The sequence below is a fragment of the Scleropages formosus genome, chromosome 20 (assembly GCF_900964775.1).
Source record: "Scleropages formosus chromosome 20, fSclFor1.1, whole genome shotgun sequence".
In the NCBI taxonomy this organism is placed as follows: Eukaryota; Metazoa; Chordata; class Actinopteri; order Osteoglossiformes; family Osteoglossidae; genus Scleropages; species Scleropages formosus.
The window spans coordinates 5,408,852-5,553,030 of record NC_041825.1 but is presented as its reverse complement, the minus strand read 5'-3'; the positions used below and the strand labels follow the sequence as shown (position 1 = coordinate 5,553,030).

General features: G+C 44.3%; 6 protein-coding genes across 9 annotated transcripts; all 6 read right to left on the bottom strand.

Annotated features, from left to right (window-relative positions):
- Positions 1-12,622: 12,622 nt before the first annotated feature.
- On the bottom strand, positions 12,623-20,722 carry prr35 (proline rich 35). 3 transcript variants are annotated; one of them, XM_029246548.1, is made up of 4 exons: positions 20,519-20,722; positions 19,166-19,256; positions 14,212-15,799; positions 12,623-14,039 (listed from the first exon to the last, which is right to left on the bottom strand). In XM_029246548.1, exons 3-4 carry the CDS (start codon positions 15,630-15,632, stop codon positions 13,250-13,252), a joined length of 2,211 nt encoding a protein of 736 aa, XP_029102381.1. In that variant the 5' UTR covers positions 15,633-15,799; positions 19,166-19,256; positions 20,519-20,722; the 3' UTR covers positions 12,623-13,249. The 3 variants fall into 3 exon arrangements, with proteins under 3 accessions (XP_029102381.1, XP_018590418.1, XP_029102382.1); XM_018734902.2 differs by lacking the exon at positions 20,519-20,722 and adding an exon at positions 20,234-20,279; XM_029246549.1 differs by lacking the exon at positions 19,166-19,256.
- A 27,380-nt stretch (positions 20,723-48,102) lies between these two features.
- Positions 48,103-52,039, bottom strand: LOC108923869 (pentraxin fusion protein-like). Its single transcript, XM_018734904.2, has 3 exons — positions 51,856-52,039; positions 51,355-51,424; positions 48,103-49,542 (listed from the first exon to the last, which is right to left on the bottom strand). The coding sequence occupies exons 1-3, from the start codon at positions 51,856-51,858 to the stop codon at positions 48,932-48,934; spliced, it is 684 nt and encodes a 227-aa protein (XP_018590420.1). The 5' UTR covers positions 51,859-52,039; the 3' UTR covers positions 48,103-48,931.
- A 5,963-nt stretch (positions 52,040-58,002) lies between these two features.
- stub1 (STIP1 homology and U-Box containing protein 1) lies at positions 58,003-67,088 on the bottom strand. The gene is made up of 8 exons (XM_018734897.1): positions 66,769-67,088; positions 64,765-64,985; positions 64,388-64,586; positions 63,748-63,913; positions 60,158-60,245; positions 59,455-59,511; positions 59,162-59,278; positions 58,003-58,655 (listed from the first exon to the last, which is right to left on the bottom strand). The coding sequence occupies exons 2-8, from the start codon at positions 64,876-64,878 to the stop codon at positions 58,530-58,532; spliced, it is 867 nt and encodes a 288-aa protein (XP_018590413.1). The 5' UTR covers positions 64,879-64,985; positions 66,769-67,088; the 3' UTR covers positions 58,003-58,529.
- Positions 67,089-75,189: 8,101 nt separating this feature from the next.
- LOC108923888 (putative protein MSS51 homolog, mitochondrial) lies at positions 75,190-83,084 on the bottom strand. Of its 2 annotated transcripts, none has more exons than XM_029246904.1 (6): positions 82,254-83,084; positions 80,469-80,624; positions 79,621-79,745; positions 77,053-77,616; positions 76,309-76,402; positions 75,190-75,616 (listed from the first exon to the last, which is right to left on the bottom strand). In XM_029246904.1, the coding sequence occupies exons 1-6, from the start codon at positions 82,268-82,270 to the stop codon at positions 75,424-75,426; spliced, it is 1,149 nt and encodes a 382-aa protein (XP_029102737.1). In that variant the 5' UTR covers positions 82,271-83,084; the 3' UTR covers positions 75,190-75,423. The 2 variants fall into 2 exon arrangements, with proteins under 2 accessions (XP_029102737.1, XP_029102738.1); XM_029246905.1 differs by lacking the exon at positions 82,254-83,084 and adding an exon at positions 81,487-81,511.
- Positions 83,085-83,182: 98 nt separating this feature from the next.
- mss51 (MSS51 mitochondrial translational activator) lies at positions 83,183-93,254 on the bottom strand. Its single transcript, XM_018734916.2, has 7 exons — positions 93,115-93,254; positions 91,740-91,906; positions 91,391-91,540; positions 88,253-88,377; positions 86,204-86,767; positions 84,149-84,242; positions 83,183-83,729 (listed from the first exon to the last, which is right to left on the bottom strand). Exons 2-7 carry the CDS (start codon positions 91,895-91,897, stop codon positions 83,531-83,533), a joined length of 1,290 nt encoding a protein of 429 aa, XP_018590432.2. The 5' UTR covers positions 91,898-91,906; positions 93,115-93,254; the 3' UTR covers positions 83,183-83,530.
- A 598-nt stretch (positions 93,255-93,852) lies between these two features.
- Positions 93,853-142,212, bottom strand: capn15 (calpain 15). The gene is made up of 12 exons (XM_018735010.2): positions 141,699-142,212; positions 120,346-121,873; positions 113,025-113,233; positions 110,316-110,499; positions 108,499-108,722; positions 105,975-106,100; positions 104,742-104,894; positions 102,650-102,811; positions 101,830-102,059; positions 101,309-101,472; positions 101,030-101,208; positions 93,853-97,031 (listed from the first exon to the last, which is right to left on the bottom strand). The coding sequence occupies exons 1-12, from the start codon at positions 141,875-141,877 to the stop codon at positions 96,854-96,856; spliced, it is 3,516 nt and encodes a 1,171-aa protein (XP_018590526.1). The 5' UTR covers positions 141,878-142,212; the 3' UTR covers positions 93,853-96,853.
- Between the last annotated feature and the right edge of the window lie 1,967 nt (positions 142,213-144,179).

Here is a 144,179-nt window from a genome sequence, read left to right as displayed (position 1 = left end):
GTGACTCCTCATCACAGTCGCTGATTTTTTAATCAGCATTTTTTTTATAGCCCTCCCTTAGGGAGAGCGCTGTGGTCCAGGACACATCATGGCGTGGTGGTTAAAGCTGTTGCCTTTGAACCTGGAAGCTGGAGGTTTGAAGTTTTACCTGCTGCCTGCTGTTGGACCCTTGAGAAACGTATTTACCCTAAAATACCACAGCACTGAAAAACCCCCCAGTTATATGAATGGGTAAATAACTGAAGGGTTTGCTTAATGCTGTGAGGTGCTATGGAGAGCACTGTCAGATAGATTTAATTTACATTTATTTATTTAGCGGATGCTTTTCTCCAAAGCGACTTCCAATGAACTCTATGTAGTGTTGTCAGCCCACACACCTTATTCACCGTGGTGATTTACACTGCTAGATACACAGCTAACAATGGGTCACTCATCTTTACATGGATGAGTGAATTACTGAGATTCAATAATAATACACAGTAAGAAATACGACTAGCGGTTGGAATAAGTCAAATTTTGATTCGGAAAAAACGTAATGAAAACAGAACTCGCTTTTCTGGTTACACTTTAGAAACGAGAAAAGGCCCCGTATCACACGATCCATTCAAACGGCTTCCAAATTTTCAAAGGTTTGCTCGGTTCCAGCAGCCGGACCACATTTTCTTCAGCGCATGAAGACCAGAACCCCAAAAGCAAGAGTTCTGTACGCCCCCATTGACTTGCCTGCCGTTCCCTACCACCTTGTGCCTCCACCCCCACCCTTCTCCAACCCCACCCCCCCCAGGCCCCATCCCCCAGCCCCCAGGGGTGGCCCCGCTGCCCTCTCCATTAATTTCACAGCGCTTTGTGCTATTGACTGCCATGACCGCAGTCACAGCAGAGGTCACCTTAGCCTGAATTAAACATGATTAGTCCATGCGCACACGCACACACACACACACACACACACACACACACAAACATTCGCTGAGCCCCAGGACAATGTGACGCGCGAACAAAGGACGCATGCCGACGATAGCCCCCCCTCGCCCAAATCCCTCCGAATGTTTCCACGTTGACCGTGCATTGAGCGCCAGCAAACAATTGTGACAATGAAGGGCTGCTCCTTTCACATTTCTTTGCACAACTAAGCAAATAGGTCCAATCAAAGCAGACCTGCAAAGTATTTTAACATCCTCAACAATACGTACATTATGCTTGAAAATGAAACAAGGAAACGAGGACCTTTCGTCACGAGTTAAAGCCCACTTCAGAACAGGTGAGCGGCTGCTATGTGACTCTTTGTGGTCAAAATTACGTGTCTTTCCCCGAAAGCCGCGCATCTCTCCACGTCCAGGTGCGGTAGGTGCAGTCGGATCAATTAACTGGTTGTTTGGAACTCATTTTCCCCAGTTTATGTTGGTTTACGTTGGCCTGTGTCAAACTGTGTTAAAAAACAGGTTCCGAGCCGAAGCGCTTTGTGTTCGCTCTTCACGGAATATCGCGGATGCTTTATTTGCAAACTTAGCCTTTCTGACGCTGCTCAGAGGTCACGTTGTTCTCCTGGACAGTTTGATTCAATCCTTTTATGTATTTATTAAAACTGCATTGCTGCAATGTTTCTGTTGAGCTCTGTGGTCCGTATGGAAATCCATACAGGTAGTGAGCATCCTTTACCCCCCCAGAAACATTCATTTCTAGTATTTGTTATTTATTTATTATGATACTTTAATACCATATTATAATCTTACAGTGGGGGGTGCGGTGGCACAGCGGGTTTGGTTGGGTCCCGTGGGTCTGGGGTTCGAGTCCCACTTGGGGTGCCTTGCAATGGACTGGCGTCCCGTCCTGGGTGTGTCCCCTCCCCCTCCGGCCTTGCGCCCTGTGTTGCCGGGTTTGTTTCCAGTTTGCAGCGACCCTGCTCGGGACAAGCGGTTTCAGACTCTGTGTGTGTGTGTGTGTGTGTGTGTGTGTGTGTGTGTGTGTGTGAGATCCCCCCGCAAGCAGCACCAGCAAGAAATCTGCCCTGTTCCTTTAACGCTGAGTTTGTGAAAATTGAAACATTAGAATTCTGTGTCTTTGATTTAAGACAAGATAAGATATGATAAGATAAGATAATAAGATAAGATAAGATACTTTGTTGTCATTGACAATGACAAATAATAATACATAATTAATTATTATTTCCACTCTGTGATGTCATCTGGCCCCCCTGCAAAAGTGCAGGGGCCTCAAACTCTCCTTTACTTTTTCAGATATTTGTAATTATTAGCAAGCAACAAGACGTCGCCCAGCCCCCCCCCCACAAACAAGCACACTTGAATGGTGACACGCGATCATTTCAGGTCCTGGAGGACGTTGCCAAAGCTTAAATGGATGCGTGGTGCGTGAGGGCTCTGCCTCCAGGGTCCGAGGGACAAGGCCCTCTCCAGTACCTGCAGACGTCCAGGTCCGCTTGGTAAAGAGCTTTGATTCTGCCACACCTGTTGTCACTAAGATTCCTTTGTCGCTTCCAATTAGCCCTCAGGGGACCCCCGCAATCCCCCGCGCCCGAGCCGCAAATGAGCCAGATCCTCGCAACCGCCCCCCCCATTCCCCCTCCCCCGTTCCAAATGCACCTTGAAGCATCTAAGCTGCGTTCAGGACACGGTTTCACTAAGGGCAGCCCTAACAGGTGCTCCCCAAAGGTTGCGGGACTGGGGTCGAATGCCACTCCGCAACAATTTTTCCAGAAAAAAAAAATGCAGAATTAGCCAAGGAACAAAATGCCGGAAGCCACGAGGAGCGACGACGCCAAGTACGCGAAGCCACCCTCCCGGGTCCCGGTTGTCCCGTTTGTCAAAGCCCGAAGCCGCTCATTTTGCCAAGCAGCACATTTAGAATTCAGACGGGCATCCTAAACACCATAAATATTTATCTCGCCGCTTCATCTAGTTGCCCGGTTCCTGTTTTGTTCCCGACCCCGAAGCAGCATAACTTAGCCGAGGCAGGGACCAGACAAAAAACGCTCTGTCCTCCGGTCCCCGGGCCCTTCGGGGCGACTCTCGCTGGAAGAGGGGGCCTCGTCCTCGCGGAGGTGCGGAAGAAGAGGGAGAGGAGGATGTCGCCGGCTGAAAGAACGCCGCGTTTGACCCCGCGACCTTCCGCCGAGTACGCACTCGGATAACAATCCTGACTTTGTGCTGCCGGGCCCTACGCGCGCATCCAGGCTCAGCGAACGGGCCGCTGGAACGAGCCGAGAAGAACGAGGTTACCGAGGTTGAGATGTTTGTGATGTAAATGCGGCAGCCTTGGGGAACAATAAAAACAAGATGTCCAGGGGAGCAGATATTAGCCCATAAATAAAGTCTTTAAAAAGCCATGAAAATGCAATATTTACAAGACATCATTTCGGTGTGGCCTTGGAGGGCTCGAGACGTTCTTTGAGGGTGATTCCTAGGGGGAGAGGACCCAACTTGGAGTAAAAGCGCTCGCGTGTTTTCTGAAGCATCTCGCCGATCGTCCGCCTTCACCCGAAACGGGGAGCACGAAGGGCCACGGAGCGCCGACGTTCCCAGGAAAGCCGACGCTTTTCTCCAGAGTCACTAGCATTTATTTCCCCATTTCTACAGCTGGGTAATTTTCACTGGAGTAATTGAAGAGGGGTGAGATTCAAACCCGCACCCTCGGGTACAAAGGAAGCGGCTCTAACCGCTCCTCTACCTGCTGTCCCGCTAGCACCGTAGGTACGTACGCCGGCCGTTCCACATGGTTTCGTCTAATAAAGTGAGCGTGAGAGTCCGACACTAAGTATATGAATGTTACATAACCGTGTTCCTTGTCCTCTATATACCGTATTGCAATGATCTCCAGAGGATCGCCAACCTCTTACGGTGATCTATTTTTCAGCAGTTGCAGCGGGCATGAATTATTCATATCATTTCAGCGGTTTTATTTAACGCACATACGTCAGTTTAGGAGGCATTTTTTTTGGCGCTTACCAGGACCGAACTGGGATTTTACCCCATAGCTGAGTGGCGTGAGACCAGAGCTAAAATGGGTTCTTCCGCGCAGTTATAGTTTGGGTCACGTTGCGTTAAGTTCCCAGCCTCCGTTAGACCTTCGTGTTGCTTTCAGCGGCTATAATCTCAGCGATCGTGATCCCTGTTTGCACTGTCCAAACCATGTCAGCTTGTTCCGGTGAGTTTCAATTCATTTTCATCGATTTTTTTCTCTCTTTGCTCTTCCGTTTTTTGCATTAGATGTTGAATCGGTACACGCTGTGTTTGTATGTGTTGTTTGTTTCACTCTCTGTTAAGGGTGCACCATGTGGGCAGGATGTTGGCACAGCGAGTAGTGCTGCTGTCTCACATTATGTTGGTGATGCAGGATGATGTGGGTTCAATCCAATCCCCACTCAGTCTGTGTGGAGTTTGCATGTTCTCCTTGTGTTTGTGTGGGTTTCCTCTGGGTGCTCTGGTTTCCTCCCACAGTCCAAAGACATGCTGTTCAGGTTCCCCCATAGTGTGTGAGTGACAGAGAGAGAGGGAGTGTTCCACTGATGTATGGACAAGTGACCCAGTGTAAGTACTATATCTAGCAGTGTAAGTCACCATGGTGAATAAGGTGTGTGGATTGATAACACTACATAAAGTTCATTGGAAGTCGCTTTGGAGAAAAGTGTCAGTTAAATGAATAAATGTAAATTATAATAAAATGCAACAATCACAAAATACATAAAAGCAGCAACAGGCCCAGTAAAAACTTTGTCCAAATCACATCAACTTTACTTTTCTGTGAATCTTTATCATGTTTGTTTATGAGTTACCATGACATATAAAAAAAAAAACACCAAACTATTCACACTTAACCCAGATACCCAAACACCACACAAAACTCTAAAATTAATATTAAAAACGAAGTACTGAAAGCAAAGGAGGCCATGGTGGCATGCTGGGTTGGGTCTGTCCCTGCTTTCCGGTGGGTCTGGGATTCGAGTCCTGCTTGGGGTGCCTTGTGATGGAGTGGCGTCCTGTCCTGGGTGTGTCCCCACCCCTCTGGTCTTGTGCCCTGTGTTGCTGGGTTAGGCTCTGGCTCGTCTCAGGACAAGCGGTTTCAGACTGTGTGTGTGTGTTTGTGTGTGTGTGTGAGATGAGCATTTAAACAACTTTTCCAAACAAAAAATAAAGGAAATGGGGGGGGAGGCAGCGGCTCTAAAAGCCGGTGTCAGATACCAATGTCTCCGACCCCTCCAGATGTCTAAACGCTAAACATTGCCTTGTTTTCGCTGTCATTTTGTCTGGACACAGTTTTCGTTCTCCTATAAATCAGGTAACGGTGTCTGAGAACTTGTCGGAAGTCCCTCTCCTGTCCAAAAGGAATCCGTTTCAGTGTTTGTTTTGGGTTCGGTGTCGGCCGTGAGCGCGCGCATTTATTGTCCCATTGTTCAGCTGCTCTCACCGAAATTAACTGCCATTAGTTTCAATGGTAACATATTTTAATGGGTTCTGGAGACCCAAAATTAACATCCATTTGTTCTAAAATATCATCAAACGTCATTGAAATGGATACAGTAACTTCAATATTAAACATCAGTTATAGTAACACAGCTTCCCTTCATTAATTACCATGTAACAGTGTATGGCTGGGTACCTGCACTCATTCACCTCTTCCATAGCTATTACATACTGTACACTTACATTTGTCAGGCACTTTTCTCCAAAGTAACTTCCAATGAACTCTATGTAGTGTTATAAGCCCACACACCTCATTCACCAGGGTGACTTACACTGCTAGATACACTTCTTACACTGGGTCACACATCCATACATCAGTGGAGCACACTCTCTTTGTGAATCACACACTATGAGTGAACCTGAACAGCATGTCTTTTAAATGTGGGAGGAAACCAGAGCACCCAAAGACTTCCACTGTTAGATACACTACTTACACTGGGTCACTCATGCATACATCAGTGGAACACACACTCTCTCTGTGTCGCTCACACACTATGATAAGTAATATCTGATGGCCTGTGGTTTTGTACACTGTCTTTGGGAAGAGAGATTTTCAGTTCGACATTTCAAGCGTCTTTCAATCTACTGAGAGGACGGAGATCAATATTATTGTTTACATGGTTATTCTCAAGGTTATTGTGCTGTATATGATTGTGTTTATTTTTCAGGTTTTTTTTTGCATGTTATGTGTTTGATAAATGCTTTACGAATGCTTAATGCAGCTGGATTTTTAAAGCATCTTCTAAGAAGCGTCCATATCGATTCGCGCCTCCAGAGCCACAGGTGACCGCCGAAGCAGGAGGGCCGCACTGCTCCACCGGGGAAGCTCCACTCGGACGCGTGGGGACGCCTCGGAGCCGACGCCGCGAATGGACGTCATTGTGAGCCGATGAACTCCCGCCAGCGCGGGGAGCAGCGGCACGCGAAGCCGAGCAAAGAAAAGAAACTTTGCGAAGTCCGCCGCTGACCGTCTCCTCGCTTCTCTCCAACCCGAGCATCCCGAACCTCCTCTGTGGGGGGTAGGGGGCTGCACTCCTGGCCAAACAGCTGACTTTGCTCTACGATCAAGGTGCAGCGCTTAGTACCGGCAGGTTTCAGCCCCAGGAGGGACGCAGCTGTTGCACCCTTGAGATTATTGGTTTATTTTAATGGTTTCAGTAATTATCGTTCGTGGCGAAAGCTGTAAAAAGCTATAACATTTTTTATCATTTTTTATAGAAGGATGTGTGAGATGAATGTATGAATTTGTTAGTCTCTTATAGCTGGAGGCTTTTGCCCAGAGTTGAACCCTAACCCCCACCCTGTCTGTGTTGTCAGTCCTAGGGGTGGGGGGTAAACCGAGGGGTCCAGTGACACACACTCAGGAGAAGGGGTGAGGGGCAGGATTTCATCAGTGTGCTTTGCTTTCCCTCCAAATCTACTGCCCTTTGTCAGTTGATCGTACGGCGGCCGTGAGTGTGGTGTTACCCCCCAGGCTGCCCTGCCACGGTCCACCGCTGGCCGCTATGGCGGGGGGGTCACGAACAAACACGGGCCACAACCCCTCTGGACCCACGCTGAACGAACCCCGGACCCCTCGGTCTTTACGCTCCACCTCCTGGTCTGATCTTTTTCGCTCTCTTCTCCGTCCTGTGAGACAAAGCCCTCAGTTTTTAATAAAAAAAAAAAAAAAATTAATACAAAAAAAGGCACTTTTTTCCCCAAAACAAATCTATTTATTGCACAGGGAGTTCTTATTTTTCTCACTTCGGATGAATGCATTGTCCCCCTGCGAGCGCTGTGCACATCTTTCTTGGGATGGGGGAGGGGTGTGGGATGCGGCCGTGACGCCCAGCAGGAAGCAGCAATCAGACCGTGGAGGTGACTGAGTGACCCCCCCCCCACACACACACACCATGACACACCAACCCCCTCACTGCCCTTCCCCCAGATTCTGTGGCGCGCCGCTGCACATTCAGAACTAAATGCAAGTCGGACCAGTGAGCAGGGCTCTCACCACGGTAAAGCCCTTACGGCTGGCTGTTTGTTCTCGGGGTGACACTGGTCTCCGGAACATCTCACAAAGTAATGCACATGGGTGATTTTTACTGTATCACTTCAGGGTAAGTACCTTGTTCAAGGGCACTACAACAGGAAGTGGGATTCAAACCTGCGTTCTTTGAGCGCAGGGCACCGACTCTAACCACTACGCCCCCTGCTGTCCTATACTGGAATGTTCTGACTGCCCGTGATCTATTATTGCGGGCTTCATACTGGGCTTTTATGGCTTAAATATCTACAGTTTAAATGTTATTTTTTCGTAAAGAATTTTGTCGAGGGCTGTAAGATATTTGAATATTGAAAAATGCGCATTTTGTCTCTATCGTTTCGCTGTCGGGATTTGGCCGAAGAGACACTTCAGCGCCCCCTGCTGGTCGCAGACAGTAAATGCAGTGGCGCGACCTTCTCTTGGTCAAATTTAGGAGGGGAGAAATTTGTAGAAATGCCAACATGAATTCAATTTTACCCAGAAGTCTGTCTATAAAAGACTGCATCATTAATTCTGAGACATTTAAATGATTTAAAATATTTTTTTTCCCAAATACAACTAAAATATCTATGATACTTCAGTCATATCTGTAATTTTAACACATGTCCAAGTAGTAATGAAGCTTCCAGAACTGGCCAGTCCGGTATTGTCAGTTTAGTAATACCCTTAACCCCTCATTGCCCATTAAGAAACCAAAAGAGACTGAAATGCACTAAAATTACTGACTTTTATGGAAGATTATCAAGATCCAGAGGGACCATCAGTGTGTTTGACACATTTGGCCAGGATGCAGTTCAGTGCCACTCTTGAAAGAAAGCACGTATTTCTTCCCTCTCCAGTAGTCAACATGGGTCACAAGCGCTGCTGGAAAAAAAGCGCGCACTTCCCATCATAGGAGCCACGTCCAAAGAAGATTCTCCGAGCGAAAAGAAGGGGCGGAGGAAAAAAGTGGTGAGGGAGCAATGCCAGTGACGCTTGGGCTGGACTTCCTGCGTTGCCACGGTTACCTGATGCCGGTCCAGCATGCCGCAGCCGAGTCCTGGGGAGCCTGGCAGCATGTGTGGCGAGGGCCTGCGGTACAGCTGTGGCCCCTGGCCTCTCTCTCTCGCACGGTCCCCGAGGGATGTGGACACGGGTGCTCGGGGGGTGGGCAAACACAGCTGGCGGCGGAGTCTTGGCGGATCCGTCTTGGTCAAGTCTGCGGTATAATCTCTGTGTTTGTTCAGGGGATAGGATCTAATCCTCTGGCGTGCCCTGGTGTTCATCTGCACTGGCCCACTGCATTCTTTCATTCTTTCCCTGTCTTCACGCCGTGATCCTTGTCTCTGGACCCCCCTCCCCACGCAATCCTTATTTTCCCACAAACCCTAATTAAAATTGTTGAGAAGCTCCAGTGACAGGCTACATGTGCCGATTTGTCCCGTGGGCTTAAAGCTTAAGGCCCCGATGGCACTGGAGTTCAGTCCCAAGATTTTAAAACATAATCCATTCACTGGTTCATGTGTCTAAAACTTTGAATTGGCTGTGATTTATATTCTAATTCAAGGCTGAAAAGGACCAAACTGCCAAATGTGGAAATAAAAAAAAAATCTGATAATAAAGAAGACAAAATACCTTTTGAAAGGGTGGATCCTGGAATTTTTCAGTGAAATTATCATTCAGTTGTACATAATTCCCATTTGAACAACTGCTCATCATGTGTATTATTTGTGTGAAAGTAAGTAGGTTTACGCAGGTAGAGCGATAGTCTAATGGCCTGAAAAGTCTGTTCTATTGCTGCCACCGTGTGGTCAGATATCAGTACTACACCCCCTGCAAATTCCTCCATCCATGATCAGTAACTGCTTCTACAATAATAATAATAATAATAATAATAATAATAATAATAATAATAATAATAATAACCACGCCATGTACCAAGTAATTTCACTGCTTTTATTTTCTTGCATTTAGGTATGGTAAATATGTGTACTTATATTATTATTGCCAACACACAAATGTATGTAACATAATCAAATAGACTGCAAATAGAATGACCATCCTGGGTTCTGCAGCACTGGACGAAGCATGATTTTCAGGTTTTGTTTCCAGACGACTTTGAATCGATTCCATAACAGTGCGAAAATATGTTGTGGCCCTCTCGTGATCAGTCATCCTTGTAGTAACAGATAAATAAGTAAATAAACACATACATACAGCGGTAAGCCAACAAAAAGGGTGGTTGTCCCGCAGAATGGCATAAAATATGACCAGTCCTTTCACGTCCGTTCACATTTCTACACAGATGCATTCGGCTGTTAGTGTTCGCCAGCTCAGACTCTTCCGCTTCCCGCCGGAGAAGAAGTGGATATCCGAAGCTCCACACGAGGGTTCGACACCTCGGGCACATCGGAGAGCTCTGAATCGGAGGTTTCAATTCATCGTGCCATCGTTCCGTCCCCTTCATGGCTCATTCGCCGTGCCTTCCGGCTCTTCCCCTTCCATCATTGCAGGAGGTGCGAAGCGACTTTGCTCGAACCCGCCCTTCCCCGCTTGAGACACAGCTGGAAAATCCTGCATCTTCATTCGGGCTTCAGGCTCCTTGGAATAACCCTTTCCCTGAGCTGGGGGATCAGGTGTGTTTTGCCTTCCTAGGACGTCAAGCTCATCACATCTCTCATATTTCCTTCTTTCGCAGGTGCTCGGCTGCAGCTGGAATGCGTGGATCGCAATCAGAACCGCATTGGGAAGGATGTTCTTGAGGCTCAGGAGACATCAGTCTTCAGTCTTCTCTGGCTGGTCTTGTGGCCGCTGGCTTCGCTTTTTGTCTTCTTCGCTTTACTAGTGTACAGAGGGTTTCTAGCAATCTGGAACCCTGCACTGTACAGTAAAGTGTTCCCGCAGGTTTTCGGCAACTGCAGTAGCCTTCGTGTTCCTGGTAGGGGATGTATTGACGTATGTGATGGATGTATTGCGTGTGTGGACTGGCGTCCCGTCCAGGGTGTACCTAGTGATTGAGGGATAAGCCTTGGACCCCACCATCTCGATAAGGTCAACTGAATGTTGAAAATGGGTGGATGGACCAATGGATCAATGGATGGATGGATCACTGGATGGATACCGTACGCATTCTGTGTTAAGTTCATTCAATTTGATGAATTTTTCTAGAGCGCTGAACAAAGGATCAAAGGCATAATATAAATAACAGGTTATTGAGTGTATATTACAATACCTACTGTATGTAATTATTAAAGCTCTAAGTAAGATAAGTGGCCACGGAGGAAAGGAACCCAAAAAGTCGCAACCGAAAGGCAAGGGGAGAAATAAATCCTCTGGGTGGCAGTGCCAGTGGCTGCACCCCCCACCCCCCAGGCATTCTAGATATTTTAAAGAAGACTTTTAAGTCCATATATTTGTAACGTTGTAAAATTGTCGCTAAATGCCAATAAGTTCATGTGTTATGTGTTATTTTTTGTGTGTTACAGACACTAGATCCCAGGCCTTGCCGGAGTCTCAGTGAGTGTGTCTGGAATGCTGGACGTTGACGGAAGAGGCTCAGTTAAATTGGCCAGACTTTGTCAATAAAAAAGGAAAGGTTCTGAAATCCTTCATTTGCCTTTTGGGACACAGGACTACACCCCCCCCCCCCTCCCCCCCCAATTTTCAAGAAAGTATTTTGACAATAAACAAACAATCAAGCAAACAAATAAGCAAACTTGTCCATGTAATGCACTTTTTTGCATCTGTTGAGCAAATAATTGTAAGTTGTAAGGCTAGCAAATGAAACTCAACTTGTACAAGAGGGGGCAGATGCAGGCGGAGAAGATCTGATGGTTTTGGTGATTACAGGAATAGGCAACCTGACCTCTTGGAACGGTCCTGAAGTGCATCAGAAGTGCATTTACCTTGGTGTAGCGTGATAGTTCCTGACAGATCTTGGCCGGAAGATCCCTGTCTGGGGAAACTGACCTTTGGAGAAGTTGAGGGCCCCACAGAGTGATGCTGGAGGACACTCTAGACCCTCTGTTGCTGAAGGACTGCGTCCACCTGTTGCAAGGTGTGTGGATGGCACGGTGGCACAGCGAGTAAGGCTGCTGTCTCACAGCGGCTGGGTGGTGCGAGAGAATGTGGGTTTGATCCCTGCTCAATCTGTGAAGAGTTTGCATGTTCTCCCTGTGTCTGTGTGGGCTTCCTCCGGGTGCTCTGGTTTCCTCCCACAGTCCAAAGACATGCTCTATAGACTGAGTGACAGAGAGAGTGTGTGTTCCATTGATGTATGGATGAGTGACCCAGTGTAAGTAGTGTATCTAGCAGTGTAAGTCACCATGGTGAATAAGGTGCGTGGGCTGATGATAACACTACACAGAGCTCATTGCAAGTCACTTTGGAGAAAACCATCTGATAAATATAAATGTGTTGTCACGACAGGTACGATGCAGAGCTGAGCGCAGCACCGCCACACATTACACCGTCCGGTTGTCGGACCCTGTGTTTGTCCACTCCAGCTTCAGGGGCCTCCATCCATAGCGTACTTCTGTCTTAACATGAGTGATCGGTTAGTTATCCCCAGACTAGTGTTATGCATTTTTAAAAACAAGATATATTTTAAAACCTTTTCAAAAAGGCACTAATGCTTGATTTGGGAAGTAATAAGGTAGTTGCGAGGGCGGCATTGTGTCCCAGCATCTAAGGAGTTGTGTAGAGCTGTGTGTTTCGGCACATTTCCTTGAGGTTTCTCACAAACAAACCACATGGATGTGTGTATCATAAATTCCCATTAACCTAAATGGAAAAACACTTGCTGAAGCTGGATGATAATATAATGTTTTGTCAGTTTGTTTTCAGAAAGGCCTTTCTTCACCATGATAATATATTAATTATGTGTGTAATTCTACGCCAACATCCCATATACCTAAATCATGTAGGTGGCAATAAAAGGTCAGACATAAGTGCAATAATAAGCAATTAATTATGACACACAAATAGAAAACTTGCAAATGTCATATAGATTTGCAACTGTTCTGTGACTTTTTGCATGTTTTGGAGAGATTATTGCACTCGCAATCTTGTCTTTTCATCAATTAGTTTATTGGATTTGTGTTTTTCTTTTGTAATTATACTTTTAGTCACATACAGAAGACAAAAGCTTTACAGAAGTAGTTTCTGAAATATGAAATATATTGGTTTAAAGGAAATTAAATGTTATTGGGAACCCCCTCCCTTGTGTAAAATGAATATTATTAAGCAATAGCTCAAATGATCATCTGCGGATTTTGATTAAGGATTTGATTAAAGTTATAAGACAACATAGACAATTACCGAGTTGTCTCTTGGCTCATCAAAAGTTCTCCGGGATGCGTTCATCGACACAGTCATTGCTAATTTAACTTAGCTTCTTCCTTTAAAAAGCCATTGTACAATACATCTCAAGTGCTTTACACTGTTTTAACAAAAAGGTGTCGATCAGGTACATAATAGTACAATACTGTCGCTAAGATGCACAAAATGACTTAAATAAGGTGGGATATGACACGATAATGACACCATTGGCCTTCGGCTTCGTTTGCTGACATCGCAGACGTTAAGTCAGTTCGAATGATTGTCTTTTGCATTTATGAACGTTGTGATGAGTCACATCATTTTTTTTGGGGTGCAGGGCTTTGAGAAGTCAGCTGACACACCGGTTACTACTGAGTCTCTGCAGCACCGACCGACCCTCATCTTTTCGCTCTTCTCAGTCCCACAGTTTGGGTCTCTTTGGATCGTTTTAGGGGTCGTTGGATGCGAGGGGGCTCAGGGGGCACAGCGTCTCCCCAAGGTGCTCTCCGGACGAGGGCCTCTTCAAGCTCTTGGGCCCCGGAGGGAAGTCGGTGAAGACGAGCGGCCGCCCGTCAGGGCACAGCAGCACGCTGGAGTCGGCCTCGCACTTGGTGGTTCGACTGGGCCACAGTGCCTCCACGGGAGCGGCCCGGAGCCCGAGAGCACCAGGGGAGAGCACTTCGGTCTTTACCACAGCTCTGGAAGCGGTCTCTGTCAAGCCTGTGGAGCTCATTTTGATGAAGACGCCCAGTGACTGCTTTTCACTTTCCAAGGACTCTGTCTTTCCCTCCATGTCAGCTTCTTCCTCTTCGACCTCTTCTTCCTCCTCCGCTTCTGCAGTGACGTCCCCTTTCAGGGCCTCTTCGGCACACTGTCTCTCTCCATCTCCTGCCACGCCGAGGTCCTTTTTGATCGAGAGGTCCAGGGGTCCCTCGTTTTGCCGGGCCGTCTTCTCCAGCGCCCGGTGTATGTGAGAAAGCTCGCTGCGGATCTTACACAGGTGGTCCCAGAGGTGCCGCTGACCTGGGTTGTCTTCCTTCGCGAGATGAGAGATCTTCCGCTCGGCCTCCTGGTACTCCTGCAGGGCCTTGGAAAGGTCAGCCAGCAGCGCCGCAGCCGACTCGGGACTTTGCTCCTCCATCCTGCCCCCCAACAGGTCGTGAGCTCCGACGCCGGTGGTCTTCTCGGGCTTCTGCGCGGCTGACGTTTCTTCGAGCAGGTTCTCCGAGAGACCTTTCCTGAAATGCAAACACCGGTAATTAGATCTGGAGAGAAGCTGAGCGGATCTCCAACGCAACGGTGCAGTGATACCACACAGCGTGGAAAAACCAATATGAGAAATTTTACTGTAGTACACGCCAAATACATTGCACAAATGACAAAACGGTTTTGTCGAGCTTCCACACTTACCCACTGTGATGGAGGAGCTTTTCGGTTGGGATGGAAACAGCTGGGGTTATGTGAATGCTCTTGAGGAGATCCAGGGGAAACCCTGGCGCTATCTTCTTCTCTACTGGACCGTCATGGGACTCCAGTGGGGCTCCCGTCCTCTTGCTGCCATGTTCTCGCACATGGGGTGCTTCAACAGCGGCCTTGATGCTCCAGACTTTATCTTTGGATCCGGCCTGGGCTTTCTCCTCAGCCGTTCTGTAGCCAACGTCTGGGGACGCAGCCGCGTGCTGATGGGACGTCCAGGGACTGGGGCGCAGGGCAGGAACCTTCCATAAGTTGATCTTTGGGATGAAGCTGGATGGTGGACTGGAATCGAGAGCAGCCGCTGGAGCCTGCCCCGTCTTGACGCCCTTGCTGGTGTCCCCTTGTGCGGTTCCGAACGCGTGCTCACACAGGAGAGGGTAGTAGAAGCGAGGAGGAAGAAGCGATCTGTCTGTGTGGGGCAGCGAGTTTGATGCTGGGTGCATGAACTGCGCGGCAGACGCCAGGAACGGGAGTTGTCCCATCGGGGTGTGAGACGGAGCCGTTCCGGGCACTGCAGGGTTGACGTAGGAGAAAAGACCTGGGCTCAGCGGGTAACTCACACCCAGGACGGAGAGGTTCAGTCCGGGTGGGTCTGGGCAGTCTGCAAAGGATGGCGGTGGTGGATAACAAGGTATGGAGCCATTGCTCGGTGGCGTGCTTTCGGATTTTGCCTTCCGATGGCTGGTAGCCAGCAGACGCCACTGCTCGGAAAGCAGGCTGGGACCCGTCAGGCAGGTCTTGGAGAGCTTGTAGTGCTTCAGCTTCGCCTCGACCTCGATGGAGCGCGCTCGGAGGAGCTGGTCCTCCAGGGAGAAGACGTCCGTGATCACAAAGTCAGTTTCCGAGCGCTTGGATTTCTTGGTGGCGCCCCTGGTCGAACTGTCCGTCTGCTCGCTCGCTTCTCTGCTCTGCGCGTTTTCTTCCGCCGCGTCCCTCCGGCCCGCTCCCGCGTCGCCGCGCTCCTCCGCATCCTCTGCTTCCTCATCCATCAAACTGACCTCCGGCTGCTGCGATCGCGCCTGGTCTTCGGCCCCCGAGAAGAGCTCCAGCTCCTCTCTGCCCGGCCCCCGCGGACGGGAGCCTTGCTGCAGCGGCCGGAGCTGGTCGGGGTGAAGGAGGTTGCCCTTCTTGTAGGGCCAGTCGGACTCAATGAGCAAGGAGAGGGAGTTCTTGCACAGGCTGTACTTCATGTGATTGTACAGGTGGGACTTCTCCATGCACGTGAAGGGGCACTGGAAGCATTTGTAGTTGTACGGCTTCCCCCACGGCCGAGGGATGTAATGGGGCTTCTTGGGCTTGCGCTCCTTGTGCTTACATCCCGAGCTGACCTTGCAGGTGAGCTCTTCCTTTGACATGGCTGGAGCGGGGCTGTCGAAACGAGCTGGGGGCAACGTCGCTAAAAACGGGCAGGAATATATGTCTGTCTAGACGTTTGGGCGCAGAATAAGCCCGATTCTGGCTGTCGGCAAGTGAACGGTGAGCGACGTGTTCTTCTCGCTCGCTTCTGAAATCCTCACCTGAGCTGCAGGGACAGAGAAGCAGAAGCATACAGTGATCAACTGCACGGCCAGTTATACCCGCATCATTTTAGGATCCCCCGGAGGTGGCTTAACGTTAAAAATGTTAATTTAAAAAAAAAAGAAAAAGAAAGCTTTCAGACCGAACAGAAATGTAGAAATAATTAACAAAAAAAAAGAAAAGCCAAGATTTAAATGGCCTTTTTAAGCATCTTTTTTCGAGGTTTCTTTGCTTTAGCGAAGCACAAGGAGGCGGGAGGAAGAACTTATGAAGACAGTGTGAAGCTGTGCCAGAACACAGGCTGCGTGAGCAGGGTTTGTCGGCACGCGCGGGCGCAGCCGGAGCTGTTTGGTCGAGCACAGTTGCCACTAACCTATCTGCAGGGAGGCCTGCGCCACTCTGTTCTCACTGTACCTGCCAGAACTAATTATTTCCAGTGTCGTACCAGGCGCTCGTGGGGTTGCGGCCGGGGGGGTGAGCAGGCAGCCCTTAGGGGACACTGCACCTGTGCAGCGTTTGCTCCCCAGCGGACCCCCTGCGTTGCCCATATCGCGATCGCGCAGAGTCCCTGCAGGGAAGCTCTGGGCAGGGGGGGTGTGTGTGGCAAAGCTGGGTGGGAGAGGATGGAAAGTGGAGTCTCTGGAAGGATGGTGCCTCTTAATGAGAGAATGGCACCACGCCCACGGGGCATCATTAGCGCCGGGCCTCTAGGATGTGGGTCAGGGTTCGGAACCAACACTTGACAGTTCTGCCCCGTGTGCGGTGCGATACCTACGAGGGGACATGGTCGTACCCTAGAAAACGTTCCCCAACGTATAAAGCACCGAAAGACCCCCAGGAAGACGAATATACATATATATGGGTAACAAATAAAAAAGAGCCTGGACAGGTCAGTGTCTTTCTTTTATAATCTTCAGACATTTCAGAGGTTAAGACTGAGAATAATTTCAGCAGCGAGGAAGGCAAGAGAATTCAGCAAATTTACGTCGCATATTAATGATAATCTATTCGTAAAAGCAGATTGGAAAAACTTAAAAATGCATTTTTAAATTGCCCATAAAGAGCCTCACACTATAACCCTGTTTAAGGACTTTGATGTATATATATAAATGCCAACTAAAAATGTTCAAAGCTAAATGACAGAAGTAAGCAAAAGCTTTCTTACATTAATTTGAATTTTTATCCAGCCCACAGAGCAGGATGCTGTCAGTTATCACACCCAAAATATCCCCGCAAATAAAGCCCAAATAATTTTTCTATTGGTAAATCCTGTTAGAAATTCATTCAATGGCTGTGAGAGGTGCAGGGGGAAGGCAGTGTGTTCAGGAGAGTTTAGGACCGATATCTGTCTTTTGTTTCAATATTTTTGGGGGTCTTTAAAGCATTTATGTCTGCGTTCGTTGCAGTATTTTGTTTTTCTCCACAGACAGTGAACACTAGCAGCAAAGAAAGCAAATACGTCGCAAGAAGAAAAAGAAATGTATTTTTCTTCCTCCCTGTGGTGTTATTACATAGATCCGTTACTGTTGACTAAAACCTGACCAGAACTGACGAATTCTGCAATGGGACTAGATCCGATATTCTTTGAGTGTTTGTTCTTGCTTCGTCACAATTATTAATTGTAAATTACCACACGTTTGCCCTCACATTACTCCATGAGCTGAGTAAACCCCTTAAGGTACAAAGGACAGCTGAGCTGCCTGGCTTAAATGTCGGATCAATTTTCCATCAAAAATGAAAATGAAGCTCGACGCAAAGTTTTCGTCTCGTGCAACAATTTCCAATAATTACTCGGTGCTTTCACCACTAAGCACTTATTCTAAAATAAAAAAAAAAGATCTGCAACAACCAGGGGCTGAACAACACGCAGACACATTAATCTGCATAAGACTGTCACATGATCACTGGATGATGAAATTTTTTGGAAACATTGCAGTTCTGACGAACATGGGCATAATATCATTTATAATGGAAATATAATATAATTTGTGTTTTATCACATACCGCACATTCATTTACCCTTCATTCTGTAGGCATCTAGTAGTGTGTAACTACTACTCTGCATCTTCTGTGACTTCCAACAGTTTTGACAGCAAAAGGATTATATAAAAGAGAAAGACTTTTTTTTTTTTTTTTTCTTTTACCTTCCAGTTCTTTAATAATCCGACCCAAGGGCTACCCCTCTGGGTCAAATTTAAACACGTTTCTTAAGAACAAAAGAACTTGCTGGGAGGTTTCGCTCTCTTTTGTTTTCCAGGTTATTCTAGGATAAAAGCCTGCAACAATATCAAGGTCTGCATAAGAGAAATCAACTATTTCATGCCTGCTTTTATCTCTTACAACAGCCTGTCCCTTCCGTTTACCGTGTTACTTGCACACTGTCAGCAAGGTCTGCGACACGGAGACACCCGGTACAAAACATGGACCTCCTTTGAATTTCCGCGAAGTGCAAAGTGCTGCTGCTGACTCTTTCTGAGTGGCGATCGGGCTTTGGGATGAGCGGTGATTTGTGGTGTCCTGGCGGATATTTAATAGCCTGCCCTGCAGCTCCTGACCTGAACCCAGCTGTCAAATGGAGCCTAACAGCTGCTATTAGGGAGCGATCAATAAAAATTATTTTTACAGTTCATTTTTGTTCACTGCCGGACACTGTTTACAGCAGCCATCCCAGCCCCCTCCACTCCCATTTGCTGTTTAACAGACCCTCCAGTCTTGTTTTGAGCTTTCAGGGCGTATGCTGCGATAACCTCGATCACCTCAATTTAAATATCAATTGTTTCAATCAGACCGGTTAGCCGCACTAAAAGCATTGTCAGGCCATGTGGAACGGAGAGCAAAACTTGAGAGGGCAAAAGAATGCGACGATAACCCTTTGCCACGAACGTTTAGAATTTCTCAAAAGCTGAAACCAAAATGTGATGGATGGAAAGCATCCATGTCTTGAATTTCCATGCATGAAATCGTAACGCTCATCTTAAACCACTAGTACAGCACACTTTTGAAAAGGATCTGAAAAATTAAAATTAAAAGGCACAAAAAGCTCATCGCGACTCAATTTGCAGCCATATCGGCGATCACGAGATGTTCAGGTGTTAACACACGAACACATAAGCTACAACTTCTAATTATTAAATCGTTATTTAAATACTTTTTTTTTTGCCTCTGCAAGACAACGTCAGTTCCGTTTAAAATGCCCCTGAAAACTAAAAACACTTCTTACCGAACCCTTTTAGATCCATGGTACATGTCAGCCTTATGAATACAGAAGGGTGTTTTTATTCATATACATTCGCAGAATTATAGACGAAGGTAAGTACGTGCAGGTAAATGGGCAGATTGCGAATAATCGGCACGAGGGAGATGCTTTCACCTCGGCCGGGGTCCTCGGATCAGGGGCAGCACATGTCTTGGCGTCAGAGTGTTGTTCCGGGTCCTTCGGCGTGTTTCTGTACAGAGCGATCCTGGAAGACAGGGTAAGGCCCGAGTAAAGCGAAGCAGATACCTTCCTTACACTGGTGATCAACAGCAATGAGCTAAAATGTGACAGCGCCGAATGAGGCAAGGCAGGTGTGTGTGTGAGTGTGTGTGTGTGTGTGTGTTTCACTTCCTTCAGCCTGTGCGATTCACTGGCAAGTCAGCTTTTCTTGAATTTCAAGCTCTATTTTTTACCAGGTATGGACTCTGTCTGGCTATATTGAATTATTGCGCAACAGCTTCACACAATGAATAATAACACCTACAATAACTAAGTACATTTAAAAAAAAAAAAAAACTCAGAAAAACTGGAGGACAAAAAAATTTGCCTGTAAATAATATCTCACAACTTAAGTCACATATGAAGATTAGATATGAAGGACCGCAGCAGAACCCATATTTTAATATAAACAGCAATGTTCATTTTTTGTAGGGAAAAATTAGTTCTCTTGTCTTGTGTGCTGGAACTCGAAATGCTAAAAAATAAAAAATTACTGAAAATAAACCGCACAGCCGAATGACTTTGTTTTATGAAAACTTATTATTATTAGCATTTTCCCCTTTATTTCTCATACAGAATAACGTATCAAACAGTTACGACATGCGCCTGAACATTTCATACACATTTAAATGAATTCTGAAGGACTTCAGAACTAACTATTACTTACAAACTGTTGATAATAATGTAGAACATTTTAATTGCTGCCACGGTTTAACGCGATCGCATGTTGTGGGACATTTCGAACGAATAATATTCCTTAAAACAATGACAGCGATCATTATTAAATTAATAAGAATTACAAGTGACATTTGTTAGTAATTCGCCTGTTACGTTTGCTGTCAATAATCCCAGCGCGCGCCGCAATTTAAATTTATTCTGGAAAGGCGATTTTGAGATAAAAACCAGCACATTCCTTACACACTTTTTATGTACAAGCAGGCCAAAAACATGCAGGTCACTTACGTTCATTCCTTCAGAGGGAAAAACACCGGGGAAAGTATTTTGTTTTGCTTTATATTTTGTGTGGTTTTTTTCTTTTTTCAAAAAAGGCGGGAAAATAATTGAAATGAAACCAAGGTAGTTTCAAGCGACAAACTTGTTGTTCGTGTCAGTCGAGACGAAGCACCTCGGCTCGACCAAACATGCTCGATAGTGTGTGTGTGTGTGTGTGTGTGTATGTGTGTGTTCAGCATGCGGCGCTGTGTGTGAGGCACGCGCCGCGCTCCTCAGGTGCGCGGCCGCTCTTACCTGGCGCGCGAGCCCGTCGGCCGCTGCGTCGCGTGCCGGTGCTGAGCGGAGGGCGCGCGCTGCGCTGCGCTGCGCTGCGCTCCTCTCCTCTCCTGTCGACTGCGCGCTCCCGAGCCCGCGCGGGCTATATATTGACTTGGAGCGACGCCTTGGGGCACTACAATACTGGCCCCGCGTCCTCCCTATATGGAATTGTCACATGTGTTCCTCCCTGGCAGCCAAGGACTGGCGCGCTAAGGACTCCCTCTCCACGGGCTGCGCGCGGCGCTCCCTTACACCATCACCAGCTGTGTGACTTCACCGCGTCTCTCGCAATCGTTCCGGTATTAGCCTAAATTACCTTTAGGAAAAAAGAAGAAGAAGAAAAAGAAGAAGAAGAAAAAAAACTCATCATCATCTGTACTTTAGGATTTGGGATTTTTCCTGTTTTTAGCAAACGGACCTAATATACTAAAAAAAAAAAAAAAAGAATTATATTTCATATTTATATACATGTATATAAGGTCAAAGCTGTGACACACTGTATTATAAAACTGACACAAATACACTGCTTTTTACCGCAGTGCTGGAGAGGCTCTGAGCAGAGGTGAGCCAGAGACAAACTCCAGCAAGAAGCCCATCTTACAACGCACTTGAAACTGGTGCCTTACTGGTGCGTATAATAATGCACTGGTGAGATTGCTCTGCGTCATCCCTGAAGTCCACTGGGTCTCAAAACCTTTTTAAACCTCTCTGCTGCGATGTCTGGAATTCATGCGCTCTTTTGCTGCTGCACATTCCCACATCATAGCGTGTGGCTGTACTGTAGCCTTCAAATGTTTCGACATCCTGAACTTAGGAAAGGATAAAACATAACGGTCACATGAAAACACACACATACACAGTTAAACAAACAAACATACATGCACACACACACACAAACTCCAGCAAGAAGCAGTCTGTATGGTTCAGATGCTGCTCCTTAACCAAATCGTCAGATGCTCCCCTATCTAATCTAATACCCTGTAAATAAGACCACTGAGATGATTGCTCCTGCACTTACCCTTGGGTGTTTCTGCTAAAATCACCAGATGTAACTGGAAACAGTTATGCATGAAATAATGTGTGAAGGAGACAGGAGCACATCAATATGCATTAAAAACAGCAGTGGACTGGTGAATGGCTTCTCCGGAGAACTTCTGTGCTGCGGTTTCGCTCTTGTCAGCTCACTCATGCATGGCGTACGTGGTAGTTTAGCCCCTCCGTCCTTTGGCTGAACATGCCGAGAACATGTTTCATTAGAAATTTTCCCAGCGTATCTTGATAAATTACTTAGAAGGGCTGAATTTTTAAGTGTCCGATATAGCTCCTCGCGTTTGCTAATTGTGATGCTCCGATGAGAGAGTCACCATGGGTTGCGGAGACGAGGTTGTCTGATTAAGGTATCAGTATGCAATCCAGGAGAGTGATGCCTTATGGGTTAAACACCTCCTGGATCTCTTTGAAGCAGTGGCATGACAATTTGTCGGCTTAAAGGGAAGTTAAACATAGAACTCTATGGGGAGGGGGGGCATTAGGTTTGCTTGAACACGTGGGGGGGACACCCCCCAACCAACCCTATTACTCCTGCAGGTACAAAACAGCAATCTGATTTGCATATTTTCTGGAAGACAAAGACTATTCCTATTTAAATAAAGGGATCACAACCAAACAATACCAAACAATAAAACCTGAAGCAGCAGATAGAGTAGAACATCTGTTTGTGTGTGTGTGTGTGTGTGTGTGTGTGTGTGTGTGTGTATGTCCCAGCTCATGTGTATTGATCATCTTACTTGTTCGCTGATGCTGGCTGAATAGCGAGTGGTTGTACCACAAGTCGACAAATGGATAAGTACTCGTATCGACTCAGCTTCACAGAAAACTCTTGATCTGTACTCTAGTTACCTCATGCAACATTATGCTACATCATCCCTTTACAGCTATTGCTGTAAAGTTCTGAAGCACAGGGGGTAAAAAATAATGGAAACACCTCAAAATATATTAACATCAAGGACCTAATATTCCTTCTTGGAACGCTTGGAATGTTGTCATGGAAGTCCTGAACTCTGTGTATTGGGATGTTGCACCATTCTTCGAGAATCTTTGTGGGATGAAGAAGGTGGAAATCTACTTCATGCTTCACAGCCTAGAACTTCCCATAAAGCTTCAGTGATGTTTACATCTGGTGATCGAGGAGGCCGTGGAAGGCATTTGACTTCAACCTTCTGTTCATATTCCTCAAATATGAGAAAATCGTGGTGGAACCGTGTTTGCACCATAGGGTGTGCCTGGTCTTATATAATGATCCCGTATTCTTTAGTTAAGGACCGTGCAGCATAATCATTGGACCTAATGATTCCCACAAGATGGTTGTCCTACCATTATGGATCCTTCACCATGTTTAAGAGTTGGCAACAGAAATTATGGGTTGTAGGCATCCTTTGGCTTGCTCCAAACGTAAGCCCATCCTCACGTAGGAAATAGGGTAAAAGATGACTCATCAGGCCATATTACTCTTTTCCACTGCTCAGAGGTCCAGGTTTTGGGACCTTATATAAGGTTACGTGTCTTCGTGTGTTGGCCTTGGATAAAAGCAGTTTCCGAATGGCAATTCTGACATAAATTCCAGTCTCGTGAAGCTCACAGCATAACGTTTCGTTGAAACGGGGTTGCAGAGGCGTTGATTCCATTCTGTGGTAATTTTTGAGGCTGGACTTTTGTGGCATTTAGCAAAAATACTCAGAAATGTCCATCAGTCCCCTGTCGGTGAGCTTTTACTTGCAACCACTGTTCCTTTTTGTTGATGCAGTTTGTCCACATCTGGCATAAGCTGTCATTAATTTTGAGACTTTCCCCTTTTACACATTAAATAATTGCTGTTTCTGCACCTGCAATTCAGACACTGACAGTTCAGCTTCCTCTCTGCCGGTCGCTTTGAAACCTCACCTCTCAAAGTACTAATTGTCAAAGCTCCTGGAACCCAACCTAATGTGACTCGCCCTCGCAGCTGCGTTTGTAATTGTGATTTAGTTACTTCATAGTTAAACTCATTTTCATGCTGTGTTTCTGTAATTTTGGCCGCCCCCATGTATCTCAGGAAGCCTCGATGGGAACGGGCGTCCCGTTTCGACGCACACTTCACATACGTATTTCCTTCTGTGTATTATACCGTTGTTGGTCTTGAAAAGCCTACATCGCCCAGCGAAGCCAGCAGTCCATTACACGTATACGTGCGATCGCGGCACATTTGTTCACAGGTCGAATCCGGGTGTGGTGAGGTGTACCGGTGTACATGGAAACAGCACTGGATCAGAGTAGTGTCGATGCGCAGAGAGTCCTACCCAGGTATGTCATGTGGAAGTGATGGGAGACGCTGGCTTTCTGCTCCGCTTGGGCGCACAGACGTTGCCCTGGCTGGCCTGGCACAGGACCCTGCTGTTTCCCAGGGATGCGATTAGCGCAGTGGCGCCGAGGCACTGGATAGGTTACGGGCACGAGCTGCGAGATCAGAACCAGAGGCAGTGACTGATGCGTGTCTTATACAACAGTTCTGCCTCACTGTCTTCCTCGGTCTTTCTCGGTTGCTCCCCCCGCGCGTCCCGTTGCTCTGTCTCCCTCCTAGCCTCTGGCTCGCTCTGGGTCGACTTCAGGTTCTTCATTTCTTTCCTCTGGTCCAGTGGAAGGCGTCTGCAGGGCCCTTTGGGAAATGTCAGGGTCCATGTGGTATCGGAGTCGGGCCTTTCGCGAGCGATCAGGCCTGCTGTCAGGCGGCGGAGAGGAAATCGGGAGTGACAGGCTGCTCCATAGGGCCTAACCATCTGTACCAAATGTGACAGCGGGGGGAGCGGCCCGAGAAAGATGCTTGACAAATCAGGAGGAACAAGAGGACTGAGAGTGAGATGGAGTGCGGAGAGAGGCAAAGACAGTTACTCTGAAGGCCAGACGCTGGGGAGGAGACATCAGTTTCCCAGAATGGTTTAAATGGCAGGAAAGTGAAGCATGTTCTCGCTCGCCACAACATGGCCGACCGCCTCGATAAGACATTTGGTTCTAGCCCAAGCGTCTTCATCACCTCATCCCACAGTTCAACAAACGCTAGCTATCGCCGGCTGTCCATCTCCATCCCCGAGACCGTCCCGCTCTTGTCCAGAACGCTCCTAGTCTTCGCTCGGACTTACCCTCAGCATCAACGTGAGTTTCAGCTGCATTCTTAGTTTGCCTGCGTTATACGTCCGCGCTCTTTATGTTAAAGGTCCAGTGATCGCTATGGTACGAGACTCTCGAGATCTAGTCAGTGTGACAAGCTCTGAAGTGGAATTGAACCAAGTGCCTCCCGCCAGATAGACCTTTCAAGATGGAATAAACTTCTTTACATGCTGAACATGCCACCTTGTTTAGGCTTGGATGCGTAGTTCAGTCGCAATACTAACGCTATGATAATTTTGTAAAGACAGCATGATCACAACAAGTGGGCTGTCGGTTGGCCTTGAACCTACAAACCCGATGAGTTTTTTTTTTTTTTTCCCTTCCCGGCTGATCTCGAACTTTTTCTTTTTAAAATCGCATTTTTTCTATCGTTATGTTTTACTTGTTTGTGTGATGGTTCAACAACTTGAAGTGGATGCTTGCAAGTTGGGTTTCATATCTGGCTGAAGAAGAAGCAGAGTCGCCTGGAGCCGGGAAGCACTGAAGGGGCGATCCTTCTGGAAAGGCAGCTGGTGAAACTGACAGGAGTCCTTCATTTTGACAAGGGGGAGACGAGGAAGAGCACTTGCCCCATGTTGCACCTCCAGGATCCCAGCTGCGCTACTCCTCTTCCGGCACCAGGTCCAGGATGACTCCGCACCAAAGGCTGAGGGGGTGTGACGTGCACAGGCACACATGATGGGACGGGGTGAGGGACCCGCAGTCTTGTATGGGACTGTAAACAACCGAAATACAATTATGCACAAGACCTTAGGGGTAGAGAAGTCTGACATGTCCATGTTGGTGGTGATATCTGGTGATGGTACCTTCCTAGTCCAGCAAGCACCTCAGGTGGACTGATCTTTGACTTCCTTCAGAAACAGTCTCAAAGACTATTGATCTGAGGTGACTGGGAAGGATGGACGGGGTGAAGGCTTCCTTTCCTGCTTGGACCAAACGAACCCTTGTTCAGTTTCTCTTTTTCCACCACGATTCGGCCTCTGATGCCGAAGAGATAGAAGTCCCCCTCTAAGCCAGAGCTTCCAGGCACATTAACTAAACTCATATCGCTCTCAGCCACTGTTAATTATTAAAGATCTCCCTTTTCCTTCTCTTCTCCTCTGTCAGAAGAGAGCAACGTTAAATTCGCTGTCCTCCTTCAGCAATGCGCGATGCCAAAAAAAGGAAAATCATAGGGCCCGTTTTATGTTTTTATGGTTGGCCCCAGACATGTCAGCGTTTCAGAAGGAACGGCCTTCGGTTCCATTAATTTTGTAAATTTCCTGCAGTGCAAGACCATAGACAGGAATGGCCCTCTCTGATCTACGTTTGTACTGATGCCAGGAAATATCTTCCTTTTTGTAGCAGAGCCGTGCTTCTTTAGAGTCTTGAAAATAGGAATAAGGAAGACACCCAGTTGCACTTATTGTGAAACCTGAGCAGGGGGTACGACCAGTGAAGGAACGCTCCATTTCAGGGCTGCGACATATTTTTATCCACCCTCACTCTGAATTTGCATTTTGCAAATTTAATCTGCAAGACCGCCATTCTGAAAAAAAAAAAAAAAAAACAAACAAAAAAAAAAACAAAAACACATTTCACTCTCAATATTCTCTTTTCTATCTTCAAATATTCAGTTTTGCTTTCTGGATTATCGCCTCTCGTGACTAGTGTTATCTTTCTTTCACTCCAATTCAAATAATCCGCCGAGAGATATGTGAAAATAAATAAGTACACAGGAGAAAAAAAGCCCAAACAGAGAATTTCATCTCAAGATGTCCTTATCTGTCATGTGCACAAATCGGTAGGCTGCGTCCTCTTGATTATGTGGCCTCGAGGCTTGATTTTCTTTTAAACGAAAGACTACTTTCTCGCCTTGAACAATGACTAAAATTTTAGCTCGCTTTAAATGTTTTACTGCTGTGAACAGCAAGGCAACCGAAAAATCCAATTCTAGTAATAACAGTGTGCTGGGTGTCTAGTGTCGAGAGTCGGTTTACAACGTTTAGCACAGTAGACATTTTCGCTCTACTGAGCAGAGAGGCTCTATTTGCACTGTTCATAATTTAGCAATTTCAAACACATATATAAATTTATTTATTCTTTAGCAAGTCCATAATATACGTTTTGCTAATCACCTCATGTATGTCGATATGACTGGTTCTTGTACGTGATCCAGCTGCAATGGGACAGAATCAAGGCCTAGTCTGCAGAAAAAAATCCATCCACCCCCTGTGGTGCCACCTGCACCAGAGGTATGCAAACAGCTCTAAGCAGCGAAATAGGTCAGTTGGTGGCCGCTTGCGCAGGGACTGAAAGGTGAAATACGTCCTCAGAGGAGATCTTCAGGAAACAAAGATGTTTTCTGCTTTAATGCATAGGCAGAATTATGCCACAGATGAAGGACGAATAATGGAACGATGCCAAAAGTAGACCCGGTGAAACAAATGAAGGAATCCTGAGTCAAATGTATATGTCAGTTAAGCAAAAGACAAATATTGGGCCAAAGGACATCACGAGCTCTCATGGCACACAATCTTGTTTCGAGGTAGAGGCTAAATGGCATCAAAATTTCTGTTTTCAAAATAGATAGATAGATAGATAGATAGATAGATAGATAGATAGATCTTATACTTCCATTAGTTCCATTTCCGTTAGTTAGTAATTTACCGGACACTTTTCTCCAAAGTGCCATGCAGTGATTACTACGTTGTCTTTATCTGATGCCTTTGTCATCATGAGTCAGAGGTCTGCAGAAGGAGATAAGGGATGTTCATAAGGAGGTTCATATTCAAAGAGATTGTTTCAAGTGATGATCAGACATCTATTTAGGTTTCTCAGAAGAAGTAAAGAAGGTGTAGATCTGAGCACTGTCTACTTAAAGCGAATAGGCGTTGCCACAAGAGGTTATGAAGGAATGTAGGGAAGGATCATAGAGGTACAAAATAAGAGGCTCTAGAACTGATCCTTGAGGTACACCTGTGGACAGGACTTGAGGAGAAGAGAGGGAGAATCAGCTTTATTGGCCAAGTATACCTGAGCATACAGGGAATTTGTTTCCAGTTTAGAGCAAACCTACAGTGCACATTCACACATACAGACTATATACGCATATACTGAACTAGACACAGACTAATACAAACATGATTACAGATAATGCAGCAGACAAGAACATAGCATAATGCGGACAGAACACAACAAAAGGACAGAACACAAAACCATGCAAACATAACACAACTAAATGACCAAGCAGAGAAAAAAAGTACGCTTGACCTGATGATGATACAGTTGACCTGTATCATAAAGTGACATTATAGTGCAGTGATTGTCAGTTATTTAGAGAACATATTGCACATGGGTATGATGTTACTCAAAAGATATAAAGAAACATATTGCACATGATGTTGCACAAAAGATGTAAAGAACATACTGCACATGGGTGTAACGCTGAACAAGTAGGGTACAGTAGTAGTAAAAAGTCCAGTATAGATTGAGGTTATAGGAGGGTGTTTAGAATCTTTATGGCTGCCGGGAAAAAGCTGTTTTGGTGTCTGGTAGTTCTTGTTTTGATCAGTCTGTATCGCCTGCCAGAGGGAAGTAGGCTAAACAGACAGTGAGCGGGGTGTGAGGGGTCCCCTACGATTTCCTCAGCCCGTTTCCTGACCCGGGACATGTACAGGTCCTGGAGGGAGGGCAGGTTGGTCCCGGCGATGCGCCCTGCTGACTGAACTAGTCTGTGAAGGCGGCGCTTGTCCGATTGGGTGGCAGAGCCGAACCAGACAGTGATTGATGAACATAGTATGGATTCAGTGGCGGCCCTGTAGAATTGGCACTGCAGTTTCTTCGGCAGATTGTGCTTCCTTAGTTGGAGGAGAAAGTAAATCCTCTGCTGGGCTTTCTTGGTTATGGTAGTAGAGTTCTTCTCCCACTTCAAGTCTTTGCAGATGGTAGTGCCAAGGAACTTGAAGGAATCAGTGCTGGACACAGTACAACCTTGGATAGTGAGTGGTGGCAAGGGAGTAGGTACTTTCTTAAAGTCAACCGTCATCTCCACTGTTTTATTGGTATTAAATTCCAGGTTGTTGTGTCTGCACCACAAGGAAAGTAGGTCCACCTCCTTAGTCTGTATGCAGACTCATCGCAGTCTTGGATGAGTCCTATGACTGTAGTGTCATCGGCGAATTTCGGGGTCTTAACAGATGAGTCCGCGGAGTGAAGCAAAGGAAACAATAATCTGCTGTACCAATGGGAATGAGGTCATGCGGGGGTCAAGATGACTAAAGCTATGAGTTAAATATTGATATATGTTAGAAAGATCATTGTTTTCTCAAAACAGCAAAAGCAAATAGGAGTGTGCTGTAATGGCAAGAACTTTGAAATAAGTTGACTGAGAAATGGATGTCGGCTGAACTGCTCAAAAAGGGCGTGCAGAGTTTTTTCGTGTTGCATACAGTGTGCGCCTACAGTAAGGTATCAGTCCTTTCCAGGTCGTTCACTGTGGATTTTATATCAACGTTTTCATCGTTGTCTTGGAGATATTGCATTTGAAATATCGAAACGTACAGTGGAGGGACTTCAATGGAAAAGAAAAGGACAGGATCAGGACCAGAGCAAGACTACCATAGATTATCATAAAGATCAGACTGATGTCAAACGGTGGTGGTGATGTATGATTTTTTTTTTCTTTTTCCTTATATTTGCCAAATATAAAAAGAGTACTATCGAGAATTATTTTAATAATTCAAAATTCTGTTCTGCACAAGTGATTTTTTTTTTTTTTAAATTCTGTCTTACAATATTAATTCAATTCATCTGAAATTTTACCCACAACCACAAGGAGAGAGACGAGTGTGAATGTTGTAGAAAGCAACGTTAAAGTAGTGCAACTCTAAATATTTTAATACCTGCCCTAATAGGAAGTAATACAGATGATATCTATGCCTCATTTAGACTTCCGAGCTAAAAGTAAAATATTTTTTGTATGTTATAGTGTCATTTACAGTTCTGGTTTTAAATGACAGGGTCCCTTGCAGTGATTTATCGTTTTCCTTATGTATTATGTCACATTCTTCCGAAAGGTTGGCAGGGAAGCTTGTTAGATGGAAGGGCATAATGGCAAACAGCTGCTACTTGGACAGAGGCACCCACTGGCCTCACTGACACCCCAAGGACCTCGAGGGCTCTCGTCCCGGCACCTGGGGGTGTCACCTGACACGGCGCTGAGAGGAGAGGAGGAGGAGATGAAGGGAAGCAGCCGATACTGTCAGGGAGCATCAGAGCTGCTGCCTATCAACACGCTGACCTGGAGGGACAGACTGAGGGAGTCTGCCTCAACATACACAGCTCGGAGTGTGCGCGTGCATGTGTGTGTGTTTGTGTATGTGTGTGTTGTACAGAGACACAAAGGAAAGCAATAAGAAGTTTCTAAGCAAAAAAAAAAAAAACTTCAGTTTACACCACGTTAATGTTCCGGAACACTATCTTCATTGAAGGCCCCCCCCAAAAAAAATCAGCGTTAATAACTAAGCTTAACACCCCTGTCTGTCTCTGTTCCTCTGCACCTGCAAAACAAAAGCCTTCTCTTCAGTAAATAATGGTGCGGGGAGCACAACAGCCTATTTCTTTAAGATTCATTTTAGAAGATCTCGAGCAACGTGGCTTTAAATGCTTTAACACACCTTTGCTAAATATATATAAATAAACACATATAAATATATCATTTTGATCCAAGACACAGCAATAAATTCTTTCTGGCACATTTTGCATGTTAGATGCATGATTGCGGCAGCAGGTGGCGTAGTGGTTAGAGCGGCTGCCTTCCTCTTAAAGGACCCAGGTTTGATACCAACTCCCGGTGTAGCACCGTTGAGCAAGGTACTTACCCTGAAGCGATCCAGTAAAAATTACCTGGGTGTGTCAGTGAGTAAACAATTCTAATTGGCGAAACACTGTAAGCTGCTTTGGACAAAAGCATCAGCTAAATTAATAAATGCAAATATATTTCAATATGTGGGCTCTGAAAATTATGTATGCATCTATAAGTATGTCTGCTCCATGCATAAAATACAGGGTTTTACTATAATGCGTGGATATAATACGTATGGCGCAGACATCTACTATGTTTTATTACCATAAAACTGTAACACCAGCGGACATGCAATTGCATCTCACACGCTCACGCACGCTTGAGAGCGTCGCCGCGCGGCCCAGCCGCACGTTCCCGTCCGCCGGACCGGTAGGGGACTCGGCTGGGGAGCAACGGCCGGGGAGAGGCCGCTCAGCCCCCGACCACCACAGGGAGGGCTGGGTGACCATGCGGGAGGAATACAGGAAGACAGGCCCTTCATCCCTTTCCCCCAGGTCCCCTGGCCTTAAAAATACAAGTCCGTGTTTTAGCATACCATATGTTCGCCCCCACACCCCCTTAGCAAATAAACAAGAAGCTATAGCTTGAGGGTCTCTCGCTCTCTCTCTCTCTCTCTCTCTCTCTCTCTCTCGCTCGCTCACTCGCTCACTCTCTCTCTCCCTCGATTTCACTTGCTCTTTATTGCTCTGCCATTCTGTGTTGCGGAGGTGAATATGAGATGCTGCTACCTGCATCGCGCATGGATCCATAGGGCATTTCATCTGTAATCATGTCTAGTGGTTAAGGCACTCCAGAGCCACCCATGGCCAGCTGAGCGCGGCGGAGAGGCCTGGCTCCGCGAAGTTTCCGAGGGCGAATGAAGGGCGCGCTCCGACAGATGGGCAGCGTGTTGTTCGGTCCGGGCTGCGGGGGGACAACTTCCCCTTCGGGCAGATTATTGAACAGCTACAGACAGATGTGCCCAGGGCGGACGAGAAGAGGAAATGACATCACCGAGTGGATTTCACATCCCCTCAGGTCTCCTTGTTTCCCTGAGCAGCCAAACCAGTAAAGACAGTCCGGTTTCATTTACCACTATGGTAATGGGAATAAATCGATGAAAAAAAATAGAACGAAATGAGTTTCTCGGTTAAAAAAAAAAGCGAAAAGAGATGATTAAAGAAAAATTACTACTTAATAAAGAGAAAATTACGTGTAAGTCAAAAAATTGCGTGTAAGTCTAACCTTTACAAGATGTGGCCGCTCCCTGATAATGCTTCCAACAAGAGAAGCGAAACGTTGGGACCAATGTCCCATACAGGGTTTAATCCAGAAGAACAAAACCTCCAGTCGGTTGACACCAACCGCGGAAGCCTTCGGATTTTGATAAGTCAAAAAATATTTTGAGCTCATAAAAATCCTATGCGCTTCAGGTGAAATATTGCTCTATAAGAGTTGATGAACAGGAAGGTCCACGAAACGTACAAAGCAAAAGGATATTTTTAAGAACGCTGCAATTCCGCGAACGCACTGGACGAAGCGACTTGATGCTTCATCCCTTATTTAGAGAAAAAAAGGTGCGTTGGCCCACCGAGTCTCCAAAGTACCCCGGATTCATAGCTAAAATGTTTATTTTAAAGCCATAAATGGAAAGGCCATACAAGTTTTATGTGGTCTGCTCACACCGAGTGGCCTTCTCCAGCCTTCCTGCAAAGGAAAACACTGTTGTTGCTGTCGATTTCAAGACGCCGTGGTCATATTTACAAGCCAGATGGACACAAAGTAATGAGATATCAAAAAAGAGGTTCTTGGGGAGATTGACTTGACCCCTCCGTGTACTTAGCAGGACAGCGGTGGTGTAATGTCAACGGCGTAATGGTGCGATCCTTGCGTCGGTCCCTCGGTCCTTCCGTTCCGTCCTTTCGTTTTCCAGTCTGACCACCGGCTGACCCCACCCCTCCAGCCCGACCCCCCGTCGCGCATCCACCCTTGTGACAGCCTGCCTTTCTTCCTGGTCCATTGAGTCATCACTGACCCTCTGTGAGATTTGATCTGCCAGGCCAATTGACCAAGTCACTGATCTTTAAGAGCGGCTCTGGGGGACTGAGAGGTTCCTCTTCGCTCTAATCAAGGAGCAGGCAGGCGGGCTGCTGGGTCACCCCGTCGACGCTAACAAGAGGCGACAGCTCCTCGCCGCTCCGGGCAACGACCAGCTCGGCTGCCGAGACCGCGGAGAGAGACCGCGAGGCACGCACTGAGGCGAGGCACGCTCTTTCGGGACGGGGGGCGGGGCGGGGGGTGGGGGTCGATGCACAGCACGGGGGGTATTTCCGACTCTCTTATCGGCCCCCCGTCCCCATCCGCCATCACCACCGCCCCCACCACCCACCCGGCGCTCAGTACCTCCGCCCACCCCAAGGGCCCACTCCATGGTGCCGATGCCCCCGCACCTCAACCCCCCGCTCCTCGCATCTCCCCCGGAATACAGTTTAACTTCTGTCATTTGGATGAAACGGATGAATCACTTCGCCTGCCCAGAGCGGATGTGACAGGCCGGTAATGGACAGGACAAAGAGGGTATTTATGAAGTATTAGTAAACCTTAATAATTCAGCGCTCTCCGACCTGCACGGGGGCCGGACGCAAGCCTGCAGCTCTCCCTCTGCCGCCGCGTTTCTCTCTCGCTCTGCGGCAGAACACGAGCTCACGCAGGTAACATCGCCGGAGTCGTGTCTCTCGGGCAGAAGCCTTGTTGGAGACTGACCTTCGCAGAGCAGGTCAGGCCTGCGACAGACCAGTCTACCGTTTCCGCTCAATGCTCCGCAACGGAACACACCAGGACACGGAAGAACTGCATAAACGATGCATCGGTTGTGCGCTGCGGCCGAACCCCAGAGCATGGTTAGAGATAGGAATATTTTCAGAAGTATATGAAACGACGATGAAAAAATGCATCGCCGGACAATTTAATGGGGCGAGACACGTGGTGGGTCCTGTCCGCTTATGTGACTGGAATCGTTCAAGCTATGAAGGACGGGTGGCGATGGAGACGTGCAGCCGTTGCAGTCGGAGGCTTGATATTTTTAAACACTCTGCCACCTGCTTCTCTGAACCAGGAGATATCTGTAAACTGATTTTAATCATTCTATTTTTTATTCATTGTTCCTTATATTATCGTTACTATTACTACCATGATTTTAACCACACACTGACTTGTCTTTTATATCGTGTCCATCGTTGAATTAGCAGTCTCCTTCCCGTTGTCTGTGCGTCCGGTAATTGCAACGTTACATTTATTCATTTAGCTGACACTTTCCTCCAAAAGGACTTGCAATTATTGCAAGCTTACAGTTATTTACCCAGTGACACAGCTGGCTAATTTTACTGAAGCAATTTAGGGTAAGTACCTTGCTCAAGGGTACTACAGCCAGAGGGGGGACTCAAATATAGAAAAAAATACAAATATAAATGTAAAGATAAATATAAAATGTGTCACGTGTTCCGTGCTGTGTCTCCAGATGTGGTATTTGCGAAAAAGTTAGTATTCATTCACACTGCCTCCTTTTTGTATAATAAACACTGTATTAATTTCAGCGCTCGAATTCAATCCTTAATATTGTCAGTTGGGTAGAGAAATCATGATATCGATATTGCGATTATAGGACGAAGATGAGCCTTACTCTCAATACGGGACGCGCAGAGCAGCTCGGTGACATCGTACGAGAACACGTGAGAGCACCCGCTCCCGTCTCGCTAACTCCAGGCAGGGGGACGAGGATCACGGATCCTGTTCCAAAGAGAACGGGTGGTCCGGGGAACTCGTCGTTGACATGAGTCTCGAAGCACGGATACTGTTCGCACATAAACACGGAGTTAAAATGGACAAAAACGTGACACGACCTTGGCTACGACATGATAGGTGGACGCGCTTTGCAAATCTTCGCCACTCAACAGCCAGACTAACGCTGCGCTCCGGTTCCCGGGACCCGTGTCAGTTGTATCAGGCATCTTGGGATTGTATCACAGCTCTGACAGGGTTAATATCTACCCGCCCATTTTATCCCCCGAACCCTTGGCCTTCAGTGCCGGGAGAGGCATGAATTGTGATCAGGATTGGCACTGTAGGGGCTGGATTGGCCGGTGCTTTGCTGGTGGTCTCTGTGGCCTATTAGTGTCCTGCTATCGGCCTGTCAGGAATCTGTAGCGCTGACAAAACAAGCCCTGTCAAATTAGTGCGCGCGGACCGGTGAAAAAAAGGGAGCGCCGGTGCTAATATGGACGCTAAGCGAGGCTGACAGCCGGGCCGGTCGGGAGGCCGGCGAAGGATGGGGAGCGAGCCTCGGGAAGGAGGAGCGACTGTCCTAAAGAGACTCGTTAGCCGCAAAGCACGGTCGCCCGGGTGCCGCGGCGAGGGCTCGGCCGGGACGCGTCCGGGTCGGCCTACTTCCCGACGCAGCGGCCGGAGTCGACGCTCGACTCGGTTGCGTTTGTTCAGTAGTGTCACCCGGTTTCCATCGAGAATGGGAATACTGGGGCATGAGGCAGAGAGAAATTAAGCACATCGCATTACTCCCGTAGCCCCTCGAGCAGGACGAAAACGCGACGGGTTCCCGAACCTGGCCACCTTTCTTAGAGACCCTCTTCCCGGTTCGATTACGGCCATCGGTACGCCTGTCCTTTAACGGTCGCGCCGCGTTTCCATCCGCCGCGTGTTCGCGGTGTTCCTCCGGGCTGGGTTACAGGAAGCAATTTGTTTAATTACGGACGGACGACGCCGACCGCTCGACTTACGTCTGCAGAGCATGTAAGATCGTGACGATCGCTACGAGACGTACTTCTGGGCTAGGCTAAGCGCTGTTCTCACGTGTGTGGGAGGAACTGATTTAGTATTATTTTGTCTACCGCGAAGACAAAAGCAGAGGGTGAGACAAAGCGTATCGGCCGGAACTGGAACCCTGAGCGGCACACAGAGCAAAGGTCAACGGGCAACAAGCCCTTCGCACGAGAGGCCAAGAAGGGGGCAGGCGCAAGAGTCGCTGTCTGCGAGCGCTAACACGAGACACCTGTGACGACGGGTAGCTCGTGAGGTCCGAACGTTGGGGCTGCGGGATTTACGGTGCCGGATGCAGCGGGAGCGGGGTCGACGTCGACTCGTTTAACGGCCGAGGCGCGAGATCGTCGGAGATCCCGCCTGCTTTCGGGAACGTTGGCTTTGAGGACGTGCAAGCCGGTGAGAACGGTACCGGTACCCTCGGTCCGGGGAGTGCCGGGACGTGGGTGTGACCGTGAGCGGTGCCTGGTGCTGAGGGCTGCGGAGGGGAGGGGAGGGGAGGGTCTTCGCCAGCTGCTCGACACTGGCTGCTCCTCCTTGTCTCCGCCAGTTGCCGGGGCCGAGAGGCTGATGCGGTGTGGCAGCTCCCCCTCACAGCCCAGAGCCAGCCCAGAGCCACTGCAGATGATAGTTTTAATTGCTTTCAATCTTTCAGGCTAGTCCCTGCCAAGAGGCGGAGAGTGTGTGTCTCTGTGTGTGTGTGTGTGTGTGTGCGTCTGTACATCTGCGTTTGTGTTGTTGTGTGTGTGTGTGTGTGTGCGTGTGTGTGTGCGGGTCTGTGTTTTCCAAGGGGGTTGTGCGGGGAAGATGGAAGAAAGGTAGAAGACAATGGGGAGGTGATGCAGGATGTCGGACCCGCTGTGTAAGACGATGCAATGTCTCGGTTCTCAAGCTAGTTTTGAAAAGTCTGACTGCTGTGGGCAGAGTACGTATGTGGATAAGCCAGAAGTACATAGAAAGAGGAAGGAAAGTGCATTTATATGTATGTGGGTACAGTACATATACATCCAAAATTGTATGATTTTCAGATATCGAGTAGAATGCATGTACACACACACACATTTTCTGAACCGCTGGTCCCATACGGGGTCGCGGGGAACCGGAGCCAACCTGGCAACACAGGGGAGGAGGAGGGGACACACCCAGGACAGCAGAATGCATGTATAAATACGAAATATATTGATGAACAAGTAAAAATAGCCCTTTGTCCAAGTACTGTGGCTACATTATGAGGATGGCAGCTGGTAGTGCGGTGGTAAGAGCTGCTGCCTTTGGACCCGAAAGGTTGTAGGTTCAAATGTCATCTCCAGCTGTTGTACCCTTGAGAAAGTTACTTAACCTAAAATTGCGCCAGTAAAAAACCAAAAAAAAAAAATAAAAATACAGCAGTGTAAATAATTGTACGTGGCACTGGAGAAAAGTATCTGCTAAATGTAAAATGACTTAGTTTTGCAAAGCAAGACACAAGGAAAAAAGGGAAACAGCAGAAGAGGCAAATACAATACAGGAAATATCTCAAGGTGGACGGAGTGCAGGGATTGAAGAAAATGTCTTCAAGGTACATGTGATCAACAACTTCAGTGTTGGAGAAGTAACCTCGATGTGCAGAAGTGAGATGTTTAAGATATTTGGAAACTTCTCAGCCGAGAACGGTCCTCAATGATGTAGTCACCCATAACCATGTACAGTCGGGCAAAACACATGTACGCTATACGTAGTGTGGGGCTAAAATGAATGATGCTGGCTGACAATGAACAATCCAGTCTTTTTCATATTAACACACTGCCTGTCATCAAAGCACTTCTTTCATTTATTTATTTAGCAGACATTTCTTGCCAAAGCAACTTCCAATTAACTCTATGTAGTGTTAGCAGCCCACACACCTTATTCACCATGGTAACTTACACTGCCAGATACACTACTTACACTGGGTCACTCATCCATACATCAGTGGAACACACACTCTCTCTCTGTCAATCACACACTATGGGTAAACCTGAACAGCATGTCTTTGGAGTGTGGGAGGAAACCAGAGCACTTGGAGGAAGCCCACACAGACACAGGGAGAACATGCCAACTCCACACAGACTGAGTGGGGATTGAACCCACATCCTCTTGCACCACCCAGGCCCCGTGAGACAGCAGCGCTACTCACTGTGCCACCATGCTACCCCACAAACTCAACATCTGAATAATTTACAGTCAATTAAATATTAGATAAGCTCCATTTCCCTGCTATAAAAGAATGCAAAGAAAACGTTAAGCTGCTAGATGAAGTCTGCGCGTGTGGAAATGAGGATCGTTCACATGTGCAGCCAGAACTAGGATCCGGTTGCCGTAAGGAGCACGGACGGCGGACCGCGGCCGATCGCTGTCATTGTTGAGTCGTAAGGAAAGATGCCAGGGGCCGAGATCAATAAAGACTTTGTTGCCCTTAGATGAGCAGCCCGAGAAGCTGTGAATGAAAGCCTTGCCTCTTCCCTGCATTGGCCACTCCAGGCTTGCGCCTGGGGAAGCCTGAGCATAACTGGCTAAGAGAGCGGCAGGGTGGGGTTTCGTCGCAGCTCCTTGCGGGCACTGCCGTCCCAGAGACGCTATTTAGGGCAGCAAAGTCCCCCTGGCGACAAAAGCGAAGTAAAGTTCCAGTATGGCATGTAGATGGTTGCTGAGGATTGTGACAAACTGGGTTGGATTAACTCTGTCTTCTAATCACTAGATACAGCACATACCAGGAGAGCGAGCCTAACATCATGCTGGAACCAGTCCTTCGGGGATTTCTTTTACTGGTGGAACGCTAACCCTAACCGTGAGACAGGAGCAGCTCGCAGGACGTGTCTCCTTACAGAAGCTCCTTTGGGGATTAATGAGGTCAATTCTTGTAAATCAACAATGTAATTACCGTTAATTTTAATGGTGACCATTTCTACGCATTTAAGATGAAATATTAACAAATTTCACTAAAGGGGACACAGTTAATTCAGTCATCATAATGCTATATGACAACACAGATTCCCAGCATTAATTACATTTAACAGATGCTTTTCTCAGGAGTGTGGTGGTGCATCAGGTTGGATTGGGTTGTGCTCTCCAGTGGGTCTGGGGTTCAAGTCCCACTTGGGGTGCCTTGTGACAGAGTGGGGTCCTGTCCTGGGTGTGTGCCCTCCCCCTCCACCCTTACACCCTGTGTTGCTGGGTTAGGCTCTGGATCCCTGTGACCCTGAATGGGACAAGTGGTTCAGACAGTGTGTGTGTGAGAGATGCTTTTCTCCAAAGCAACTCACAATTACAGTTGGGTAACTCCTGCACTAGAGCAATTTTAGGACAAGTACATTGTTCAAGGGCACTACAACCAGAGGGGGGAATCAAACCTGTGACCTTTGGGTTCAAGGGCAGTAGCACTAACCACTACACTAACAGCTGTCCCCCAGGCAGCCTATAGGATGGTGCTTGAACTTGTATTCATACCATTATGCATTGTACACGTAGGGTTAGGGTTAACAAACATATCAACATATGATACTCAATGATAAAACACAAAAAAAAAGAACAGACAGAAGAAACCAATGAAGATGAATTGACACTCAGCTGACATGGTTTGGACAGTCCAAACAGGGACCCTGATCCCACACACACTGAAACCACTTGTCCCAAGCAGGGTTGCAGTGAAGCAGAGCCTAACCCAACAACGCGGGGCGCAGGGGTGGAGGGGGAAGGGACGCGCCCAGGACGGGACGCCGGTCCATCGAAAGGCAACCCAAGCACGACTCGAACCCCAGACCCATCAGAGAGCAGGACCCAGCCAAACCTGCTGCTCCACTGTGCCCCCTGACCCTGATCGCTGAGATTAGAACAGGTGAAATTAACAACGGAGGACTACGTCAATGTCAGATGCAACACTGAAAAACATCCACAACCTTTCATTATGTAGAGTAATGCAACTGTCACTCTAACAACACAGCTGACGCGCGTGTCTTTGGGAGGGAGCCGACACGAACACGGGGAGAACGTATACGCTCCACGCAGAAGAGCTTGGCACGAATCCACGTCGGAACCCAGTGCTCAGGAGCTCGGAGGCGCCCCCTTACCGCTGTGCCACCATGCCGCACGTATTAACCACATCTCACGCTCCCGTTTTACCTTGGCATTTATACGTCCGGTTTGGTATCTATATGCTTAATAATATATATTTGTCTCTTTACTTGACCCTTGACTGGAAGAAGACCAGTGTTTTCATGGCTGGTTCATTCCAGCTCTAATAAGTGTAAAATCCAAAGAATCAGATCCGATGCGAACAGAACGTGAGGTCGGATGTTCGTCGGAGGTTCTGGACATGAGTTCTGAGAACAGGTTCTGGGGAGACAAGTGTCGTGCCTTTGCTCGAACACACACAGAGACGATTACTCACAGACGCGACACGCGCGCACACACACACACACACACGCACACACGCTACTCCGATGGCACCGCCCAGAGGCATATTAAGCCAACATTCCCACAGCGCATAATCTCCATCCATTTAAAAATCTGTAATATTTAATCAGCGGCCCAGGCTCCCCCCGGCTCCGCGGGCCGTGGCACGGTTCATATGTTCGGGAGAGGGGGTAGCCTTCGGGGGAGAGAGGGGAAAACAGTGCTAAAAGCCACGGAGCGCTGAACTAAAGTGCTTTTTCCGCCGCACAGGGGGAGGGAACTGCAAGGCCGCTTTGTGTGTTGCCCGCTTCTCCCTCCGAGACCCGCGTCGCGAGTTCTGGCGCGGGGTTCGCGGATCTTTGGCCGAACCGCTCTTTGCCGACGTCAGCAAGACCCGGTCACGCCGTCGCATCCCAGACCTTTCGGAGCGAGCGTTGTAATTGTTGGTATTTCATTTTCACGCCAAGATGCTCATTTGTTTCTAAGACAGCGGCTCAAACTCCTCGCCAGCCCCCCCATGCAAAAACAGAGAAAATAATAGAAAAATATTTTGTAATGTTTGCCAACTCGGACATTCCCCCGGCGCCCTGAGATAATGCGTGTTGACGCGAGGTACGAAAAGAGGCCGCGTTCAAAGGAAACATCAAGTTCTGCACCGCGACCGCGGCGACACACGCGCACCGCGAGGCGGCACGGGACAAAAGCACTGACGGGACCAGCATGCCTCGCTGTCCCGAGGGCGTTCGCTCGTGACACCTTCGGCCCGCACAGAGCGCCGGCGCCTTCTTGACACCCAAAGGTCACCCTTCACACACCAAAAGGTGCAAGAGCAACGAGCGGAAAAGGGTAAAAGACGCCTTCGGTTCCAACGCGGCTCGGGGGGGGGGGCCCGCATTCGGAAACAGAAGGTGGGAGCCCCCCGATCTGAGGGACAGCAAGGACTTAGGGAGAGGCAGTGATTTTGTTTTTAAAATGTTACATTTACGTTGTCAAGTGGCGAGTGGTAAAAGTGTCAGACGGAGGCGCCGTAGCACTCCGGCTCTCCTGATTCACTGTGACTCTAATGGGAGCCGCTGGTGAATTTTTCATGCGGCCCAGAGGGAAAAACCCAGCATATTGTGGAGTTTAAACCATACGTTCTTTTGCCCTGAGACACGGGGGGTGGAGGGGGGGGGGTTCCGCTCTCTGTCTCTCGGCAAACCCCTTCACATTTTTCGCCCCGCTCGTGCTATTTTAATTTTAAACTGTTATTTCTATTACTGCTTAACTTTTCTGTGGCTTAAACGAAACTTCTTGACATTGCATGCGGTTTAGGGGCCCTTGTAGAATCACATGACATTAAGTCATGCAGCGATGCACCTTTTGCAGCCAGTTTTCTCGAAAGTAACTGTCCTCGTTTTCATAGCGATTCGGAATATTTGCCAAATCCAATGTAACAGTCTCTCATTTTTAATTACATTTCTGCCCGTCATGCTACTTTATTGCAGCTCCTTTGTTACGGCATAATAAGTCAATAATAAGACAGTTCTGACACTCCCAGCCAATATAATTGTTTCGCTCGGTCCTATGAAGCCCCTCTTCTGTTCTTCCGAAAGTGCTCCGACAATGTTTAGAAATGCTCGCGCAGCCTTAATGGATTTATCGCGCAATGTACATGCAAAATCATAATAAATAAATAAAATATTTATAATAATAGAGGGGGCACGGTGGCGCAGTGGGTTGGACCAGGTCCTGCTCTCCGGTGGATCTGGGGTTCGAGTCCCCCTTGGGGTGCCTTGCGACGGACTGGCATCCCGTCCTGGGTGTGTCTCCTTCCCCTGCGGCCTTACGCCCTGTGTTACCAGGTTGGCTCCGGTTCCCTGCGACCCCATGTGGGACAAGCAGTTCAGAAAGTGTGTGTGTGTGTGTGTAATAATAGATTTCTCTTTTTATATTTAAATAATAAATCATTTTTAAAAATAAAGTTCAAAAGTGAATTTCATTACACGAGTCAGAGAATACTAAACTTTGTATACCAGCACTATTTGTACGTTGGTGCTCAGAACCATTTTTATTAAAAAAAAAGAGCGAACACATTATTGTGATGTCATCTTTCCATTACGTAAATACTATTCACTTTTATTCAGCCTGAGCGCTAGTGAGGGATTAAACATGATTGGGGGAAATGTCTAATATTTAAATAATATGTTTCATCTTTGAATAAAACAATTAAGAATCAGGTATAAAATGCTAATTAACAACATGTGCAGTGTGTTGCTCTAATGCCATGCCTCAAAATGGCAAGATCAAAACATTCAAAATCACAGCTGGATGTTTAGCTAAACTCCAGTGGTGGTGTTAATTTTTGAAACCGTACCTGGTTTTGCACCTCCGGAGCTCATGGTTCGAACCCAGCTGCGATTCTATGAGTGCCCACTGTGCAGTGTCTCACAATCTCAACACGCTCTGACCCAAAATAGGTGTTAGGATGCAGTGGCCGGTGCAGGTATATATTGAGTCTGTGTGTATATTATTATATATCATTACTATCTTATTATTACTATATAATATTATATATTACTATTACATTTTTTGTCCTCTTTTGTTGCGCTGTCAAAAACTCAAATATTTTAAGTTGCACTTATGCCTTGCAGTACAGAGGTGCATCAAAATGATTAATCAATAGTTTCAAAGAGTGTAATAAATTGTAAAAAAACCCTCTCAAGAAATATAGTGTGAGCGTGAGAATGGTTTTGATGCAATAATAACTACAGTTTGTGGTTACAGCCTATTATGGGAAAGAGGAAGCACAGAACTGTTTCAAACCATTGTGAGTAGTGTTTAGGATTCATGTTGTTCCTCCAAAGGGAAAAAGGTTTATGGATATTTTTAATAAATATCTAATAAATAAATAAATTAACTAATAAACATGGGTGACACGGTGAGTAGCGCTGCTGTCTCGCAGTAACTGAGTGGTGTGAGAGGATATGGGTTTGATCCCCACTCAGTCTGTGTGGAGTTTGCATGTCTGACGTGTGTCTGCGTGGGTTTCCCCCAGGTGCTCTGGTTTCCTCCCACCCTCCAAAGACATGCTGTTCAGGTTCACCCATAGTGTGTGAGTCACAAAGAGAGTGTGCTCCACTGATGTTTGGAGGAGTGACCCAGTGTAAGTAGTGTATCTAGCAGTGTAAATCACCTTGGTGAATAAGGTGTGTGGGCTGATAACACTACATAGATTTCATTAGAAGTTGCTTTGGAGAAAAGTGTAAATGTAAATATCACGAAAAGTAAATGAAGAACACTGCTTTGTTAACATGAACTATATACAAAGCATTCCTTAGCTCTGTAGCAATGATATAGTATCATGTTTACACACATTTTTACCTAAATATTAGTCAATTTGTCTCTTTTTCTAATAAAAAATGTTATAAGATGTATAATCCTTTTTATATGTTTCTTGCAGCAGCTTTATTTATCATTTATCATTTATCAATATAATTCACATTTTTAACTTCCAGTTCCATCAAACCCCCTATAGTGAATCCCGGTAATAATTTTAAAGGTAGTAAACAATCTGGCATTATTTTGTGTTTCAGCACGATGATCTTATTATTGTATTGTGTTGTATCTTTGTTTAACATGTCTAGCACTGCCATACAGAGCTCAAACGGACATCAAAACCATTACTTTACAGGTGTTCAGAGAAAATGATAGTGATGAAATTTTTATGAATGAAATACAACTTCTATACGTTGAGTCAAGGTGAAGAAAAGTGGATTTTTTAAAAACGTTTTTTTCACAGTTGCTTAAACACAAACTAAATTCAGTACTTTTTCAGAACTTTCACACAAACTCCATAACAGCCGGTTTCCTCTGCAAAACTCTACATGTAAATTCTCAATGCTTGGACACTATATGCTAAAGTTAGTAACTGTTTTTCATACTTTTAAGTTTATTGCTAGCAAAGGCAGGGGGTGGGTCTGCTCTCTGGTGGGTCTGGAGTTTGAGTCTTGTTTGGGGTGCCTTGCAATGGACTGGCGTCCCACCCTGGGTGTGTCCCCTCCCCCTCCAGCCCTATGCCCTCTGCTGCTGGGCTAGGCTCCGGCTTGCTGCGACCCCACTTGGGACAAGCAGTTTCAGACTGTGTGTGTGTGTGTGTGTGTGTGTGTGTGTGTGTGTGTGTGTGTGTGTGTGTGTGTGTGTGTGTGTGCGCACTAGCAAAGGCAAAAAAAATGTAGATGTAGTGTTTTCAACTAAAGAGAATCGCAGGTTCCGAGTTGTAAAAACCTTTCGCGCCTGCTTCCGACTTCAGGGCTCTAGTGTAAATCATGTGTTGCAACATACTTTAGCACTAAAGCAGTGGGTCATGAGCTGCGTATGGAGAAGGTCATCAGTGTGGTGAAGGAGCTTCAGGATGGAACGACGGGAAGAAATTCAACGGCAGCCGCCAGCTGTCAGAGGAAGGGCTGTTCGAACGTGTGGGGGCACAGCGAGGGCTGGAGGTAGGGGACGGCGAAGACTATGAGAGAGCAATACATATTTCAAATGACATTATAGTTTACATCACTGCAGGAGACTGGGACTCCGACTCCTCCACACTAGGGTTTCTTCCTAAATCGCAATGAAAAAGAAAAGATCCAATGAGATTTCTATGAATCCATGTGGCCTGACAGACATCGGAGGCATAACCTATGAAAAAATATATGTTGAGCGCAATACTTCATATGTGTAATCTTATTCCAGCATTTCTCTTCTCTTCTTCTATTTCGGTTTGCAACACTGAAATGTGTTTTTTTGTGGAACTTCACATTGCAGCGATATTGATTTGAAGCAAATGTCACACATATTGACATTGTTTATGTTCGTGTGCCATTGCATTTACTGTCAAGCAAAATTGTTTCCAGCTCTCTCGAGTCTCTGATTGTAGAAAGTATGCACACACACACACACACAGTATTCTGTTCCAAATAGTTAAGAAATCATTCATCTTTTCATCAATCTGTTCTATAACTGTTCTGTACTATTACAACTTTTCTGATTTTCATCAAAATACCATGGTGATCAGCTATTTTTTGCTGCTAATTACTATGTTCATATTCATAGTGTTTATTATTTTATAATATTGTCTGCTTTTTACTGTTTAGTAGCTACTATACTGTCTTATGCTTTCTGTTGTTCATCTTTGTAGCACAATGATCCTGGAGGAACATTGTTTCTTTTCACTTTATCAGCTGTATGGTTCAAATAACAATAAAGGCATTTGACTTGATAGTGTCACACTCATCAGTATTTCTGCACCTCAACTATTATTTTACTTACTACCATTTTATTGAGTAAACACACCTCTTCAGCAGCTTACAACATTGATCTACCTATAATCAGGTATCTATGCCTACAGCTGGGATTCGAACCTACGATCTCTGGCTCTAAAGCAACAGCGCTAAATCAGTAGGCTAGCAGTTAACCGGTACGAAGGACCTTACAATAGCGTAGTGTCCGAGAAAATGAATTATTGATGAGCTTTCGAGAACGGCGCGACGTATTCTGAGGCGTTACGGCGTTTTGCGGTTCTTTTTTAATGCGAACTTTGTTTTAGGGATTTTAGTAAAGCAACTGAGGCAAAGAAAGAAGTGTGGTAAGTTTGCAAATTCCGCTTGTTGGAGACCTCTACCTCTGGACTAAATTAGATGCAAACAGTGAAATCTCATTCGGGCGTTTATTACATTTTCGTTATCACGAGAAGGTAATAATTTTGATGAATTAAGGACTCTTAACCTTAAATATAGTTTTTGCATGCCGGCGGCGGCTGGGGGGAGGGGGGTCAAGTGACCCGTCTCGAAATGCGACTCGGCTAAAAACTACACAGCCTGGCTGCTTCGTTAGAGCGGTTTTTTCAGGACAAGCAGAGGGCAAATTCATATACATATTTTTAATAAGGGGAAGTTTCTGCAGGAAAGCTCAAAAATTATCCATCTGTTTTATGCGCACACGCCACAGCTCGCTGGGATGGCTCTCAGCGCTGTCTCGGCTATGCAAATATGTTTTGCCTGGAAATCTATTTGGAGTTGCTCGAAGGAATCCAGAGCGCGCCTCCTTCTGTCTCTCTCTCCCCCCCCCACCGGCTCGAGCGCCTTCTTCCGCCGCGTCTGTCTGCCCTCGCGCGACACACGCGCATCACCAGCTCTCGCGCGCGGGCACATGATGCCGCGCGCCGGCTCGCGACGGAGGAGGCGGCGGCGGCGGGACCTTCGAGACGCTCGGGTCTCGTGCACCGCGGTACCGCCGCGTGCGAGCGCCGCTTGTTTTCCTTATTTTTCGGGCTTCGTGTTCGCCATTTGATGACAAAAAACCTGAGTTGTCGCAAAAAGAAATAATAACAGCACAACTAAACACCCACAGTGTCATTACTGCATTTATTTAGCATGAGAAGTGCGTTAGTCTAGTGCCTCAGCGCCCGGTGGTGTGAACTGCCGACATACATTGACTCACGTCAGTTGAAATATTACTGACTTATTTACCTGTTAGCTATTTCTGTCTTTCCGGAGAAGGCTGTGAAAAAACATATTTATTGCAGAAAGAACGAAAAATAAAATGGAACGTGGAAGATGCTTACAACAAACGTCGCATGTACTTCTTTCGCACAAGATTATGATTAAATATACCCTCATATTCTTCAGTTCATACATACGATACGTGTGTGTGTTTAATGTCATTTCCCAGCACTCAGGTTGCGAACGAAGGGTCACTCACATATTGCACCACTGAACTTGTTCTGCCAAAAAAACATGGTCTTTTCCAGGATTCAGAGGCGAAAAACAGACCACAAGGTGCACGCGGTCATGCTTCGTATTTCTCAAAAATAACAATTATCTCTCTTTAAGCGAGCAAAAGTCATAACTTCATATGGGTCTCGTGTGAGTCAATAAATTTAAATATCACATTGACTTAGTTAAAAACAAACTTAGGTTAAAAAACAGGTATGTAGAAGAATGGGATATAAAAAATGGTAAATGTTTAATCCCAAACCTGTAAAAACAATTCCCGCGGAGATAATTTAACTACATTGTCATTGTATTATGTGAAGGAAATTTGCTCAAATTTTTCTTCACCACCAAGCCAACATTGTTTTCCCCAACAAATTGAAATTATGATACGGCAACTTGACCATAACCGAAAATGTAGGGCATCCATGTAATACTTGGCCTCACACTCTGCGCACCATTTCGAAGTGCCTTTAACCGGAGGACGGAACTACATTTACATTTTTTTTTCATTTAGCAAACGCTTTTCTCCAAATCGAAGTACATCTCATGGAAATACACCGTGTGCATTACATTAATGTACATAATTAATTACATAATGTACGTTACATTAGCAGAAAGAGAGACGTACATGTAGACGCCTGATTCTTAACTTAAGTGCAGTTGGTTTGTTTCTTTCCGCCACGTGAGCCGAGTTAATATTTTTTCAAGTGTGTAACGCTTGTGCTTTTTGGCATACACACCCACCCACCGGTTTCACAACTTTAGAGAGGCCTCGTGAGAGGGATCGGCCTGATACACGGAAGCACGAAGAGGACCGCGGGGCCGGCGCCAGACCACGGGGCCTGAGAGATCCGCGCGGGCAGATGGCAGAGAAAGGTGTTCCAACACAGTGACTGGGCATGAAGATTAATGTATTGCAACGTTCAAGAAGGTGGAACATTTGGCCGCTGACCTGCAGTCAGAACTCGTGTGCATCGGTGCCCGTGGAGGGCGGCGGGCGCTCGCCGACACCGTGCTCGTAATAAACACACACATTCGCAACGCCGGCTTTATCCCCCTCCGGCGGAGCTCTACAATTTGCATGAACGTTCATACCCCCCACTTTCGTGATCAGGAACAGGTCAAGATGGCTAAAGAAGAGGAACAGGGTCAAACTTGCTGACCCCGCACTTTCACGCCATCGTCACGGGCAAATATGCCGCAAAGAGCGCGACGCGGATCTCTTGTACCCGTTCTATTTCTCAAGGAGATACGGTTTTGAAAAACAAAGGGAAAAGCTTATACAGATATCAAAGAGCAAGAATTCATTTTCTTTCTCCGGTTGTTCTGCATTTGCAGCACTTTTTATATATCGCAATACAGTTATGCTTTTATTGGCTCAGTGCAAAAAAAAAAAAAAATTTACAATATTACATATCTAAAAAGTTAACAGTACAGTGCATTCATTCGTATGAATTTCAGATTATTTAGTTTTTGGAAAAGTGAGTGCGTATTTGTCACGCGTGTTCTCCAAGGCTACATTGACCAAGCACACGCAGAACTGATTTCATGCAGTCATCAGATTTTAATGAGTTATTTTAAACATTTAACACAACCATCATTGAAAAAAATTTAAGGTAATGATTTACAAGAATATTGCCTAATTAAAAAACATGGCATATTTACTGCCTTGCAGTGGGCGCTGTGTTGGGTGTTTACTGCCACCCTGTGGTCCAAAAGGGAACAGCACAGTGGCCACATTTCACTGCTGAGCCTTGACTAATATCTCATTTATTTCAGTCCACTGTATCAGACTATTTCTGTATAACTGCTCAGGCAAATGTGGAGCTCATATAGCAAGGTGAACTCCAGTATTTTAAACCCAAACAGTGCTCATTAAATCGTTCCTTGTAATGCAATATTTGAAATGAGCTTGTTTTCAATCACAGTTATGTTCATTTTCTGCACCCTGTTCTCATCCACTGCTCCACCTTCAGTCAGGATAAGGTTTTACAGGGTAAGAGTACACTGTAATAAAAGAACTTAACATCTGAACAGTAATTACATAGTTTTTTTTTCCATTAAAAGCAATTAAAAGGTGGTGCAGCAGGTGCTGTAGTGGTTAGAGCTGTTGCCGTTGAAGGACCTGCGTTAAATCCCTGCTCATGCACTAGTAACCTTGAGCAAAGTACCTGCCCTGAACTGATTAAGCAAAATTCACCCTGCTGGACAATTAGGGTAATTTTTTTTAAGTAATGCATATACAAGTCACTTTGGAGAGTAGCATCAGTTAAATTAACAAATAATACTGGGGAAAATGGGATATTATTTGGTTATTAAAACAATCCCATTCCTGGTGAAGGAAATTCACAAAACTTTGCAAGTAGTATTCCTTGAAGCCTTTCAATTATCTTGTGCAATCAAAACATTCCCGTTAATTTTATATTCAATAGCACTCCAATCAAATATGTTGCCTTTTGGGACTGAGTGACCATAGTGCAATGCCTGAATATCTTTGTCGGAGAGGACGTAGTCCCACATGTTAACATTTGAAATTTCACCCACAAAACTCTGTGCAGCATCATAGTCCCCCAGGTACCGGTCTGGGTCCTGACCCAGAATCACAGTGCCCTCGGAACGGACCGTGTGCCCAGCCTTGTAGACCTGGCGAACACTCCTCCTACCATCCATCCAGAATGCAGAGAGACCCGTGGCTGAGTCCCAGGTGAGGCAGAGGTTGGTCTTAAAGGTGCTCAGTGGAGGCAGGTGGAATAAAGCCCCTCCACCACTCAGGTAGAAAGAAAGACGGCCGTCTTTCTCACGCCACAGATTGAGCTCATCAAAGTCAGCTGTGCGGTAGGCGAAAAGGATGACCTCTCGCTCGCCCTCCAGCTCGGTGGCTAGTTGCATGCAGAGTGTGAAGGCCTTCAGCTCAAGTGGCTTCAGAGGAGTCAGGGTGACGTAGCTGTAGTCTGTTTCATAGGGGAAGATCAGAGCTCTTCCAGAAAGGTCTGCTGCAGGAGCACAGAAAGAACCAGGCACATATCAGGGAACAGTTATTTGTATTTGTGATCAAAAGTATAGTTTTAAAAACGGTGGACAAACAGTAACATAGTGAATTAACTGCAGCGAAGGTACAGTGGATATCAAAGGTTTGCACACACTTCTTGAAATCTAAGTTTGTGTCGATGTAAAGGCTCAAATCAAGACAAATCATGTGACTTTTCCACATTTAATGAGATCTCATAACCAACTATGTTTAAGTGACAAGAAAAAAATCATTATTATTTAAAAAAAAAAAATTACAAATGAAAAACTTCCAGTTCCTTCGGTGCATTAATGTGCACACAGTTCATAACGGTAGATGTAAGCTGTGTGAGATTTAGCCAGTTACATTCCAGATCATGTGCAAAGGCAACTGGCCAGATTCTAAGTAAAATGAACAGTTCCTGTAGGATTTCCCTGAACAGTTAATTCAGTTCAAAGTGCAAAGCTTAACCATGGTCTAGAAACAGCTACCAGAAGATCCTAACAGGAGAATATATGAAACTATCAGGATACTGCAAAGATCAGAAAATCCCTCTAAAAACTGATTACCAGGCATGGAGAAAACTCATCGGGGAGCCTACCAAGAGGCCAAAGGAAAATAAACTAATTGGTTCTCCCCGGCATGTTACAACCACGTTGCATATTCTCCAGAAGTTGGAGCTGTGGGCTAGGAGGGCAAGATGGAAGCCAGTTGTCAGAAAAACAATATCCCATCTCATATAAATGTTGCAGGAGGTTGCATTCAGTCACCCAAATCCATGTGAGAAAATCTCTCACAGTCTGATATGAGCAGAACAGAACTTTCTGGCCGTATTTCCAAACAATATGTTTGAGGCAAAGCCAATGCAGCTCATCACTGAACGAGTACAGCACCTATTTTTGTGTGAGAAACATCAATGCATTTGGTGAAAAGAAACTGACTGTACTTAAGAATCACACATCTACAGTTATGTCTCTTTCTCTTAAGGTAATGCACAAATTGTATTTTCTAATGAGATGTACATTGCTTTGGAGGAAAGCGTCTGCTAAATGAATAAATGTATATATAAGCATGGTGGTGGCAGTGTCATGCTGTGGGGAGAGGGTAATCTTCAACAGGAATCAATAGGGGCTCTGCTTAGAATCAGAGACAAAATGAGTAACTCCAGGAAATTGTGGGACAAAAGCTGCTGACCCTCTCTAAGAAAACTGTACAATTTCACAATCCAGCACAACAGTCACAAGTACACAGCCAATTCAGCAAAAACATCTGTGGACTTACCAAACAAGGGCACTGAACATATTTTAAAATGACACACACACACACACAGGCTGACGCCACTTGTCCTGAGCAGGGTCGCGGCAAGCCGGAGCCTATCCCGGCAACACAGGGCGTGAGGCCGGAGGGAGAGGGGACACACCCAGGAAAGGACACCAGTCCATCACAAGGCACCCCAAGCAGGACTCGAACCCCAGACCCACCAGAGAGCAGGACCTGGCAAAGCCTGCTACGCTACTGCGCCCCCCCCCCCAAATGATATACTGTATCCTTAATTTTCCTAAAAATTATCCACTTGGGTTTCACTTAAATATTAATGGCTACCTTATATAAAAGGTGAAGATAATTTCTCTTGATTTCAGCCTTCACATCAAGAAAATGTGACACTGGTGAAGATTTTTGATAACCACTGTAAATTTAAAAAAAAAAAAAAAAAACAGGTAATGTGGTAATTTTGGGTAGTTATGACATTTCCTTCTGGTTGCCATGAGCGGCTGAACAACATAACATTCTGGAGAACCTGCAGAAGCCGAGGAAAAACCAGCAAACAGGACGGTCACTGCAAAGATCCCAAGTTCACTGTGCAGAGGCTGCCAATACAAAAAAGACACTTCTGAGTCCGGCAGAAATTACATACAGGCACGATACCAGCCCTAATGCTTGTCGGAAAAGTATATATAATAATTCACAGCGATAACAAGAGAAGAACGTCCACAAAGGTATTCAAATAAAATGTTCGGAAAGAAGTTTTTTCGTAAACGAAATGAAGAGGTGCGCTCAAACACGCACATACACATAAATACGAAAGTGTCAGCTTGATTGTTTCATACACTAATACCAGGGTATTCTTGTATTATCATTACTTCTACAAAATAATACATTCGAACGGTGGTAACTGGAGCGCCGCAGCTCAGACTACAAAACTAGTCACACACTCATTAAACACTAAGCAATAACACCGTTTTACAGGTCAAGACCTGGGCTGTTTCGGACAGGTAACTTACCGTACGTGGTCACTTACCATAGCGGGGCCGTAGTTTCTGCTGCAGTCGTGCGGTGTCCTGATGCTCCGGGGCTTTTCTCTCCTCTTCCCTCCTTGTACAAGCTATGACATCACACCTCCCAACACGTTCATTTACAAAGGGGGCGTGTGCCCGCGGCGGGAGAACACTGTCCCATTTGTACGGCCCCTGGCGGCGCGGCGCACGCAGATGGCACAGACACGGACTTGTGGCCGCTGTTCCCCCAAGACTAGCATGTGACTGATGACAGCGGCAAACACGATGTCAACAATGCAGCCGGAAAGCAGATCACAGCAAAACGTGGGAAGGAGACCTGTGAACCAACAATACTGAATGTATACGTTTAATATTTTTTTTAAAGACGCATGTTGCTGCTACACTACATCTAAATGGGAGGAGGAATAAAGTGAGGAAAGATGCCCAATGCAAGCGTGGTCTTTTGGGAGCCCTACGGAAAAGTGGGGTAAGAAAAATCACAAGCGCAACCGCTCCAGATGTCACGCCTGGGGACGTACAGCCAGTTATCTCCATAACAAGTCCTTCAGGAGAGGTGCCAAGGATACCATCTGACAAGACGAGCAGCAGAGTAACCGTGATGTTCATTTAATTACTTGTTGAACATAATCCCACTTAAGATTTAATAGTTGAAATGAAAAGTGCTGAAGATATTCAAAACTATACATAATAAAGCATATAGGTAAGAAAATAAAAAACATTATTGGAGTTCTGTAATGTGTCCAGTGATCAGGTAACCCTAATTCATTCCGAATGGGTGGCACAACTGTAAAATGAACCGGAAGCTGAAATGCGCTCATTCCGTTCTTCAGTTTTCCGAAGTCTGGTGTTTCTTCTATCTGGGCTGAAATTATTAATACCGCTTATCGTTAATCTGTCATTTACAGTCTGCTGCATCTGGTCTGGCGCCATAAGCCGAAACCATATTTAAGGAGTGAACATCTTTAATTTCTGCACTGATTTCAAAGTAGAGGAAAAAGATAAACAAAATATAACAAAATTAGAAGAAAATGCATTATTCTTACCTCTATTTTGAATGTAGAAAAAAAATTTAAAAAATAACCCTGAGATGCTGGATGGTGAGGAAACTTTTTAGATTCAGCCCCACGTGTGCTACTACAACTATGCATTCAATTAAAAAAAAACTTCATGGAATAAAAAAGATTTTATTTTCTGGGGGAAAAAAATGCAAAAAAGTAAAAACGAATAAAATTTTTGTTACACTACTTTTTCTCATTATATTAGGAATCATTTAGGGTGATTTTTGAGGTGAAGTCGGTATAGGGGCTGGGGAAAAAAAAATTGAATTTTTCCCGCTAAAAATTTTATTAATCAATTAATTATGTATCCAGTTTTTCAATATTTGGGTGGTTTTTAATAATGAATTAGGACCAGATAATAGGATAGCTGCACATAACTTTTCAGGCTGCTTACAACACACACACATTTTCATTTTTCTGAACCGCTTGTCCCATACGGGGTCACGGGGAACCGGAGCCTAACCCAGCAACTCAGGGCGTGAGGCTGGAGGGGGAGGGGACACACCCAGGACGGGACGCAAGGCACCCCAAGCGGGACTCGAACCCCAGACCCACGGGAGAGCAGGACCTGGCCCAACCCACTGCAACCCCCTTTGCTTACAACACTGAACAGTAAAATAAGACAGATACTGGAAGACTCGTTCATTACATGACCTAACATTACAGATTTGCACACAAAGGTTTAAAAGTTCCATTTCCGCAACCAAAAATGAAATGAATGAGCTCAATATTGGATTAATAGTACATAAGTGGGAAAACATTTCAAAGGCTGCAAGGTTATTTTACCTTTGACAGCTTAAGTTAATGAACTTCCCAGACCAAGTCAGAACCGACATGGACACCCATCTTTTCTCCACCTTCTAGGGCATCAGTGTGCCTGTAAGAACCACAACCCCTCAGGCAGGTGGCACTGTAGCGGTAAGAGCTGCTACCTTCGAACCCAAAAGTTGTTGGCTCAAGTCCCACGTCCAGCTGTAGTACCTTGAGCAAGGTACTTAGCAGGTAATAACTGTAAGCGCCTTAACATTGCAAGTTGCCTTGGAGAGAAGGAGACAAGTATTTGCTAAATGAATAAATGCCATAATTACTAGATGATGGCTCAAGCATCATGACTCAGAAGGGTCTTCATTTACATACAGCGTAACAATTTCTGCAATATTTGTATTCGTGTTCAAGGGTATGACGGCAGAAGGTGGGATTGGAACCTGGGTCCTTCAGGTGCAAGGAGGCGCCTCTAACCACTATGCCACCTGCTGCCCCAGCAGTAAACACCCAGAAATGAAACAGTCCACAGCCTTTCTGCTTTACAGTAAATTGTCTTTATTAGCTCCCTGTATCTAGGATTAGCTGTTACAGCATCACATCTGTCTGTCATTGTGCTGTGCAACATTCAGGACAAACCCAGCGCGACCCAACTGGGGGAACCATCCTGAGGGCCACAGGAAGAGCTCAGCGCACACCGGACCGCTGATGGTGCAGGGACACAATTTCCACACAGTATCTGCTGTACAGAACTCCAGACTCCACATGCAAAGCTGCTAGGGGATCTGGAGGCGCCGTCTTCCAATCCATCTTCATCTGCGTCACGGAACACGACCATTTAAAGACGGAAAACGGAACGTCCGGATTTGTCCGGCATAATGACACCAATAATACTTTATATTATCGTAACATACAACTTGCTTTCACACAAAGGAGGTCAACAATTTGTTAGTTTGCTCTCGGGACAGGAGGTGGAGGCCACATACCGCACGTTCGGCAGACTGGACTTTGAAATCAGTTTAAAGTTCTCCGCTGTTCAAGCACATGGGTCAGGCACACCGAGTCTCCGTCGCTCCGAATGCCTCTCCAAAAGGAAAGAGCTAAGCTGGAGCAGATCGATCCGAGGACTCCGAGTGCTCCATGAAAACAGGAGCCAAAGCATCCTGAAAGCGTACGGACAGGCACCGGCTGACAGCAAATCAGTGCTAAGAACACAATTTTCCATTAAAAACTAATTCACCAGTACTCCTTCTTGTATACGCCCATGACACACTCAAAACGCACCAGAAAGGCACAGATACCCAACACATTTTTTATCTGCTACACTTTAAGTATAGTTCAGACACATGATATCATTGTAAAAAATCATTTTCTTCAGCTGGACAACAATAACCATGTGGACCCACTAATTTTTCATCACATTGTCGCAAAGCTATTTTTTATGCTATTCCCTTCTGTATGGGCCATTAAATTAACTAATAACACAAACCGGCATTTATATACAAGTATCCAATAAAAAAAGCCTAACGTAGCAACACATCCCCAAATAACTCCTGTTTATAAATCATGACAGTGAGGCAAATAATCTGCAAATAATTCAGTAATAAATGTCTTTTTTGGCATTTTTGTACTCAGACTGAACTGCTGTATTACACATGGTGTTGGTTGTAGATGGTACAGTAAACAAAAACAGGATTTATTACACTATACACAAACCTCCAACCAAAACCTATTAATATGCCCAAGAGTGTGTGACAGCTGTCAGAAAATTAATTGTAATGTCACAAAATTACCGCACAGTTAAAAAGACGCATAAAAATTTAGGTCTCTCATATTCAGAAAGTGACCTGCTATGAGCAAACACCAATGTGGAACATTAACATAATGCGAGTCCATGCCAAAAAAAAGACAGGAGGTGTGAGCAAAGTCCAAATTAAGACAAAAAAAAAAAAAAAAAAAACTTAGATGTGTTCCTACTATGTCATCATATATAATAATTCTCCAATAATTTATAAGAAAAAAAAAAAAAAAAAAAAAGAGAGGATGGTGACACCACAGCCTATAAAGCACCACCTTGCATCATCTTGGGTTTGTCAACATCCACTAAATCACTGTTACTGACATCACCAACTCTTCACACTCTTGTCACTCTTTTCATTTATTGTTTCTTGGCAATTACAGCATATATCTACATATTTTACAACAAAACTGTACTTCATGGTTGGAGTTGCAGGAAGTAGAATTTATGGGATCAAATATACTTGTTAATCACCCGACAGCACTTCCTTCCTTGGTATGGATGACATGTTAAGGCAACGGAGAACAAAGCAATTCTAAACCAACGAAAACATAGCGTAATGGAACAGTAATTCCCTCTCTCCTAAATAACATTATTTTCGGCGTTACACTCCCAAATAATCCATACATGCACTTTCAGAACATGCTTATCAAGTACAGGGTCACAGTGGTCCAGACCAAATCCTGAAAAGCACAGGGCACCAAGCGGGATGCGCTCTGTCTGGGATTGGGATGCTGAGGCATTGCAGGGCACTTCCACACCCACACCCACACACCCACACACACTCTCATCTGTAGAGGGCAATTTACAGTCACCAATTCAAACACATCTGGGAGTAGGGAGAGACTCTCACGAAAACCTGAACATGCAAACTCCACAAAAGATAACTAGAACCCACAGCCAAAGAGCTGTGAGGCCATGAACCCTACTCTCTGTCCCGCCATGTTGCTCATTCCCAAATTACGACAATTCCAAAAAGAAAAGAAAAGAAAAAACTAAGCTCACTGGTTCATTTGAAAATCACCAGGCTTATAAGGACTGTGCACTGCATTTACCAGTGATTATTACACCTTTTTTTCTGTAGTACTATCTATTGTGTTGTCTATAGTCTGTGGAGAAGCATTCAAGCAAGAATTTCGTAGCACTTTGTTCACGGTACCTGTACTTGAAGACAAACCTTGAACTGAACTGTTTTATTTCTTCACAGTACCATACCATAGTCCTGGCCTACAGCTCAAAAAAGCAAAACTGCAACATTTTAATTAATCTAATACTATTTATTCTAAATTTTCATTCTCATGGCAGGGCAACACCTACATGAATCTCTGAAGATTCCCCAAGAACTCAGAGGCTCTGACTTCTCACAGAAATAGCCTGAAAACAAACACGGTGCCTTCGGAGAACAGATTGCACTCGTGTACCGCGGATGAACAACATCAATCTGAAATCGCAACCCACAGTAAAAGGAAGAGCCGGGACTGCAGTGAAATATCACACTTGCCACTGACAGCATGACACCAATGGATATGCCATTAATCAAATTCCTAGTTGCTTGCAGGTACTTCATTAGCATTCACTGTGTAGCACACGGTTTCTCAGCGCACACTGCACGCATACATCCCCCCCCAACACCCCAACCAACAGTTAGCAGGTTCACAATTATATATTTATTTATGTGTACACAGACAGAATTCAAAATTGAACTTTTAGGCTGTAGCCTCAGACTACCATCCATCTGAATTTCTATTTAGCACATACAGATGTTACTCTGTTTATATATGCATATACACACAAGCGCGCGCATACACGCGCATACACACACACACACACACACGCGCGCGCACGCACGCACTCACATATCAGAGTTTCCAAAACCAGTATCGTGTCCAAAAGCGATTACTGGACACCAGACTGGCGGCCTCTAAGGCAGAAGGTCCGTGGCTCTTTGCTGCGGCCCAGTCCTGTCCCGACACATCACGGGCTGTAGCTCAGACACTGTAGCTCCCCCGTCACACAGCTGGTCACCACTGTTAGCATGCTCATAACTGCAACATTCAAATTACATCCAACACACCTAGCAAACATATATATATATAATATATATATATATATCTATATATAATCTATACATACAGTGGATATATTTACTGTGAGCGCAAGACACAAATACATTCTTTATCTCTATGCCTCTAATTTCTGTGAACTGAAAAAAAACTGTTGCAGGAAAGCAGGGACTGCATTACCGCATTACCTGTTTTCAAAAAAAAAAAAAAATTCAGCATGGCAAAATTAAGGTTATATTTAGCTGTAAATGACATACCTGTTCAGAAAAATGAAACTGTGTTTTTTTCCAAAATGATTGATTATTTATGTGGGCCATAAACACCCTCCCTAGGGGCAGGTAGCCCCCAAACCAACCACAGTTAAGCACTAATGGCTGACTACTGGAATGTACCAGGTCTAACGTCTCACTCATCACCTTAAAAATCACCGATAACATTTGCCTTGTTTAAAAAAAAAAAAAAAAAAAACCTCTGCAATGAGTAAACTTTCTTTATGAACTTTAAACATTTTCATATGATTGTGAAATTCTTTTTGGTATTTTAAAGTTATCAGAATTGTCGCCATACGCAAAAACCCGAAGAGCACCAACAGAGAGGGACTGGTACGTTATTAGATTAACCTTGACAACGAAGGCAATGGAAAAATTAAATATAGGAGGCAGTACAGTGGCATATGTGTGTAGAAGGACCATGGCGGGGGCAAATTTGTACTTTAATGGGATGGATGAACAGGTAACACACAATGGGGATGGGGGAACACTTATAATTGAAGAGGATGGACAAGGCCTGTGGAGCAGAGAGGAAAAAGAATGTAAAAACGAGAGTCTGGGTGGAGGTTAGCGGGACCTCTTCACTCCCCATTGGCAGTCTACTGTACTGCGTATGTCTTTAAAGTGCAAACTCAGGAGGGCATACTGCAGTGTTTCTGCTCCTGGGCTTCTTTTGTTCTTTTTCTCTTCCTCTATCTCCTCTCCTTAGGGTGGCGGCTTAGGGGCTCAGTAGTCCTCCACCCAGCCATTCTCCAGAATAAAGGCATCTATCACCTCCTTCATGGCCAGGTTGGGAATCAGCTGGTCTTGAGTCAGAGGACTCCGGGTAACGGGGTCAAAGTGTCCAACCCGCTGCAGCACAGAGCACAACAATTTATAAACAAAAATTTTAAGTGCTACGACACTATTATCAAGCAACCGAAAGGGTAATATAAAAAAAGACAAATGTGTTGCTTAAATCTAATCACAGCAGGGGAATAAAAATTGTTTCTCTTCACAAACTCCTGTTCAAAATGGTGAGCATATACAAAAGTAATTTGACAATGGAACTATCCCTTACAATAAAATATCAGTTTCCAACATTTTTTTAAACCAATATTTACATGAAGGATGTTACTTTTTTTTTCCAATGCCCATTTAACTGAAAGCACTTGTGACAGCACTTACAAAGAACTTAAACAAAAAGAGAGACATTTCTTTTGGCTATAACTACAACTGAAGACAAATATGGACTTGAAATATTTGATTTATTCAAGGTTAAACCAAAAGGCTTAATAATGATAACAGAAATGATCCTCTCTTGGACACTCTGCTCTAAATGTTCTCTGTAGAGCACTGATAAAGTGTCAATAATTTACCTGTAAATGCTCCTCGATGTCTTTGCGGTCGTAGGTGATTCCACTGGGCGTGATGCATGGTTCTCTCATCAGTTCAAAGCTAATCTTTCCACAGAGGTAGTCCGGGATTTCACGTTTCTGTAGACAGAAATACAGGCGACCTGTTTAGAACAGCAAGCAGACACACCGGGCCGGAGACAGAGCTCCCTGATAGAGGTGCACACTTGCCAAGTGAGAGCAGAAATTGAAGCAGCAACGATCAGAATGAAAAGTGGCTTCTTTGGAACTCAATAAGATGAGCAGCTAGAACTCACCTTTCTTTTCTCATCCACCTGAGAGAAGAGCTCGTCCATATCGGACAGGTACTTGTCCTGTTAAGGAAAGGGACGAAGGATAAATGAATGGCTCTCGCACAAATAACAGCCTCTTCTCTTGTATGTGGCTACAAACTTAAGTTCTTGGAAGAAGGGAGACGATTAAAATGAACATTTATCACCAGACCTCAATCCCATTAAAATGTTGTGCTGTAATCTGAAGCCGGATGTTCAAGCAAGACAGTTTAATACAAAAATATACTGAACTAAAACCATTTTTATTGAGGAATAAAAAAAGAATACCTTCAAATCACTGTGCAAATGTGATCAGCAGCTACAGAAAGTGCTTGGTTGAGATTACTGACAATAAATGAGGTTTACTAAATATAAGGGTGCATATCACTTTTCCATCAATAACCTTGATTAATTAAAGCATTTGTTCAGTACAAATATTGTAGTAGTGTAAAGTGTGTGTTTGTTAAATAAGAGTGGCTCCTAAAACGTGACCCGGTCTTTCATGCAGAAATCCAGGTAATTCCAAAAGGTTCACAAACACATTTCAATAATCCTTTTTCTTACATGCTTTAATATCTGTGATTAGCTTCAGATTTATAGATCAAACAGTTTACTGTGAGCCAGTCAACAACTCATCATTCAAGTGAAGATGCAGACATCCATTTGAAAAAAAGTCTGAAGTACTCACGTGTTTTGACTGAATCTTGGCTATCTCATTCCTGCTCCTGTTGTCTTCCAAGCTTTCCTCTTGTTTTTCCCTGTACTTTTCAAGCTCCCTGAATTAATGACAGGGAGCAGAGACAGTTCACTGTGAGTGCTGCTGACCTGGTCATAGTCAGAAATTAATTTAGAAATACTTCCAACAAACCACATCACTACACTGCACAGTTCAGTAACATCTTGCATGGAAGGACTTTAAAGACAGTGCCTGGTAAGACTAGTTGTTCATTATGTGGGCATCACGGTGGCACAGCAGGTAGTGCTGGAGCCTCACAGCTCCCCTGCTGTGCAGCTGGATGCAAGTTCAAAGCCATCTTTGTCTGTGTGGAGTTTTCATGTTCTCTCAGTGTTTGAGTGAGCTTTCTCCTGTAATCCAAAACCATGCTGTATTGCTGTACGGTGATTGCTCTAACTACTACTCTGCCTGCTGCCTAAAACTTTACCAATTAAAGGTAGGCCTCAAACTGCAACACAAGCAACTTTTTTTTCATATTGTTTGGGTATGTGAGTGGGTGTGTAGCAGAAACTGTGCACTGCTTATGAAACTTTTCATTAAAAAACTATTTAAAATGGCTAACAAGTCAAAAGAGTGAGTGTTGGAGTGGTTCTGAAAAGAAAAAGCAACTGAAAACAGTGCAGCATGAAAATGTAATAATATTGCAATGTATTATTCTATATTAATGTTATTTCCACCTGTATAATATGTGAAAGTAGTGAAAAAAATAACAAAGGTCTATTATATAATGCAGGATTTCTACATGTTGATTGCTTATATATCCTCCTGATTCATAAAATATATGGGAAGTTGACTTACTAAACGGAAGTTAGAATGGAACTCAGCTGTAAACTGACATGTATATACATTTTTAAATCATAACACGAAATTGCAAGAGCCAAACCAGCCATTTATGCTTCTAAACATCTAAAAATTCTGTTTTTGGAGACTACTTGGTCAAATGACATACAGATAGGGGAAGCTGGTAGTGTAGTGGTAAGAGCTGCTGCCTTTAGATTGAAAGGTTGCAGGTTCAAATTCCAACTGTAGTAACCTTGAGCAAGGTACTTACCCTAAATCGTTTCAGTAAAATTACCCAGCTGTATAAATGGGTAAATAATTGTAAATAGCTTAACATTGTAAGTCGCTTTGGAGAAAAGTGTCCGCTAAATGAATAGACGTAATTGTGAACACAAATCACTCAGAGAAGTGACACAGGCGGCCCAATAGGGGGGACTATTCCCTCTGGTTCAAAAAGTGAACCAATGTCCTGTGACGGTGCACTGCAGGTCTCACCACTTGCAAAATATGTTAAAACAAGCTCCTGATCAAGAAATATGTCTTAATGTTCCCACTAAAGTTTCAAAATGCATTAAATAAAATTATTTTAACCACCCTTGCAGCAGGCACATCGGTGATTTTTCATGTACTGAACATATTTTTAATTCATTCAGGTGATGATTTTCTCCAAAGCAACTTAAATGAGAGGCCTATACTCTAAGCTACTTACGATTTACACAGTTGGGCAATTTCAACTGGAGCAACTCAGAAAAGGTTTGCTCAAGGATACTAGAGCAGGACTTCAAACCAGAGCTCTGTGAAGGTTAGGTGACAGCTCTGACTACTACACTACCTGCTGCCCCACTTATAATGCTTCTTTAAAAATAAAAGACAGTGATATTAGTGGTACTTGACCAATACCTGGGAAAAAGCTCACTGCTAAAACTTAAACCATAAATACACTGTTTAAAATATATTTAGTCTGCTTTATATAAAACTAGAAAGTTTAAACTATAAATACGATTACTAGGTTCCTTAACCTGAATACAAGTCTAGCAGTGAGTCAGAAAATTATTTCCTCAGAACACTAAAGAAAAATTCACCTCAAGCATTTACTAACACCCAGACACTGATTTGAATAACTGAAAACACAGCTTTCGATATGCAAATGACATGTCCCAAAGCAAGTCCAACCATACTGATAAAGTTAAAGCACTAGTAAAGGAATGTGTGCAGCAACCTTGCAAATAAACACTGAAATAAACATCTGAAAGTAAATAGTCTATGCAAAACACAGCTTAGCAATACTGAGAACAAACTGTCTCAACTATTACTGAAAAGAATATTGCATGCAGTGGGTCCCCCAACTTACGAACTTCTGAGTAACAAACTTTTTGCTGTTATAAAACTTTAATGAGACAGCATACCAATTCAAACTGCCCGCCAAAACTTCACCCAATTTATTTACAGTCAGCAACTGTCAACAGTAAGCGCTGCATGATGCTTGTCAACACACTGCTGTAGCTCTGGTCAGGGTTCTGTACTGTACTTTACTTCAAAAACATCATAAAAAGGCAGCCATAGGAGTGAGAATGGCCAAGGCCCAGGTATGTGCATATGAAGCTGCGTAGAGAGAGAGAATGAGAGAGTGTGTCCATGGGTGCTGCAACGGTCTTGTCCTAAACACCTTGCTGCTTGTTTCTCAGCCCTGGGAGCTGTTTGGGTTGCTGACTTTTACATGTACATTTATTCATTTAACAGACGCTCTTTTCCAAATCGATGTACAACAGAGTAAACAAAAACGCACCTCACCAGCAGATGGAGGTACAGATCCAGACATGGATACCTCAAAGTACAGATGGTCCCCGAGTTACGATGGTCTGACTTACAACTTTTCAACTTCACGATAGTGCGACAGCGATATGCATTCAGTAAAAACCATAGTTCAACTTTTGCATTTTGATTTTTTCCCGGGCAAGCAATACGCGGTACAATACTCTCTCGTGATGCTGGGCAGTGGCAGCAATCCGCATCCCCAGTCTGCCTCATGGTCGCTAGTGTATACAACCAATACTCTACAGCGTTTTGTGTCGCCAGCATTTTTTGGATATCCCCCCCATATCTACGTTGTGTTTTGTGCACCCATCATGTCTACGAAACACCAAGCCTGCAGACCCATAATGGCCATCGCACATGAACTTGGACTTTCGCCATCGACAATCTCGACCATCTTAAAGGGTAAGAAACTATGATGTTCAGGAGGTTAGTGTATTACATGCATTTTCGACTTACAATGGGTTTATCGGTACGTAACCCCATCGTAAGCTGGGGACCGTCTGTACAGTCACTTAGTCCTAAACCACAGTTTTTTTCTCAGCATACATTACAAAAGTAGCTGAATCAGTGTGTCCTGGCACGCTGCGCGTTGCACTCAACAAACAAAGTTTTGACTAACAAACTGATTCTTGTTCCCAATTAAGTGTGTAAGCAGAGGACCCAGTGTAGTATAATTTTACTCAATCTCAAATGTTACGATAAGGTACAAAAAATTTCAATCCAAGTTGTTTTCAAACAATTTAAAATAAAATCCATTGTACAGTAGTTAAACTAAGTATTATCTCATATTTTACATCACCTTAGTCAACTTGTTCTGATCCACTGAAAAATGTCTAGTTAAGATGATCAAGAATTATTTCCATCTACCACTACACATGACACAAAAAACACTGGAGACATAATTTAAATGTACAGGGAATTGTACCACAACAGGAAGATGCTCTCACCTCTCCTTCTCTGCCAGAATGAGCTTGGTGAGATAGGCATGCAGCTCATTTTCCTGATTGATGCGTTTCTCCTCAATGCTGTTCCAGCGTTTCTTCTTGGCTATTCTGAGAGCACTTGGGATGTCATCTCCGAAATTCAGCCGCTGCTCTTTTGCCAGATTGTACGCTAACAAGACAAAGCATAAATTATACTTTTCAATGGCTGCAGTACAAGCGTAAACCACTGCCGAGAGACAGACTTCTGACCAAATAGTTACAGGTTCAATTTAACATTCAGAAATTAAGAAAACCTTTATCCCAGCTGAAAAATTATCAGATAAACTGTAAAACTCTTCATGCTATTGAGACACTGTCCAGGAAGATCCAAGTGCAGGTTTTCTTGTTCCATGTGAGCATCAAGTGACCTCTTTCAACTAACTGCTTTGATTAAACACATGTAACTCTGTTTATAACCTCTTAGCTAAGAGGAGATACAAAACCTGGATGTGTTCTACCTGTAGTTGAAAGGCCAAGTTCTAAGTTATGGAATTCGTAATAATAACAGCAGCACAAATCAGAGTAATGTTGTTCTCTCATATTAGCAAAAAAAGGCTGGTTAGAGGGCTCGAGTATTTAGGTAAGATCAGGAGCTTTGCCCAACCTCTCTGCAGGTTGCCAATCGCCTCGTCGTAGTTCTCCAGCTCCAAATGGCACTGACCCAGGAAGAAGTGCGCCTTTACCGACTGGCTGTCCAGCTCCAAAGCATGCTTACAGTCAGCCAAGGCCTTGTCATACTGCTGCAGTTTCACATAACAGAGTGCTCGGTTGGTGTAGTACACTGCCACTGAGGGGTTTCGATTCTGGAGAAAAGCAGAGGAGGAAAAAAGCAAAATAAACTATGACAATTTGTTCATATGCAGCTGTTTTACTGTTATTTCATTTTAAATAATTATTCAAGTTGAAAGTGTCTCCTGCAAGGGAGGTAATTTTGTCGACAGTGTTTCCACTACTACCTGATGCCCCCCTGTTAGTACTCACAATGGCTTTACTGTAGCACACCGCGGCCTCCTGGTACTTGCGGCTGAGGAAGAGTCGATTGCCTTGCTCTTTCAGCTCTTGGGCAGAAGCACTCTTTTCGGGGCTGCCTGCCATCTTCTCCGCCAACCCTGCGGCGCCCGCTCCACCCTGCTTCCCTATCCTGCTCCCCGTGTCTCCGGCTGGGCACCTGTCACCCCCTTGTCCCACGGCGCCTGCCTCTCCTTGGGAAAGCGAGGACAAAGAACGAGCTTTCTGTACAACACTATACAACAGAAGGTGAATGTAACATGTGTAATATCTTTCATTAAACCATTTCAAAGCTCGCTTATATGCTGAAACATTTGTGATCATAATGTAACTCAAAATGTTTGAATACTACTGTTTATTCATGTGATAAATGCTCCCTTTTCACTGAACATACTAATACCGAGTTGGAAGTTTATACCCATGCAGCTTGATGCTTCCTAATTCAAACCTCCCCCTACTGTTGAGCTCTTACTCCAAATTGATGGAATAAGAGTACTCCGCTGTATAAATGGGTAAATCACTGTAATTTGATATAACACTGGTTGACAATAATGTGTCTACAAGCTTTACCCTTATTGCTCCATGAAACGCCCGTTGTCCTGCCATATATGACACCTGTATACTCTTTAATATGTAATATTACTGAATCATTTAGGTGGAAAACTGTGAAATACGTAAATGATACACGGTCGAGTACATCATGTGTTGTGAGCTGGCTTGGTGGGTATAAGGTGCGCGATAGGCCGTCCGCCAGGCCATCCGCCCACATATCACTTGTTGCTGTCATGGGTAAAAGGGGCGATTCATCAGAGTTGCGGGGGGCGCAGTGGGTTGGGCCACAGTCCTGCTCTCCTGTGGGTCTGGGGTTCGAGTCCCGCTTGGGGTGCCTTGCGACGGACTGGCGTCCCGTCCTGGGTGTGTTCCCTCCCCCTCCGGCCTTATGCCCTGTGTTACCGGGTAGGCTCCGGTTCCCTGCGACCCCGTATGGGACAAGTAGTTCCGAAAATGTGTGTGTGTGTGTGTGTGTGTGTGTGTATCAGAGTTGCAAAAAGGGATGATTATCGGCTTTCGGGCCAAGGGCGATAGTATTTCTGAAATGTCCGACAGTGGTTGGAAGAGCACGACCAAGACTTCCAAATGCTTCCCTGGCCCCCTAATTCCCTGGACTTGAACCCAACTGAGCATCTGTGGAACCACCTCGATCGTCGTGTTCGCTCTGTGGATCCTCCGCCATGCACCCTCCAGCAGCTGTGGGATGCACTGCATTCATCATGGCTCCAGATACCTGTGACAACCTACCACCTCATATTGAGTCACTCCCAGCCCGTCTAGCTGCTGTCCGTGCTGCACATGCAGTTACTCTGAATATTAGCTGGTGGTCATAATAACGTGACTCGACCGTGTATTAGCAATGTCATGGTAACCAGCACTTCCACACTGTAAGTACATTGATTGATAAAAACATTCTTGCTACATATAAATTGACACTTAAGTTGAATGAAAATAGATATAACATACAGTATCACCGAGTTCACGTTAGCAGAACCATACTTTTTTTTGTTGAAAACGGGATAACTTATAACTAGTCCCCCCTACCCCTCAAAACATCTGAATCCCTCTCAACACAAGGGACCAGGGGTCTCAAAACACATCTTTCAGACCCACATGATCTCACCTGATCTCCTTGCAGCTCCATAAACCCTCACTATCGTCCACTTAAAAAAAGGCCGCAGCAGCCGCTAGGATTTATGAATTCTATGTTCAGTCAGCTACGTCTCTGCTGAGTTGAAGATGGATCATGATTCATGTTGTGTACTGTATAAAAAACAGGGCTTCTCGTAAACACGTTTATATAGGACGCCGGTTTGGTTAGCTAACCCAAGTACGCTAGGTATACTAACGAACACAACTAAACCTTTCCGTTTAGTTTGTTATACTACAGTGTTTTTACGTTGCCTCTCGCTTGTGTATCCTTACCAAAAGCGAACCCGTTGAAGTCACACACAGGCCTGCGGCCGCCGCACTCACTGCTCCTCTGGGCGGCTTTTCACAGCACGCAACGCCGAGGCCGCTTCGGTACGTCCGGCCTCGTTGGGCTGCCTTCGCCCCTTCTTTATTTACCCAAGTAAATGAGGCAGTCGCTCGGAAGTGGAATCGTACACGTTACACATGCTGTCATTTACACACAAACGAGGTTTTAAAAGTCCATCCCGTCACTGACTTTTTTTTTTTTTTCCTCAGCCGTGCTAGTTGCTATGCAGTCCTTGCCTTGTTTTCATGGTGACGCAGCACGACCGGAAGTGCGTGATCGTGCGTGTTGACGTAGTGCGCTCGGCTCGTGTCACGGTGCTGACAGGTTACATGGGTCCGTCCAGTACGACGAGTTGAAACGTATTCGTTGTAACCATAAATGCGAATTTTGATTTTTTTTTTTTGCTTTAGTGAGACTATGTAGCACACTTTAACCAAGGTCTTTTTTAAAAAAATAAAGGACGTTTTTTTTTTTTTCTTTAAAAAAATCAGGAAAAAATCTGTATTGCTCAAGTTACATATGATATAGAGTTATAATTTTCCCGCGGACTGGTTCATAAAAACATAATCTTTAGAACCCTGAAAACATTAGGTGCTGCTGTGGAGATTTTTAATAAATACTTTCGTCAAATGTCTCTCTTTGCATGTCACAAACAGGCCCGAACTGTGGCACACTTTTTAACTGGAAGCACATGAAGCAGAGATATTTATAAATACAAAACAAACACCAGTTTATAATAAGTCATGTGAAAAATTTGTATGTTTAAAAGTGCACCTTTGCGACAAACGAAATTACCTTTTGCATCGATACTATCGCTATTGGAAACTGAGGTTATTGTTACCGTGGTATTACAACAGAGTCGCTTGATGGTATGCGATAAGTTGCCAGTGAAATGTGAACCTTCTTGTGTAGAGAACATTTATCTGGTCAGGAGTGATAGGAGACCAGGCCATATCACACCTAGTTGTGTTTCTCTCTCTGTGTGTGTGTGTGAGAGAGAAAAAAAAAAAAAGGCAGCTCTGCATACACTCCATGCACTTAATGAAAATATTTAGTTTATTTCCATCCCAGTGCAGTCTCTCATTCCAGAGCACAGCTGCTATGTTTAAAACCACTATTACCTGCTGTACCAAACTGAATTATTCATTTAACTGACACTTTTCTCCAAAGAAACTTACAATGTCAACAATTATTCACCCATTTATACAGCTGGGTAATTTTACTGGAGCAATTTAGGGTAAGTACCTTGCTCAAGGGTACTACAGCTGGACATGGGGATCGAACCTGCAACCTTTGGGTCCAACAGCAGCAGCTCTGACCACAATACTCCCAGCTGTTCTCCAGCTGAATTGATGCAGTCAGAATACCTTGGTGTATGAGGGGTAAATGGTAACGATGACAACGACAACACACACTTTGTCAGAACCGCTTGTCCCATACGGGGTCACGGGGAGCCGGAGCCTACCCGGCAACACAGGGTGTAAGGCCGGAGGGGACACACCCAGGACAGGACGCCAGTCCATTGCAAGGCACCCCGAGTGGGACTCGAACCCCAGACCCACCGGAGAGCAGGACCGTGGTCCAACCCACTGTGCCACCGCACCCCTCTACAACAACAACAACAATACAGTAATATGGGGGGCGCGGTGCAGCAGCTTTGGCCAGATCCTGCTCTCTGTTGGGTCTGGGGTTGGAGTCCTGCTTGGGGTGCCTTGCAATGGACTGGCGTCCCGTCCTGGATGTGTCCCCTCCCCCTCCAGCCTTGCGCCCTGTGTTGCCGGGCTGGGCTCCAGTTTGCCACAACCCCGACTTGAGACAAGCGGTTTCAGACAGTGTGTGATGATGACAATAATAATAAATCCTCACTGATATTGCTCAAAGAAATGATCAATAAATGACCATAAGGAGAACATACTTGGGCTGGACCATCCGACAAATTTCTAGCAGCAATCCTATTGTCCTGTCCACAGACAGGCTGGTGGTGACAAATTGCTTTTAATGTTCATGGATAATAAGCATCATTAATGGTTCATGCATTTTTACCGAAGTACGCTTTCCGGTGACATTAAAGTGAGCCCTGCTGCGCAGATGTTCATGAGAATTTTGCAAAAAGCAGCCGCAGTCGCTTTTACTGTGCTGCATCTTTGCGTGTAATTGCAGGATGGACATTTTGCCGAAACTAAGACGAGAAAGTCTTGGAATCTCTTTAACGTTCTGAAAATCCGCACGTTAACAGAATATATTCTTGCACCTTGGAGGTTTACGTCCTTAGTTAAAAAGAGAAGCATAACAAAAGAGCTGGATGATAAGAGAATGAAAGGCAAAACCCAGCCTATTCAATGAATATTATGCAAATGGAAACGGGCGATACGACTTCGGCAAGAGCCCTTTTCTGCTGTACCGGCTAAGACACCCGAGGGAAGAAAAGGGACTTGCTGAGTTGGAGAAAGAAGTCATGGATCAAATTTCCTTCACACCTTCAATACTGAAGTCAGACCGGGGAATCCTGCACATCCTTGAGGTCGTGCTCTGTGCCGTTTCATTTCTCCTGGTTTCGTTCAACCAGCATCCCATGCACACCTTCTGGGTCTGGTGCATGTTCACGTGGGCCTTCTGCTTTATTATGACTTTGATCATTATGGTCATTGAACTCTTCAAGATCGATTTGCTCTTGAAGTTCTTTCAAATCATGGACTGGGACGACTTCGCTCTTGGGATGGCTATGCTGTCGACAATCATGGTCTTTTCAGCCTCAGTAATATACCCGGTTTTCTACGCTTGTCTTCATTGTTTTGTGTCAATTTTGGCCTCCATCACATCCTGCCTCTGCTTTATTGCTTATGCCGTTGAAGCTGTTAGAGGCAAACTGAGTATAAAGGGCAGCTATCTCTCCATCATGCCAGGCTTCTTCAAAGTCCTGGAGGCCTACGTGACCTGCATAATCTTCATCTCACTCACCGGGTACGTCGGAAAGCCGGGGCTCTACTGGTGCATTTTGGTGTACATTGTACCGTTCCCGGTGACCTTGCTTGTCATCGTTGTGAACGTTCTGCAGCTGTTAAAAAGATGCCTACCTTTTCAGCTGAGCAAAATTGTGATCGTCTTCTTGGTCGTATCCGTGCTGCTGTACATCACCGCAGCCATCATATGGCCAATCTACAGTTTCAAAGGAATCACCCGCCCAACAGACTGCGGGCCCAACAACTGCATCTGGAACATCATCTTTGTCGTCACTTTGGGAACATATGTTAACCTCGGCCTTTTCACTGTAGATCTGATTCTAACCGTGCTTGGTTTGTGTGGGTTTAGGGACTCCTAACAAACTTTACTTATATTCTTTCCTGTATCCATTGCATGTATTCAGAATTACACCTTTCTAAGCTCGGGTTTTGTGGCACGGGTTTTTGGCTACTCAGTATTCCAGTGCAGAAATATCTTTCATTAGGAACTTTTGGGCTGTTCAAGGGCAGGACAAAAATGACTGAATTAAAAGGATGGTTTAGATCAAGCGAGGTTGAATGCTCAGGCTCCACAGGGGGTCCTACCGTTGTACCCTTGAGAGTGCACTGGTACAGCATCCTCTTCTATGAATGGGTAAAATTGCAAAAAACCTATGCTGTTTAAGTTTCAATGAACAGAAGTTCAATCAGTGCTCAGTTAATTACATTTACTTATTTAGCTGATATTTTTCTCCTAAGTGACTTACAATGTTAGTTTGCCTACAATTATTTACCCCTTTATAGAGCTAGGTAATGTTCCTAGAGCAATTTGAGGGTAAGTACCTTGCTCAAGGACACTGCAGATAGAGGTGGGGCTCAAACCTACAACCTTGGGTTCTAAGGGCAGCAGCGTTAACCACTATGCTACCAGCTGTCCCTTTATAGTATAACATCATAACACTGTATAGTTATCAGTACTGTCAGTAACTCTTCTGTTATGTAAATCTTTGGTGTTCCTCAGCTTATAAATCATTATATGTGTGGTTTGTTTTATATGTGTGTTCTCACCAAAAGTTTAGACTTGGGTAGAGGTTGTGCAAACTGCTATTCAATTCAGAAATTTATGTAAAACTAGTTTTGGTTATACTTTTGGTCATAAGATGTAGCGTTCTGCGCAATAAGTGCAATCGTTTCAGTAAAATTGTCAATGTGTAAAAGATGGCGAGAGTATTTACTGCATCTGTGAAACATTTGTTTCAGGAATTCATCAGTTTAAGACAATTATCAATTTTAAAAATTTTAGGAAGCGTTTTTGTGTGGTGCTGTTGAATTTGGTTGTTTCAGAAAATAAACGCGTCGTCTAATGACTAACGGACCTTTTTTTGTATGTGTGATTTGTTATTGCTACAGCTGTTTCACTTATTAGGTAACAAGCTCTGCTTACTTTCAAACCAGATCGCCAACGTCAACATTAGCAATGGAACATCATGTGAAAATTGCAGTTAAACGGTATTTTGCGAGCCGCAATAACCAAGCTGTATAAGTTTCCAAGCCAATGCTTGCTACCATCTTACCTTGATGTCCACATGATCCATTGCCCAGCTGAAACTATCAAAGTACTCAGACTGAGTAAAGCAAGCTGACGTTGAGTAAACTGTAGCGCTTCGCATTTACGTGACATTTATTCATTTAGTTGACATGTTTCTCCAAAACAACGTTAAGGTACCTACAACTATTTACTTGTTTATACAGCAGGATAATTTTACTGGAGTAATCTTGGGTAAGTGCCTTGCTCAAGGGTACTACAGCTGGAGGTGGGACTCAAACCAACAACCTCTGGGTTCAAAGGAGCAGCCCGAACTACTACACCATCTGGATTTTACTTTTTGGATTTCTAGCATATGAGCTACCTGGCCCGTATTCTTAAGTTCTTTGGCTAGTTTTACTTTGTGCCTGAGTTTATGGGACACTTGATAGTGTAGCAGTGGAGGATGACTTGTGACACAAAGGAAGTGAGTTTAAATCCCGGTCCTGGGTCTCATGAACCTAAGGAGGAGCAACTCATGAAAATGTCAGAGAGGCAGTCTGAGGCAGTCCCTGTGGTATGTCACTTAGTACACTTAGAGCCCCTGAAGATCCTCTGTGTCCAGCCAGCGTCCTCTTATTTGAACCCTTTCTCCTGTCATACTGTCCATCAAGATACTTACCATGAAGTCATAAAAATCACCCAGCTATATGAATAGGTTAATAGCTGTGCCCAATCACTCGCTACACTCCTCTACCTCTTCCCACTTGATGGTCCTACACATAAGAGGTCCAAAATCAGACCCAGAACCAAAAACCTTTGGGTTTTTGTGTGGTGGAGAAATCTACCCCTGTCATTCAGGACTACTGAATCTCTTTCTATATTTAAGACAGGTTTCAAAACTCCCCTCATTCGTGCTCACTTCTCCCATGATTTGTGAGTGCATGATAAATGCGTAAGTCTTAATATTTAATAATGTGATTAGAAATGGTTTAATAATGGAAAATCATATGCAGCTACTGTGATGTACATTGGTTCATATGGTGGAATGTGACTGTACTCTAGAGTCATGTGTCTGCATCCAAATGTCTCTTTCTACTGATGTGAAGAATTTTTTGGTATTTTCCTCTGAGATGTGTGTCACTTTGGAGAAAAAGCATCGGCTAAATTAATAAATGTAAATGTAAGTAGCTTAGTACACAAACATACCACTGCAAGTCACCTTGGACCAAAGTGTCGGGTAAATAGCAGTTAATAATAATTTCTAATACGTTATTGTGTTTGTTTTCCATTTACCTGACTAGTTTAATCGACAAAACATAATTGTTTTGGTACACCACACGTGAGGGGGAACCTGAACAGCATGTCTTTGGACTGCGGGAGGAAACCAGAGCACCCTTAGGAAACCCATACAGACTTGGGGAGAACATGCAAACTCCACACAGACTGAGCGGGGATCGAACCCACGTCCTCTCGCATCACCCAGAGCTTCCCATAGATTAAATTCTACGTTCAAAAGTCACATGTAAAAGATAACTCTAAAAACAATCTATATAAACAGTAACTATATATAATGCACAGGGGTGCAGTGGCGTGGTGGCGCAGTGGGTTGGACTGGGTCCTGCTCTCCGGTGGGTCTGGGGTTTGAATCCTGCTTGGGGTGCCTTGCGCCGGACTGGCGTCCCCTCCCCTGCCAGCCTTACGCCCTGTGTTGCCGGGTTAGGGTCCGGTTCCCCGCGACCCCGTATGGGACAAGCGGCACAGAAAGTGTGTGTGTAATGCAAACTACATTACATTAACATAAATGAACTATGTATAAAATAAATATTGTATAACTATACATAAACTAAGTTCCCTAAAACTCAAAAAATTATGTAGATATAAAAGGGAAAATCCAAAATGTCAAGATTTACATAAAATTTATGGAACGGAAGAACTGCAATACAGCAATTTCATGTTACCGCACCCTTCCCACGTTGGTTATCACAGGACAAAGAACTGTGGGTGGTATTTAGTGAAGGGACTGCAATTTTTTACTAAGTAAACTCCACTTGATACACGTCATTTGGCTCCATAAACGGATAAAGCGAAGGCTCTGTGTCATTACGTTTGAATTCGCTGGAAGATAGCGGTGCCGTCAAACCCGGACCGTCCGACCAAGAGCACGTGCTAAAGATCATCCCTCCGGAGGTTTAATAGCACGGGCTGCTCGGGCGCCTCTAAACTGAGGGCTGTGGAAAAATGTGTTGCGGGTTGTTTAGTAGCGTGGAGCATATCCTGCGCCTGCTGGAGATCATCTTGTGCGCGGTGGTGTTCGCCATAGCTACCTACCATGGTGCCTTGATACATCCCTATGGTGTCTGGTGTGTGTTCACCTGGCTTTTTTGCTTTGGGGTCTCTTTGTTCATCCTAATCATGGAGATAACGAAGTGGAAGGACTTGCTGGTAATTTGTCTGCCCAAGTGGGATGACTTCACCTGCGGCATGACCATGCTGTGCTCGCTCATGATGCTCTCCGCTTCGTTCATCTACGCCGTTCGATACGCACGCCTGCCTTGGATCGACACCATTCTGTGTGCGGCGGCTTCCTTTGCCGGACTGAGCGTCTATGTGGCGGATGCTGTGATGGCGAAACTGAAATGTCCAAGTGGCTACCTCTCCAACATACCCGGGTTCCTCAGGGTCATGGAAGCCTTTGTTGCCAACATCATCTTCTCCGGTGTCGGCAGCTACTTTTTGGGCATATCTCCAGAGTACAGGCCAAGTGGCATGATCTGGTGCAGCCTGATTTATTCCATCTGCTTCATAGCTACCGTGGTCATCATGGTCCTTCACCTCATCAAGTTCCTCAACATACTTTGCTGCCCTTTGGACAAGGTTGAACTAGTATTCAACGTTCTAGCTGTGCTGATGTATCTGTCTGCAGCCGTCACTTGGCCTCTCTATGGGTATTATTACAAATACCACTGTGAGAACTGCTACTACTGCTGCCTGGTTGACGAGACTGTCGTCACGGTCATGACCGTAATCAACCTGATCCTCTACGTCGTGGACCTGGCTTATTCCATCATTGCCATTAAGAATCGCATATGACGTGAGCAAACCTGTTTGATGCCTCGAAAGTAAAAATGTGAAAACAGTTCATGCAATTCGCTTCTAACCATCTTCCCTCATGTTGCGGTGCTGATGTCGAAAACAGCGCTCACCGTGAACATAGTAAACTTTTGTCATTGTGACCAAGCCATTCATTGTCAATCATTGTCACATGCATGTCTCCAGAATGTACTTTTAAATCAGCATTTAATCTGCTACGCACGAGTGTCGAAATTCACAGAATATGCTTCTAGCTCCGATTCACTAATATGTTGCCAATAACATAATGCAACAAATTTTGTTTTTTTTGCATTTTCCTTTTAGTTTTGTAAGATTAAACGCACATTTGGCGTCAGTTCGTACTATGTGTCAGCTTTTCCAAAAATATTCCACATTCTTGAAATTAACCAACTTTGGTGCTGGGTTCAAAGTACCGAATATTCCAGTACTTTTTAGCATCTGATGCTCTGATTTTTCAAAATTTTTTGGTACTTTCTAGAATGTTCTGGTGCCTTCTAGAAGCTTCCAATGGCGGTAAAGTACCAAACTAAAACTGACACTCAAAGAACTAGTGGTATTTTTGTAATCGGTCAACTTTAACTAATCGTCATCAATGCAAAAATCAACATAACTAAGAACTTTGATGAATTTATGTTGCTTTGTGTAGTGTAATACTATAATGTGCTGATAATTCTGTGGCCTTTTCTCAGCTAAAATGAAATTATGTGGTTCCTTTAGGAGATACATATAAAAAATGACACTGAAAACTGAAGGAAGTTTTTTCTTTCTTTTAAATTGATCAACGTTGCTAATAAAGTGAGACCTGAACAATTTCTGGAGCGACTGAGCCAAGCAGATCGGCCCTAATCAACTCTTTCTCATAGAGCATCTTATTGTGTTACACTTACATACATGTCATATGGGTTCGGTCTCATATGTGGGATGAACCTTTTCTTTAATTATGTGTTAGAAATGTGTTTTTTCTTTTTTTGCTGGTTATTCGCTACACAATGGAGAGGATACTTGATCCTTCAGACCAAGGATTAAAGCTCTTGCTCCTCTCGCTCCAGCAGCCCCTGGAAGTAGAGGAAGTGGGCATTGCAGCGCACCGGGCTCTTGTTGGGACAGGACTGGATCTGCTCCGGCTTCAGGGAGGCAAAGGGGTTCGCTCCGCTTCCTCTGATGTGGACCTCCAGCTCGGTCAAGATCTGGAGCGAGTAGTTCAGCTCCTGCTCACTGCGCAAGGGGACGCATGGAACAGACACACACACACACACACACACACACACACACACACACACACACACACACACACACACACATTTACACTTATATGACACTTTTCTCCACTGCGACTTACAATGCTAAGGTATTTACACTGATTTATCCGTTTATATAGCCGGGTAAGTTTACTGGAGTAATTTAGAGTAAGCACCTTGCTCAAGGGTACTAGAGCTGGAGGGGGGATTTGAACCTGTGATGTTTCGGTCCAAAGGCAGTAGCTCTAACCACTGAGATGCATTTTAAAAACCTATTCCTCTATGAACACAAAGTACATGCAGTATATTATACATACGTTTTTTAGACGCATACTTTGATTTGCATATGCAGGATGAGTTTGGCTGAGTCATACTATATTTATAAGCATACGTGCACAGACACTGTCAAACACCAACAAGGAAGATGTGAGAGAGACCGCTGTATTTTAAGTCACATGAGGAATGAGTGCTGTAGGAGACACAGTCATAAAGTGAGTGCTTCAGTCTCTGGGGTGTCCGGGGTGTCCGAACACTTCCCTGTGAGTTGAGATCTTATAAAAATCCCATTCCATGTGCTGGGTGGATTTCTGGGTGCACCCCCCCCCCGTCATTCCGCACATGTAATTGGGCTGGAAGAGCATAAGAGGTTAACGGACGGGCGAGACGTACTCTAACATGGTGAAGAGTGAGGGGATGTTGTAGTCCCGAAGAAGGAGCAGAGTGGGCAGCCAGCTGTCCTCCATGGTCTGACAGGCATCAAACCCTGAAAGGGATGGGGGGGGGGTCACTTAGAGCAGGGAGGAGTGACCATGAAGATTTACCAATGGAGAAAAGCCCTCAAAGAAAAATATGCAGCGAGTTACAGCAGAATATCATGATAAAAGTTGCGTTGGGTTCCTAAGTGGTTTTGTTATAGTAAATTAAGATCCGGCTCAACCAGTTGTTCCATCACAGGATCTGGGTGATGTATAAACGTGGCGATATCAGGACAGAATTTAAATGCATGGAAATGACCTGACAATAAATGCTTTCATTCCAGAGATAAGGTGGAAGGACCAGCTGCTATTGCTTTGACAGTTGGATGAGAGTCACCCTCAGTTACCCTGCTGTCACCTGTGAGTTCTGCCATCCTCTTCCTACAGTCCCAATGGGAGAGACACATTTATTCATTTAACTGGCACTTTTCACCAAAGCAACTTATAGTGTTAATGGATCCACAATTATTTATCCATTTTTAGAGGCAAAAATTTTTTTACTAAAGCAATTTAGAGTAAGTACCTTCCTCAAGGGTACTAGAGCTGCAGGTGAGACTTAAACCTGTGGGTCCAAAAGCAGCAGCACTAACCACTATGCTATCCACTTCCCTGTATCCCAGAGGGCAATAATATGAAGATGACAGGAAGTTTTTTTTACCTGGATGGAATCCCACCACTAGATCAGGCTTGGCTGCTTCCTGCTTCTCCACCAGATCCTCCCAGAATTGATGGTAAAGGCCCTTGTAGGCGCTGATGTAGACTTTCCCTCGGGGTCCAAAGGCCGTAAGAGGGGGTCTCATAATGGGTCCACCTACCACCTCTGGTCCCACCATAACCACCTCCAGGCCCTGGTGGCCAGGGAACATGCGGCTCAGTTCATCCAGGTCAGTGAGACGTGCCCCCATGGTCTCAAAGTCAGCGACCCCAGCGAGGTGAATGGTGAGGGGCCGGGAATACGGGTCGAGACCAAACAAGCGCAGACCCAGGCCCAGCGTGAGGGGCCTGGACAAGAACTCGGTCGTCACTCGCCATACCGACTCCCGCAGGTCGCCGTCCTCTGGTCGAGGCCGACAAGCGTCGGTCCACAAATCCTTCATGTGGGACCCAGACAAGATGGTATCGAGACGGGGATCCAGGTCACCCTGCATGGAGAGCCAGTCCTCCCAGCTCTTCACGTCGGCCGCAGGCCGTGACCACTGCTCCGTGGGGAAAGGAAGGTCTCCTGTTGTGAGAGTGACAGAAAGACAAGGACAAATTGAACAATGCAGTGTTTGGATTTCACAAAGTCAGTTGACTTACTGTATATTGCACTTGTTATTTGTGAGGTTTTGGCTTTTGATGTGATGTGCATGTTTTTGGAAAATTTGTCTCTATCCGTCCATCCCAGATTGTCCAATATTGTCACGCAGAGCCGAGACGGCTGGACCGAAGTGCAGAGTCATTCGTCTGGAATCAAGGGATCAGGCAAGTTCTCGGTGTCGGGGACAGGCAAGGGTCGGTCGATTGGCGAACGGGGTCAGAACGAAGATCCACGGGCGTGGTCAGGGGACGAAGCGAAGGGTCGGTCGAGCGGCGATCGGCATTGGAACGAGGATCCGTGGACGTGGTTGGGAAACAAAGCGAGGGGTCGAAAACCAGAGAACGTGGACTATCAACTAGAGGTGCGTGTGAACGAGACGTCACGAGGAAGGGCGGTTGTCCCTGACGAGATTCCGCAAAGGTATGGGAGCTGAGGAAGGTCTTTTAAGTGTGAGCAGTTAGTCAGGACCTGGAGTCAGGTGCTGTCAATTGGGTTGTGGGCGTGAATGTGACAAATACAGAGTTGCAGTGTAACACTGGTACTGAATCCTCATTTTCTAATTCTCCCACAGTAAGAACTATATTTCTTTAGAATGTGTTCAAAGAAAAAAGAAAATAAAACCATTTGGTCATTCAGATCCAAATTTCAAAGTAAATTCACAAGAAGACTCTCCCTGCTGAAAAAACACTCTTGCTATTCATTTAGTGTGTTCAGATCCTGTAAACGGAAAACATAGTAACACAACACTGGACTGGAGTAACAACGGTACCATCACAGTACAGAGTCTGTCTTTAAGGGTGACGCCTGTACTTGTTCACTTCTTGTGCACTAAAAGTGTTATGTCGTATTTGTCTTCAATGTTGGACATGCAAATGTAAGACAAGAGGGACGACCGGAACCGGCGGGATGGTGGCACGGCGTGGTGGTGCGGCTGCTCTTTCTACTTCTTGACAATTCCCTTTCTTGAATTTTTGACATATTTTAAGTCTTCCTCCACGTGCGGTTGTACAGTATAGCCTCAAACAGCAGCGTGTACTTTTAACGTTTTTGACTAAGCGAGGGAGGACTAACGTGGTCGGACCCAAGCTTACTTTCGGGGCCGGGAGTTGGTTTGGCGTTCGGCCGTGATGTTATGTCGACTGAGCGACCGTCCCTTCGTACCCCTGGATTCCCACTAGATAGCGTATGATTATTGATTGTAAGCACCTGCTGTTGTAATATGGATTTTGGGGACATTGTTAAAGACTTACATTTACATTTATTTATTTAGCAGACACTTTTCCCCAAAGCCACTTCCAATGAACTCTATGTAGTGTTATCAGCCCACACACCATATTCACCGCGGTGACTTACATTGCTAGATACACTACTTACACTGGGTCACTCATCCATACATCAGTGGAACACACACACTCTCTGTCACTCACACACTATGGGGGAACCTTAACAGCATGTCTTTGGAGTGTGGGAGGAAACCAGAGCACCCGGAAGAAACCCACAAAGACACAGGGCAGACATGCAAACTCCACACAGACTGAGCGGGGTTCGAACCCGTGTTCTCACACCACCCAGGTGCTGTGAGATTTTGCTGAAAGGAGAAGCCGACCAGAGAAATTTTCTTAGGAAATCCATAGAAATTCTCGAATCATATTTTTGGGATTTAATGTTGAAGTTTTTGTTGCACTAAAACATCCGCATCACAGTCTTTTTCCTTATTTTTTCCCTCCTTCATAGGGCCTGGCAATGTGTCCCCAGTGACTCATGGGAAATGCAGCACTGGGTACTATACATGTCCATAATGGGGGCAACCGCCTCTGTGCTCGATCTCCGTCTCCTCTGTAAACAGGATCATCTGCATGGCTTACATGACAACCAATTAATGCAAACAGAGATGCTGGGGACGGACCCCCCCCCCCCTTTCCATACCTGTGAACAGCAGCCACTCGACCAGCCTGTCAATGGCTACGAGGCGGAGCTGCTTACAGAACTTCTTGTGCTTTGGCCAGTCTTCTTTCTGGCACTCCTTACCGCAGTAATACACATTGAGACACCTGGAGCAAACATGTATATACGCAAATTTACACATCATTCATTTTTACTGGTAATACCACCATATTTTTACCTTTGGAAGTTTTAAAGCTCTAGTTCCTGCTCCAGGCTACACACTGTACTCAAAGTTACATTCATCTGACTTTTTTTTTTCTAAAGTGACTTACAATATTAAGCTATTTACAATTACTGATCCATCGACACAGGTGGGTAATTTCACTAGAGTAATTTAGGGTGAGTACTTTGCTCTAGAGTACTACAGCTAGAGGTGGGAATCGAACCCGAGACCTTTGGGTTCGAAGGCAGCAGTGCTAAGCACTATGATACCGGCTGTTTGCCATCCAGACCCATTTCTGAACATCTCACAGCCCAGGAGGATGTGAGGCACCAGCGCTGCCCACTGTGCCGCCGTACACAAAGTGAAAACCCACGTGAGAGACTATGTGTTCTGGGCCTCTGTTGCACACGGACAGCTGCGATGATCATTGTCATAAATCATACTGAATTATTGCTGCTCAAATCATTTTCAGCGTCAGGGTTCGTGTGTCACCTGCCGGTCCGCCATCCTGGATACAGGTCAGAGCGCCACCCGGTGGCTTTCTTTGGGAAACACGAGCACATGGGAAGGACAAGGCTTGGACTCACCCAATAGGGGGCTTGAGTAAATCGGCGGTGGTGCCGCCCACCTCGCGACTTTGAGCTTTTTCCCAGCATTCCCCACTCACGTGGCACAGCGCTTGAGGGCGTTCGCATCCGAGAAGTCGCCGGGCAGCTTCCTGCAGCCTGCGCAGAACTTGAAGCTCTCCTCCATCTTCTGGAACATGTCCTTGGGAGAGCGGAAGACAAGAGCGCTGTCCCTCATGCCGCTCCCTGCAGAGCCGCTGGTGTGAAAGAAGACTTTACGTTAACATTTATCTGATGCTCTTCTCTGAAGACACTTACACACCTTAAAGGTGCAATCATTCGTAACATATGCAGCTGGGAACTTTTTCTCTTTCTTTATTGGAGTGGTTTGGGGTAAATACCTTGCTCAAGGGCACTAAGTTAGAAATCAAGACTGAACCTATGACCTTTTGAGCCAAAGAGAGTAAGTCTGACCACTATGCTACCAGTCATCCTGCTTTACTACAGTGAAGATGCACACAAGATGCTTTTACCACGGTAACACAAAGTGCATGCTGATCAGGGCCGAAATGCAACACGGTGTGTGTCGAACAGGAGCACGGCTACTATTTATAACCTGGTGTGACATACAAGCTGTGCGTGTGTTCCAAACACCGCTGATTTTTACTTCACAAACACTCCATAGAGCTTATTTGTCAGAAAGTGCACAAAGGAAATAGTGATTAAAAAAAAAAAAAAAAAAAAAAAATCAGTTAACTTTTCATTACTGTTATTATGTAATTTCCATTATTTTCTCAGTAATCATACCAAGGAAAAAACACTGCATCAAAGTCCCTGCATTAGGTACATAGTCATATTTTCACATTTGACAAGTGTGTGTGCTGGTGGTTATGGCCACAAATGCCTCAACAGAACTGCTCCCATCTACAAGACCTGATCGTCCGCTACACCCCAACCACACCGCTACGTTCTTCCACATCTTCCCGCTTGGTGGTCCCTCGCACGAAAGGTAAAACACGGAGCTTCTGGGTTCTGGTTCCGTTGTGATGGAACGACCTCCCCCTGTCGCTCAGAACTGCTGAATCTCTGTCCACATTTAAAAAGGGTCTTAAAACTCACCTCTTCCAGACTCACTTCTCCCATGATCCTCTTAAGTTCATGTAAGGCGTAACTGTTCCGGGGACAGCTGGTTGTGTGGTGATTCGAGTTACAGCCTTTGTACCCGAAGGTCACATGTTCTATTCTCACCTCCAGCTGTAGTACCCTTGAACAAGGTACTTACCCTGAAATACTCCAGTGAAATTACCCAGCTGTATAAATGGGTCAATAATTACAAGCTTGTAGTAATTGTAACCTTTATATTATGAGTCACTTTGCAGAAAAGCATCAGCTAATCGAGTGAATATTCATGCTCTCTAACTTTGTGATCATAAGTGTTTAGTAATGGATACTAAGTTGATACTGAGTAGATACTGAGTAGCTGATCACACAGCTACTCCTGAAATGTAAATGTTTAATTAAAAAAGAAACAGGAATGTGATTAGGAATTTTGGATATTTGGATAAAGTTTTATGCAGCTACTCGTGTGACGAACATTGGTTCACAGGGTGGAAAGAAACAAACCAACTGCACTTAAGAATCACATCTACATCTATGTCCCTTTCTCCTAATCTAATGCACATTATGTAATTATGTATATTAATGTAATGCACATATTGGATTTTCTATGAGATGTACAGTACTGTGCAAAACTTTTGAACAGTACGAGTACGGCATCAAACGGATGGGTCCGTACAAGACAAGTTTTAATAGTTGGTTTTAAAATTAAAATTAAATCCAAATGGACACTGGAGGTGTTCAGTCAAGGTCACAACACAACAGCCTACCGTTTGGACTCGGTCATCGCAGCGATCCCAGTGCAGCCAGTAGGTATTTGGAAGGCGATCCCAGTGGATGAGTACTTGGAGAGACAACCCCAGTCAGAGAGAGTACTTGGGTAGGCGATACCAGGACGGAGAATGAGTACTTGGAAAGGTAATCACAGTCCACGGAGTACTTATGGTAGGCGATCCCAGTACGGAGGTACAATCCCAGTCCACAGAGTGAGTACTTGGTTCGTTTGGACACACTGCAGTCGAGCAGACCCTTCTGTCACAGTGGAGTCTGACACTATTTATACACTTTGAGGCCCGACAGCTGCCGGCAGCTCGGTGCTGGAAAGTTCCAGATCAACTAAAGATCTTCGTTTACTCGGCGAGGCGCTGTGTGGAGCGAACCGGTACTGAGAGACACGTGCAGCGGTGTAACTCACTTCAAACACATGATGTGTCTTTGGGCTGTGGGAAAGAACGGGGAACCGGCAGACGGGGGTCGAACCCACGTCCTTTCACACCACCTGACTGTGAGACTCAAAGCGCTGCTTGCTGTGACACCGGACACTACAACTTACACCATCCGTTCATCCCATTCCTGAGCGGGTCGCGGTTATCCGGAGCCTATCCTGGAAGCATTTTGGGGGGGGGGGAGACACTGGACGGGACGCCAGTCCATCGCAAGGCAATTTTTCACCGCAAAAATTGAGAAAACAATTAAATAATATAACCTGGAGGTAAATACTAAACATACCAATAAGTCAAGTAAGGTCATGTATAACAGAGTAAAATTCTTCAGGAGCGAAGATGTTCTGCAGAGTTCACAATCCCACCCCTGAAACTACAGTAAATACAGTACTGTACATGTACTGTGCTGCGCTGCCACTGTGGTGCAGTTAGAGCTACTGTCCACGAGAGGGAGACGCTGCCCAGCACTCCTGGGGCTGCTGCTTCACCTTCCAGAAAGGCAGTTCTCATCAACTCAAAGTTAAGGGAAACAGTGCAGTGAAAATGGACCTGGACCAGAACATATTAATGCAGAAAAACACAGTTTGGAAAAACAAGAACCTTCCTGTTATGCATGATTCCGAGTACTGTATATTCTTGCTACTTTGAGAGTGAAAAATCTGTATTTCTCCAGGACATAATGGAAAGAAATGTTTATTGCTGCGAAGATGTGGACATTAGAAACAGTGGGAAACAAGAGCAGGGCCGTCTACGAGCAGAAGTGGATTCATTTCATCAGCTGGTGGCTGGTTGTTTTTCCTGCATCGAAGAGCACACCTGTCGCTTCAGCCACATCTTTCGTGTTCTTCTCGCTCCAGCAGCCCCTGGAAGTAGAGGAAGTGGGCGTTGCAGCGCACCGGGCTCTTGTTGGGACAGGACTGGACCTGCTCCGGCTTCAGGGAGGCAAAGGGGTTCGCTCCGCTTCCTCTGATGTGGACCTCCAGCTCGGTCAAGATCTGGAGCGAGTAGTTCAGCTCCTGCTCACTGGTTGAGGAGAGAGAGAGACAGACACACACACACACACACACACACACACACACACACACACACACACACTACATCAGTGTGTAAGTAGTGCAGATGTGAACTTACTTTCACATCTAACCTCACTGTTGGTAGTTTGGTATCGTGGGCCGCTGGTATCATAATGGTTACAGCTGCTCCCTTCAGAGACAAAGGTTGCAGGTTCGAAACCCACCTCCAGCTGTAATACCCCTAAGCTAATGCACTTAGCCTAAATTGCTCCAGTAAAATTTCCTGACTGTAAAAATGGGTAAATAATTGCAATTAGCTCAACATTGTAAGTTGCTTTGAGAGGAGTCAAACAAATACATTTTTGTATCTGCTACCACATGAAAAATAACTGTAATCATCGATTTGGCAGGTCAGCTGAGGTCACTCACTTGAACATGGTGAAGACTGAGGGGATGTTGTAGTCGCGGAGGAGCAGCAGGGTGGGGAGCCAGCCCTCCCCAAGACCTTGGGTGGCATGAAACCCTGCAGGGGGAAAGTGAAGATATCATGAGAAATGTTCTCACATAAAATGAGGGGGGGGGGGGAGAGAAAAAAAAAAGGCACCCAGGTGATCACCAAGCTTTATTCACAAATGCAAATGAAAAAAGCTGCACTCTCACCCTGTAGCTTCCTAAGCCATTAATTTCAATTTATATACATGCTCTGCATTCCAAAACAGTGGTGTCCGCAACATCCTTTCTACGTCCTCCCGAAACTGTACTTGGGAAACAATGAAAGGTACCCAAGCTTCCCAATCCCCGCTGGGACATAATCTTGTTGGGAACAAATACACTATGAACACAATAAATACACCATCTGAGTTGAGATACTGCACCGATAGGAGCAAATACACCATGCAGACTGAGTGCTCTCATGTATAACCACCTAAACACAGTAATTCCGTACTCTTTAAAGCTTAAAGTACGACACACTGACAAACACACACAGTATCTGTTTCAGAGAATAGAAAGTAAAAGCAAAAAAACAATCCGATATTAGAGATTCGATTGACACAAGGTAGAAAGTAAGGAGTGAATGTGCTACTGAATCAAGCAGTGCTCTAATCCCAGGCTTTGGTCATAACAGGGTTAAGTGTAGCTTCACATACAAAATTCCAACTGATAGTGCAGAGTCATGGAGTCGGAGTCAAATGACCTCACCCTGCTAATCTGTATCTCTAATTTGCTGTTGTGAAGGAGTCAGGTGCCGATCTTCAGCCCTGTCATGTGGACCCCTGGGTATGAGGTACTCTCAGTATATTTAGCTGTATCACACCAGCTGGAGATGGACAAGCCTTCTGGAAAAGGCAGTAAAATTGCATTTTTACTGGGCAACAGTGTAGGCCTGATGGGCACTGTGAGAAAAGCCAGCCTGTTCAAAACTGGAAACCCTTCCAAACTGGTAGTTGCGGGGGGTACTTCACTTTCAGGAAGACTTGTGGTACTTGACATTTGGTGTTTTTAGGAAAGCAGCTGTAGAATAATCAGCCAGCATCCTCGGTGCAGTGTGCTAATTTACTTCATCTCTTCCTAAATTACTCGCCTCGAAAGCAATTTGCAAGGTTAGGTTTGTGTACTAACCTACTTACAATGATTTACCCAAATATACAGCTGGGCAATTCAGGGTAAATGCCCTGAGCAAGGGTACTCCAGCAGGAGGTGGGATTCAAACCTGGATTTTGAACTTGGTTTCGACTGTAAGGAGATGGCTCTGCCCACAATCTGCTGCCTCGAAATTTGGAATTTGATGAAGCACAGACATTTAAAGCCTTGGGGAGAAAGTAATACATCCCAGGTACCTCTGGGGACAACTGAATAGGGGAGCCCTGAAGACAGGTCCACAGTTGTGTCCTGCACACAACATAACCCAACTCTAAAGTGTTTACACCCTCTTAACAGCTTCCATCTTTCATTAGTGCTGGGGGCGTGAGGGTGGGATGAAGGTAAAGAGGCGCATGCAGAACCAGGTGGAATAAAGGGGGTTTACTGGTGAATGCGCTGAGCCCAGGGGATCAACACCACATTGCCCCAGTTGCTGTCACGAATCAAGCGGACAGCCGGTAAAAGTCTGGCACGGGTGCACATTCCTGTTGCAGTGAGCCGCACACCCAAGAGAGTCACAGAATTTGCGACACGGTGGATGGGAGAAAGTGGTCAAGGCACTCATTCCTGAAACCCCAGCAGTGCAACCCATGCTGTGTACTCCGTGTAGAAATCAATACGCTCCGTGTAATACAAATCCAGCTGTTAGTGGATATGATTTCAGAAGAATTATTATGACAATTAAATTTGTAAGGGACTTATAGCGCATTTAATTTAATTTCCTTTTTTATGGTCAGGAGGGAATATTAAAAAGATTGGATATTAATGTACAGAGCCAACTGTTTTATTAGACAGAAGTTTAAATTACAGATGGTAAAGTGTGGTGTGGGGCAATGTTTTTACCTGGATGGAATCCCACCACTAAATCAGGCTTGGCTGCTTCCTGCTTCTCCACCAGATCCTCCCAGAATTGATGGTAAAGGCCCTTGTAGGCGCTGATGTAGACTTTCCCTCGGGGTCCAAAGGCCGTAAGAGGGGGTCTCATAATGGGTCCATCTACCACCTCTGGTCCCACCATAACCACCTCCAGGCCCTGGTGGCCAGGGAACATGCGGCTCAGTTCATCCAGGTCAGTGAGACGTGCCCCCATGGTCTCATTGTGGGAAGCTCCTGCAAGGTGAATGGTGAGGGGCCGGGAATACGGGTCGAGACCAAACAAGCGCAGACCCAGGCCCAGCGTGAGGGGCCTGGACAAGAACTCGGTCGTCACCCGCCATACCGACTCCCGTAAGTCGCCGTCCTCTGGCCGAGGCCGACAAGCGTCGGTCCACAAATCCTTCATGTGGGACCCAGACAAGATGGTATCGAGACGGGGATCCAGGTCACCCTGCATGGAGAGCCAGTCCTCCCAGCTCTTCACGTCGGCCGCAGGCCGTGACCACTGCTCCGTGGGAAAAGGAAGGTCTCCTGTTGTGAGAGTGACAGAAAGACAAGGACAAATTGAACAATGCAGTGTTTGGATTACACAAAGCCAGTTGACTTATTGTATAGTGCACTCGTTATTTGTGAGGTTTTGGCTTTTGATGTGATGTGCATGTTTTTGGAAAATTTGTCTCCCACAGTAAGAACTGTATTTCTTTAGAATGTGTTCAAAGAAAAAAGAAAATAAAACCATTTGGTCATTCAGATCCTAATTTCAAAGTAAACTCATAAGAATCTCCCTGTTGTACCAACACGTTTTGCTGCAACGCCTTACGTTGGACTCATACTCATTCAAAGCAGCCTTAGATATATAATACAATAACGTTTTACTGCTGCTACTACAAAACTTAGCATCAAATGCTTCAGCGGACAACGGGTAGCTGGTAGCGTGGGGGTTAGAGCTGCTGCCTTGGAATGAAAGGTTGCAGGTTTGAATCCCACCTCCAACCGTAGCACCCTTGAGCAAGGTACTTACTGATTTATATAGCTGGGTAATTTTACTAGAGCAATTTTAGGGTAAGTAATTGTAAGTTGCTTTGGAGAAAAGTGCCAGCTAAATGTGTAAATGTAGTGTGAAATGAGAGAACACCGGTAAGGCGACACTTGAGTCCACCATGCTCTGTCACTAGCAAAACTTCACTGGCTCCAACATCCAAGTACTTTGTAGATTGCTGGCTTGGATGTTTGCAGAGAATGAGTGCTGACAATGTGCTGCCCCCCTCACTAGGGTGCTGATCTCTCGATAAGCCTGGCCTATTGGCTTCTTGATTTACACCAATTTTGACATTGATCTGGTTATACGGCTTCTTCCCCTCAGTAAAATTCTTTCTGCGGTCAGCGATAATGTATGCGACCCATATAGAGTCGAATTACCCAGTTTTGCAAACTGGCAAATCATTTTAAGTAGCTTAGCATGTAAACCAAACACTAATTCATTCTGACAGAGGCATCAGCTAAATAAAGGGCAATAAATGTCCATGAAGACTGAAACAGAGTACATTACTCTGAAATCAATAAATATCCTTCGGTTACACAATGCAACAAAATTTTTCAAAATTCTCACGTCATTTTTTCACCGATTACGATTAGTTAAAGTTGACTGGTTACAAAATCTAGTTCTTCTAGAGTGTCAGTTTTAGTTTGTTACTTTACCGCCACTGGAAGTTTCTAGAAAGTACCAAAGCATTTTAGAAAGCATCAGATCCTAAGAGGTACTGGAATATTCGGTGTTCACGACCCGGTGCCGAAATTCGCCAAAAATTTGCCAATTTCAAGAATGTGGAATATTTCTCCTAAAACGGACATATAGTACAAACACCAAAAGTATGTTTCATCTAACAGAACTGAATGGAAAACGTAACAAAATCAACACAGGAAAATTTCTGCTACGTTGCATCAATGCATTGTATTCCACAGGTGCTTTGAAACAAATGTCGCTGGTCAGCGTCCTTATTTCTGACATTTCCGTACCTGTGAACAGCAACCACTCGACCAGCCTGTCAATGGCTACAAGGCGGAGCTGCTTACAGAACTTCTTGTGCTTTGGCCAGTCTTCCTTCTGGCACTCCTTACCGCAGTAATATACATTGAGGCACCTGGAAGAGATAAACATCCATGATGATTCTTATGAGGAGGAAAAATACCCCATGGAAGGAAGACAGAGGAGATACGAGGGGCTCCGGAGAAGATGGGAGCAGAAAACCAGCTGTTCCCCATCCTGGCCCTGACCCTTGTATGTCCGTGCTGCGCATCCCCTGTTGAGTGTCTCCTACATAGCAGCAGTGTACCGCAGCAAGTGTGGCATCGCAGCGTTGGAAATAACAGCAAACTTTACTGTGGGTATGGTATTTTATGAAGGACAACATTCTTTATCATTTATATGAGCTATAAGAGGTGAAATCATCAGATCGAGTGACAGTTCTATCCTTTCACACACCCTAAAAACGCACCAGGTGGGGGTGAGTATTTGGGTAACCTTTGCCAGGCAAAGAGGTCACAGCCCAGTCAGAGGACTGATGGAGACAGCAGGGCGTCTGTTCACCGCGGCTGTAACGTCTGCCCTTCCTTTGGCATTTCTGGCTGCTAAGAGATCATCTGAGCTGCAATTTATGGCCTCACCGGGAGCTCTTGGCAGCCACTGGGGACTGGGAGCTCAACCCACAGGGGAGCAAAGGATGGGAAACGGAGAGACCCAGACACCCAACACCAGCCAGAAGGTCACTAACCCTGCCTCCATAACTGGCCCCGGCAAAACCCGCCACTTACTTTGGGAAATAAGAGATCCAATGTTATTTACAAATGCATTTCTTTGCTGAAAAGGAACAAAAACAAAGTGAAACTTGGAAGTATAAATAAGAAAAGTAAAAAACATGATGCGGTTTGGAAGATGGAAACAAAGTTGGCTGGTAACGCATCTGCAGTCGACCTTTTCACCAGCCACTCCGTTCCCAGGAGATTCACGCTCTTAACGCGCGCGATATCTCCAGCCTGTCCGGTCTGTCAAAGCTGTGAAGTTACGGTGCATCTGTGAAGCCTGAAGAGGAAGGCGAGGCGGAGGAGACGGCCAAAGCCTGGAAGCGAGGATGTCGAATGTGAGAGAATAAGGAATAATATAATAGACAAGGCAGTGACAGCACAGGGCCAGAGGAGAAGTGCAGAATGGGTGGTGCTGCTCATTAAAGCCGCACCAGTATTGCTCCCCTGGCTTAGAGTTCTCCAACGGTGAATAAACAACAGCAGAGTAGGCAGTGTGATGTGTATGGTTCATTTTACTCTCCCATAGACATTTGTGGATCTACAAACTGTTCTTCGAATGGCAGAAAGACTGATGAACTGTTTGTGTAGATCAATGATGTATTACTATAAATTAAGGGTGTACCTTAAGGGGCCATCTGTCAGAACCTTGTGAACGGTTTTACTCTCTCTTAATGGTATAGGTGGCAGTTGAGGAGCAGCAAGCGAGATTCAAGTTAGCAATTTGCTGAGAACTTTGGGTGAATCCCATTAAAAAGCAAAAACATGACACTGATATGTGAGACATTAGACCTTCCACTAGATTACCGCGTCCAGCAGGAATGCACGAAATATCCATTTTCTCCCCACGACCCGATAGCTTTGGATCTGATTTACATGGACAGGAAATTAAGAAATTTTAAATTAAAATTTTGGAGAAAGCACTATAATTTCTCCGTGGTGTTTCGTTTTAATGTTTTAATATTATAGAAAAAGTTAAATGGGGGCATCAGTTAGAAAAGTGGTATGAGCAAGGTTTTTTTATTTTACAATGGGCAGCTGATAGCATCAAGGGTGGAGATGCCGCCTTTGGATATGATGGTTGCCGGTTCGACTCTCACTGACCGCTGTAGAACCCTTGAGCAAGGTATTTAACCTAAATTCCTACAGTAAAATTACCCAGATGAATAAAAGGGAAAATACTTGTAGGTAGCTTAACACTGTAGATCTTGCTTTGAAGGAAAGCGTCAACTAAATGAGTGTGTATATCAAATAGATACAGAACCCCTCCCCCCAAGGTAGAAGATAGACCTGAAATTCAGCTTGCTTACTGTCAGTGGGCAACATTTTTCCATCAAGCTTTAGGAACAATGACACACACATCTATTTGAGCAGCTTGGCTTAGGTGAAAGCCAAACATGAAAGCTGTAGGGATTGGATGAGTACCATACAGGTGGTAAACTACAGTCACTGCTTTCAGTAAGTCTGGGGATAAACTGAGGTCCTACTCACTCGTTCAAACAGAGCAAGTTATGTAGCAGAGCGAATTAAACACACTTTTCCATTGTGTGTGTCATCTGGGCGAAAAGGTGAAGGGAACCTTTTCTGAAATACAGCTATATATTTACATTTATTCATCCTGGCTGATGCTTTTCTCCAAAGCAACTTGGAATGTTAATCTTAGTTATTTACCCATTTATACAGCCAGGTAAGTTTACTGGAGCCATTTAGAGCAAGTACCTCGCTCAAGGGTACTACAGCTGGAGATAAGATTCAAACCTGCAACCTTTGGGCCCAAAGGCAGCAGCACTAACCACATATATATATATTTAATTATATATTTATACTTTTCAGTTATTTATGCTACATGTCATCAGAAATGAACATCTAGGCATCCTTTGCTGGTTTCATAACAAAACTCAGATTAAAACATTTAAAGCATTGCATTTGTCAGTCAATAATACCTGTCGCAATGTACTTTGCACGATTACATTATTATTTACTCTACATCAGTATGATTTACTTTACTCATATTACTCACTGTATGGTACTCATTCATGTCTTATTTTCACTCTTTATAATTTTTTCTTGTAGGGGAAACTGCAGGTTGGGCAGACTGACTGCAGTGGGTAACATCTGGCAATTCTACAGATTTGCAACAGACCAGCTTTTTAAGCTTATTTGTGCCTCATCATTGAAAAGTCCTAAGAACCCAGAATTGCCTGAAAAGATCCATTTCAACACTCCCAAATAATCAACAGGCATCAGTGAAGTTCTTGTCTATGTGGATGGCAGTAACAGCCCAGTCAGAGAGCAAAACCCTGCGGCTAAGGTCCTACAAGCTCCTCAATCTCAACAACCTTCGCCCCCACTTACTTTGCACAGCGTTTGAGTGTCTGCCCTTCTGAGAGATGACATGGGAGCTTTCTGCAGCTCACACAGAACATGAAGGTCTCCTCCATGTTCCGGAACATCTCCTTGTAGGAGTGGAAGGCAAGGCCCTTCCTCTTCCCTTCCAGAGCATCTCTGATGAGAGAGAGAGAGAGAGACGTAGCTTACCAGGGAATCGCTGATTCTAGTGGAACCAACATCTACAGATAGCTGTAGAAGGTAATGAGAATCATGGGACCTACAGCATCAGGAAGGAAAACTTATGGAGGAACAGGACTGAAATTGCTTCCCATTTGTAAACTGGAGTTTTGCTTCCTGCAGGAGCACAACTCACCTGTAGTCGGAGTAGTCTTTCATTTTAAGTTTGTCAAGGATGACTTTGGACAGACCGGGGACATTGGAATCCAGCGAGTAGAAGCCCAGCCGGTCCATGTAAACACCATCTGGCCCAGGGGTGAAGGATTCTGGGAGTGCTGGGTTTGGGGCTGCCATTCTGAGCAGCTGGAATTGGACGCTGAAAGTGAACCAGCCTTTCCTGGATCATAACTGCTTCTGGGCTACATTTAGGTTAACTCACCATCTTCTCCCACAACTATAGGCTACTGTATATGTGAATCTTTCATCACATTCCTCAAACTTTAAATCCATTTGTAGAATCTTCATCACATCTTCTATAGACTAAAATATTTTCATATCACATGCTGCAGGTTATCTAGCTGGCTGTCTTTCTTTGCTCTACTGGTGGACATGGCCACAGTAGTCCCACATGTATAAATGCAGTAGGGTAAATAGCCAGAGTGAAAGACTGATCACTTACCGTGGTTTACTGCAGCTGAGAAAACACTACTGGACTCTCTGTGCTATCCCCATGTAGGGAAGCACATGGAGCACTATAGAGAATCTCAGGAAGGAGTACAAAGTGTGACACAGAGAAATGTGCAGACTGCTCTGACTGGATACACTGTCACCCCAGAATAGACTCACAAAGGACAGCATTTGTCCTCGTTGACAAAGTCTCCTACAAACCTAACTTATTCTCTTGCTCCTAAATGCATTAACATGTCTTCTAGACTCGGATGGTTTGCAAGAACAACACGCACTGTATGCTGTTGTAGAACAGTGCAAAAACTGGAAGATGTTGCCACAAAACACCTCCAAGAGGTGATATTACGTAGATAAAGTATAAACAAAAAGCTAATTTCTCTTATTACTGACCAAAGGTACTTTGGAAGCTGCTGCGAAGGTCCGAATTTAGATTTATGGCATTCTTGCATTCTAACAAAAACACCATTCTTCAGTATTCCCAACCTGCTCCTCTTGTAAGTTAACATTTGAAAATGCATAATAAATTCACACTGTCACCTTAATATTTTATATACTGTTGCTATGCAACTCAAAGCTGAGGTTTGGTTCCGTTTGTTCGGAATCTGCAAAACCGGCTCATTTGTGCCTTCAGCAGAAAGCATATGCTATTACTAAACTTGAATCTTAAGCCACATAAATATAAACACAGCTTTGATAACCTGAGTATTGTTCGGAAGGGGAAGTTCACGTCACAGCTTATATAAAAGACTAAATGTTTTTTCCCCCAATCCTTTCAGTGACAGCACAGCCTAGTGATAACAGTGAATATATAGTATCAGAAAAATCTGAAAACTAAATTTTGCTTTGCCGTGTTCTCAGAAGAATTCCAGACAGTACAAGCCTACCTTTGATATTTTCTTGACAGGAATGTTCCAGATGAGATGTCTGAGCTCTCGGTGTTTCTGGCTTTCTCCCTGTGGCAGACTGGGACTGGGGTTAGTGATTGACAGTTACCCCCAGGATGGTTCTCTAATACATCCAGACAAGGAGCCAAGAGGAAACCTCTTTCAAATCCCCCATGAGCACTAAATTTACATAAACACCTCCCTCTCAAAGCCCCCTGGGCAGCTGCGGTGGGACAACTTTTTAGGTAATGCAATAGCAGTTGGGATATTTACACTTGTGTGTGGATCATGGCTGCTGCACCCTTCGTATCGCAGATGCAGGGGCAGTTAGGGGCACCAATCTGAGACACTGACCTCTAGTGCCCACTGGTGGACAATATCTACTAAAGTCTACTGAAAGAATAGAGAATTTTAAATTACACACAGGTCTGGATCACACAACAGCAGGCCTTTTCGGAGTGTTGCTTTTCACTCAACCTCGCTGCTTTACTTGGGTAGTTAAGACAGTGGCAGTTACACAGTGAATCACATCCTGTTGTAAAGCAGGCAGTCAGTAAATATTTATTCTCCAAAACCTGAAGAGCTCTAATCCTTGACGTTCAATATTGGACATTATTTATAAAGGCATATAAAGCAGGTACAGCACAGTAGAACATAAAAAAAAAAAAAAAAAAAAAAAAAAAAAAGTACTCAAAAGAAACACACACACAGAACATGAGTTTTTCATAAAAAAACAAGTTTATTTGGTCCTTTAGAACCTGAGTTTGCAAACTAACCATACATACATATTTTATACATTTACATAATTTTCTTCTAAAATTGATAAAACACTCCTTTTATCACATTCCTGCCCAACAGTGTTGTATGTTTTTAGAATTCCATTTGTTTCATTATATGCTTGGTTTTCTATACAGAATAAATCTATTCACAGCTTGGCAAGACTAAAGTCCGTCTGATGTGTAAAGACGGGAAGGGGGGCTGGTGGCAGTGGTCAGCGAACCACAGTTACCACCCCACTTGACAGAGTACCACTGCCCAGCACTGCACCCAGATCAGTCTCCAGACATGACTTTGTCCCCACAGGGCTGAAGTGATACGCAACAAGGGGAGATAAAAGGCAACAGAGAACAATGTCAATAATCCATAAACACTTTGTCCAATCGCAGCGCTCACCTCAGCCTGAAACTTTCACACATGGCTCTCGTTTTGACTCCGAGTGTTACGCAGGAGAAATTAGATTGAGCATTTTTAGCATTAAAACACAACCTTTAATGGTCCATTTCATCAATAAAAGGTCAGGCATCGACCCTAAAACTCAGATACACTGTGAAAACATTTATGATAAGCCCCAGAAACCCACATCAGAATCCTTGTGCTTTCCACTGTTATTTCCTCTGCATAAATAAAAAAGAAACAAGGGAAAAAACACAAAATGGTACTCAATGAAAAATTACACACACACAAAAAGTAAACAAGGAGATGCTGTACATTAATCAAATTATTCATTCAAGTTTCTAGATACTCCAATTGTTCACTAGTAAATTTGATTCACTTGAATCCCATAAATTTGATACTACCCTTTTTCAGTCAGTTTTCAAGTTTGTCTCAAGATCTTCGGATTGATTACAGTTTGTAAGAGTCATTTCCACTCTTTCTCACACTTACAAACCCAGCATGCGCAGATGCTGCTGTCAGGCTAACAACGACCCACACGTTTTTCTGTGACCACTGCTATGTTACCCGTAGTTTGTGACAGTGCACACCCTGCTGGAAAACCACCAGCTTGTGATCACAGTGGTTTACAATGGTTCGCTATGCTCTGCAAAGACAGTGCTGCACTGTTTGGGCATCAGAGGCTAAATCAGGTACCAAGTATCTCCAAAAATTCTACAGCTATGACACTGTCTATATTGAACACACTGTATTCATTCCTCACTGCAGTTTCCACATGTAAAAACTCCCATAATTCCCTGACACTATTTTTAGCCCTTTTTTCTTGGACTTGTGACAGGTGCTGAAAGACACTAAAACCATGAATTAAACTTGCAGTCTGCCGGTTGATAACAAAACAGCACTCAATTAGTGGGTGTGATTTTGCAATAACAACAAAAACAACTAAGCCTATATCTAACCATGCAGTTTGCAAAGAGGGACAGTAATACACATTGAGAAAGGGGAGGAAATGGAAGAGAAGCAATTGTCACTTCATTGCCTCCTTGGACTCCAAATAAAGCAAGCAAGCATAATTATCTCTGGTTGTGTCAAAGCGTTTGTGCAATGATGCATGAACAGTGCACAAGAGACTGCTGGACTGCTCAACCCTGTTGGCCAGCACCACAGTGTCTGGCAACTGCTGGAATGAGAGATCAAGGAAGGCAAGTTCTGCAAGTTTATGGCTATAGGGGGTATTACACAGAAGGGAAAAACATATACACACAGTACTAAGAATCATTAAGTACTCATATCTATGTTTTCTGAGCACTGGACTACTAATGGATGAGGACACATTTAGGAGACACCAAAGTACACAAATCAACTGTATGGCTTTGAGTGTAAAGTAAAATTTAATGGGATAAAAACCTGAAATTAAATATAGCAAGTTAGTTTTAATGGGACCATTTGTCACTGCAAATAACATTTAGTTCAAGTGAATCCTGAGACTAAGTGTAAAATACGGTGTAGCTGCATTTCAGAAACCATCTCCTCTGCTTTGTGTTCCCTACTCCTTTTTACACCTCACGCAAAGCTCCAATTTACAACCTAGCGGGAACTGAGCAAGCATTGTCTGGGAAGACACCGGTCTCCAGGTAAGACAGAGGAGGTTACTGTACATAGCACAAACATGGAGACAGAGAGAAACAGTTTAGTGAGGACACAGAGACCAGGGTGCAAGGGCTGGTAACTGTGTGTCATACCACACCATACCCAAAGCCCATGTAGAGAAGAGAGACAGTACTAAGACGTAGCAAAGTGACACCAGGGATTCCAGCAGAGCAATGACATGAGGGCACTCCATGAACCTGAGGAGAGATTCCCTTTTAAGGGAATATTGGATGACAAAAAAGAAAAAAAAAACCCAGAAACAACAATTTCAACAGAATTTAAATTGAAAGTCACTAATTCGTTACCATACCAGTTTGATTTGCAAAGTGAAGTATGGTGGGGTACCAAGGAACGCTTTAGGAGACACTTCCTGCCCTCTGATTAACAGGGGCTTCAGACAGACTCCCCCAACGAAGGCATTACTCCAGTGCTGTGCTGATGCTGTGTCCATGCCGGCCCAGTATGGGTGTGGGGGAGAGGGAGGGAGGGAAGGATTGGCTCAATGGAACAGACTGGCTCAGTAGTTTCGGCACAATCATTCCTACTTTGATTTCCAGTGGGACAGGTTGGGGAGGGGAGATGGAGAAGGCCCTTCCACAACACAACACGTGGGCTCCTCCCGATTTGTGACCTCCAGCGGCAGGGCAGAGACAAGGTGTGCATTCTTTTCTCTGCAAGTCTTTGTGGGCACCTGTGTGCATTCCTCACCCTCCTTGGGGTACAAAACTTACACACATCAGTGCCTTGTCTGGCAAATACAGCACATAGGAAAGTGCAACAAGAACCAAAAATATATTTGGCAGGACAAAACCTTTGTCTTTCAGTACAATAAAGAGGAAGAACGTGTTTTTCTCCACCTGCCTCAAAGGGAAAGGGGGACCAGCAGATTTGTCCTACCACAAGGGGTAAGCCATGGTCATAGTGGGCGGGGCCGATGCAGCCCATCTGTGTCTGGGGTGAGCTGGGGGCTGTGAGTGGCCTTGGTGGGTGTCCAGTCCCCCAGAGAAGCCTGTGCAGCCTTGCGGTGTGCCAGTCTGTGAGTGATGGAGAAGCCAGCGTTGCCCTCCAGCTGGGACAGGACCACCAGCACCTGCCTGTAGGTGCAGGTCAATCAATTATAAGTGACATGTATGTCAGCATACTATATGGCCAAAAAAAAAAAAAAAGTCAACCACCTAGAGAACACAGAGAGAAACTAGCAATATTTTTTTCCTGCTAATTTGACATTTATTCTAATTAGCAAACTGAATTTCTTCATCCATAGTATATCTGAATGGAGTCTCAAATTCAGAGTCAGTTATAACTGCATGTCCAATGCAAGGCTGCAGTGCTCTCATGGAATAAAGGAGTACATTTAATGGAGCATGTGATGTAAATCATTTGTTTGAAGGCAGAACAAACTGGGGGGTAAATTTCATAAAGAACACAATCAGCCAACACTTTACTTGCAGATTAACATGGGGCAGCAGGTGGCATAGTTGTTAGTCCTCATCTTGCGCTTAAAGGATCTGTATTTGAACCCTGCTTGGCTGTAGTACTCTTGATCAAAGTACTTACCTAAATCGATATAAATTGCCAAGCCACATAAACAGGTGAAGTGCTGCAAGTACCTTAATGTACAAACCTAAAACTATAATCTACTTTGGCGAAAAGTGTTAGCTAAAATAATGTTATTCCACCAATATTTACAGATTTCCTCAAAAGACGTGCACAAATAATATTCAGTTTTATCAACAAGAGAACCCTTTAACGCTCTCCAGGCAGATGCTGCAAGCTATCATCAGCCGGTACAGATTTTTCCTACTGCTGGTATTAATTTGACCTTGAGAGGGTTAATGGAAAATGCATTATTGGCCATTAATTTTTTAAGACATTAATTTGTATTGATCAGTTCAGTCTTTGGCTGCTCGATTATCAGTGTCTTTATAGTAACCATGGCTGCCATGACAATTATGTCCAATTTTGTCAATCACTGTCTGCACTTGAAGAAATCACTGTCTATCAAACTAGAAAGAAATGACATTCAGTAGGTAACGGTAGATACTCTATATTAATGAACAGTGAAACAATGACAATACTTTTCATTAACGGATGAAAAAATTGTCATTGTCATTATGAATATTCGATCACCAGGTGTCCTCTGTATACGTTTTACTTTATCTACCATAGAATCAAAAATAAACACAATGAAGATCTGCAATAAAATGAACCTCAACAGAAATAACTCAGTAGAATAAACTGTATGTATTCATTTATTCACTTAGCAGATGCTTTTGTCCAAAGCGACTTACAACAGATACTATGTAATGTGTGTGTGTGTGTGTGTTACTAGCCCACACCCCTTATTCACCAAGATGACTTACACTACTAGATACACTACTTACAAGGGGTTACTCATCCATGCATCAGTAAAACACACACACACACACACACACACACACACACACACACACACACACACTATGGGGGAACCTGAACAGCCTGTCTTTGGACTGTGGGAGGAAACCGGAGCACCCAGAGGAAACCCATGCAGACATGGGGAGAACATGCAAACTCCACACAGACTGATCAAACCCATGTTCTCTTGCACCACCCAGGCACTGTGAGACAGCAGCGCTACTTGCTGTGCCACTGTGCCGCCCCAAGGTGTAAACCCCCTGGCTTTCTTTGTTGAAGAAAGAGTAAAAGTAAAATGGGCATCTGCACTTTCACTGTGGTGAATCAGCAAGGTCAATCACCACCTTAGGTCAGAGTTAGCCAGATGGACTTTACTGCCGAAACAGCTGTAGCACACAGACACGCTTATTTGTTTAGCTGACACTTTTCTCCAAAACGATAACTCGGTAAATAAAAGTGCTTTTCACAACAGGCAAATAGTTTCAGATACAGACGTGACTGACTGTCTTCATAGTCTGTCCAATATCACACTTTTTGCCAGCACACATTACATGAGTACCTGGGTACAGAACTTAGTTTGATAGGAAATATAAAGATGATAGTCATAGATGGTGTGATTTAAATTTCTGGAGCTGTAAGGAGATCAGGAGAGAAGTGGGTCCGAACGGTGAATTTTGAGTTACTTCCCAAGTATTGAAAGAGATTCAGCAGTACTGAGGGAGAGTGAAAGCTCATTCTGTCACATCAAAGCCAAAACCCTGAACCTATGGACTTCTGATTTTGGACCTCCAAGGGGTCAAAAGTGGAGAAGAGTAGCACTTCTGCTCAAGTACAGGGACTGATTTGGTCCTGAAGGTATCTGGGAGAACCTCCTTTGACCTTGTTGTCGTATGTAACCAGCATCTGACACAGGCAGCTTCAGGAAGCCAGTGGAGAAAGACTATGAGAGGAGACTTATGGGAACACTGGCATGTAGAGCACAACTAGTAAAGCATTGTGGATCAGCTGGAGAGACTTCATGGCACAGAGAGGAGGGAGCTGCACTAGTCCAGGGAACATATCACCACGCTCTGGACCAAGAGCTATATAATGTGTGTTATGAGATACGGGCAGTTCTTGCTAATGTTATATATCAGGGATTAACCTTTTATAATATTATTCCCCAAATAAATCAGTGAGCCAATCAAGACGTTTTCTGGGAGGCACCTTATACAACCCTTGTGCCCCCTTTGCTCCTTCTCTCGGGGGACACAAACCCAGATTAATATTATCACAATTATACAGAAGGTATACCCCCTGCAGGATCAGGGTATGGCTTCAGTGCACTTGGAATGGCACAGACTTGAATCGATTGGTACTTCCAGGCTCTTGAACGATAGAGGATGAAATGAGTAAACTGTCCAGCTTGATAGAGTTCTCGGCAGTGCTGACTGATTCCAAGCTGTCCTAGACAGGAAAAAAGGATCTGATGGTTGACAATGTCAAAAGCTGAAGAGAGGTCAAGGAGAATGAGGAAAGCTTTTGACGCTGCAAGAAGTGCAGTATTGCCGGAATGGTTGATGTTGAATCCAAACTGCTATCCATTGGTTACAACAGGCATATTCACACATTTTTGAAAGCAAAAAGAGAGACTGGCCTGCAAATGTGGTTTGGGGTTTCTTTAGCAGTGGTGAAATGTCAGCTGTTTTAAATGTTGATGGAAAGCAACAAGAGTAGATTGTGGAATTAAAAATGGCAGAAATAAAAGGAATGTGTTATGGGGAAGTGTCTGGTGTGGACCTGTCAGCAATGGAATCGACTTTATAGACAAAAAAAGGGAAAACCGTCAGTCGTAAGGATGAAGGAAGACAGAAGAGAAGGGAATAAAAAGGGGGGGGGGGAAGTTGGTCTTGGCTGCATAGTGTAGTTTAGTATAGAAGAAATTAACCATAGCTAAGAAAATAGAGCAAAAGGACCTCAGGAACTCCTTACATTACTATGGGCTGGAGGCAGGAAGTGCTCATCTGGAACTCTCATAATAGAGACAGTCAAGAGAGGAGGAGGATAGTGTTGAAAGGAAGACATCGGTGGCTTTATCTATGGACACATGAGAATTTCGCAGTGGATGGGAGTGACGTTATGATGGAAAGAAAGGAGGAAGGCATTTTTAGTTATGAGTCAGAGGTGGGGGGGCTTAGGCTGGGATGAAGTCAACTTTACAGCAGACTGCTCTTTCCGAAGGACCACGGAAAAATTAAAGCAAGGTGGTGGACGTATAACAGATATACCAGGTAAGTTAGGAAGTCTGATGGTGGTGACAATGCTAAGCCTGATTACAAAAGACAAGTTTAGTTTGAAAGCAATTTTTCTGTTACACACAGTTCTTTCTCACTCACTTTTGTTAACCACTTGTCCTGATCAAGATTGTGGTTGTTCCCTAATCACTGGGAACAAGGCTTTAGGGGAGGGAACACCCTAGACTGGAGACTAGTCCATTGCAGGGTAGCCACACACGCACAGTTTCACTCAATCACATGCCACAGTCAATTAAGTGTCGCAACAAGTTCACAACAAATTTGGAGACTGGAAGACTGACATATTCAGGATACATTTTGTACCAGTTTACAATGCCACCGTGAAACTGGATCCCCAAAAACTAAGCCAGAAGTACAGCAAATCACTTTACGCTGGGAACACTTAGAGCAGGAAAGCTCACCGGTGCAGGGGTGGGACACTGTCAATGGTCTTCAGGCTGCCGCGTGTAGACACAACATTGAAGCTGTCAGTGCAGTCACATGATACGTGCAAGTAGTACTTGGGATGCCGGTTCTCCACCACTACAATGAGTCCCGCCCAGCCGTGTGTCAGATAGTAGCAAGTCATGCCCTCCCGGCCCTGTGGGTGTCGGCAAGGAAGAGGAGAAATGAAACCCAGAGTTCTCAGTGGGAAGAACCTCAAAAGAGAGTGCTTGACTTTGCCATTCCTTGCCCCTCACCTCATGCCTCTCGCCTTTGTTCTCTGTCAGCAGGATGATGGCATCTGCCATGGTGGTGGCTGTGGCCTCCACTTGCTCCACCATTACCTGGCGAGAGCTGTAGATTGCCAGCACGTAACCTGGGAAGTCCTGACTGGGGCGGCTGCTGCTTGTGGGGCTAGATACTGCATTCAAAGACGGAAGCATGAGCATTACACCCCTGACTGTTTAATTGCCCTCCGCTGCTTAATTATTGACTTTAATTACACATTCCCTTTTGTGATAAACCACCACCAACAGCGAATTAACAATTGATATAATTTTCAAGCTAATCACAATATAAAGAGCACTTGCTATATCAGTGTATTGTCGAGATATTTCTCATTATGTAAAATACATAAGCATCCTCCATTGTGAATTGTGCCTGCTTCTCAGCCCCAAGCTCTTCAAGCCCTTATCTCTGCTACTAGCATGTGCGAGAGGCAATTCGTGACATGAATGGCAGGGTGTGGGTGTATGCGATTTTGTGCATTTGTTCTCACCAGGGGTGGGAGGCCCTCCGGACACATTCATCTGCCAGTGGTTGAAAGCGCAGCAGACCACGGCATACTCCCCCGGCTCCAGCATGACATCACAGCCCACAAACTTCTTGACCGCGCGCTTGCTGTGGGCTAGCAGGCGGCCTAGAGTCAACTTGTTTCCACTGCCGAATGACGCACGGAAAACCATGATGCACAGGTCCAGCAGGTGGCTGTCCGCAGTATCAGAGCGGCTGTGAGACAGAGGGATGTGGGGAGAGGGTTGCCTATTGTCACACATGCACACTATAGCAAAAATTGTTACAGTTGCTAAGAACCAGGACCTGAATTTGGACCTGTGACTGATTATTGGCTGCTTCTTCACATTCCAGTAGGGTGCTGTGGTACAACTGAGTAAATGCACGTCACCTAAATTGATTTAGTAAATATCCAGCTGTCCCACAGAAACTGAGTCTCTCTAGAAAAACAAACCAACAAAATCACATGTAAATAAATTATATACTCCTAACTAACCAATTTCAATATCCCCTTGTCTCGAGCAGGGTCGTGATGAGCTGGCGCCTATCCCGGAGACAATGGGCACAAGGCTGAAGGGGTGGGGAGGGCGCACCCTGGCTAGGACACCAGTCCATTGCAGGGCCACAACTAGATACCCAGGCACACAGCTGGGCAAAGGTACTGAAGCAACTGCAGGACAAGCACCTTGCTCAAGGGTAGTATAGCCAGAAGCAAGGATTGAAGCGGCAACCTTCAGGGTCAAAGGCAGCAGCTCCAACCACAACGTTATGTATTCCTGATTAGGGTAATCAAGTAGGCCACTTACCGACTTCCCTCCTGGAACAAGGCAAATTCCAGCGCTGTCCTCTCCAGCACCGTCAGGGCAGTCACTGTAACAGGACCACTGGCCCGGCTTGGAAAGCAGCCCTGCAGGCGTACCTCCTGCCAGTCTGAGTGTATCTTGCAGATGTCCACTGAGTCAAAGTACCTGCAGCACAGTTTAAATGCCCTTTCAGAGACCAGAAATTGCCAGGACTGGTATACACCTCTTGGCTAAAAAATTAGAAATCATTCCAAACACACAGAAGAGCAACAATGATGTTATGGGGGGGGGGGGGAGGAAAAGGAAAAAAAAAAAAAAAAAAAAAAACTTCAGTGCGAGATTAGGGAATATATACACAAGAGAATGTACAGCTCTAAAACGAAACACTACTCAGTGCAAGTACACTGGATGATGCAAAGACGAAACAGGCACACTGTCTCATTATTCAAGACAGAGAACAAACTCTTGGGAGCACTACTTCAAGTCTGCTCCACATTAATACTGTTGGGCAACTTTCTCCTGACCCTGACATGGACTCAAATGTCTCCAAAATCTGTAGTCAGCCATGCTCTACAAATACATATTCCATACATCCAATTGAAACAGCAGCATTTATACAACCACTAAAGCATACAAGGTTAATCACGCATTAATGGGCCGATTTAAATAAAATAAAAAAAAAGAAACGGAAAAGGCTAATTCTAAATCCCAGCGAGTACAAAACATCAGGTTCTGCCATAAAGAACTGACAAAGAGAGAAAAATTGTCATACATAAACACAGCACAAGAACAGATGTCTGCTTTCCAATAAATACGGGAAAAACTGCAGATTTATGCTTCCGAACTGTCCCATTGCTCTTTAGTTTGACAACCGTACAGTGCATTTAAAATGTCCTGCGGAAACAGAGCATCTGTTTAAGTCTGGCTCTGCCGTGCCGCCTGTGTAACAGACAAGTCAAGTCAATAGCACCTCGCAGTGTTCTGTCTCCATTTTGCCTGCACAGTCCTGCAGTTGGCACTTGCAAATCAGCTTGGTGCACAAGCCAGCCACCCTATTCAATAATGTGCACTCCTTTGATGGATGGAGGGGGATAGTTTGCTCTGAACTGAGCCAAGCTTTTTCTCAGCCTGTTATTGATGCTATTATGGGGGCAATAAATCACGGCCACCAGCTCTGCTCCCTCCAGTGCACCCCACTGCAGGTCGCCGAGCGTTGCGGGTCCGGGATGTTCCTGGCACTTATTCTGCCTCCAGCAAGAGGGTTCGGGGTTTTCAGGTGGGCTTTATTGTACATGAAAGAGGACCAACAGGGATGGCTTGGCTGCCTCCCTTTTTCAGAGTGGCCACTCCTTTGCAGTGACAAAACTGATGCTTCCAGGTGGCTTAGAACCAAGTCTGGCACGTGCATATTGCACCCAACTCATATTCAAAGCCTTCCTGAAGGTTTCAGTTAACATACCTCTTCAAATAACAAAACCAACAAGATACAAGGCTAAGTACGCACGGGGTATTCACATGTCCATTGCCCTTATTTTGAAATTCTACAAGTAGTAATGTAACACTAGGGGGCAGTACAACATGACATTCAAAGGTCAGGGTTTTGAAGCAGTAACAGCTAGACCATGGATGGGTAATCATGTCCTAAGAGGGTTTGTAGAGTCAGTGTGGTGGTCTTGTGTGCAAGGACTCAGTCCTTAGTTAATGTCAGTTTCTGGACAGAAAAGGAGGAGCTAATTTCACTGGCTTTGGAATATGTTGATTTTTAGTCTAAATTATCAAACAATTTAAAATACTGGATAAATTCTGGGAAGAAGGAAAACTTCGCAAGTTTCCTAGGGAATGACTGCCCAGCCCTAAACTTTTTTTTTTTTTTTGAAAAGCAGAACTCCATACCAAGAAAATTAAATTTTTATTCAGGAAAAAATTCAATTCCTTGCTAACTGTGCAAGATATTACATTAAATTCTAGAGATTAGTGTGTTACTGTATGCTATGTCAAAGAGGTACATGGTATCCTGACAATGATCTGCAGACTCCTTCTTTCATGTTATCTGTATATCCCTGAAAACCCGCTGTATTGTCCCGCCACTACTCACTTGATGAAGTCAGCATATTCCATCCAAAAAACACCCTCGCTGCTCCCGTGCGCCATCAGCTCATGCCGAAGGTGCTGTGGCCAGTCTGGCCACTCGTCTGACCAGCTCCCATTCCAAGAGAAGCGGCCCCAGGGGTTCCGCAGTCGCAGCAATCTGGTGGATGGGGGAGGGAGAGAAAAATCAGGAATTACCGTCACAGAGCAGCTCCACCAGGTGTGTGGGGAAGCCGCTCTGAAAATAACATTAGCTAAGCTACAATTGTAAAAATCTTTTTCTTTGGCTTTTTTTGGCACTGTCATATCATATAAACTTTCCCAGTACATAGTATACACTGAAAAGCATACTGTGATCAAAATAAGTTTAATACTATTTTTAACTGTACTTAAAATTATTTTATCTGTTACATTCATGTTTTTCCAATCTAAGCTATAGTCCTCAAAATACTTCTAACTTTAGCTTCAAAAAAATGTCCACCATGACATGTCCAACATGAGAATGTTAAGACTTTTAAAAATTTATGAGTATAGCTTTCATAAATTTGTGACAAAGGAATTCATAGATGCAGAGATCTGAACTTTAAGCCACATTATTATTATTAATAATAATTTTTTTTTTTTTTTTATAGAGCACTCTTCTCACACAGTGACACAGAGCGCTTTAACACAGACATAAGGCAAGAAAAACAGATACAAACACACATCACCGTGTTACAGTAAACAACCAGGCAAATCAACCTAAGCTCCAAAAACCCCCTACATATAATTATGTACAATTGCTTTAAACATACATTGTTTGTCCACATTCTCAATCCTGTCAAACTGGGAAAAAAAAAACACATTGGACACAATCTTATTTTTAGCAGATGCATGTAAGACAAGTACACCGATATACTTGTAAAATACAATGCCTCGACTGTGGTAATAAATACAGGTTTCAGATATACTGAAAATCACTACCGAGAAATACTGTTAAAACTAGAGGCTTCGCTAGCAGACAAAATCCAAAAAACTCTGCACACCCCAATTAAAAACAATTTCCTACAACAGGGATTCCAAATCTGGGTCTTGGAGGAGCAGGGTACATGAAGTTTTAAAAACAGCTTTTACACTACAAACAACCATGATGAGCACTGGGAATCCCTTTCCTGGAATCCCATCGAGAACCAGACACACTTATCGAGCCTTAAGTGTGTCCGAAGAGGATTTACAGTAAACATCCATGAAAAGTACTCACTTATATCCCTGCACGTCCCGCACATCGAGGATGGAGTAGGCATGGCGAGGGCGCAGGCCCAGTGACTCGTACATCAGGTCATCCACCTTCATGTTGCCCCCTCCACAGGAGGCTCCCATTAGGAACCTGAGCGACACAGCAAAGAATCTCGCAACCACAAACACCCACACTCCCACTCCGGATCTCTCTACTCACAGAAAATTCTCCTGCTATGTCAAGAAAGAAGTACAAGAGCAGCCATGGCACATTGTTCCATTCCTCCTGCTACATTTCAGCTCAAAAATATGACCAAAAGCTTCTAGCTGAGTGATCTGAAACAAAACCGAAAGACTAATATTTCATACTAGCTGTCTGTTAAAAGTTCCTCAAGTCTATGTTGGTTTAAAGAAATCAATATTTGAAAGCCTGAGGATTTTAGGATTATGACTTGTAACTCAATTGTGGATAATTGTTTAATGTTTCAAACCTTTAAGAAATTTTAAAAACTAAATCGACAAAGCAGAGAGGGAGTATGAAGGTCTATCAGGTCCAAACAAATGTATCTGAAGGTTAAAAAACTGGCGGTAACACAAAGGGTGCTGGAACCGTTGAATCATCCTGAAGCTGTGAAGACGGATTAACAGCATGTTTGGAATCCTAAAAGTGAAGCAGTGAATGCAGCAGCTCTGAACTGGGGTGGAGAACAAAGTGCAGTGGAAATGTCATTCTCCAAAAATGAAATGAAGAAAGGGTGTGTGTGTGAGAAAAGTACAGAAACTAATGACGGTTTCTGTACTCTACCATCAGTTTTGGATGGTCAGTCTTGGCCTGTGGTTCTCTTGTATGAGGGAAAAATCCCAAAGACAACCAAAAGCTTTGGCTGAAGGCACACATTTAATGCAATTTTACAGTGAAAAAGCATGGAGATTAATGCAGGCAACAGGACAAATTGTAACATAAAAGACTGACTAACTTCTCCTAAATCTTAGCACAGCTACACTGCTGAATCTGAAGGCCACTGAACAGCTGCCATTCATTTTCAAAGTCCAGAGAAATTGTGCATTGAGGCCATTCAACAATAAGACACCCCCACCGTCAGCCTCATCCAAACTCGATGAGCCAACTCAATAGTCAAGTCAAAGTTGATGGAAATAAGGCCCTAAGAACAAAGTTAAGCTAAGCGACACAGCACTATGTCACAGTTGTAGTCTGAAGCGGGGTGTCAATCGCTGCACACAGGTGGCCAGAGGACTGAGCTCTACTCCTGCTTCCTGTAGCCCACTTCGGTGCCACCAGGCACGCAACACAGGCAGCCATTAGCTGCAGTGTTTTAAGATAAACGACTGTAAAAACATCACTCAGAACGACTTGGGTCTTGGGCAGTAGAAACACCACAGCAGACAAGATGTGAACATTGTAAACCATGCAAGTCGTCTACATAAAGTCCACCCCATCTCACTTCTGGACAATGAAATGGCGACAGTCATGAGCCAGAAGCCCACCTCTCTCAGGATGACTGCAGAGCTTGGTTTATTCCCAGGAAGACCCTTTCATGCTTGATTAACATACTAAGACTGAAATATTTAACAAAATATGCAGATGAATATACGGATTAGTTACAAAACAAGAAGCTGAGCTAAATAGCCTTGAGTAAAACTACGTGTTGTTAATACAACAGGACAAGTCTCAGAGCAATCCGCCCCGAACATACGCAGTGGACAAGAGAAGCATTGTGGGCGGGCAAGGCTGCAGTGCGGATCCCAGTGATAAGAGCCTCCACTCAGTCAGGCAAGTGGATTATTGCATGTGTCCTTCAACAGGGGCTGAGGGGACTGCAAGCCTGAAACTGCCTCTCAAGCTCCTTTGAAAGCTGTAGTGCCACATGGGAATGGGAGGCATTCTAATCCACTTTACACTGCATTACAATTTACAGGGCAAACTGCGGCCCATCACGTATCATTCACACCACAACTAAAACCCTGTGAATCCGTCATCTAGTACTTTTTCCTGATGTTCACCACAGACACAAAACCCCCTTATCTCCTAGCTAAGAACATTTACTAGAAACATGTAGCACAGGGCCACCCGCCCTTTGGCCTCAAGAGCCTCAAAGTGTGTGCTTACTTCTATACTTATTACGGAGGTAATGTACTGGAAAGCAAAGCACCTGACCTGGTTACTGAGGAAACAACCAGACACTGAAATGTACTTCTTAAACCCTACAAGACTTTGAATACCTGACTGAGTCTTGACTGCACTAACTAGCAGTCAGGTCTTTAGTTGCACTGAGCACTTAAATCTAGAGCTTTGTGGCTCTGTAGGGCTTTGTTAAAATAATGCATGATCCTACCTGATTAAACCAAATAGCTTCCTAACTCAGTTTTAGATTGACAGGCATGGTTAATAGAGGCATGTACAATTCTAGTGGTATTGTACACTGCAGGACTGAATACATACATGACAAAACAGCCAAGGAATACAGCCACAAAACCTGTCTTGCCACTACATCCCCACCATCTAGAATGACTGTGCTTGTATGGCTCACCCAGCCTCCTTGGAGCTGAGCATCTTGGCCCAGATGAGGTCAGTGTCGATGGGCTCCTCGCGAGGGTTGGTGGAGCTGACTTGTAGCATGAGTGAGTCACAGGGGGCACCAGTCAGCGTGGCTAGACCCTCAATGGCACGGCCTGCTTGCAGGGCAAAGTAGGAACCGTGCAGCTTAGCCAGAGCCTTCTCGATCAGGGCCACCCACAGCTGCTTCCGCTGGGCCTGCAACCACATTTCATATATGAATTATAGCACGTTTGACCACAAAGATACGTACAATACAAAGTTCATATATGCATTTGAACAAAAAGTTTCACAAAACTAATTTTAGGGATCCATAAATCCCCAGATCTGTGTGAACTTGAACCCTTGTGCAAAAGAAAAGTCGCGGGGGGAATCAAAAAAATCTACAGAACTCTACATATAACTTTATATACACAATATTTACATACTGAGCCAGTGCAAGTATTCAAGAGACAGTAAAATAAGACTACCACTTTTGCCTGCAGGTAAGTAAATTTTCACGTGAATGTGAAATGCACAAATACTACTTTTACTGCAACACTATTTTAACTGTAAAATGCTTTGCACTGGATACTGAATAATATACCACCATGGTGAAAACACATTAACACAGTATTTAATACTGGTACTCAACATACCAGATTTTGTTTTACTAAATGTCCTGGATTTAAATGACTTTTCAAGTGGGAAATATCTGATGTGAGCAGGAACTTTAAAAAGGGCTACACCATGGTTTCTAATATGAATGAAGTAATATTAGCAATGCTGAATTGTCTGTCAAATGTCAATGTCCAAGTTAAAAAGGCACATCATTTTAACAATAAACCAAAATGCCAAGGCATTAAAAGCAAAATCATGGGCTATTATTTGATTAGTATTCCTGAAAAGGAAATTACAATTGAACATTTTAGTCAAAATTTGTAGAATGTAAACATCCAACACTTCAGTGCTTCTCACCTGCAATCCTGTGGCCTTAAAACACCTTCCATGAAGTCATTAGCTTATAAACAAGGACTTTTAAAAACATACTGCTCAATTAAGCTATTGATAATTATAATATAGCATAAAGCAAGCAGGGTTAGTCAATCATAAATCTGATTCCCTGTACTTTCGGCACTCTCTAGGGTACGCTGCTGTGAGCTTTTCACCCCTAACAGGCGACACATGCCTGATGGACTGAACCAAACCCAGATGGCTCAGTGACTTTCCACAACCACTTCCACTGCAAGCCAAGCTGTTCATTAACAACGTAGCAGGGCTTCCATTCTCTGCCGTCACCTCTCACTGGAAGTACAAAATCCTGCGACACCCTTAAAAGAATGCCAGCTTGGGACCCTCAGAGAAAACATAATTTGAAAGGAAGCCTCAAGCTGTGCAAAGTGTCTGACTGAGAGGGTGCAATCTCACGGCTCCTCTCTGCCGAGACAGGCGTTCCCAGCCAAGATGGAGCCATTCAGGATACATAAAATATTTACAAACCTGTTGATCCTAGAAATCAAGAGGAGAATTCTACCAGGAGTGGAGTCAAGAGGTCAGCATTAGCGCACTTGAAGACATGAATAAACAAAAGCCTAACTTGACACAGGAACTGAGAACAATCCAGCTTTTGAACTCCTTCCCCCCCCAAACAATCCTTTCAAAACTAAAAACAATTCTGCCCACCTTGTGAAATGCCATCAAATGCTATTTTTCATAATCAGTTGCAAAACAAGACTCTTCCATATTCTTTGAAGAGACTCTGCTGAAGGAATCTGGAGTATGAAACCCAATGGCGCTTCCTGAGCTCCTCACCTGGGAGAAGAGCAAGTAGCCATATTCATCACAGGGAAGCATGTCATCCACCAGCACAGTGATCCAGGTGCCATCCTTGCAGAGGCGCACCTGGTATGCGCCCTCTTGACAGATGCTCCGCGTGATCATCACCCGCTCCACCAGTTCCGGCCTCTCTGCCAGCACCGCCAGGGCACTCAGAAACCTGCCATTACAACATTTTTAAAACACATGCATTTTCTCCATTTAGCCAGCACACCTAGTGGAGAGAAAAACTCACGGTAATCATGAGGCAACAGTATACTCCAGTCCATTAAAAAGCAGGGGAGAGGGTTCAGAAGATAGACTGGATGTACAGATACTGCCCACTTAATGTAGGGCAGTAACTGTCCAAAGAGAACTGTAAGGGGGAGAGGAGGAAAAAAAAAAAAAAAAAAACCCCCACACACACACACACACACAAAATGTTTTCTAGCCATAACTAATATGCTGCCAATGTGTTTCTCAGAAGGGGGCTCGGTGGGTTTGGCCTGTGCCTGCTCTCTGGCAGGTCTGGGGTTCGAGTCCTGCTTTGGGTGCCTTGCGACGGACTGGCGCCCCGTCCTAGGTGTGTTCCCTCCCCCTCCGGCCTTGCACCGTGTTAGGCTCTGGTTCGCCGTGACCCTGCTCTGGACAAGCAGTTTCAGTCCATGTGTGTATTTCTCAGAGCATTTTCAGGTCACTATCCCCCAAACACAATCATGTAGTTTCCTTCAGAACCCATGAGGAGAGAAAAGTGAAGAAGGGGAGGGAAATGGACAAAGAGCAAGCTAGAACCATTTTCTGTGGCCTGAACCTCAGTGAGGATAATAGTATGGGACAGTGATGCCTCCGTGTCAGGACAGGAAGGACTGTGATGTGATGCGGTCTGACACGTCTTTAGAAATAACATTGACCGAGGGGAGCCCATGAGGGAAGTGCGTGGCTTCCTGCATTTCCTGTTTTCAAATATATCTTGTTCCATAGAAGATGTAGCAAGGAAAGCATGATAATGCAAACACAACATTATGGACCGAGGGGATGGCAGAATGAATGAATGGAAATCATTCAGCTTATATAAGATATATTCATAGCTTTACTGTCAAAGTCCTTTTAATGGTTTTCACTCTAGCATGTTAAGCAGCAAATTGCCACCATTGTAGAAAGCCAGCTAAATCAATGTATATTCCCTTACATGAAGCTTTTCGAATGGAACGCAGGATTTTTGAATCTTGAACACATCCACAAATTTCATTATTAATACAACATTTATACTGCGTGCAGTAAAAAAAACAAAACAGAAAAAAGTTAAACAGAACAAATATCTTCTGCTATAGCATCTGATTGGTCCATTTAGCGAATAACAAAAAATTAAACATGCAGAACATACGTGACAACGACAGAGGTACAGGTAAAAGCCATACTGCAGAGCTCAACTACACAGAATGAGGAAAATAATTACCATGTCAATGATGAATTTTAAGGAAAAAATAGAATTCACTGTACTTCACTACCAATCCACTGTAAAATTTTATAAATTTTCTAGTTTGTGTTTTGTCATTCTGGTGCATTACAAAATGCATGTAAAACTTTAAGACAAATGAGCAAAACGGGGACACAATTAATTGTCTTTTTGTACTACAATTCCCAACAGCAGCAGGGAGTTTCATGTTACAAATGCTCATGAACATTAATAAAAGGTTAAAAAAGTAAATTAATGAAAAACAAGCCAGTGAATAAAATGTTAGAGGCAAATGGCCTCTCAAAGTGCAATAAGGTATGGTGAAAAACTGGATTGTTGTAAAAATAAAACCATGAGAGACACTGAGGACAGAAAACCATCTCTCCCATATGTTCTCTGCTCTGTTGAAAATATAGTGCAATCAGCTGAGATGAAAAGATTGAGTCATGGATGATATAAATAGAATTAAAGAATAAACACTGATTTGCAGTGGCACATTTACATGATTCCATTGTAACTCATACTCTGGTTTGTAAATGGAGACCGATGGACCAAATGTTATGCTCATGCCATAACAAATTCCAGGAGTGTCAGTATTTCTGTTTTAATCAACATAATTACTGATATGGAATCAACATGATATAACGACAAAGGGTAGATAAATCTGCTGCACAAATATTGTCTCCTCACAAATGGTATTTATATTCCTCAAACGTGAATGTAAAAAAAAGGTCTGTGTGGCTCGAAAGATCAAGGCATTTGTACATTACTTATGCATCCCTTTTCATACAGCATACATTTTTAAATACAAGATACAAATACCAAGAGCTGGACTGATGTATGTACCAGTATATGACAGGTATTCTGCACTATTAAATTTTAACCATAATGACATGCAGCGTTCTACATTAGACTAGATGACATGTACTGTATATCCCTAAATGCCAGTCTACAGGAAATATGTATTTCATAAGTCACAAATGGACCCAAGATGCCTTTTAACACGCTAGAATACAATCACCTTGACAGATGACTTTCAGTTGACAGATGATAAATTGGCTTAGAGTGCACAGTGACCTTTGCATGACCTAATAAAAACAACAAAAATGTGTCCTTTAACATCAAAAGGTCACATTAAAGCATGTAGGTGCATGCTAGTCACAAAAAAAAAAAAAAAAAAACCACAACACACACACACACACACACACACACACACACACACACACACACACACACACACAGAGGCTCACCAGCAGTTTCCCAGAAGACCTTGCAGGATGTCAGAGGGCCGAGGGGTTCGGAAGACCGACCACTTGACGCCACGATCCTTGAAGTTGTTGCAGTTGATCTCATGCGGGCGGAGCCACTTCTTCACACGCTGTTGTACACTATCGCCCTCCGGAAAACCCACTGATCGCGGGCCAGGGGGAAAGCTGTCGTCCACAAAGTTCACTGTGTTCTGGAGGAGGAAACATCGTAACTGCCATGAGTTGTCATAGCTCTTATTCACGTCACCTTACTAATAAGACCCGTGCCATATTCACTCCGATACATGTCACACATTTCTTTTTGGATCATTCTTCTTTGGATGTAGCTCATTTTTAGGCAGAAAAAAAGTTTTGCTTTAAAGACATATCAAGGCTAACGAAAAATTTGACAGACATCTTCTGAATAGCAGTATCAAAACCTATAACACTCATGACAAGTCAGAATGAATGAAGAAATAGTTTGCGTTACTCAAAAATGAGAGTTTAGCTTTTAATATAGTGGCAATGGCACAGGCATTGATGTCTACTACAAAATGGGAAAGAATGTTACAGTGATAACTAGGTAAGTCTTTACTGGGAATGTTACTGTACTATACCTGTATATAAATAAGAGAAAAGTTGACAGTTCTTGCTATAGTGGAAGTATTTCACTGAGAACCACTTCCATGAGGGATTTGCACAGCAATAAAGGTTATGCTCATAGTTGTGTTTATTTACTGAAGTCTTATACAAACACCTCCAATATACTCCAGCTTTAAAAGTTCAGTCTCTGTTTGTAGTCCTTCAGGCTCACAATCAGTCATGAATTTAGACTCCAAGCCAAGGCAGTAGCACCTAGCTCTAGAAGTGTCCTGAAATAAGTTTCTACTAACACATCAACTGAGGGTAAATATGCCAGATCCTTGCCTCCTAAAACAAGGGAATCACTCACACACACACACACACACACACACACACACACACACACACACACACACACACACACACACACACACACACACACACACACACACACACACACACACACAGTCTGAAACCGCTTGCCCCAAGCGGGGTCGCAGCAAACCGGAGCCTAACCTGGCAACACAGGGCGCAAGGCTGGAGGGGGAGGGGACACACCCAGGACAGGATGCCAGTCCACTGCAAGGCACCTCAAGCAGGACTCAAACCCCAGACCCACTGGAGAGCAGGACCCAGTCAAACCCACTGCACCACAAGGGAACTACTGTATGTCAAAGACATGAACTACTGAGCACCCCTTCATTATTCAAGGACTGTCTTTTTAATCTTTACACATATGAGGAAATGGAATGCAGGATGACCCCCCGTTTTAAGCCTGACAGCAATGGCTTGCTTACAAGGTGAAAGCCATGCTAGGAATAACAGGATTCCGGATATCACACACACACACACACAAAAAAAAAAAAAAAAAAAAATGCACATACAAATGTGATAATCACTTGTTTTGACACTCAAAAAGTGCTTGACAGTTCCTTAAAATTTAAGCATTTTAGGGGAAAAACAAGAGCATAAAAATGAATATAAAATATTACACATATGAACACATTAGCCTCAAAGTCATCGAAAAAAAAACAGGTTGTTTAGACCATCAACCCTGTGTCTGATGCTAGCTATAGTATTATGACCACAGTTCTTGGTCAAGCACACAAAGCCACAACATGTCAGTGCCATCGATCTGCCCTCCTCCCAGACATCACATCTGCAGATGCTCCAGCCGTGTTTCATCAGCCTTGCTTCCCCTCTTGTCCACCCACAGTGTCACTGTGCCTCTGTCTACCTACACGCCACAGATACATACGACCCAAGGCGGTCTCTGCCGACAGCAGGACATCAGTTTTAACATCTTTGTTAAGGACTAATAGTGAGTCATTTACAGAAGCTTGGAAGCTGCAACAGCTTACTGCCTCAGGCTCAGCGCAGAAATCCAATGAGACAAGCTGAAGACAGAGCCTCTACAGATGCAAGAGCTTCCAGATCATAGGGGGAATGGACATTATTTACTAGAAAGAGGAAAGGAACGAAGGAGGAGGAGGAGGAAGAAGAGGCCCCACACAGTGAGAAGCGGTACATTACAGCAGATCAATATTAAAAGCAGCAGCCATTGGGGATCCTTGGCTGCTCACAGCCATCTTTATGAGTTGGCAGTCCTGTGGCTCTGATGGGAATGGACTAAATAATTCTCCCCATTGGGAGGCTGCCAGCACCAGACCATATCTTTGCTCACACAAAAGGCAGACCTGCTTGGCTAATAAATAGAACGCACTCCGGCCAGCACCCCTGCCCAGGAAGCCCAGTGAATCACGGCAGCTGTGACGCCATAATCAACCTATTGATCTTCTGACGGCAGTGCAGGAAAAATGAACTGATTTGATGGAGCACAATTACTGAATGATTTTAACGATGAAAATAAATCCTGCAACACCAATAAGGTTTAATGCGGCAAATTATCAGGCTAGAGCAAATTGCTAGTTTGGTTCAGACCAAGTTTTAAGTAAAGATGAAGGGGGGGGGGAGCTTTGCACCAAGATGTAGACAGACATTTATGCTGAAATGAAAGAACAGGATTTCACAAAGTGTACTGGGGCAGGGTATAGCAATAACCCATATTTTGTGCTGTCTTTCAACTGCATAGGGAAGCTCAAGGCCAGGTCATGATCTCTGCACCTCTGTACAGGTGGTGTACTCTGTCCAAAGTCAAAAGGAATGGTTGTCATCACAGTTCGCACATTCACCACTTTTCTCCACAAGGCACGCTTCCAGAAATGATAAGTTCAGCTTGGGGTTACTCAGCAGCAATAGAATGGGGATTTAAAGGCCCTGAGAAAAATCACCATGCCTGGAAAAGGAAAAAGTACCTGACACCATGAAGTGCCCTTGTCTTAGCAGGTGGGGGGGGGAGGAGGAGGAGGAGGAAGGGGGAGGAGGAAAAAAAAAAAAAAAAAAAAAAAAAAAAAAAAAAAAAAAAACCCACACACAACCACTCCTTTATGACCTGATGACAACCTTTCTTTTTGACTTCAGGTTTGATTTTCTGGATAACAAGGAATGCGCAAATCATTGCAATTTATTCATCTTTGAAACTTGCTAAAATGATGTGGCAAGAGCCACAAGATGCTGTTCAAAGTGGATTTGGGAAATCTAAAGAGTAACCTAGAAAAGGGAAATCTTCAAAGGGTCCTGATTACGGCTTTGGGGGACCGTCAGAGGAAATCCCATTGCACAAGCTGCCTTGTGTGTAATTGGCAGCGCGATGTAACGGTGGGATTGCTCCCTGGCTTCAGAGGCAGGCTGGCATGGGGGGGGTGAACTCCATGCAGGCAGAGCGTCTGTGATCCTCACAACGAACACAGCAGGTTGTGACCCTGCCGATGGGATGAGCCAAGGGATGCCGCGTGCTAATGAGGGACACAATTAAGAGAACAAGTACAGAAGAATGTGGGATGCCAACTGTGCGCATGGCACCAAACCCAGCACCCCATCCCTAATTTAATGCTGGGTTCCTATTCTGCATCTCTGCTGCAGATTTAATTATGTATGTTTTAAGAAACTGCATACTGGCCACTGCCCTATAAATAGCCCTCCTACACTTACCTCTCCCTGTGGAGGTCAGCACTAAGGCACAGACCTGTTCCAGTGGAAAGGTTTCATTTACCTCACACAGGAAGTAATATGTTGACTTTCCAGGTTTGTCCTACCACCCAAAAAAAGGCCAGGCAGTAGTGCTCAGGCCAACTTGCCACTACAACTGAAGCAGATAAGCGCATCTGATGTGTTTTTATGTCTTCCGCAGACGGGTCTCTTTGCTCTGGACAAACCATTTGGTCATCATATATAAAGTGGCCAGCGCCAGATCTTGTCAACACTGATTTATACATTATTTTCACACAAGCACCCACAAGCTCACTACTAACACTAAACAGAGCACTGTCAGTCTTAAAAATGATCTCTGTTGATGCTTTTATACAAAGTAACAATTTCACCCATTTATTCAGCACAGGGTATTTACGTTATTTCACTGCAGTACTTCAGGTACCCTTACTAAATGGTATCTTAAACATGGGTCCTCCTGGGACCTGAAAACTTACACCAAGAGTTACTAGCCTTTGCCGTTTAATATCTTTGGACAGGAAGTGTTGACGAAGAAATTAACTAACACACGTTCACTAGCACTGTGTTCAACATCTGCAAAATCTCGCTTGGGAAATTTCCATGTTAACCCAGAGTGAGAAGGACAGGCTGTTCAAATTACGCCCCTTCCTGTGCCCCCCAAGTACAAAAGTGTGTCCTAACCAGCAGTCTCTCTCAAAGGCTTCCACTGGAGGTCAGGACCACAGGCCTTCAGGGCTGGATATGTGGGTCTGCTCGTGTGCTAGGCCTTAATTACGAAACAGTAATTGGGTTCTTCTTCAGTAACAGGGCATAATTAATTCTCCCGTATTCACATTAATGCCAGTTAAGGAAATTTCATTGTCTCCAGAAAGAGACCACCATCATTACTGTAATAAAATCTAAGTCTCTGGCAGCAAGTACAATGACAAAAAAAAAAAAAAATTTTTTGAAACCTCAAATAAATTGGAAGATTTGGCTCTGGAACTGTCCTGTGATAGATTATGGGAACTCAAAAGATGGTCTAATCATATAAGTGAGAATCAGATAAGGAACTTTCTTGATTAATGCCATTTCATTCCATAAGTATCAAGTATGTCACAATGTCACTGCCCAAAATCCTTTTCCCCGATTATGTAAAAATGAAAAACAAACATAACACAAATGTATGAGTTTTGTTAATAGTTTTAAAGTACAAACTGAACATTAAGGCAAGGACAGAATAAACATAGCAAAGACTTCCATCTCTAATATATTTTACAGTTACTATGATTACTGTAGTATTAATGTTATTTTCAGTTCTTCAATTCTGAACAGCTAGTTTTTTCTTTTTTTTTTTTTTTTTAAATTAAGCAATGAAGTGCCTCCCTCAAAGGGCTGAGCAGTAATGCTGAAACTAAACTGGTAACCTTTTGGTTACACAGCTGTACCATTAGTTCCTATGCTACCTTCTAAAGCTTTTTCAATCAACATTTTCTGGCAACATTTCAGTTTATTTGAACCTTGCTAAGGTTAGAGATCCTGGAAATCACTACTGGTTTCCATCTTGAATGCAACACTTATTAACATCATGTCCCAAACGTCTCTAGGGGTTCACTTGTAAATTGTCACAGACCCTACGCTGAGGACCTGATTTCAGTGCCTGCTGGCCCGCAAAAGCGGCTGTAGCATGCCGAGGTGGCCCATGGAGGGGGTGGAGACGGGGGCAAAGCAGCCACAGCTGGGGCTGATTTCGCTCCGTATTTCTTCCCCGGTGCACAGCAGTAGAGAGAACAGACCGAAGAGAACGAGACAGGTGAACCCGAACCCTGAGATGACGCCTGCGTCCCGACCGACCCGACTCTCCCAGCCCTCCTGACCAGCACAAAGCCTCTCCCTACCTGTTCCCTGGTCCCTCTTTCCTGTCTCCTTCCTTCTCCCCTGTCTAAGGGCAAATAAAAGCCCACTGCAACGGGCAACTGCATCTCCTGTCTCCTGCCTCGTCTCTTACAGCGGCCTTCTTTAATGCAGACATATCAGCGTTCTCTGGAGTAACATCACCCTTGTTTGTCACACGAACACCAGTGGTGCCCTATAATGGCTGAGAGAAACAAAGGACTGTCAGTCGATATTATCCAGCCCATTACAATGGCTACCTGACCGCACGGCCAAACATCTCCTTGTGTCAAAGACGACCACAACATCTGCACTCCTCAGACTGACATTTTACATGAACACGATGCTTGGAACAGGCAAGGAAAAGAAAATCAATCAATCAATCAATCAATCTAGATCAACCGATAAGCAGCCGTGTCAGTCTCTGTATGCAGCACTGCTAGCATATGGGCCTGACCCTCAAGCGAGTGATGAGGAGGAAGCTCCAGCAGCTCTGAGGTTAATTTTCCCAGCACCCGGTCTCAATAAACAGTCTGTCTGGTGACTGAACGATGAGCAGGACCTGTGGAATTCGGCCGGCTGCCACCAAGAGTGTCTGATTCATCCCCGATTCTCTACTAGTTGAGGATGGCAGAGTCAGTGCAGCAGTCTGATTAGAGATTATTTTAGGGACAACACAGAAATGAGCACTTAGCCACCACCACTTTATAAATAAACTCATTAATGAACTGCATAAAATCCATCAGCAGCTACTGACAGCATGGCCAATTACCCAAACATGTGGGCACAGAACGGAGACACCGACATTGCGGTTGACGGCCCAGTTGGGAAAATGTGTCACAGCCTTGATGCATCTCTGCATTTGGGTTTTTGTCACTCCTTCAGGTTTTTATAGAATCGCTGATGCTTGCCAATGCTTATGGTTTAGCGAAATGCAGTATAGATATTTTGTAGGCTCAGATTTACTTCATGGTATTCTACATGTTTTACATATAATTCTTACTGTGCTGTAAATGATTTGCCAAGGCTTAGGTTTAGCTCACAATGTCGCAGATGGTTTGCAAAGGTTTAGATTCAGCTCACTGATTTGTAGATGGCTTGAAAGCACTTACATTCAGCTCATCATACTGTTGATGGTTTGTTCAGACACTGACTAAGCTCAGTGTACTGTTAATGTTTTCTATAAGATGCTGGATAAGCTCCCTGTACTGCAGATATTTTGTTCAGATGTTCATTAAGCTTCTTGTACTGTGTTTTATCACAGGTTTATCTGGAAACGCTTCAACTGTTTTTCACATCCAGATGAACTGTCTGATCTTTGTGATTCAGTGATCCTGAACAAAAACTCAGACATGTACAGTAACAACAGTCAGAGGAAGAAAACAGGTCATACACATGACATGCTAAACAGTACCTAACCTTTAACAAAATGCTTTTTAAATTGTAACGTTTTAAATATATGGCTCTATTTTTCTTGCTAAGTGGTATGAACATTCAACCTAAGGGAGAATGAAGTCATGAAACGGAGGAGGAAAAAAAAAAAAAAAAAAAAAAAAAAAAAAAAAGAGACCCAGTTCTACGTGACCTGAAAAACCTTTCCTACGCCGACCTGGAGAAGCATGAAAACCTTCCAAAATAGAAGACATAGCAAGGATGCTCCTGATGTTATTCAGCTATCATCATCATCATCATCATCATGGATATACTGTGGAAATACTAAAGGGCACTGTGGGGTGGGGCAACATTTCCATTTCACTGGTCAATGTATGGGTCTGCCTTCCGTGCTGACATGTAACCCTACCTCTCTGCAGAAGCTGACGATGTTCTCCCAGAGCTCCTTGGCCTCCCCCTCATCAGTCCGTCTGCGTGCCTCGACGTGCATGCTCTCACGCCTTTTGAGGGGCTTGGTCCCCTTGCGCAAGGTAAAGTATTGTTGTGGTGTATGGCAAGCAGCGCAGTGCTTAGCCTTCAGATCATTAAGCAGCGTGCAGGCTGGACATGCCCAATGGCCCGGCTTCTCACAGAGGGAGGGTGATGGAAAGACCTTGGCCTGCTTACGACTGCCTCCTTTAGTCCCAAAGCTACCAGCGCAGGAGCAGGGCACTGGGAGGCCACAGTGGAGGCAGCGGGAAGAGGAGTCCTGGAAGCCGTGCAGTTTGGAGGAGCCACAGGCACTGCACTGGGGTGCACTAGTGGGGTTGCGCAGTGTGCACTTCGAGCAGGACCAGGTGCTAAAGTCTGGGCTGGAGGGGCTAGCTGGTGTGAAGCGTACCGACTCTCCCACCAGGTCAATGAGGTCCCCCCGAGATGAGCGGCATGACTCGCATTTGGATGAACCAGTCGGGTTGGGCAAGGAGCAGCTGGGGCACTTCCAGGAAGGGGGTGGGGTAAGTGGTAAAGGTAAGGGGAGGGATGAATCCTCTTCCTCCAAAATGCTGAGACGCTTGCTGGGGAATGGCTCCTGTGGTTGGGGTTGCGACTGCTTGGGCTTGGAGAGACGCAGAGGACAGGTGGTGGGGGTGCCAGCAGTACAGGGAGAAGTGGGGCTGGGAGCTGGATTTGGGGGACGTCCCGGGGGAGGAACCTCTCTGCGACTGCGTGGCACTGGGTTGTTCTGCAGGGAGGAGAGAGAACTAAAGGGGCCAGTTGGAGGTTGAGAGGAGATGTGAGGGGGCTCCTGAGGTTCCGAGGGGGTAGGGGGCAAGTCATCAGTTAAGTCAATCAGAAGAGGGGCCACTCCACTGGGGTGAACTGGAAATCCCACCACTGGTGTACGGACCTCTGGAACCACCAGTGCCTCAGGGGGAATTTTAGGCAGGGAAAGCTTGCGGGGACCCCCGCAGGCAGAGCAGGAGAGGGCCACAGGTGTATTGTGGAGGGTGCATCTTGGGCATGCCCAGCCAGATTGCTTATCTGTGGAGTGGTCCTCCCCGTTGCTCTCCGAACGCCGAAGCTCCTCCTTGGGAGGTTGCTGGCCACGGATATCCGTGTTTACAGCCAAAGTAGTAACTGAGGGAACACTGGGCACAGGGGGCTCAGGCGGGGGTGGCAGAGGCCCATTGGCTATGGGTGTGCTGGGAGAGGGTCCAAAACCACAAACAGAGCAGGCTCCAGAGCCCTGGGGGTTGTTGAGTGTGCAGCGGGGGCAGGACCAACGCTGTTCCTCTGTGCTGCTTAGCCGCAGGATCTGGTTCAGGTCAGGCTTTTGGCGTGGTGCCTCACAGATGGAGCAGCGGGGGGCACCACCTGTGTTCAAGAAGGTGCAGCGGCCGCATGACCACTCGCCTCCCCGCACTGCCGTCGCCATGGAGCCAGGGGAATGAGAGTGACTGCCGGATAGAGAGAGTGAGCAAGAGAGAAGCACAGAGATTAGCAATGCTGTACTCAAATGAATCTTCCACCTAAGGGCATTCAAAGCAAGGAAATCCATACACAATGTCCCAGTGAGGAGCATAAGACTGACTGTAGCAGCCGGGGAGAATAAAAGCCAGTGCGAAAGTTTAGGCAACAGCAGAAACAGAAGGGTACCAGCATGTATAAAACATCACACCCTTCAACCTTGTAAGTATCCACTTCACAAATGTTCTGCCTTTGCTTTCTAGCAGTCCTGACAAACACAGCCTCAGAAAAAAGTGTTATAGCTGCACACCGTTTGCACTGAGCTCAGCTCACAGGTACTCCTACACTGTATTTGAGAAACAGTTAAGAGCTGATCGCTTAATGGGGAAAGCACTTGGAATGCTTGAGCATCTAATTAAAGGCACTACAAAAGTGTCATCACTCAAGCCATTCATGTGTAAAGCTCAGCTATCTGTGTTAGGCAGAGCTTAGTGAATCATAATTTTTCCAAAAATATTCAGTAGTAGCTTAAACCAGTGCTACACTGACACTTTAGCCTGCGAGCATCTGCTGTGTGCATTAAACATGTTAAAGGCCAATGGAATGCTGGCACGCATTTGTTTGCTGCGAATGGTGTTCTGGGGTCCATAAGGCCTGGTGGAAAACGCTCCCTGCGAGGCTCTGGGACACTGCCTCCCTGTGGACATCAAGCTTCTGCAAGCCTGAAGAAAGTGTGTCACTGGCCCAAATAACCACTTTCTCTTCTTGCAGGGAAAGAGCTCTGGGGTCGGAGCAAAAAAAAAAAAAAAAAAAAAAAAACAGGCCAACAGCATTTTTAAAAGGGCAACTGTAAAACGCAATTTTTTATTTATTTATTTATTTATTTTTGAAGGGGGGGGGGGGGGGGGGGGGAGAAAGGCAATGCTGGTGTTAAATCAATGTCAGCCTTAGCCTCTTCCTATTTCAAGGCCACCCTACAGCATGAGTGGGGCCTAGTTACAACGACAGGCCAGACAGAATGCATGACTTCTGTACAGGTTTGAGTCACACCCATACATTAGTTCCCCATTTGTCCCTGGCTTGCTAATTGCACTTAGTTCAGCTCCATTAAGCATGTTCAGACTCCAGCACAGTCAGGCTCTTCCAGATGAGGACTCCAGGAACACATTTCCCTGTGGTCACAGAGCTAAAGGAGGATATTTCACTATGTTTTGCAGTGTGTAGGAACTATAAATAGGGGGAGCCCTTTCTTGAAATGACAAGTTATAGAAGACAACAGAGAACAGCTATTCATTGTATGCCATAACATCTTGTCTCCAACAGTGTGCAGAGGGGAAAAAGTTATTCTGCTTCCTCTCGGGGGCTATTAAGGTATAGCTCTACCTGTTAGACCTCAAATGCAGACATTAATAACACCCTGCCCAAAATGTACTGAACAGATAGATATCCATGCATTCACAGAGGCTTACAAAGATAGCCCCCTTGTCAGTAAAAATGCAAGATTGAAGCGGTAGACCTGTCATCGTTAGGGACCGCCTCACTCACCAAGTGAATGTGATGCAAAAACAAATGTTCAAAGCCTACGTGATTTCACACCTCTATGGAATCGTGCACAGATGCTCTGCTTCGACGCAAGAGGAAAATAAAGAAAATCTCTCATTAAACAAACAGTGGTGCTTCATACACAGAGCCAATCCAGTGTTAAAAGGGTTTGTCAGAAAGAATAAGCCCAGACCAGTAGAAGCAATGATATTGATTCCAGCCGGTCACTGGCAATTTCCCAGTTTTGTCAGACAATGACCAAACTGACATCAGCAGGCCCATTTTCCATCATAGCCTAAGAACCAAAAGGAGACATGAAGGTACCCATTTGGACTCTGCTGCACAGCAGAAGCCTCTCAAGAATTTTCCACTGAGCTCAGCAGTCATAGGACAAGGCTTTAGTTGCTTGAGCCATAAGGCTTCTCAGTAGTCCCAAGCACCACTTTTTCTTCTACAAGGCCTCCTCCTACCTGCTGCTCTGTGGGCCACCTCATGAGCAACCCCCCTCACTTTGAGGCAAGGCCAGGCAACCAGAGGAAGGGGACTCTGAAGTCCCAACTGACAGACTTCCACATTCAACACTTTGGTTTCAGATCTACGGTCAACACTATGGGCCAGTTTCACTAACAGTTCTGTGAGACATTTGGGCTTTGTTTAACAATCATTAGCACCATCATCCTCTGGCTGGCAGATGGCCCAGAACCCTGGCTGCTATGCTATTACTGTTCACCACTAGAGGCAGTGAGTGTTTTCTACTGCTCCAATCCTACTGCCAAGGTATGAATACTGAACCAAAATCACAAATGCCAGAGGATTTTCACTTCTACTTTGCATGTTCTGGACACCTTTCACTCTGTACTGGCATTCTAGCTGTACTACTTGCACTCGTTCAAGGTGAGTCTGCTACATGAACAACAGAAAGCATTGCTGGAGGCAATGTTAAACGAAGAATCTCAAGGTCTTACAATGCCTTCTATTCAGATATACTGTGCTAATGGTCTCCTGTCTGGGGAGAACACTTGTGCTTGCATAACATACGACACCTATAACAAGCTGCCTTGTGTTTAAAATCCATCCCTACATTGACAATTAAAACATCCCACAGGGAGCTGGTTGCCCCTTATTTCTTTTAGGCATTCTTGCAGTTTGATTCAAGTGTCAGCCTCAATCTTTCTGCTACAGGTTTGATGCAGCACTCCCAGGCTCCACCCTGGACAGTAACTGCTCATTAATAATGCAAGAAATCAATGCAGCAACGGGCAGCAGGGGTATGACAAAACTGACTGGGGACAAACCACAGGCTGGTAAGCATCTCTGCCTACTATGCAGAAGAAAAAGGCATCCAGTCATGGTGTGTCTGGCTCAATGCAGCAAATTCAGACCAAGGACAGTGACACTCGGTTACACTAAAGATTGTGTGTGAGATGAAGCCAACTGAAGTTTTTGAGCATTTATGTAAATTTCATTTCAGACAAGTTCATGAGTTCCATATGTGAAAACAGAAAAGAACCAACAAGAAACTGCAGATTTCAAAGGTAGACTTCTAGTGAAACTGATCAGGATTCATCTATTCTGAGTTTTATGCATCTACTCCTGCGATGAACGTCGGTGCATAAAGTGGAAAGAAACAAAACCAAGTTTACTTAAAAATACCATGTCTGCAGCTATGTCTTTCTCCTAATGTAATGCACGAATTGTATTTCTCTGGGATGTATGTTGCTTTGGAGAGAAGTGTCTGCTAAAGGAATAAATGTAAACAGTGTACAGGTTATGTGGTCATTTTAAGCAGGGCGTTATGAATGCGTAAATTTCACTTCATCCTGAAATACTTTCTAGTAAAAGCATCCCTCAGTTTAGTACATTTGCCAAAAGTGGGGGAAAAGGGAAGGAAAAAAAAAAAAAAGTCTAAACAAGTGCCATGAGATTTCAGCTCAAGTTATGACAAAGCTTTCGATTAAAGAATCACTAGTAGCTTCTCTTCCAATAGATGTTAAACCTCTTGACGTATGATCAGATTATGAAACACATGGAAGTTAAATTATTTAGTCAGAGCCTAAATTAATTTTATCACACCATATCACTCCCAAGCTTAATATTAAAGAAAAGCTGCTTGCATGAATGCAGTTTCAGGCTTCATTTAAGTCTCTAATCATATTTTACTGGCTCAGTCTGGACATATGGGCCATTTTTGCAGATCACTGCTTCCCCCTAAATTTATACATTACGTATGCTAGTAAATGATGCATCTGATGCAAAGTACCACTTCTCCAACTGTTCAAGTTTGTAGTCACCTTCTTTTCCCCCATAGAGATTACACAGCTTCAGAAGTAACAAAAAGAAAAGAGATAATAGGTTTGTTAAGTACAATGGGGACATTTTACAGTATTGGCATGGCATCACCACACTTAAATAATAGCTGGGAAAACGCAATTAGTAATTTTGATCATGCATAGTAATTCTGACAAAAAAAAAACATGCAAGTTTATAACTATGTCAAAAGGGAAGGCTTCCTGCAAATGCAGTAAAAAGGCTAGCAACTGGCACAGAGTCTGGCCATGTTCCTGGAAGCATTCATCATATTCCTATTACTGGACGTCTGGGACTAACATAAAATGGGATGTGTGAACTGTGGTTGTTGAGTCAACGCAAGTAGGAAGTCTGAAGTATGTCACTTTGAGGGTAAGAATGGCCTTAGACCAATTCACATCTAAAACCAAGTTCTCAAAGACAAAATAAGACAATTACAACTTGAGTTTCTACATGAAGCTGTCTGAAAAAAGGACAAGAAATATGCTGATGTGAATTCCAGCAGAGTTTCTGCCTGAGCTTTAAGCCCAATGCATGCTGACAGCAAAGAGACCTAATAGCAGTAAAAGAAATAGCAAATATATTTAAAAAAAAAAAAAAAAAGCTACTGAAAAGTTGAGACGGAATAATGTTAGGGTTAAGGTGGTGGGAATTTTATACCTGGTCTAATTCACATTTCAGATGTAGAAGTTATAGTATCAAGACTTACACATACCAGCCAAAACCATAAGTACACCTACAGATAACTTTGTGAGGCATTCAGTTACATTTCAGCAAGAAATCAGCTGACATGTCTTCTCAGCATCCTGTGCAGCACTTCCCAAAGGTGTAGGGCAGTTGTGGGTTTTTTTTTTTTTGGCTTTGACTCTGTTTATCTTATACTATTATTACCCAGACTAACAAGGCATACTGAAAGTCTCAACTGGTATTATACATACAAAGAGAATATGGCCTCTCAGAGGCACTGTCACGCAACACAGCAAAATCTGGCAAATGTTCAGTAGGTTAGTTACATTACAGTTATTTATTTTAGTTATGTCTTAAGGGGGGCGCAGTGGCGCAGCAGGTTTCGCCTGTGCCTGCTCTCTGGTGGGTCTAGGGTTGGAGTCCTGCTTGGGGTGCCTTGAGATGGACTGGTGTCCTATCCTGGGTGTGTCCCCTCCCCTGCCTTGTGCACTGTGTTGCCAGGTTAGGTTTTGGCTTGTCGCAACCCCGCTAGGGACGAGCGGTTTCAGTCAGTGTGTGTGCAAGTTATGTCCTATGACTGCTGAGCTCAGTGGAAAATATTTATTTATGTAGGTGTGAGAAAGTGACACATGTGACAACTTGACCACAATGATCAAAAATTAAATGAATTACATCTAGGGCTGGAAGCTAAGAATCACCTTGACCTTATAACAGTCCACAGCAAGCAATTAAAATAAAAGAAATAAAGGGATTTAGTAACTTCCATGTCTAAACTTTTATGCTTAACAAAACAGACTAGACATAGGAACACTATCGGTTTACATCAAAGGAATAACTTGGCTGTTATTACATTGGCTTAATCATTTGTGTCAATAAATATTCACCTGTACAAATGAACAAGGTGTAAAGATTCAAACAATCTATGTGTACTAAATAAATGATAAGGTACACATTACAGAAATCACTGCAGTACTGAAAGGAACCATACCATAGCATTGTTCACAGCAGTGTGAGCTGGCCCAGTATCATCTAAGGAGACTGCATTGTAAGCCCCATCATAGAGAAAAGTGGACTGTCAGAAGTGCTGGAATCCCTCACTTCAAAAATGCATCACAATACGCTGTTGCTTCGTCAAGTCTTATGAAACTGCCTCAAAGGCCAATGTTGAGCAAGGGCTTCTTTGTTTTTTGGCAGCTGAGGGAAAACTAACATTCTGCCAAGTGCATGACTGAAAATAAGAGAAAAGCGGCAAGGAAAGTTCAGATTTAATATATTCAACATACCTGGCAGAAAATTACTCTGGAGAATATCCATAAAATAATAATTCTCTGAGCTTTACTGAAGCTTTTTCTTTTCCAGTAGCAGATTATCCTAAATTATTAATTTGATTAGCATATGCTTTTGTCCATAGCAATTTAAAATGCTTAAAAGTCCACACATTCATACAGTCAACTCCTCAATGAAGATTACCTTTGTCAGACCAACTTTAGTGCTTCTGGTGAGGAACTCAAACTAGCAATGTCTATGGTCACATATTTTGTTAAAGCCTGAATAAAGAAACTTCCATATACCTGTCAAGACTACGGCTGTACAGTTTTCAAAGCTTACACTGTGACACGAGAAGAGTAGAGGAGGACCAAGTGGATATGTTTTGAACCAACATAGCAGTGGATGCTGTCAGGCTGGAACCTTGGGAACTGTACACCGTGCACATTGGTGAAAACAGCACTTGCTGGGTCTCTCAACCAAAGAACTGCTTGGGGTTGCCGTTGCCCATCGATGGTCTTGCCATCTGCATAAGTAGTTCAAGGGTTCAACTACTCCCCATTTCCTTTCCTACTTCACACTATGAATCAGCATGAGAACACATTATGAATATGGAATGCATAGGCTACACAGTCAAGCACTTTCCTCTGTGCGCTGTACCATGACAGCAAGAAAAATCCACATGCTTTTTAAATCAGCTTACATACAAGCCTGATGCTAAAATTCTCCTAGGGCCAGAAAAATCTGCATATCAGAAATATTACTCAGTAAATAATCCCAAGGAGTGGCACCTTTTCCCCCAGTTGTGTTGTTAATGACCTGCCGTCTCAGTTTTAACAAAAGTATGTGAGCCACACTAAGAAAATCTGACAAAAAAAACTATGTTTGACAAAATATTCCTGGGTCTCATTTCATATGTCTTTGCTGCTTCTAACCTCAAGTCTCTACAGGGGTACCACTCTTTTCACCGCTATAACTTCAGCAAAAAACCACGACTAGTAGCAGCACCACACACACACACACACACACACGTCACAGTTCATTAATTATAATGTAATTAGTTGCATACAGAAACCTATTTCACAAAATAGGAACTGCATAAATACTGGTTTTTCACTGATTGTTCCGAGGCCACTGGGGTCCCACTGCTTGGCTTACCCAGGCACTGTGTTGGTTTTGAGGGGAGAGTGCTGCCCAACATGGGACAGGAGCCCATATTTGGGATTAGTGCCAGAAAAGAGCAACAGTCTGCTTATCAGTGTGCCAGCACTCCAGACTGCCAGAAATGAAGTGGCGTAAAATCCTTTCATTCTAAAGCTACCTCAGTGTGAGAGCACTACAGACTAAACTTAGTATACAACCAACTCAGACAATGATCAAGAAGGTCCACTACAGACCAGCCTTTAGCACGGTTACCTGTTGATTCACTGCTCCTGCACTACATTCTTGGTTATACTTGCTGGTAATGTGAAATAAGAACGTTGTCATCAATGATAACCCAAATAAACACACATTTTATTGTCATGTAACTGAAAATGGAAGATAAAAATGAGTATTTAGGGAGGCACTATACACACACACACACACACACACACACACAGTTCCCATTATTTTCAAGAGAATATTTAACACCATGAATCTTACTGGAAGCATCAATGATTAACCACATGAAACATTTAAAGCTACACTGTTCAATTTTAAACACTATGCATATTCACAGAAATTCTAAAAATACAAATGAGGCAAAAGACATTGACAAAACTTACCCTGTTCGGCTCAGATCATGAAAGCAATCGGATGAAATAAGCCAAAAACAAAACAAGTCTCTATTCTTCATTTCAAAAACAAGGCTGTCAAGAAATTGATAGTCTCTGAAGCTGCTTAATTGAAGGACTGCAATGTTTTTTGCAAAAGTATTGGCCCGTCATTTAATTTAGATAAAAACAAGTTTCAGAGTGGAAAACAGCAGGTCATTGACTACAACAGCCCTTGGAATCCCTGAAGAACAACAGTACCTTTTATGGAACAAAAAGGGCAATCATGAAATTAGGACAATAAAGACATTCAGAAAGAGCTGTAGATACAGTGCAGAGGGTAAGCACATTCACCCAATAAACCGAACTATAAATAATCCACATCTTACTGCTTCTTAATTCAAATACTGAATATTAGCATCCTTGCATTCATACTGCTGTGCATAATTGCAAAAGACCCCTTGCAAGCAGCCTTGGAAAGGTATGAATGTTATATGTAAATAAGCAGAGGAATCACTAGCATAAAAATAATTAACCAGACTGGTAAACTGGAGGAAAAAAAAAAAAAGAAAAAAAAAATTCTTTACTGAAGTCTGGTTCTCAGCACAACTTTCTGTAGTACCCTTGAGCAGACTACTAAATTTTATGCCCTTAATACATATGATGCTTCAAACAAAATCACCTGCTAAATAAAAAAATGCAAATGTGAACATCTGGTCAAAAATTCTGTTTGTCCACATGCTTCCTAGTCCATCAGCAAAACAGTGACTCATTGCATGGTTCTTACAAAAAAAGCTTAAAGAGCCACCTCTGTCTCCAGCAGGTACTGTATTCTGGCACCGGTATGACTCACTTATCTAGGCAGCTCTGCTCTGGCAATGTAAAAAGGCCCAAACATCTTACCGCATCTCCCACATCTGGCTTTCCCTCATTTTGCACCTTGGTGTTGCAGATGGAGAAAGATTAATCTTTTATCCCCGGTAAGGGGTATCATATTTTGTGAGAACTGCTGAGAGCAAACGGTGCTCAGGTCTACTGCTGCTGCCATGGAACTGAAACCATGAGGCTGGACTTTCTCAGCTTATTAGATAGGGGAGTGCTGATGGAAAATGTCAAGTTACCTCCTATGTGTGTAATATGTTCTAATGCAATGCTCCATTTTTCTCCTCTTGCCAGCACCTGCTGTAATTATTTCAAACTGCTCCTAAAACCCCCAAGTACCCAGGGAGCTAAACATGGGGTTAGTGCAGTATTACTGCCACCTCTGAGTTACCTGTACTCTACACCAAAGAGCAACTTTCATTGCTTCTGATAAAACAGCTTGATATATGGCCTTTAGTCCATGGTGGAGGGGGGGGGGGAAATCAAAGTGGAATGGAGATGCAATCACATCATGGCAGACGATCATGAGAAAAGCAGAACATGCTTTTCCTCTCTCCATATCCCAGGTCTACATTTGCAGAACATCTTGATCTCCGAAGCTGTAAAAACTCAGCAGAGAGGCCGTGACAGGCCTGTTTCTAAGCTGACATCTTAAGATAACAGCCTGACACAGCAACCACCTCCTGCCACCCAAAGAGGGAAAACAAGTGGCCTTTTGATTTCCCCTGCCCTGCACTGGTCTGGACAGGCACCAAAGCTATGCAAATGGAGGGACATTTAATGTAACACTGACTCACATAGAGCTGACATTGCCATCTTCATTTGTCATTACAACAGGTGCTTCGAACCCCAACCACCACCCTGTTTTCAACTTTTTTCTCTTTTGGAGTTTTGTTTCTTCCCGTTCTACACGTTACCAGCTTGACACGCACAAACCTCTTCCGTTTTTCCCGTGTCCTTCACAGCAACAATTCAAGACAGCATGTATGTGCATACACGTGGGTGTTGCATGTAAAATAATTTTGGTCCAAGTCACAATGAACAACTAAAACTTTATATTAGAATTTGGTTTGAGTGATCATTTGTGTAAAAATCTTGCGCACAAAATTATCCAGCCCTTTCTGCATTGCAGTAGAGTTGCTGTGTAACTACTTTATGTTACTATTTCTGCTGGCTACTGACAGTCAATGTGCAAACATGCAGGGTCGCATGTGGTGCACAGACTAATCCAGGTGAGAGGCAGGTGGCCCCTCCAGCATTTGCTTGGCCTAACCAAACCACTGGTGCTCCTTACAGTCAGCATCTGTAAACCTGAGCTACCAGACCAGTTTGAAACAGTTTGATCCCATTGTGACCTACATCTCAATGTTAAAGAGATTGCCATGGCAACCACAGAGGGTGGGGGAACAGCAAGCTAATTAGTTACAGGGCCAAGATGCACTGGAAGTGGGAGAAAAGTAGCAGGACAAGGATTTTGTGATAGCACCCTGGAAACAGCCTTCTCTTGACCTAGCTTACAAAAAAAAAAAAAAAAAGTCAAGGAAATTGTGACTCAGAGTAAGAATATTAGATATGTGTAAAAACACAATCTTGCTGTGTAAAGAATATGAAAAACAGATAGTTAAAAGCACAGCATTAGACCTGAGTAGCTTATCCTAGACAGAGAGATTGTATGAATGATGGCAACTATCATTGCATTCAGTAACATTTGGGGGGAGGGTAAAAAAAAAAGTTTGAAAAGAAAATCTCAATACACTAAAAGACTAATGGGAGTATTTTTTTTGCCCACAAGTAATCTAATGCTAAACATCACTACTGTAAATGGCAAAGGCAGCGTACCTACAACTCCTTCCATATTTGGACTGCAGTAAATCTTCAGTTTTCAAACCTCCAATATCCAACAGCATTGTTTACAATATCTACAGTAAACAAGACCAATTAACACTGCAAAATGGATATACCCACCAACTATGATAAAATTAATATATAATCCTGTGTGACACAGTTAATCGTGTAAAGAGGAGACAAGGATGCAGTGAATTTCCCTTTAGCAACAGTGGTTTAGCGGGAACACTAGGACAACATGCCCTTCACTGGGAGCTTCAACACTTTTGTGAAACTGACCTTAGGGTTCCTGGATGAAAAATGGACACCGGGAATAAATCGATATGTTCAATAATTGTAAAAAGGGAGGAATTACGACTGGTAGTTTGGCTAACATCACCACTGCACTACTCACAGATCTACTGTAAGCTCCTTCAAAAGTGACACGGAAAACATTTCCTTCTAATTGCAGCTAGAGCAACCAAGCTTACTGTGCTGATATATGACAATCTTTCAAAGATGTAAAAAAAAAAAAAAAAAAAAAAGGCATATTTTTGCTGTGACAAAGAAGCATATCCTTTTGCTTTACAAAAAAGCAATTCTACCAGGAGATATAACTTATGAAATCATGTGATATGTCTGCATTAAAACAATTTCTCCTTTACGTTTTAATGAACACTGCGTGGATTTCAGTGGCATTTGGGATATACACAAAATTCACCCAACTGTCAGGCCATTGTAATTAAATTTTGTACTATTAAAGTGCATACGTTATAGTTTTAATGGATTAGCAGTCAAGTTAGTGAAACAGTAATTCAACAGAAGCAGAATCACATTTTAAAGATTACCATTTTCTTTTCCCCTAAATTTGCTGTGATTTACACGCCATATACAAGACTTTCATGAAGTAACTTTTTATGTTACACACATATACACTGTTGGACTTCAAGGTATAGATGGCGGAGGGTTCAAGTGTTTGAAAAAATAAAATGCATAGATATTATGTACTAAGGTGTTTCATAAAAATTAATGCTTTTGTCTCATCTTAAGAAATCTACATTAAAGTAGATTTTTCAGGGCCACTCCAATTAGCCCATTTTTTTTTTTTTTTTTTTAAAAAAAGCACATTTTTTGCTATTTTTCCTGTGTATTTAAGTTTCTTTATTTTGACTTGCAGAAATGCAAATACATTGTGATAGTGGTTTAAACAATCCCATTTTTGATGTTTAACATTTCATTTTAATAATATAATATGCTATTTTAGAGCATGAACAAAAAAGGCGGAAGGATGGACAGCCAAAGGCTGCATTTCATGCTATGTGTTCCGTGTACTTTTGTCTATTGTAAAAGTTCATTAGAATTACCACCTGCCAATACACGAGTGAAATTTCCACAGGAGTGTTGTCCAGGATGGATGAACAACAAGCCTGAGAGAGGCTGCCTGCAATCTGCCGAATGTTACAGTATCCAGAGATCAGAGATAAGGGAGGATTGAATGCTTGTAAACAAACATGACAAAATGTGCAGATGGGTTAGTGTTCATGCATTATATGGCTGTTGTAGAGGTGATGCCCTTGTCACTCTGTGCTTACTTTTCCTATTATTCAGACTAATTACCTAGAGACTAGGTCTGAATTTACCCGCTCAGTAGCTGTGTGCCAGAAAAAGAAAGCAAGGCAGAATCTGTGTCATTATTATATTTAAACATTTAATTTTAAACAGTTTCAATCCATTCCCAGATGTCTAAAGCACTGTCAGATGAAAGAAGTGAACAGTAATTAACTTATATTATGTACTATAAATAATATTCACATTAAATCCTTTACTTGAGACTGATTCACATTGAGTCATTAGCCATTGAAAATGCAGCAGAATTTCCTTCTATGTGTACCCAAATTGTAACCGGCCTCTTTTTCTGCTGAACACTTAAAGGGAAACACCTCTGCGAAGCTTACGCTACAGTGGGCAGTACCAGCATGAGACATCACTAAGAGCACCAAGCCCAGTTGTACAAGTGGAGACTCCATGTCTGGATACAAGAAGCTTTACCAGATGAAGAAGCAGAAATGTGCACACTTCTTAAATATTTTACAGGTCTGTAACCACACCACTTGCCAGTCACTTCTCAGTCTCAACTCCCTTCCCCTGCTCCACACACTTTCTTCTGCCCCCCCCCCCCCCCCCTTTTCATTTTTTTTTTTGTACTTTGTGATATTTTTACTTAAGACTACAACAGTAATAAAATTCATTAAAGCAGACATTTTTACATAGCAAACATTTAAACTGCAAATGCAGATTTTCAAGAGGACATCCCAAGTGAAAATGAAGATCACCTCTAAGAAGATTTATCCCTTACAAAATATTTTACAAAAAAATTTGATACTTGGCTACAGCTAATCAGTTATCTTATGCAGGAGATATATACTGTGGGTGTAAAACTTGCTTGTGTGATTTTTACAATGGGGTAGCACTTACATAATGCAAGTCCTCCTTTATTGCTCTTGCAGTTGTAACCAAGTTACCTTCTCTACATGGCATGATTAGGAAGTGCAACTGAGGGGATTGGGAGCAAGGCTTGCCTAACCAGAAGCCAAAGAGTGGTACAGGAGCCCACAGATGCTCATTAGTGTGTGCAACAGCACTGAGTCAGCCTGGTTCTGTTAAAGTGTGTAGGGGGAACAATAAAAGCTTACTTTTTGTATTTGCTGTAGACAAAACTATACAGACACACCATTTATTTTTCAACTGCAAAAACATTTTCTAGGTTTAAGTGTAAGGTAAATTCCAGAGGAAAAACAAATCATAGCTTCAGGAAATGCTACACCTATCAAACAAGTAACACTGCAAAATCGCAAGCCTTTAAACTCATTCTAGCCAAGCTAGAACCTATGATATAGTTAATGTGATGATTTGGCATTGCAGGGTAAGTTAGGGGTGGCTGAATGGCTCTGTGGCTCCCATGGTAGCAGAGTGCATGACCTCCTTCAAGCAGGACCCCTTAATAAACCCTTTTCTAGCCCACTGAGGGACTGTGCCCATTACAGTGAAGATCAATAGTGTGTGTTTCCAGTGAGGACAGAAACCAAGGCCATGGGGAAACCAGACACTGGGGTGAGTATACAGTGAGGTCCTTTTTTCCGCATTCGAACAAACAATACGGCCGAGAAACACACAAACACACACACACACACACACACACAGAATTACGGAGGGTGCAATAACGTCATGCTCATTATAAAGTCTGCAGAAAAGCTAAATACTCCTGGCATTCCCAAGACACTGTGCTACAGCAACACAATGACATTTAAAGTAAGTTGCAGTACATCCTCTCTGGATAGTGGTCTCTCGACCAAGCATTTTAGGCTGATTAAGCTCAGTGTGTATTAATTCTCCAATGTAAGATTGCCATCATCTACTAGCCAGAAAGATGCCCATAGCAGTGCACTGAGTGGGGTGCATTTAATGGCAAGCCAAATAGCTCATCATTTTAATGAATGCCTCAAATCGCTGTTTACAGCACATTTTATTTGAATCCTAAGGACCCCCAACCAAGTCACTGCTATAAAATTCCAGCTTTGGACACATTAATCCATAAGAAATTGCATGCAATTTTGTAAAAAGCACATTGTCTATTAATAACAACCTAGTTGTACCTAGTGGTACCAAGCATCTGAGCGTAATATAGGACACATTACTTAAGCTAAAGCAAGTGTAAATACATTGGGGCCCACAGTAGTACTGACTATCGGTCTCATATTGCAGAACACGTCTATGATAATACCAAGAGTTGTGGATGGGGTAGAGAGAACAGGCATGAATTACAGCTGAACTGCCATACTGGGTACTGTATCCTTATCAGATCCCTGTGTGCTCAGGTCAACAAGAATACCTTCACATATAAGCCCCCTAGGGTTTTGAACAGCAATCACAGAAGACAAAAGGGAGAATTACTAAGCTGTAAGTCATGCCGTGCAACTTAAATGCTCTGCACGTCTTCAAAGATCGAGAAAATTAAGTCATAATATTAAAGTCCTAAACTGCAGGGTCTGGTAATGGGTCTATAATGTGAGTAATAACTGTGTAACAGGATAACAAAAGAAGGTAGAAGGTTGGGACCAGAACTGGTATATCACTGTCAGATACAAGTCTCTCACATATGCCTTGTTTATTTCTGGAATTAATTAGAAGCTGAGCGAATTTGAAAGAAATGTGCAGAATAATAAGGCAACGCAACATTAATATAGAAATTAATCTTGAAATGTCTGACAGAGACCCAAAGCAGCTGCCTGCAAGGATATAAACATGCGCAATGCTCTTTAATGGACCGCTCTTCTCTAGGGTGGCATTTGTATGACAGATACATGACTGTATCCCAAGTCATGACACTGCATTTACACAGGCATGACGAGTAAGCTCACAGTAATTATTGTGGGTGGGGAACCCTTTTCGCTATTGTACTTACGCCAATATGCAATCAGGTTATGTAGTGGTTAAGAATATTTAAGGTAACTGGTTCAAGTTCCTTGAAGGGCCCTGATGTAGGACCCTTCAGAAAGATTCTCATCTAAAACCGAGTGAATAACATCCACATGTGAGTGAAACCGAATGTTGCTTCAAATAAAAACAGTCAAGCAGCTTTATTAACAATAATCCATCCATCCATTCATTAATTTCCTGACCGCTTGGTCCTTCTAGGGTCCCGGTGGCAATAGGGAAAGAAAAGAAGCCCAGACATCCCCGTTTCTCAACTTCTTTCAGCTCAACCCGGGGGAGCCCCAGCCGCACCCAGGCCAACTGGGAGATACAATCTCTCCAGGGGGTCCTGGGCCAACCTCGGGGCCTTTTCTTAGTTGGCCGTGCCTGGTATACCTCCAAAGGGAGGGGCCCAGGGGGCATCCTTACCAGATGCCCGAACCACCTCAACTAGCTCCTCTCAATACAGATGAGTAGCGGCTCTACTCCGAGTTCCTCCCGGATGGCTGAATTCCTCACCCTGTCACGGAGAGCGAGTCCCACCACCCTGTGGAGAAAACTCATTTCAGCCGCTTGTATCTGTGATCTTACCCTTTCAGTCATCACCCAGAGTTCATGACCATAGGTGAGGGTAGGGACGTAGACCGACTGGTAAATAGAGTACTTTGCCTTACAGCTCACCACTACAGTCCAGTACAGTGACCGCATTACTGTTGTGCCCAGTTTGCAGTTGATCTCACCAATAACTTCATTTACAATTGTTGTATGTGTTATTGTTAAGTCTGAATGGTATCCCCACATAGGATAAGATAGCTACCAATGGCCTAGTTTTGTGCTGAGGGAGATTTCCCTTCTGGGGGGAGGGGGAAAAGAAAAAAAAAATATTGTCCTTTCTACTTTGAAAGCGTTCCATCTGACTGAGATAGTATACTTTTTCCAAAAAAAAAGTGCCAGATATAAATATTATCTATTAATGTTCTTATCCAGTAGTAACCTGACAGCATTAGTTGATCCTCACTCCTTTTAATTATGAGTAATTAGCTCAGAGAAATACAAGCAGAGAGATGGCTAATAGTGCACTACATTCTCTGGGTAGATTTATTAAATCAGTATTGGTAGTGAGAGTCATGAAAAGAAATTTTAAAGCATCTATACTTTCACCATAAAAATTAAATATCTAAAATTCAAATTTAATGGATCCTGATACAATTGTCCATTAAAATTAATCTACTTACAAAGGTGAAAACACATGAAGAACAGAATGATATTTTGAGTGTTTAGACAGTTTATTCTACTCTGCTGAAGCACCTTTTTCTCTACCTTAATGCTCCTAGGATAATTAAACATTCAGGTCAAGTGAACAAGTCTGGTAACACCACAGCATGCTGTCCTATTTTATCCACTGTCAATTTTCTTCTTTTTATAAAGAGGTGAGAAGTCCAACCACTGCTGATCACAAAGGGAACATGTGCCTAGCATTTTTTTTTTTTAAAAATCATATAATCAAATATCTCATGTAAATATGAATCACTATATTTTATTCCTGGTTCCAGGTGCATCAGTAATCCTTTTATTAAACTGCTAATTCAAACTATACATTTAGTGTTAATTTTGATACCCTTACACAGACAAGAGTATGGGGAGATGCAGCATTTGAAAAATGAATCGACATACCTTCTAAATACAATTTGTAGCTCATGTTTTCCTCTAAAAGAGGTTATTATGCATTTTACACGGCTGATGACTAGTGCCACTTAGCTGTTATTGTGCTGCTACTAAGTTCAGTTATGTTAATGTCCGCCAACCATAGCTGTGTGTTACAACTGGCATGAATCAAAAGCATTAGGTAGCTACTCAGCGGATTTCAGTGGCAGGCACAAAGTCATACTTTTCCCCCGTAACTGTATACTCAGGGAGCCATCATGTCAATAACAAAAGGACTGTGTTGAGACAGTTTCATAAACTACAGCCGATAAATGTGTTTTGTGGAGCCACCGCAGTGTGTGTGTACAGATAAAGAGGGTGTGAAACAAGCATGTGCCATTTTCAAAAATCTAAGCAGGCACTGCTTTCGATTTCTGGCTGCATGGAAAGGTCACAAGAAGTCCTGAGCCATTTCAGCAGCGTACTTTCATAAGTATGTCTAACAGTGGAAGAATCTTCTGTGGCTCCATTGTTTGAAAATTGTTCTGCACTTAGCAACACGACATACTGCTAAACATCATGGGAGATGGAAGTCTCAATACATTTCCTTTGCAGAGTGACTTGAATGACCAGTATTAACATTTGTCTCATAATGGCCCAGGGTACAGAAAAGCAGATCGCAAGTAAGTCATATGTGTAAGGAAAGGGAGACAGAATTAAAAGTTAAAAAGGTTAATAAAAATGTAAGGGACAAGAACTGAACAAGCCTCAGTGCAAGTGTACTCACTTTGTTGAGGAATTAAACTTGGCCTGCATCAATTAATCACAGTGAAACCCTTCTAAACACACTGCTATGCTCTTTGGTTCTCTCATCTAAGCTTGGCTTCTACCATTAAACTCATGTGCAAGAGTGAATGCCACTAAGGAATTCTTGCCACAGTAGTGTTTCAAGGTGTGCGTGTGTGCGCAGCTGACGAAGGCCAGCATTTGATAACAGATCTGGTGACATAGAAAGGGGCTTGTTGCTATGGGGATGCCCACATTGGAAAAAGGCTTTCTTTAACTGAGGAGTTCTGCTTTACCATAAAAGATGTGAACTAAACGGAACCTTCTTGCTAGTTTGTAGCTTTGGAGAGCCACACAATATTTCCGTTGCTTATCAACACTCCAGCACCTGTCCGCTCCCCATTTGAATTGCTGCTTTGCCAGCAGAAAGCAGAACACAGAACAATGCACCTCCTGTAGGCTTTGATAGCACACCTCAGAGCACAGGCGCTGCCAATCATGCTCACGCCTTCCATGCATTCTAAAGTACCTGACACCTGGATGTCTTTCCAGTGCTTCTTATTATCAATGCAGGTGAGGATGCAGGACCTGGCCAAGCCACCCTGCGTTGGGCTAAACTTAATTCCACAACGCATCTTGAACCACTGCATCCAAAAGCTGGCGAAGTCTTCAGTTTCCTCTGCAGCTATGTTTATCAAAATAAAACAGCACACAAGCTATTCAAAGTTTAATTATTCATGAAATCAGACTACAGTAAATGTTCCTAGTAACACTAAAATAATTATGTCCTTATGGAATAATTACTCAATTTACTGAAAATATGTATACCAGTTTTGTACTATGGCAAAGCTCACAACTAATATTTACTTTTGCTTTTATAAAACAGTTGCAGGAATTTGGAATCCATCAAATTCAACAGTGAACAGATGGTTGAAAATTAAGAGCTAGCTAGAGTAAGCTTTTCAATTACAAAGTCCTAAAATCCCACTGATAACACAATGTGATCACATCCATTTGGAACCCAACCAGCAATGAATTCTTAAGGTCATGCCAACCTGAAATCAATAAGAACTAAACTCACCACTGATCATAAAAAAACTGGTAGGGGCAGCTGATACTGTAGTAGTTAGAGCTACTGCCTTTGGATCCCAAGATCACAAGTTTAAATACACCTCCAGCTGCAGTACCCTTGAGCATGGCACTTATCCTAAATTACTCCAGTAAAAATACCCTACTGTATTAACAGGTAAATAACTGTAGGGAGCTTAATATTGTCACTTCGAAGAAAAGCATCAGCTAAATGAATAAATGTAAATAGAATTTCAAGTGAAAAGACAAATACCTTTACAAAGGTAAATGATTAACCACAAACCATTTATTATAATAATAATGTAATGGACAAAACAACCAAAATTTAGATTTCTGATCTCTTATTTGATCAGCTGTACAGTTACAAGTCATAACTTTGCAAAGATGCACAACATGTTTTACCTAGTATTTTAAAAGCACCTTGTACATTGGGAATCAATAGAAATTCCCAGTTCTCCTTTAGTGGATGATCACGGCAAATATTCCTTGCCTATTGTCCAAGACAGAAAATGTCAAGACCTGCTGCCTCACTCACAGAGGACAGAAGAACTGCACAGTGGACACACTATCTTCTTAGCATATCCTAGTTCACTTTTTTGCTACTGCTCAAACCTATATGGATCTTCAGCCCCTCAAATGTACAGAAGAATGCAATGCATAGCAGTAAATTCCAAGGCAGGAAGCCAAGCCATTCTAGAGGAGCAGACACTCAAGTATGTACACCTGAGCGCGCACACACACACACACACACACACACACACACACACACACACACACACACACACACACACTCAAAACAATCTAAACAGTTTCTCAAATGCAGGTCGGGGGGGTACATTGAAATCCCACGGAGCCACCAAGGCTGGCATCTAAGCTCAGGTGGTGAGTCAGCTGCAGTGGCTGCATCGCAACCCTGCCACCCCCACCTGCAGTGCTAAAATATTAATTCTATTGTGACAGAACACCAGAAGTCCTCCCAACCACCACTTGGGGGTCTGCAGCTGTCAGTCACTGCAGCTTTACCCAGTCGAATCAGAGCTCTGTACGTAGCAAGCTTCATCACATTCACAGTATTCAGTTATTTCTCAGTGAAGTGATAGCTTTATGAAACTGACAGCCTTGATGCACATTTTCTATTCTACATGATATAAGGACCACTTGGGAAAGCTGGCAGAGTAGTAGTTAAGAGTTGGTGCCTTTGGCCCCAAAAGGTTGCAGGTTTGACTATCACCTCCAGCTGTAGTACTTGGCCTACGCTGGTTCAGTATTAAAAAAAAAACTTGCTCAGCTATATAAATGGGTAATTGCAAGTCACTTCAAATTGAACTTCCCTTTGGAGAAAAGCATTAGCTAAATGAATAAATAAGTAGTGTGCTCAGAATGAGTCAGCCTCATCTGTCATACATGTTTACCATATGAACTGGTACATACATATTGGAGCCATGCTTACGTGAGAAGACGTTTGAAAAGCTAACAAACTTCATGGAGAAGTTTCTTATTAGCATGGTTTCATTATTTATCCTGTGTTTAATCCAACCCTGATCTCAACAAGGGTTCTTACCTGCGCTCACGGTGAGGGACAGGAGCCTGCTGCTGTCGAGAGATGAAGGTGGACCCCCAAACTGGGCTGCTGTGGCTGTTCCTTAACCAGCCCATAGGGGGCGATGATGGGTAGGAGGTGCTGCGGAACCCATGATCCGACTCTGTTTCTGCAGTGAGAGAAGAGGCTGAACTCCCCATAGCCCCTCACTCACTGGATTTCAGGTTCTCCTCTGGGTATTGTCAGATTACAGCCTTTTTCTATGAAAACCACAGTTAATGTACTAGCAGCAGAACAGTTATGTACATACAAAAGGGCTGAGGTTAGAAGAGCCCAAATGACAACTACTTTGTGCTGTTCTCATTCATGCTGTGGGTTGACGTGACTGCGTTAGAAAAAAAAAAAAAAAGTTGCTCTTCCAACGGGATACACTTTTTGCCATTCTGTGTGCGGCATTATCTTCAAAAAAAAAAAAAAAAGCGATCCGTGAATAAACACAAAGACGTAAAACCGATGACAGAAATTTTTCAACCAGTTGCAGAACAAGGATAGTTAAAAAAAAAAAAAAAAAAAAAAAAAAAAGTGACATAGGAGAATTTTAAGAACAAAGTATAGTTTCAAAAGGCTAAAGCTTTAAATATTTAGATGGACTGATAACTCATGGATTATTATGGGGAGGGGAGTCACTTTTGGTATTTTTGTAAAGCAGGTCAGCTAATTAACTGACTTTCAACCAAAGGGAAGTCAGAAGTCATACGAGTTAGTCCATTGCTCCTTCTTGAAAAGGCAGATAAAGTATGATCCATTTTATCAGTTATGCCAGCCAGCCGAGCCATCTCTATGATTTGGCATATGGCCCACAGAGTGAGGTGAACAACAACGTTAAGTCTGCACTTTGAAAGGGTACAACTAGCAGCCTCTCATCTTCAGTCCTCCTTATTAACGCTGAAGCACACAAGATGCCTTGAGCTTACGGTGGTAAATTCAAAACACTTAACTGTAGTAAAGCACTTGAGAGAGCCTGACGGAGAGCATTTTCGGGGACGATCCTTGCTTGGTTAATCCTGGATCAAAGAGTTGATAAAGGTCAGGAGACATCTCTGCTTATTTGTTTTCCGATGCTGTGACATTGTCAAAGTGACAATGAGAACACATCCACTTTAGATTTTCTGAAAACAATGAATACTTCATCTCCTTCTGTTAATTTCAGAAAATTACACTTGCAAGATCAGACTCAATGATTTCTTGATGGAGGAGCACAATTGTAGAGGAAACTCGATGAGCACAGGGATCCAGAACAAGTAAAACTCCAATCAGCCTTGGAACCGGATGGTGTACAGCATTGCTTCTGCAAAGCTTCCAGCAAGCTTGCCAGTTTCCCCTCAGCAGCTCCCCTGCATGCACTTTCTGGGTCACTCGTGAGAAGGTATATACATTATCTTGCGCCGCAGGCTCTTACGCCACCCCTCACCTAGCCTGGCCGAATAAGTGGCATCTGCTGCAAAACCAGTGGGTCACCTGCCCCCTGACATACCGCTTAGCTCCAAATATTCCCTCAGCTGATGACTCCAAGGAGCAGCCTGCATGTATGCCTGAGACAGCTCAGCACCTGCAGTTACTGAGCGATAGCATACAGACAGAAAGTTTGGAGGAGAGCAACTAAATGAGAGAGACAAAGTTGACATACAACAGGGCTGCAGGCATGCATTAAAAGTCAAATACCTGTATTTTTCCCTCCTCACAAATTCATCTTTAGGTGTGCTTTATTAGAATCTGCACGACACAAAAACATATATGCAGACTTCATTCTCACATGCATTATGTGTATGGAACAACAACAACTGATTATAAAAGGACATTTATCTTATTCAGTGACTCAGGCTCGTCTCTACCCTTCTTCACAGACACACTGTCCAGGGGACGGAAAGATCAAGCCGCGGTGGTGCCCTCAGCTGCAGCGGAAGTCGTGTAAAACACTGTTCACCTTTGAACAAGTGCTGCTGCACCGTGACACGATCACGAAGCTAAACTCCTCGTAAACTGAGGAAGTGCTAAGAGGTGACGAAACGGCCTGTGCTACTTGTACGGCTACGCTTTTATATCCCATTCTGACACCCGGACCGCATCGCTGGCGCGAGACGGACGCGTGCGCGCGCGGCCGAAGAGAGCTCGCAGGAGAGCGCGCGACCACCTACCTCCGCGCGGAAGCACCGAAGCGAAGGCGCCTTGCTCCCTTACCTGTACGCGCGCTCTATTTTGTCACTATATAAATAAAGCTGTACCTGTACGACGCTTCGCTGCAACAAGCTACGTAAAAACTGCCGGAACGACGACGGACGGGTGCAAGACGTCTCCGCACAGCGCCTCAGCGCTGGACGGTTCGGCGAACAGCCCCGGCGTAGAACCGCGGATGGGATGTCACCACGCGCGTCCACGACACGACTTCGCCACGTCTCTCGGCGGCACACACGGACTTTCAACACGACTTAACGACGAATTTCA

Excerpts from the sequence above, each read along its gene's own strand:
- mss51 (XM_018734916.2), bottom strand. The coding sequence starts at position 91,897 with ATGGCAGCCCCAAACCCAGCACTCCCAGAATCCTTCACCCCTGGGCCA. Across the intron at positions 86,768-88,252 it reads CGAGTGGTTGCTGTTCACAG|GAGACCTTCCTTTTCCCACG; the intron begins GTACGGAAATGT and ends CTCTCACAACAG. Across the intron at positions 83,730-84,148 it reads TCAGTCTTCACCATGTTCAA|TGAGCAGGAGCTGAACTACT; the intron begins GTGAGTGACCTC and ends CTCCTCAACCAG.
- capn15 (XM_018735010.2), bottom strand. The coding sequence starts at position 141,877 with ATGGGGAGTTCAGCCTCTTCTCTCACTGCAGAAACAGAGTCGGATCAT. Across the intron at positions 104,895-105,974 it reads CGGGACGTGCAGGGATATAA|ATTGCTGCGACTGCGGAACC; the intron begins GTGAGTACTTTT and ends CCCATCCACCAG. Across the intron at positions 101,209-101,308 it reads ACAAAGGCGAGAGGCATGAG|GGCCGGGAGGGCATGACTTG; the intron begins GTGAGGGGCAAG and ends CGACACCCACAG.
- LOC108923869 (XM_018734904.2), bottom strand. Across the intron at positions 49,543-51,354 it reads TTTTTCCTCGGCTTCTGCAG|CAGACCTTTCTGGAAGAGCT; the intron begins GTTCTCCAGAAT and ends GTGCTCCTGCAG.
- stub1 (XM_018734897.1), bottom strand. The coding sequence starts at position 64,878 with ATGGCAGGCAGCCCCGAAAAGAGTGCTTCTGCCCAAGAGCTGAAAGAG. Across the intron at positions 60,246-63,747 it reads ATTCTGGCAGAGAAGGAGAG|GGAGCTTGAAAAGTACAGGG; the intron begins GTGAGAGCATCT and ends TCATTAATTCAG. Across the intron at positions 58,656-59,161 it reads ACATCGAGGAGCATTTACAG|CGGGTTGGACACTTTGACCC; the intron begins GTAAATTATTGA and ends TCTGTGCTGCAG.
- prr35 (XM_029246548.1), bottom strand. The coding sequence starts at position 15,632 with ATGTCAAAGGAAGAGCTCACCTGCAAGGTCAGCTCGGGATGTAAGCAC. Across the intron at positions 14,040-14,211 it reads AAGCTCCTCCATCACAGTGG|GAAAGGTCTCTCGGAGAACC; the intron begins GTAAGTGTGGAA and ends TTTGCATTTCAG.
- LOC108923888 (XM_029246904.1), bottom strand. Across the intron at positions 77,617-79,620 it reads CGAGTGGCTGCTGTTCACAG|GAGACCTTCCTTTCCCCACG; the intron begins GTATGGAAAGGG and ends CTCTCACAACAG. Across the intron at positions 76,403-77,052 it reads AGTGGTGGGATTCCATCCAG|GGTTTGATGCCTGTCAGACC; the intron begins GTAAAAAAAACT and ends CATCCCTTTCAG.